The following is a 125,514-nucleotide window of genomic DNA, read 5'->3' as shown; positions in this document are numbered from 1 at the left end:
CCAGGCCCTGGGCAGTTCATAGTCTGATGCAGTGGTTCTCAACTGGGGGTGATTTTGGCCAGGTCTGAAGACATTTTTGTTGTTACAACTTGGGGTGGGAAATATTATTGTCATTAGTGGGTAGAGGCCAGGGAGGCTGCTAAACATCCTACAGTGCACAGGGCAGCCCTACAGCAAAGACTTGTCCATCTCAAATTGTCAAAAGTGCTAAGGTTGAGAAACTTTGGCCTAATGGAAGTATCAGAGACATATAAAGACATGAACAGCCCAGCGGGGCAACACTGTGCTGAACAGCAGGCATAGGGGCTGCGAAGTCCAGAGGAGGGTACATCGGCCAGCTGGGGGTCGGAGTGTCAGGGAAGGCTTCCCAGAGAAGAGACGTCCCCTCCAGGGGGTTTGGAAAGATGACCATATGACAGGCGTGTATGGAGAAGAGCAGGGCACATGGGACCAAGAACCAACTACAGATATGTAGGTGCCCTGGAGCCCAGAGTGGGAAGGAAGAGGAGGACAAGGGCTGGGTCAGTATGGCCTTGGAGCCTGTGTTAAGGAGGAAGACTTCAGAGAGTCTGGGAAGGCATGGTGGGAAGGGGAGAGGCAAGCAGTGGGGAGATGTGGGCAGATGTCTGCTTTAGAAAGCTCCCTCCTCATGTGCATACAGGCACTGCTGATAGGAGGGCAGATGGTAGCCATCCTGGACAGGAATCCGTCACTCTTCAGTCATATTAGGTCTATGCATGCCCGTAACTCAGCAATTCCACTCGTGGGCACACACGTCAGGGAAATATTCCCATAGGTCCGTAAGGGGAGATGTATGAGGAAGTCTTAGTGTTATCTGTGGTGCAAGGGAGAGGGGGCAGCCTGGGGATCCATCCTCGGGAAGTGAATGGGTGCTGTGGAGTCCCACCCAGCAGTTAGGGGCAGTAGGGGTACATGTAGCACCATGGATGGGACCTAAAACCTAGTGCTGAGGGAAAAATCTATATAAAACATATGCACAAAAGAAGATGCATTTTGCAAGGACACTTACAAACTGAAAATGTACATTAAAACACATTAGAGTGATAGGAGTGGGAAAGGAGGAGGGCTCTGGAACATAAAAGGGAATAAATCAGAAAACAGAGAGGAAGAAATTTCATGCAGGAGTGGAGGAAAGTGCTGGGTCAGGGGGTTGGACAAGAGCACAGACAGGGAGACCCGGCTAGAGGCTTTCGGGGCCTGGCAAGGGCCTGGGCTGCAGTGCGGGATGGAGAGGGTGACTGGACCTGTGGGAGATCGAGGAAGGAGAATTTTCAGAATCTGGTGGTTGACAGGAGGGAGAGCGAGATGTCAGGATGGTGCCCAGGTTTCTGGGTGGATGACTGGGCCAATGGTGTCCCCCACTGAGTGTCCCTCAGGACCAGGAGCAGGTTTGGGGAGGGGGGAGTTCAGTCTGGACGTGGTGAACTTGAGGGGCTTGTCTGCCATGTTAGTGGAGACCGCCCCCAGGTGCTGGCTGCACGCGGGAGGGATTTGAGATGGAAACAGATTTGGGATTCATCTGTGCTCAGCAGAGGGATCTGAGGTGGAAACAGATTTGGGATTCATCTGTGCACAGGTGTGAGCTGAGATTCCCTGGGTGAGTGTGCAGAGCAGGAAGAGACGTAAGCCTGAGGGGCACCTACGTTTAAGCTCCTGCTGGGGATGATGAACCCATGAAGTTGACCACACAATCATCTTCCAATAAATGTAGACCAAGGCCATCAGGATTCTGGGTCTGAGAGAGTAGGAAATGGGGTGGTCATTTTGCATAACCTTGTCCATTGCCAAGAATGTTCACGAGCATTGCCTCATTTGAATCTCACAGTAGCCATATGGAATTAAGGGGAAGGCAGGCTGGCTTCATTGCCCACGTTCTCCAGATGAGGACAGGGCTCAAAGATGGGTTTTGGGTGTTGGGTGATTGGGTGTTGTCCAATGTCACGCCAGGAAGCAATAGAAGTGTGGATCCCAAAGGCCTCCCAACTCCCATGCTTGAGCCCTTTCCACCTAGAGACACTGCCGTTTTCATTGGCCAGCACCCTGGTCTCGGTGGCCTTGATAAATAACAGCCACCTATTCTGGGTCTGGGTGGTCTTGAAGCACAACGGAGTCTGATAGGCTCAATTATTGGCCAAGGCCCCCAAGTAGTCTCGAGTTGGAGGGGTCAAGGAGCACTTCCCTCCTCTGAACCTTCCCTACCATCACCTGTAAAATGAGTTCTTACAGGATTTTATAGGAATCAAATTTTAAAAAGGAAGCAAAAAGACTTTGTAGGCTCTGTAGTCAAGAAGGGAAAATAAATGAAGAGACTAAAAGGGAATCCTTAGGGAGCGGGCTAGAGGAGGAAGTGTGGAAAAGGAGGTTTGGATTTAGAGGAAAGGGAGCATTTGGACCAGGTGTTCTGCTGGGTGTGGGTGAGGTAGAAAGGAAAAGACACAGTCCTGGCCCTGGAAGGCTCCACGTGTCATCCTTAGCCCTGCTGTCTGTCTCATCCTCGTGTCAAATAATGAGCAAGCCTGCCAGCTCTGCTTCTGGGCTTCAGATCTCTTTTCTCCCCTGGCCTCTCACCAGCATACTCCTTGTCAATCTCTTAATCCAGACTCCCCCATCAATCCTTCACCTGGCAACCCAGGCCTTCCTAAGACAAATTTGCCCGTAGGTCTGTCAGTGGCTCACTGTCCTCTGCAGGATAAAGGGCTACAGGGCAGTCAGGCCCTCTGGCCCCCACCCACCTTGCTGGCCTTCCTCTAAACTCTTGTGGTAGCCAGCATGCAGGCTGTTGCCCACCCGCATGTCTCTGCACATGGGCTCCCACTGCCTAAAATGCCCAACTTCCCTTCAGCCCCCATCCATCTGCAGAGATAGTCCTCATCTCTGCTCCCAGGTCTGTGTCACCTCCTCTGTGAAACCTCCCTGAACCCCCCAGGGAACACCCACTCCTCTGCGCCTCCACTGCGCAGGCTTGTGACCAGCCGGGGTTTAGATTGGTCTGCCACCTGCCTGCCTTTCCTTCTAGACTAGGCTGTGAGCTGCCAAGACTGTAGCACCCGATGCAGGGCCCCGCAGCCATTTGCTGGGTAACCCAGGGGTTGCAGGAAGGCTTACCCGGCCCAGAGGCCTTGTTCCCATCTCAGCTGTGGGGACTGAGGGTAGAGGTGGTTAACCTCAGAAACAGAGTCTGAGCACATCACTCCTTTCCTCAGAACTCTCCAGAAGGTCCCACCGCACGCTGAGGAAAACCCAAACGCTCAGACTCACAGCCCATTATCCCTCCCACCTACCTTCTACTCACACTCCTTGGTGCACTCCCCAGCCCAGCCCTCTCTGTTCCCTCCATGGGGAATGCTCTTGAGCAGACAACCCCTGGCCTCTTCCTTTGCTTGAATGCCTGCCCACCCTGTTTAAAACTTTTCTTCCATAGTCCTTGCTACCACCTGACAAACTCTCACATCTTATTTGTTTATTGTCTGTCTCTCTCCTCTACCTTATCAACTCCTAGAGGGCAGGGATTTTACCTGCTTTGCCTAGCGCTGTATACCCAGAGACTAGAACAGGCCTGGAACACGGAAGGAGCTTAGGAAGTATGTGTTGACTGAATGGTTGAATAAATGAATGACTGAAGTGATAGTGGGGTAGCGTGGGGCCCTGGGCTTATCCACGACCCCAAAAGTACTCGGGAAGGCGCGGCGGGGCCGGGGCTTCCCGGGGGAGGGGTGGAGTCGGGTCGGCCACGCCCCCAGAAAGGCGGAACCAGAGGCACAAGGGCCGGCGCAGCCCGGAAGATTGAGGGAAGGGTACCCACGCCGCCGGAAGTTGTCGAGCGATTCTCGGCGCCTGGACCGTGGCAGGAGAGCCAGGGAGCTGACATGGAGCGGCCGGAGTCGGATGCGGCCTCTGAGGACGCCATGGACTCGTTCCTGGAAAAGTTCCAGACCCAACCTTACCGCGGCGGGTTCCACGAGGACCAGTGGGAGGAGGTGGGCGGCCCCGGGGTCTCCGCAAGTGTGTGTGTGTGTGTGTGTGTGTGTGCGTGCGCGTCGTCCGAACTCCTGGGGCCTCCATGGCGCCGAGGCGCCTCCCTCACCTCCGAGCCCTGCCGCTGTCAGCGGAAAGGTGGTTTCTACTTGAGTGTTAAAAATCGGCCCCGAAGTTTTGAGGGTCTTCTTAAGCTGCCAGTACGTTTAGGTGTCCAGGTTTTGGAGTCAGAAACCTGTGACTCCACCACTTACTGGCTGTAATACTGAGTCAGTTATTTCACCTATCTGAGCCCGTCCCCTCATTTGTAAAATTCCTCTAACACCAATCTCGTGGGATTGTGGCGAAGCTGAAGTGAGAGGGTGGGTAAAGTGCCAGGAACATACGAGCGCTCAGCTGTTGGTGATTACTACCACTCTTATAAGAATGTGAGAACTGAAGGATCTTTAGGGATTATTCTACACTCTGTTTTACAGATGGGAAACTGGGGCCTGGATAGGGAGAGAGAAAGGCAATCATGACGATTTGCAAATTATGATGAGTAAGAAAACTTTGATGTAGAGACATGGAATTGAATGTACCCAGTAGAAAATCCTATTCATGTAGTTCATTCTTCTCTTAACAACCTCCAGGAATTTGAAAAGATCCCCCTATTTATGAAGAAAGCGCCATCAGAAATTGATCCCCAGGAGAATCCTGACTTGGCTTGCCTCCAGTCAATTATTTTTGATGAAGAGCGATCTCCAGAAGGTATCTTCAATGACTCTAACATTTGTTTTGCTCCTCCACTGAATTGAGGTAAAGTGTGAGTTAGAAAGCTTCTGATGGATAACAAGAAGTAGTTAGCCCCAGCTAACTTGTCAATATTTATTCCAAATATACTTCTTTGGATACCTACTAAATGCTAGGCATTGGGGATACAGGAATGAATGAGACTGCCCTCAAAGGTTACATTCCAGTGGATAGCCAAACTGCCTTAAAGAATCAGGACAAACCTGTGTGATAAGTGCCAACGTGTAACTATAGGTGCTGTTGGAATACTAAAGGTGGGGGAGGTAGGAGTGGGCTTTCACTGGGTGGGAAATTTGAACTGAATTGTAACAATTTTATAGGCTTTTGCTAAGTTGAGAAGGGTAATTTGCATTTCAGGGACTCAAACAACATGTGCAAAAACAGAAGTGTAATTTCCCCCCATTTCTTCTGTACTTAAAAAAAAAGTCCTCTCAGACTTCCCTGGTGGCATAGTGGTTAAGAATCCGCCTGCCAATGCAGGGGACATGGGTTTGAGCCCTGATTGGGGAAGATCCCACATGCCGCGGAGCAACTAAGCCCGTGTGCCACAACTACTGAGCCTGCGCTCTAGAGCCCGCGAGCCACAACTACTGAGCCCATGTGCTACAAGTACTAAAGCCCGTGCGTCTAGAGCCCGTGCTCCGCAACAAGAGAAGCCACCGCAGTGAGAAGCCCGCGCACTGCAATGAAGAGTAGCCCCTGCTCACTGCAACTAGAGAAAGCCCGCGTGCAGCAACGAAGACCCAACGCAGCCATAAATAAATAAATAAGAAAAAAGCAAAATAATATTTGAAAAAAAGAGTTCTCTCTTCAAGAGCTAGGATAAGTATACTTTTTTCCTTTATGCTTTTTTTTTTTGTAAGCACTTAATAATCTACCTTGTAAGATATTTGTAATTGATTGTAGTTAAGTATGTGTGACTTTATTTCTCCATGGTGATACCCAGTTTTATAGCATTCATTTTTGAGTTTTATTTCCCTATTGGTTTCTTGTTTTTGTTTGTCATATATTACATTATTGCATGATTTAGAATTATTTTTAATGAGCCCTTTAAAAAATAGGAAATAGTGATCATTTTTTCTCTTTTTTGCAGAACAGGCCAGGACCTTTAAAGACGAGGGCAATGATTACTTTAAAGAAAAAGACTATAAGAAAGCTGTGATTTCATACACTGAAGGATTAAAGAAGAAATGTGCAGACCCTGATTTGAATGCTATTCTTTATTCCAACCGGGCAGCAGCACAGTACTATCTGGGTAATTTATTCCATTATTTAGTACTTTCTAAAAAATTAACTTATGATACAAACAACTATATGATGGCTAGTGGAGGGTTTGAGAGTGTTGGAGGAAGAGGAGCTGCTTATCCCAGAAGCCTAGGATAGCTTATTCTAACTGAACTCTGCTTTTCTAGATAGACTTGATGAAAAGGGAAACCAGGTAGGTTGTATAATTCTTACTGTCTGAACCAAATGAGTAACATCAAATACCTTAATACATGAGTCGGTATGATCTGGAATTTTTGAGCCCAAATGCTTCTACTCTCTCTCTCAAAAAAAAAGTTTTTTTCTGGCCTCTTCTCAAGGATGCTAGAAGAGTTAAGGCAATAGAGTTCTTTGTGTGAGAGAAACTGTATTAATACAAGGGAGAATTTCTCAAAGAGTATTCTGTGGGACCTTTGAAGTAAAACATTCTTTGGACAAGTAAATTTGGACAGTGCTGCTTCTTCATGGGAGATTTGCAGTGCACATTAGTATGTTAATGCTGAGAAAACCTACAGCAAAGAACCTTACCCTGTGATTCTCAGGTTTTATAAGCCCCCTTTTCAAGTAACACTTATTAACATGCAGGACTGTTCTGCAGACATGACTTTGGGAAACACTGATTAATTATTTGGGTGGCATTATTGTTGGTGACTATAGTCTTGGTCATATTAGACCCATGTTTCTTATCACAGAGTTTTAGAGAGGACCTGGGAATGACCTCAGCCTTTTCTGAGGGGCTGGTAGATAAGCCTTGCAGTCTAGCTGGGATAAGTCTGATGGGACTCGTCACCATTGGAGCAGAGTTTCTTTCTAATCATAGGCCACTCCAGCTGTTTTCTCCTTTAGAACTTTAGAGATTATTTGAGCCAACCAGCCCCCTCATTTTACATAGGCCCAGAGAGGGACCCCTTTGGTTAGTGCCAGAACCTTGACTAGAAACCCACTCTTCTAACTTCTGGAAGAATACATTTTCTTCATTCAGCAAACTGAGTTCTTGTTCCGTGCTGGGCACTGGCATCATAGAAGTGAGTAAGACCTGACCTTTCCCTAAAGGAGTTTAATTCATTTACCTATTCAGTCAGTAAATAGAAAGCATTTACTGTGTGCTAGGCACTGCACTGTGAATAAGAGCTACATAGTTCCTTTCCTTGGGGAACTAAAGAATGTCATGTATAGGGCTAATAAGACCAAAAACACCTTGAAAGAAAAAAACCACATGTAATGTGATACCAGAGGAGCAAATGCGTAATACTCAGAGACATTCCTTAAATGATGTCACTGGTATGGCTTACAGAGCACTTTCACATTTTTTTATCCCTCTTGATCTCATAGCAGCTATGTAAGATAAATGAGGTTAACAGCTTTATCCCTAGTTAGCAGAGTAAGAAACTGTAGTAAAATGTAGTAATACATGTAGTAAAATGAATTGTCTAAGGGTACACAGTGCTAGCGTTAGGATGTGGAATCAAGTTTTATTCAGAATACACTAAATGGAAGACCCCTTTACCCACGCTTCCGGAGGTACCTGGTGCTGTTGATTCTTTAGTCCTGAGTACTTTGTAGGTTCTACAGTATAGCTTGGTAGCTTTGAGTTTTCCCTCTGCTGGCTTAGAAGTCAGTTTTCTCAAGCCTAATTAGGCATTTAACCTGTGTCTCTTTGTTCTCCAGCTTTAAAATGTGTTCTCCGTTGTTCTCATTCTTGTTGTCTCTGTGGATTTATGGCTTTTTTGTGGCAGAGGGGAAGTGGTAGGGGTTGAACTGCGTGTGTTCAGTCTACTGCCTTTAACCAGAAGTTTTTGGATTTCTCTTATATGTGTTTTTTTCCATAGTTAGGATCATGCTGTTCTTCCAATTTTGTATTCAGTTCTTTTCACTTAATTTTATAACAGTTTCACCTGTCGTTAAATTATTTGTGAATACTATTTTAATAGCTACATAAAGTTGCATCATATGGACATACCAGTGTTTACACTATTTGCTTTACTATTCTGCTGTTGTTGAGTATATAGCTGCTTTTAGGTTTTTTTAAGTAATGCAAAAATGAACAAAGTTAGTGATAAAGTTTTTCCAATAGTTCTGATTATTCTTTAGGATTTGGCAAACTATGACTCACAGGCCACATCTGGATCCCTGACCTCCTGTGAGCTAAAAATGTTTTTTACATTTTTAAAGGATTGTAAAACAAAGAAGAATGTATAACAGACCATATGTAGCCTGTAAAGTCTGAAATATTTACTATATGGCCCTTTAGAGAAAAATTTTGCTGACCCCCCGGGCTAGAGTTTTAGAAGTGAAATTAATAGGTAAATACCAAGCTGTTAAGTAATACTTACAGTATTAACTAGAAAGTGAAAGTCTATCTCATGTCTCCTAGTTTGGATAATCAGTGTGTATGATTGCACACCTTTTTTAAATGCATTTACAAATATATATGTGTGTGTACCTGTGTCTGTATATTTAGATTGGTTTGTTTTATAAAGATGGGCTTCTATACACACTGAGCCACCACTTAAAATAATATAGCACAGACATCCTATCATGCTTTTACATGCAGAACTGTCTTGCTCTTTTTAATAGCTGTATAGTATTTAGTAGTATGGATTTACCATAGTTTATTTCATCATTACTAAATTGAGGATATTTAGGTTATCTCCAGCTTTTCATAATTAAAAGTAATGCAGCAGTTAACATGCTTTTACATTTATCCTTGTACATTTTTGCAAGCATTTTTTTTGTTTTGTTTTTTTGCGAGCATTTTTTTTTTTTAACACCTTTATTGTTTTGCAAGCATTTTTAAGGATCAGTTCTTAGAAGAGTATTGTTGGGTCAAAGTGTATGTACAAAGCGCATGCCAATTTGCTCTCTAATTGACTCTTAGAGTGTCCTTTTTCCATATCTTCACCAATATTGGATATTATCTGTTTTTAGTTTTTACCAATTTCATGTTAATTTTAATTTCTCTAATCATTAGTGTTGTTGAGTATCTCTCCATATGCTTACTAGCCATTTATAGTTGTTCGGTGGGTTGCCTGATGCTGTAAACATTTCTAAGGTGCTTGATGAGCACAACTATTTTTTTTTTTCTATTGGGTTGGCCAAAAAGTTCGTTCAGGTTTTTCTGTAAGATGTTATGGAAAAACCCGAACGAACCTTTTGGCCAACCCAATATAAACAGTTGCTCTGATTTTTATTTCTCCAAGATTGTCCAAGAGTGTTTTTGTTTCTGCACACAAAATTTTGGAAGTAATCTGATCTCAAAACATGTTTTCTCTTTTACTAAATGGTGTTTTGTTAGGCAATTTTCGTTCTGCTCTCAATGATGTGACAGCTGCCAGAAAGCTAAAACCCTGCCACCTGAAAGCAATAGTAAGAGGTAAGTCTTGTAGAGCTGCAATATGATTGTCATCACGGAAAAGCTGGCATGCACTGCACCAGAAGTATTTTAAGCTTTGATATGAAGGTGCTAAGATACTAATGAAGTCACCTTATTTTTGCCATCTTGATATTAAGTCCTTGTCAACAGCAACATGCCATTTTTAAAAGAATTCCCCAGAGAATAATCCAACCCTCTGTGTTTTAAGAATTTGTAGAGAAATTGAAACTCCTCATTTTAAATTAATAAAGAATAAAATTAATTAAAATAAAGCAGTTCTAAAAGCCACATTCTAATTTTTTTTCCACATTAGCTGATTGAAAGGCAAGATCTTCAAATGCCATGTTAATGTTAGTTAAAAGATAAGTTATGGGACTTTTGCTGCTAACTCTAATGCTGAGATGTTCCCAGATTATTTTTTCTCTTGTAGTCTGACCTTTATGTGTAATAATAGTGCTTTTATTACTTTTATACTTCACCTTTTTTTTGAGAAGCTCAAAGGTGATTTGTAAACTTTAATTTATTCATTACATATTAATCTCTGTATCCTCATTGACCAACTTAAAATGCTTTATCAAAGTTATTGCTTAAGTAATCATGGTTAGGGGGTTTAAGTAGATCTAGGTCCTTCAGCTGTAGGGAAAGGAGGTACTAAACAAGGATGAGCAAGTAAATTGAGTATAATCCTGTGGAATTTGCCACAGGCTGGAAGTCTGTACTTTGAATTGTCACTTTTACCTTACCATGTGACCTTGGCGAGACACCCACTCTGAGTATCAGTATGCCCATCTCTAGAAGATGAGGTTGGATTCTATTAACATTTAAGCCCTTACAGTTCTGATATTTTTAAATTCTGTGGAAAGCCCAAAGGCTAACTGGAGAAAAAACATTAAAGGAGAGGCAGCTTAAACTGGTAGCCATCAAGAACAATTTTAGGAGAGACCTAATGTCTTTGGTCTTGCCATTGCTTTTGTGAATGACTGAGACAAATTCTGCTTTCTCTCTACGTTTAAAGAAAGTCATCTGAGATGAGCTTTATTCTTCTCATTTATAGATGAGGAACCTGAAGCTCAGGGATGCTCAGTCCTTTGATGTTCAGTTGGTAAATGACAGCCAGATTTCCAGTCCAGATCTGTCTGATTCCAAAGACTGTGTTCTTTGCCACTAAGCTGTAGCCTTCCCTACTTTAGGAGTCCTTGATACCAGAAAGGCTTACAGGAGTTTTGAGCTGAATGGGCCCTAGAAATCCTTCTGATCTAAGATACAAGAAATAGCCTTCCTTGTCTGGGGAATGTACTACAAGGGTCTTTATCATCCATTTTCCCTTCAGGGTGCTGGCTGGTGGCTGGTTAAGGTTGGGGGTCCCGTTCAGGGATGGCTTTTCCCATGCCTGTTGTCCACAGATACTAAGGGTGCTGGGTTCTACAGGTGCCTTATGCCATCTGGAACTGAAAAACTATGTCGAGGCTGTGAACTGGTGTGATGAGGGGCTGCAGATAGATGCCACAGAGAAGAAGCTTCTGGAAATGAGGGCTAAAGCAGACAAGTTGAAGGTTGGTGGCAAAATCAGCCAATTGGCATTTGTTAATTAGCATTAATTAATTAATTAGCATTTCCCAGATTGTATCTTGGGTCATAGTAAACTTTTTCTTCTTTAAAACAAAACCCAGGGAATTCCCTGGCGGTCCAGTGGTTAGGACTCGGCGCCGAGGGCCCAGGTACAATCCCTGGTCAGGAACTAAGATCCTGCAAGCCATATGTGGGATCAGCCAAAACAACAACAGCCAGCCAAAACAACAACAACAACAACAACAACAACAAACAAAACCCCAAATCAGTCCTTACCCTTGGCACTCTGGAGGATACAGATAAGTAAACAAGCAAGTAAATAAATAATTATAATGTGATAGAGGCAAGGAAGAATACATAGTACTTGATAAATTTATGACTGTTATGATTTGAATAAATAGATTAGTGCCATAGTCTAGTCTGCACACTGACTATAGCTATTGAAAGAGAGGAGGGGAAAGGACAGTTAAACATTTAAGCAAAATCTTAAGCTTCTGTAATACTGTGTAACTACCAGCATTAAGACACCTATAACTTGCTCATGAAATGCTACATTTCTGGCACATAACAGCAACAGTGATGATAAAATTAACAGTAATAACAGACTGCCAACACTACCAAAAAAAATCCAACATTTAGATATCACTTACTGTATGTATGTTCCAAGTGCTGTTTAAAAATTTTTACTTATATGAATCCATCTGAACCACACACAGTCCTATAAGAGAGGCACTATTCTAATTCACCTTCCACTAGTGAGGTAGCTAAAGCAGAGAGATCAGGAAGTTGCCCAAGTCACGCAACTGGTGAAGCTGGGCTTCAAAGTCAGGCTGTTTGGCTCCAGAGTCCACATTCTTAGTCCTGTGCATTATTGCCTCACAAGTCTGTCCAGTACAAATCCAGACTTGAGTTCTCTTGATTCCTGGTCTAGGTTCACTGCTTATACTATGGAATGGGAATTTTCAGTGCCAAGGGAGCCTAGAGCTGGCCTTGAACAGGGATAAGTTTTAGTCAAAGGTCATTTTGGTCATATCTACAAAAGTAGATATGTGTGGACCCACATGGCTCAATAACAGAATCCTGAGCCTAGGCAACTAGGTGTGGGCCAGAATTTCTAAAAGTGGTATACACAAGAGAGAATATCTAGAGGGCTACTGTGGAAGGCCATCGCCAAGCTTATCTGCAGAAAAACCCTTGTTCGACCTAAATGAAAGCTTTTAGGTCCTGCAGCATAATTAAAGGGAGATTTCAGGGCCCAAAAGCCTGACGTTAGGTATAGGTGACATTGCTTGCAGAGTATCAGGATTATACCCTTTTATCTGAGTATAAATTGATTCTGGATTCCCATGTGCTTGGTATATGTGAGCAATAGACCCATATGGTTATGTTAAGATCAGACAAAATAGACTTCAAGGCAATGATTGTTACCAGAGATAAAGCAAGGCATTTTTTTTTTAATGATGAAAGGGTCAGTTTATCAAGCATATTTAACAATTCTAAATGTGTATGTACCTAATAATAGAACTTCAAAATGTATGAAGCAAAAATTGACAACTCAAAGAAGGAAGAGACAAATGTATAAATAGGTAGAAATGTCAACATCCCTCTCTCAGAGTAACTGATAGACTTAAGTAGATAAATCAGTAAAGAGAAGTGATGTCAGCAAAAATAGCCAACTAAAGACCTGGAAAAATTTTCTCCATAAAGTCAATGGAAAATGGACAAAAATGGTCAATCAACTTTTTCATAACTCTGAAATGAACAGAAGGCTTGCAGCAATCTGGGTAGTGTTTGTTCAGGAAAAATGGCTGGACCTCCATAAGAACAGCAAGCTTTGTGGCATTTTTAACTTGCCCTGTCCCCATCTCCTCCCTCCCTAGTTCCGTAGTAGCCTTAAAAGCCAACAGCCCACCATCATGGTGAAGATGAGCAGCCTGGCAGCCACCAGAGGAGGCAGAACAGGATTAGAGCTCCTGCAAAGCCCCATTCCCAGAGGATTGTCATTATTTGACCATCTAGAAGATCCCACTTACAAGTTGTTTTTATTTGACACATCTTGAAGCTATCCCAGTAGGAAAAGCTTTTTCACAGAGTGTTGGTGTAGGAGGCATTTGTTAAAAACAATTTGAGGCAGTTATTTAAGATTGCATCTGCCTGAGGCAGTGGAAAACTCCAGAGGCAAATAATAGGCTTACCAGAAAACTTAAAAGGAAAAGCTGGGGAATGAGATTCTGTAGGGGCTTTGAAAAGCTCCAACATATTCCTGGGAATCTAGAAGGTCACATATGTGCTCTTGCTATGCATGTGCTCAGGAAAGATCTAAGAATGTCCTAAGCTCTCACCTCTGGCTGATTTGGAAGCTTTGTGCCAGCAGGAAATGAAGGCTAAGGCTGAATTGTTAACTGCTGGGGTAATTGTTGAAGCCTTGTCCAGACATGCCTGCAGAGCCCCTTGGCAAAGACTGGGAGACTTTTTGGCTTCAGGCGTTTAGGGAAATATGTCCAGTCATTATCTCACCACTAAGCTAACTGGAGACTTTAGTAGTCACATATAACAGAGAATACAGGCTTTACAGAATTAGTTCAGAAAAGTCACTAAACAAACAATAGCGACAGCAACAACAAACACTGGGGAGGGGAGAGAGAGAATATGATTTCCAGAGTTGCCACATTATTTTATTTTAAATGTCCAGTTTTCAACAAAAAATTACAAGACATGCAAAGGATCAAAGTGTGGTCCATATCCAGGAAAAGAAATCAACAGAAACTGTCCCTGAGGAAGCCCAGACATGAGACTTAAAAGATGAAAAACTTTCAACCAGCTATTTAAAATATGTTCTAAGAATTGTTGCCTGAAAAAAAATGCACAACCTAGAAGTTGAGAATTAAGTTTTATTCAGCAGACTTACTGAGGACTTAAGCCTGGGATACAACCTCTCAGAGAGCTCTGAAGGACTGTTCTGAACAGGTAGGGGAGAAGCAAAGATATAGGAGTTTTTGGAAAAAAAAAAAACCCATGTGATCGAACATCAAAAGACTACTGCTAATTAAAGAAACAGACATTTCAAGTTAATGAATTTAGTGCTTTTCTATATGGGAAGATGGGCTTATTGAAATTATTCCTTTGATATACACGTTAACTATAGGACCAGTATTCTGTTTTTTTCCGTGCTGAGCTTCCCTTAGGATGCACCGTCAGGGTGGCTGCAGTGGCTGATGGCTTGATGGCCACAAAATTCTTTGTTTACTGAAATGGCAGGCTACATTCTTTGTCCACAGTGCCTCCTCTTGATCATAAATTCGACCAATGTTTGGGAGGCATTTCATGACCAATTTTTTCCCACTGTGCTAGGAAGGCTCATTCCTAGATCAGGCAAAGAGTCTGTTGGTAGGCTACTCAATGTGCTAATTTTGGATCAGGTCCTGTTGATAATCTTAAATTCTCTGGATCGCCTGTCTTACTAGTCTGTTACCCAGGAAATGTTTTCCCTTGTTGCTCCTTCCCATATCTAGAGTTGCACTATTACAATTATTCTGTGTAGAGCTGTATATATGATCAACTGCCTCAAGATGTTTAACCATCATTAATTTTGTTGGAGGCCTGGTTATACATTGGGTAATGCAAGAGACAACAATCTTATAAAACAGACAGGATATAAGTAATATAGCTAGTAAATTAATAAAGTTGTAGTGCAGCAAAGAGAGGCACAGGGTATAAATAAATAATTTGAAAACAACAAGAGAGAACAAGTTAAAATAATGGTTAGTATAGCTAGTTGCAGTATTGTCACAGTAAGCCATCAGGTCCACAGGGGAGCCAGCTGCAGAAGCCAAATGCAGGAGGGATCAGGTAGAGAGAAAAAAATGTTTCATCTTTGTTTACAAAGGTATACTTTCTCAACTTGTTGTAGGTCATGGTTGCCATAAGAGGAAAGCTTTTCTGGAAAGCCAAGATTAAAAGCCAGTATATTTCAGAAAAAGTCATAAAATTATAAATCATATTTATCAGTTCATTCAGTCCCATGTAATTAAGTCCTGTTGATCTAGATGGAGGCATTGGGTTTTCCATTAGAGTTTTGTAATTTTTTTTTAAATAAATGTATTTATTTTATTTTATTTATTTTTGGCTGTATTGGGTCTTCGTTGCTGCGCACAGGCTTTCTCTAGCTGCATTGAGCGGGGGCTACTCTTCGCTGTGGTGCGCGGGCTTCTCATTGTGGTGGCTTCTCTTGTTGTGGAGCATGGGCTTTAGGTGTGCGGGCTTCAATAGTTATGGCTTGCGGGCTCTAGAGCGCAGGCTCAGTAGCTGTGGGCTTAGTGGCTCCGCAGCATGTGGGATCTTCCCAGACCAGGGCTCGAACCCGTGTCCCCTGCCTTGGCAGGCAGATTCTTAACCACTGTGCCACTAGGGAAGCCCCTTTTGGAATTTCTTACCCATTTCAGTGGTATGATCTAAAAGTTATCAGAAATTAATATTTTTCAAAGTCCTTCTTGTGAATCTTCTTGAAGGTTTTCATTTTATAAAAGCATCAAAGTAGAACAATGATTGTCTTAAATGACAAAAGACTTAAAATGGCATAGTTAAAGATCTGATTACAATGTAACTGACAAGAAACTTGGTTATTTCTGTGACATACAACATTTTAAGATAATAATTAGAATTATGACTGATAACATACCAGGACATAATCAGATTTTTAGGAATTCCATATAAAATTTGGAATATCTATATTAACATTTACCCACACAGCATAATCTAAGAAGGTTTATCTCCAATCACTTAACAATGTTTTTTAAGTAATTTAACATACCAAATAAACCTAATTAGTTTAATATTCCTCTGAGATGCCTCAGCGTTCCTTTGAAGCTTCCCAGAGTTAGCTAGAGGTCAAAAGAACTTCAGTTAGAATTTGATATTTGGGAAGTGTGTCAAGAATATCAAAAAGGTTTCAAAAGGTTTGACTTGGTCAAATAGGATCATAGGTCATTGTGAAACAATACTTATTCACTTAACCAAAGTGACAAAAGATTTCAAAAACAGGGACTTCCCTGGTGGTGCAGTGGTTAAGAATCTGCCTGCCAATGTACGGGACATGGGTTCGATCCCTGGTCCAGGAAGATCCCACATACCGCGGAGCAACTAAGCCCACAAGCCACAACTGCTGAGACTGAGTGCCACAGCTACCGAAGCCTGCGTGCCTTAGAGCCCACATGCTGCAACTACTGAAACCCGCTTGCTCTAGGGCCCATGTGCCGCAACTGCTGAGCCCATGTGCTGCAACTAATGAAGCCCGTGCACCTAGAGCCTGTGCTCCACAACAAGAGAAGCCATCACGGTGAGAAGCCCGCGCACCACAACCAAGAGTAGCCCTGCTTGCCGCAACTAGAGAAAGCCTGTGTGCAGCAACGAAGACCCAATGCAGACAAAAATTTAAAAAAAAATAATAAAAGATTTCAAAAGCAAATACACATCACCTAAAGGCAAGGAAACCCATATTATCTGTTATCAAAAACAGTATTCCAAGAAAATTTTTTTCTCTTTATAGAGAGAGGAACCAAATCTAGTCCTGCACCAACCTACTTTTAATAACAAAATCCATTTACCTCATTAATTTAATCCCAGCCTGACCATGTGCAAAACTCCTTTTTCAGGGCTCCTTTTCTACAAACCATCCACAACTTTCTGTATCCATATTAGTTTGTTCCTTATTTTTCCATCTAGAAACAACCAGCTCTAGGACAAAATCACTTGTTCCCCTTAACATGTATTTCCATTCCTCGTACCTTCTTTTGCTGAAAACACACATCGTACTTTACTTGCATACTGAAACATTTCCCTTATTGTTTTTAGTGGCTTTAATTACATATTACAGTTTTAACCTTTAAAAATCTTAATCTCTAGCAAAAATTGACAAGCAGCAAGTAATTGTGAACTGTTTGTCATACTAGCATTTCCTGATTGGCAAATTTAGGAATATTCTAGAACCTCTGGAAACATATATCTTTTCATAGCATAATTTCTTTCCTCAATGTGGTACAAGACATGTGTCTAATAAACCCAAACATCTTTAGTTTCCCTCTTGTAAGGAGACAAAAGTAGGTAAATTTAGACCTGTTTAGCAATTAATGTTCCAGTATTTTATTTGAAATGACTTGGATATTCAATGAATTCTCATCATTTAATTTAACTTAGCAAAACTCAAGTTACCAAAAATCAGGAGAAACTAGTTTAGATAGACATATTCCTTAGAGTTCACCTGTAAACTCTTGTCTCATTTACCTTTATTTTATAACTTATGAAGATATCATCGTACTGTGGATGAAGAATGTCACCTGCTATTATCAGTAAACAGAGGATGTTGCAGCCATCAAGCCATCAGCCACTGCAGCTGCCCCTGACTGTGCACCCTGAGGGGATTCAGGATGGAGGAAAAAACAGGATACTGGCCCTAGATAGTTAAGATATAACATATATATCAAAGGAATGATTTCAGTGAGCCCAGACTCTTGCATCTTCCCATACATAGAAAAGTGTTAAATTCATTAACTTGAGATGTCTGTTTTTATTTAACAGTAATCTTTCGATGTTCCGACTACCTGGTTTTATGTAGAAACTATATCCTGGCTCCTCCCTTACCTCTTCAGAGCAGTTCCTAGAGCTGTCTGCCTCCCAGGCTTAAGTCCTCAGCAAGGACTTAAGAGGCTGCCTCCCAGGCTTAAGTCCTCAGCAAGTCCTCCAAATAAAACATAATTCTCAACTTTTAGATTGTGCATTTTTTTCAGTCAACAATACCAAGTTAATTTTTCTTGCTGATGAACTCTGCAACAAATAACATGAACTTAGTTAACCTAGGTACAATAAAAGTAAGGTATGTCTATATTGATTAAACCAACAAGCTTAAGCTAGCTCTATTACAGATACAATTTAATATTGGATATTTCCTAGGTCATGTGAACCTGAAACTCATTCTGGCCAGTTTCCCCATTATATTTAGAAAAATTTAATTTGTAAGTGCTTACTTTTAAGTCAGTTAAATGGACCTCTTTTATAAACTTAATTTTGATAATATTTTCCAGAGGTAGAGATATCTTGTATATATAATGTACACACAGACATATAAACAGACAAAACTAGAGATCTCATAGCTTTAACATGTAGTTATGAATCAGGTATTATAATATAAACTTACTAATTTATAAATACCAGTTGGAATAAGTTAAATTTATTTGCTCAGATGACTAAGGCTTATACTGTTTGTGGAAAAGACTTAAGGTTTATATTTGTCCTTGATAAATCCCTTAAGGAGGCTATAAGTTAGATTTTGAGTGAGGGAGCCTTTCCAGCAGTTTGAGTTTAAAAGAGCCTTTTTGGGGCTTCCCTGGTGGCGCAGTGGTTGAGAGTCTGCCTGCCAATGCAGGGGACACGGGTTCGAGCCCTGGTCTGGGAAGATCCCACATGCCGCGGAGCGGATGGGCCCGTGAGCCACAATTACTGAGCCTGCGCATCTGTAGCCTGTGCTCCGCAACAAGAGAGGCCACGATAGTGAGAGGCCCGCACACCGCAATGAGGAGTAGCACCCGCTTGCCGCAACTAGGGAGGGCCCTCGCGCAGAAACGAAGACCCAACACAGCCATAAATAAATAGATAGATAGATAGATAAATAAATAAATAAATAAACAAACAAGCAAACCCTAGCATATATATTAAAAGAAGAGCCTTTTTGTCTCCTTTGGTTTCAGGTTTTACCTGATTGAGCTAACTAGGCTCAGTCTCAGGTCTTTGTGGGCTGTATTTACATTTCTGATTTGTACAGGTTTGCAACACAGAGGCAGTTGCTTTAAGTTCTCTAAAGAACTGGTCTGCTGCCTAAAAGATATTAAAAGATTGATTTGCCCGACTATATTTTCTTTAATTTGCATTTTTATATCAGTGAGAAAATTTCCAACTATCTGAAAATTAAGAGTTCTATGTTCTAGAACTTTAGGGTTCAATTTATCACGCCTTCAAAAGTTTGCACAAGGCATTCAACCAAGGCTCTCTTTCTGAGTGTATAGGGTAAACCCAGAGCAAAAAAATCTCTATTATTATTATTATTGGCCCCTGAATATTAACTCCCAGCTTTTATTTCATAGAGTGTGGGCTCAGGTAACCTTGTTGGTTTCTTTTAGTATGTTTAATATTGTCTGAGGGGCAGATTTATATGTGCTGTCTTACAATAGCAGCCAGGAGAAGCATTCCCCAGTGAGACATAATGTCTATCCTACAATATAATTAGGCAAAAGGGATATAACCGTCTTACATAAAGCCCATTTAAATAGACCAATTTATATAAACTTTCATCTCTATTCTGTCAACTTTTTAAAAAATATTTATTTAATTTAATTATTTTTGGCTGCATTGGGTCTTCGTTGCTGTGCGTGGGTTTTCTCTAGTTGCGGTGAGCGGGGACGACTATTTGTTGTGGTGCACTGGCTTCTCACTGCGGTGTCTTCTCGTTGCAGAGCACGGGCTCTAGGCATGCGGGCTTCAGTAGTTGTGGCTCTCGGGTGCAGGCTCAGTAGTTGTGGCGCATGGGCTTAGTTGCTCCACGGCATGTGGAATCTTTCTGGACCAGGGCTCAAACCTTTGTCCCCTGCATTGGCAGGCAGATTCTTAAGCACTTTGCCACCAGGGAAACCCTATTCTGTCATCTTTTATACCTTTAACTAGTTTCCATCAGGATCCAGTCGACAAGCCTTGGTCTTAACAACAGTCCTAGAAGCTTTCTTTTCTTTTTATCCCTCAACCATTTTATCTATTTTTGTATAAAAGGCTGTGGGGTCCCCGGTGAGAGATTGAGCCAAGGCACTCAGGCCTTTTTGTCAGTCTTTTAACTTGATTAATTGGCGTAACTGTTGCCCCAAGTAATTGTTGGTCAGTTATCTCAGTGTAGTTTTTTTCCAGCCTTTTAAATACATATATATATATGTACACACACACACACGCATGCACACACACACACACACACACACATACACACATAACACATAGTTTTTAAACTGGGGTAAATAGAGCAGACTTGTTTGGGGCCCTTTAATGTTGGGGACCAATAGAGGGTCCCTTTGGCCCATCCAACCTTAGGTAGTGTTGTATCAGAACCTTTTTAATCCTATTAATGTTCATTTTATTTATCCCATTTCTTAATAACCATCTAAAGATTTCTTTATGTATTTGGGATGAGACCCTTTAACATTTCCACCTTGTTGGGCAGAAGTCTCTAGACTTTCTTTCAGTTTTTTTCTTAATTCCCTGTTAACCTAATTAACATTAATTATCCTAATGTTTTTATTGGCATCTGTAAGACCCATTGAGGGGAAGCAGAGACCACAAATAAGGCTTCCCAAACTGTTTTTTTGTTTGTTTTAAACTAAGGAGTTCTGGGAATTCCCTGGCGATCCAATGGTTAGGACTCCACGCTTTCACTGCCTAGGGCGCGGGTGTGAAGTAAGATCCTGCAAGCCATGCGGCCAAAATTAAATAAGTTAATTAAATAAACAGACTAAGGAGTTCTTAGGTTAACCATTTTACATATATATATTTTCCACCTTCTAATTTGGCTTTATCACAGGTACCAATAAAATAGCTGTTTATAATGAGAGCTCTCTAAAAAATATACCAATTTAGAATTTTCTCCAATTTAAAAGATCCATTGTCTGGCCATTAACTAGATATATCCTAATAGTGACTCAAACCAATAAGATGCAAGAGGCGTCCCCACAGGAGAGTGCGAAGGATGCTGCCTACACAAGATCTAGAAAGTGTACTCCCAAAAACAGCGTAAGAAAGTAAAGGCCTTTGTTGTACAGGCTGACGCAACTAAGGTTAAGATGACAAAGCCCCTGAGAATTGGCACAGTCAGACAAAAGACTGCTCAGAATCCCAGTCTGTTCGATTGGTTGTGAAATGTACACCATATGTGTACCTTCCAGATGGCAGAGAACAGGCTCTTAAAACACACACACACACCCACCCACCCACCCACCACATTGAAGAAGATCAGGTAGAACGTTTTCATCTCAAAGGCACAGGGAGAGAAATGCAAGTTCCCTCTAGAAGGGCTTTTGTTTCTTTAAGGTCAGAATTCTGCAAAGATGTTTTATCAAGCTGTCTTTCTCTAACTTCACTGCGAACACAATAAAAGAACCTCATCTTGGCCATTTTCAGGGTGAGATTTCCTTTAATTACCAATTAAGTAAGTACAAGTTTTGTATGTACATAAACCTGGCTGGGGTGTTAGTTGGAGGCTGGCTTTCTGATGTCCCTCATTTAGAAAAGATATTAAGCCAGCCTCTCACCCAATCACACAGTCCAGATCACTCAGTATCTCTTGACTGAGCGACTCACAGCGTCTTCCAACCAGGATGTACTTTTTCCTGTTATCTTTCAACTGGGCTCCCCCAGTATCTTTCAGATGGGGAGCCAGATACTGGTTATATACAACCGAATAAAACTCACAACCAGTAATTGGGAGATCTGAGAACCAAGAGAGACTCACCCAAATTTGTTTGGACTCTGAGGCAGACAGGCATAAGAAGCCTCTGCTGGTACCAAGACTCCGGCTCCTTGTAGAGGTCAGGTGAAGGAGAGAAGTCTGCCCTGAGTCCATTTGTGGTCACCAAAACTGTCAACTGAAAAAAAAATGCACAATCCAGAAGTTGAGAATTATGTTTTATTCAGCAGAGTTACTGAGAACTTAAGCCGGGATACAGACTCTCGTATAGCTCTGAGGGACTGTTCCACATGTAGTGGAACATCAAAAGATTACTGCTAATTAAAGAAACACACATTTCAAGTTAAAGAATTTAGCACTTTTCTATGTATGGGAAGATGTAAGAGTCTGGGCTCATTGAAATTATTCCTTTGATTTGCACCATAAATATCTAGAGCCAGTATTCTCTTTTTTCAATCCTGAATTCCCTCAGGGTGCACTCTCAGGGGTGGCTACAGTGGCTGATGGCTTTATGACTACAACATCTTTTGTTTACTGAAATGGCAGTGGACATTCTTTGTCCACAAAACGAAAGGAAACAATGTCTAAAGAACTTCAAAAAATACATGGGAACACTCACTCACCAAATAGGGAATATCATTAAAGAAAAATTAACAACTGAAATGAGAAATTCACTAAGGGGTTCAAGAATAGAACTTTGAAGATAGGTCAATTGTGATTACTCAGTCTGAGGAATAGAAAGAAAAAAGAACAAAGAAAGATGAAGAGAGACTGAGAGACTTATGGGATGCCATCAAGCATATCATCATAGGCATAATGAGAGTCCCAGGATAGAGAGAGAAACGGGCAAAAGAATATTTGAAGAAGTAACAGCCGAAAATTTCCCAGATTTGATGGAAAATAGTAAGCTACTCTCCCAAAAAGCTTAACAAACACCAAGTAGGATATACTTAAAGAAATCTGTATCCAGACACATCATAATCAAACTGTTAAAAGTCAAAGACAAAGAAGAGAATCTTAAAAGCATCAAAAGAGAAGTGACTCTTCATATATAAGAGATCCTCAATAAAATTAATAGCTGATTTCTCATCAGAAACCATGTTAGCCAAAGGGCAGTGGGATGACATGAAAAGTGCTGAAAGAAAAAGACTGTCAACCAATAATTCTATATCCAGCAAACTTATCCTTCAAAAATGATGGAGAGGAAGAAGTAAAACTCTATTTGTAAATGATATGAACTTATATATAGAAAATCCTAAAGAATCCACTAAACTATTGGAACTAGTAAATTAGTTCACCAAGCTGGTAGGATATGTCAGAATACACTGATCAGCTGTATTCTATACACTTTTAATGAACATTCGAAATGTGGAATTAAGAAAATTCCATTTACAATAGCATCAAAAAGAATAAAATATTTAGGAATAAATTTAACAAAAGTAGCATAAAATTTATACTTTGAAAATACAAAGCATTGTTGAAAGAAATTAAACCTAAATAAATGGGAAGACATCCCATATTCATGGATCAGATCTTTTTAAAAAAAAAATTTTATTATTTTATTTTTGGCTGCGTTAGGTCTTAGTTGCAGCACGCAGGATCTTTGTTGGGATTGTCACTGCAGCATGAGGGATCCTCTGCTGCGGTGCATGGTCTCCTTGTGGCACGTGGTCTTCTCTCTAGTTGTGGGGTATGGGCTCTCTATTTGTGGCCTGTGTGCTCAGTAGTTGCAGCATGTGGGCTTAGTTGCCCCACGGCATGTGGGAACTTAGTTCTCTGACCAGGGATCAAACCCACATCCCCTGCATTGGAAGGCAGATTCTTAACCACTGGACCACCAGGGAAGTCCCTCATGGATCAGATCTTAATATTGTTAAGATGACAGTACTCCCTAAATTGGTGTACAAATTCAATGTAATCTTCATCAAAATTTCAATTAGTTTATTTGAAGAATATTGATAAGCTGATTGTAATATTCACACGGAAATTCAAGGGACCCAGAATAGCCAAAACAATCCTGAAAAACAAAAATGAAGTTAGAGAATTCAAAATTCCCAATTTCAAATCTTACTATAAAGCTATAGTAATAAAGACATTGTGGTACTGGTGTAAGGATAGACATACAGATCAATATAATAGAATTGAGAGCTCAGAAATAAACCCTCACATTTATATACAGATGATTTGCGACAAGGGTACCTAGACCATTTAATGGGGAAGGAATAGTCTTTTCAACAAATGATTCTGGGACAACTGGATATCCACGTGCAAAAGAATGAACTTGGACCCTACCTCATATATGTATACACACACACACACACAAATTACCTCGAAATGGTTCAAAGAACTAAAACTGTAAAACTCTCAGAGGAAAACATCAGCATAAATCTTCATGACCTTGGGTCAGGCAATGGTTTCTTAGATACGACACAACGCATAAGCAACAAAAGGAAAAATAGGTAAACTGGACTTCATCAAAGGTTAAAAACTTCTTCAAAAGACACCATTGAGAAAGTGAAAAGACAGCCCACAGAATGGGAGATAATATTTGTATCATATATCTGTAAGAAACTTTTATCTAGAATATATAATGGACTCTTAACATGTCAATAATTAAAAAGACAACCCAGTTATTTAAGTGGGCAAAGGATCTGAATAGCTGTCACTCCAATATAATACAAAAATGGCCGACAAACACGTGAAAGATGCTCAACATCATTAGTCATTAAGGAAATGTAAATCAAAACCACAGTGAGATACTATTTCATACCCACTAGGATGGCTCTAATTTTTTTTTTTTAAAGAAGATAACAAATGATGAAGATGTGGAGAAATTGAAACCCTCATAAGTTGCTGGTGGGAATGTAAAATGGTACAGCCACTATGGAAAACAGTTTGACAGTTCCTAAAAAAATTAACCATAAAATTACCATATGACCCAGCACTTCCACTCCTAGGTATATACCCAAAAGGATTGAAACCAAATATTCAAACAAATACTTGTACATGAATGTACATAGCAACAATATTCATAATGGCCAAAACATGGAAACAATCTAAATGTCCATCATGGTAGTTAGATGGTAGATAAAAAGGAATAAAGTACTGTAAAAAGGAATGAAGTACTAATACATGCTACAGTGTAGACGAACCTCAAAAATACCGTGCTGAGGGAAAGAAGGCAGATAAAAAACATATTGTATGATTCCATGTATATGAAACATCCAAAATACATAAATCTGTAGAGTGAGAAAGCACATTAGTGGTTGCCAGGGTTTGGGGGAAGGGGGAAATGTTGAGTGACTGCTTAATGGGCTTGAGATTTCTTTTTAGGGTGTTGAAAAGTCTTGGAACTAGATAGAGGTGATGGTCGCACAATAAAGTGAATGTACTAAATGCCACTGAATTGTATACTTCAAAATGGTTAATTTTATGTCATGTGAATTTCACCTCAATTTAAAAAAATTTTTTTAAATATATACTGACTATGAAATAAAAATTTATTGATAAATAGGACTTGGTCAAAACTGAAAATTTTCTATTCTATAAAAGACATCAATAAGAAGATTAAAAGGCAAGCCATGGAATGGGAGAAAATATTTGTATTACATACAGTTGATCCTTGAACCACAGGAGTTTGAATTGCGCACATCCACTGATAATGCGGATATTTTTCAATAGTAAATACCACAGAACTACGTGGGTGGTTCATGGTTGATTGAACCTGAGGATGTGGAGAAATAGCAGATACAGAGGGCTGACTATCAGTTATACATGGATTAACCTCAGTGTTGTTCAAGGGTCAACTGTATAACAAAGGATTTGTATCCAGAATACATAAAGAAATCTATTCAATATGAAAATTTTTTTAAATTTTGTAAAAGAAACAGACACTTCTCAAAAGATTTACAGTAGCACATAAAAATTTACATAGTATCGTTAGTCATGTGGCGGGAGAATGCAACTTAAACATCAGTGCGATCCCAGTTCACAAGACTGACAATACCTAATATTGGCAGAGATGTGGAGCTGGAACTCTCATAAATTGTTAGTGGGATATAAACCACTTTGGAAATCAGTTTGTCAGTTTTATATACCTATCCTATGACTCAGCAATTTTACTCCTAGGTATTTAGCTAAGAGAAATGAAAACATGTTCATAATAAGACTTGTGTAAGAATGTTGGTAGCCTATTTTATTCATAATAATCCAGAAACAGCCCTTGTGTCCATCAACAGGAGAATAGATAAGCAAAGTGTGGTATATTCAAACAATGGAATATGACTTGGTAATGAAAAGAAACAAACCTATCAGTGATGGGAGGGTGATGGACTGCAAAGAGGTATGAGGGAACTTTCTAGAATGTTCTCTATCTTGATTGGAGTGTTGGGTACTCAGGGTATACATTTGTCAAAACTCATCTAACTGTACACTTAAATTCTCAACAGAGTTGACTTCTTTTTACGTATATAAAGGGGCAGCAAACTTCATAGTTCAGGACTCCTCTGACCTAGGGGTTATGTGGGCTTTATGCAGGCTGCAAGACCCCAAACTTCAGGTGAGACAGCAGGGAAATCACATCCTCCCACTTGCATCTGTAAGTCAGAGGAAAAACAACATGGGACAGAATACAAATCGTCCTTAATCATCCATCTTAATCATTCTCTAACGTGGACCAGACACTGTGGTCTGGTGTAGCTCAGCTGTGAAGGCAGAATTGGACATAGTTCTAGTGGTATCCATGGGTTTGATTACTCTTGGTAGTATAATCAAACTTCCTAACAGCAGAAAGGATTTTTGCAGCTCTTGGCAGACTGGATTGGAGAAGGATGGCCAAGAATTATCAGCTGTTGTCTCCTGAAAGGGTAGACTTTGTTCATTAGAAAAAGAAGATCTGTGTTAGCCCTTGTGGGGCTCTTGTGGGGAGGATAAGGGATGGTTGGTGCTATATTTTAGAGCAGGGCTCAGCAAACTGACCCACAGGCCAAATCCAGCCTTTGTTCTGTTTTTGTACATTCTATGAACCAAGAATGTTTTTGATATTTTTAGAGGGTTATAAACGACAAACAAAGCAACAAACAAAGCCAGATAATATTCGACAGAGACCATACATGGTCTGCAAAGCCTAAAATATTTACTGTCTGGCCGTTTACAGAAAAAGTTGGCCCCTATTAATCACAATCCTGAGGGTAGGTAGGAGTACGATCACCTGGTTTTGGGTAGATTAGCAGGAAAAGGAAATCTAAATTATATTTCTGCCAGATGAAGTAGACTGGTGGTATTTTTCTCGCATGGACTGTAATTGTGCAAAAGGCAAAGCCTCTGATAAGTTCTTGGCCTGGGTTTTTCCAGTGTGTTTTCCTAAACCCCAGCCATAACAGAGAGGTTTAAATGCCCCATTGGCCCTGATGTCAGTCCCTCTACCAAGAATGCCCTCTGTCTTTCATCTGGTTTCTGTCTAAACCCACCTCGATGGGGCAGAATCAGTCACTCCCTTCTCTGTGTTTCATAGCACTCAGTTCATACTACCAGGCTAACACGTAGACCTTTTTACGTGTCTGTCCCCCTCAGTGGACTATGAGCTCCTTGGGCAGATTTTAACATTTTTGCTGCCACTGGTCCTGGCACCCAGACATGTGCGGCTTAAATGTTTATTGAACTGAATCCAGCCACTGGTATCCCTTGATATACAGGAGCCTGGGTTGAATAGAGACCAGAGATAGCTATTTAGGATCAGACGGGTAACAAGCGGAGGCAAGTTCTCTAGCGCTGATGCATCTGAATTTCATTTTCAGCGAACTGAACAGAGGGATATAAGGAAAGCAAAGTTGAAAGAAAAGAAGGAGCAGAATCAGAATGAGGCTTTACTCCAGGCCATCGTGGTGAGTTCTCAAACTTTAGGTCCTTCTGGTCTTGTGAAATCCACTAATCCTGAAGCCTACTGGGAACCTTTCTGGGAATGCTTTACCTGAATGAGTTGTACATTTTCTTTCTGCTTTTGGTGAAGCAGTGTGACATGTCAGACCTTCTGAGTTCAGTCAGCTCTCTCACTTGTATGCATGTGTTGGTTTCAGGTAACATATACTGAATTTAGTAGCTGTCGGTTAAGCATTATCTAATCTTCACAGTAGCCTTCTGGCGTAGGTCTTCTTGCTCCTGTTTTTGCTAGATGAGCACATAGTCTCAGGGAGATGAAGAAACCTCACACAGCTAATATGTGTCAGAGCCAGGTCCTTGCTCTCAGCCCCTGTGTTATACTGCATCCTGAGAAAGTGAATTTTTAGGATGTAGCTCTTCTAACTATAACAACAACACAAAATTCTATCTCCCCTTCCCTCTCTTTACTGCATTTTAAATGAATGTAGTCTGATCTTGCTTTCACAAGTCACTTTGAGCCTTGGCTACTCAGGGGAGGTAATACTGGCTATGAGATTGTGGGGTAGGTTCTTGGTTTCATTCTTTGCCGAGTTAAATTATGTGCCTATTTAAATTACTTGTTGACTTTGAGAACATCACAGTTCTAGGATGCACTCCACTAGTCCCTCCGCACAACAAGGAATCTGTTAACACATTAACAGATTAAACAGAAGGGAATACTCCAGAGGGATTTGGTCATTTTCTAAAATGTAGAATATTGGAATGCCCAGACATTTGCATACAGACCTTATTTTGGTTCTCTCCTTTAACTCTGCATCTCAGACTTCAGTGTACTTAAGAATTAATCTCAAGAGTAGTATACACAAAGTCATATATACTACATTTTAGTGGTTTAAAGCAGGGGTCAGCAAGCTGCAGCCAGTGGCTTACAGCCCTGCCTGTTTGTGTATGTCTTACCAATGGCTGTTTTCACACTACAGTGGCAGGGTTGAGTAATATCAACAGAGACCATTTGGCCCGCAAAACCTAAAATATTTCTTATCCGACCCTTTAAGGGAAAGTTTGCCAACCCCTGATTTAGGAGATACCATCAAGGTAATTTTGATTACATGTCATTTTCCCCTTGTGTGCTAGCCTTAGGAGCCTCCACACAACATACATAAGAGGTGACTCTACTATTCAGACCTTTGATTTATCCTTATTTCTATGAGACAATCAAAATTAAGTCAACGTGTGCATTATTTTTATTATCCCATGTCCTAGCTAAATGGAAACGTTTGCCATGTTCGTACATGCCACTCTCTGCATCTTTTCTGTACCTTTGCACATGCTGTTCCTTGGCTGTTACTTGGGGTAGAATGCCCTTCCCACTCCCCCCGCCCCCCAACTTTTCTGCTTTTCAAAGTCATTGTTCAAGGCTTAGCATCCCCCAGTCCCCTCCAGGCCCCAGGCTGAATTAATTATTCATGGTCTACAGTTCCACAGCTTTACTTCTTACCTTATGTTGTACTTATTACCATGTCTAGCTCATGTCTGTGACAGAGTCTAGCACGTGGTAGATGCCCAGTAAAGGTGAGTTAAACAAGTCTCAGGGATAATGAAGACGAATGATGTGTAGAGCTGGCTCTCAGGGAGCTCGCAGTGTTATGGTTTCCTTGATTTAGTGAAATGAGTTTGCATCCTTCCACACATAAGGTGTGTGTTTTCTTTTTTTAACCCAGGCTAGGAACATCAGGCTAGTGTCTGAAGCTGCTGGAGAGGATGAAGATTCAGCCTCAGAAGGTCTCGGTGAGCTCATCCTGAGTGGGCTCACTTCTGAGAACCTCTACGGAGCCAGGCTGAGTGTAGATGATGGGGGAAGACTGAGCTGGCCTGTGCTCTTTCTGTACCCAGAGTATGCCCAGTCGGACTTCATCTCTGCTTTTCACGAGGACTCCAGGTACTTCCTTCCCCAGGAGCCCTCTGCTATGCTTGCATGCTCTTCCCTGCTGTCTCTGCAGGATGGACAGGTGGATTTTTGGTTGAGGAGGGAAGAGAATAGTTTTAGAGGGTTTTACACAGTCTGGTTGCTATAACCTCTCTATTCCATAGCTGATTTCTCCTTTTACTAAGTAGCTTTGCAGTGACAGACCACAGTACAGTGTTTGTCAAGCTCTGGTACTTGTCTCGTGAGAGATGAAATCATTGGAGGTAGTAACTGCATAGAACTGAAGGGTATATTTATTAGAAGACATATAACTAGCAATTTTAACATGTGATTTCATAGGGTTAATGCTTAGAATGTGGCTGAATATAAGAATGTTGTTAATCCTGAGTCAGTTTAAAGAGAATTACTATGTCATAATAGGACAAGCGATACACACATTTTGGGCACTGCTGTCAAAATGGATTAAGCCTGCATTTCATGATTTATACATTCTTGATATCTCTGTGAATTGGTGTCCAGGGCATGGGATGTAGGAAAACAGATTATGAGTTATTGATACCCAGAAAGTACATGTTATATCTCCTTAGGTTTATTGATCATCTAATGGTGATGTTTGGTGAAACGCCCTCTTGGGATTTAGAGCAAAAATACTGCCCTGATAATTTAGAGGTAAGAGAAGTTTTATTTTGTTCCTCTATGGGAATTGGGGTGGGGAGGAACAGGGGGTGCAGTGAGGTTTCACTGCCTTTTTAAAAAAAATTGTGGTAAAATATAAAAAACATAAAATTTACCATTTTAGTGCACAGTTCAGTACTGTTAAGTACATTCACGTTGTTGTACAACCATCACCACTATCTGTCTCCGTTTTCATCATCCTAAACTGAAACTCCATGCCCATTAATCAGTAACTGCCTATTTTCCCTTCCCCTCAGCCCATAGCATCCACCCTGCTACTTTCTGTCTCTGAATTTATCTCTCATATAAGTGGAATCATACAATATTTGTCCTTTTGTATGTGGCTCATTTCACTTGGTGTAATGTCTTTTAAGATTCATCATGTGTAGCATGGGTCAGAATCTTATTCTTTTTTAAGGCTGAATAACATTCCATTGTTGCAACTTGAAAAAAAAAATCACAACTTTACAGAACAAAGAATTTGTCTTCTAACTATTTGAGAGTAAGATGCCAACTGATGCCCCATCACTCCTGAATACTTAAGTGTCTATTTCCTGCAAAAACGACATTTTCTTTCATGATTCCAATCAATCATCAAAATCAGGAAATTATCTTTGATACACTCTTGCCAGCTAATCCTCACACTCCATCAGTTTTCACAAATTTTCCCCCAGTAATGTTGTTGTTTTTTTTTGGCACACACTACCAATTAAAAAAAAATTTCTTTTAATTGAAGTATAGTTGATTTACAGTATTGTGTTAGTTTCAGGTGTGTACAGCAGTGATTCAATTATATTTTTTCAGATTCTTTTCCATTATAGGTTATTATAAGATATTGAATATAGTTCCTTGTGCTGTACAGTAAATCTTTGTTGCTTATCTATTTTATGTGTAGTAGTCTGTATCTGTTAATCCCATACTCCTAATTTATCCTCCCCACCCCCCACTTTGGTAACCATAAGATTGTTTTCTGTGTCTGTGAGTCTCTTTCTATTTTGTATGTAGATTTATTGGTATTATTTTTAGATTCCACACATAATGATATCATACAATATTTGTCTTTGTCTGACTTACTTCATTAAGTATAATATTCTCTAGGTCCATCCATGTTGCTGCAAAAGGCAATATTTTATTCTTTTTAATGGCTGAGTAATATTCCATTGTGTATATATACCGCATCTTCTTAAGCCAGTCATCTGTTAATGGGCACTTGGGTTGTTCCCATTCTTGGCTATTATAAATAGTGCTGCTGTGAACATTGGTGTGCATGTATCTTTTCGAGTTAGAGTTTTCTCTGAACATATGCCCAGGAGTGGGATTGTTGGATCATATAGTAACTCTATTTTTAGTTTTCTAAGGAACCTCCATACTGTTTTCCATAGTGGCTGCACCAATTTACATTCCCACCAACAGTGTAGAAGGGTTCCCTTTTCTCCACACCCTTTCCAGCATTTATTATTTGTAGACTTTTTAATGATGGCCATTCTGACTGATGTGTGGTGATACCTCATTGTGGTTTTTGATTTGCATTTCTTTAATACTTAACGATGTTGAGCATCTTTTCATGTCCCCGTTGGCCATCTGTACGTCTTCTTTGGAGAAATGTCTATTTGGGTCTTCTGCCTATTTTTGATTGGGTTTGATACTGAGTTGTATGAGCTGTTTGTGTATTTTGGATATTAATCCTTTGTCAGTTGCATCATTTGCAAATATTTTCTCCTATAGGTTGTCTTTTCATTTTGTTGATGGTTCCCTTTGCTGTGCAAAAGCTTTTAAGTTTGATTAGGTCCCATTTGTTTATTTTTGGTTTTATATTTTGACCTTGGGAGACTTAAGAAAATATTGCTACGATTTGTGTCAGAGAATGTTTTGCCTGTGTTCTCTTCTAGGAGTTTTATGGTGTCATGTTTTATATTTAGATCTGAAAACCATTTTGGGTTTATTTTTGTATATGATGTGAGGGACTGTTCTAATTTCATTGATTTACATGTAACTGTCCAGCTTTCCTCAACACTATTTGCTGAAGAAACTGTCTTCTCCATTGTATATTCTTGCATCCTTTGTCGTAGATTAATTGACTGTAGGTGTGTGGGTTTATTTCTGGGCTCTCTATTCTGTTCCATTAAGCTCTATGTCTGTTTTTGTGCCAGTATAGTGCTGTTTTTTGTTTTGTTTTATTTTTGGCTGCGTTGGGTCTTCATTGCTGCACACAGGCTTTCTCTAGTTGTGTTGAGCGGGGGCTACTCTTCCTTGCGGTGCGTGGGCTTCTCATTGCAGTGGCTTCTCTTGTTGCGGAGCATGGCTCTAGGTGCACAGTCTTCAGTAGTTGTGGCATGCGGGCTCAGTAGTTGTGGCTCACAGGCTCTAGAGCTCAGGCTCAGTAGTTGTGGTGCACGGGCTTAGTTGCTCCGCGGCATGTGGGATCTTCCCGGACCAGGGCTCGAACCCGTGTCTCCTGCATTGGCAGGCAGATTCTTAACCACTGTGCTGCCAGGGAAGTCCCTGGTTCTTGCTTTTTTTAATCCAATCTGCCACTCTATGTCTCTTGATTAGAGCATTTAGTCCATTGACATTTAAAGTAATTAATGCTAGGTATGTACTTATTACCATTTTAAACCTTGTTTTCCAGTTGTTTTTGTAGTTCTTTGTTCGTTTCTTCTTTTTGTCTTTCCTTTTGTGGTTTGATGATTTTGTTGTAGTATGCTTGAGTTCCTTTATTTTTTTATTTTTGTGAATCTGTTTTATGTTTTTGATTTTTGGTTACCATGGAATTCAAGTATGTTGACCCATAGCTGTATCTACATCTACTTGCCTTTTTTTTTTTTTTTTTTTGCCACGCTGCATGGCTTGCATGATTTAGTTCCCCAACCAGGGATTGAACCCAGGTCCCAGCAGTGAAAGCTCCAAGTCCTAACCACTGGACCTCCAGGGAATTCCCAGTATCTACTTGCTTTAAACTGATGGTCATACAAGTTCAAACACATTGTAAAAAAAAATCTACATTTTTATACTCCCCCCCACACACATTTTCTGATTTTTATGTCCTATTTTTTGTACATCTTCATGCTTATCCTTTTGCTATTAATTGTAGTTATAATTGCTTTTACAAAATTTTTTGATTATTTTTTAATCTGTGTACTGGCTTATTCAAGGATCTTCAACCCTTTTATGTATTTACCTTTTCTGTTGTGATCTTTCCTTTCCAATAGATTCTTGCTTCTTTTCTATTACAGTTAGAGAAGACCCTTCCATACTGAAGACCCTTAGTATTGCTGAATTCTTTTAGTTTTTGCTTGTCTGAGAAATTCTTTATCCTTCCTTCTGTTATACATGATAATCTTGCTGGGTAGGGCATCCTAGGTTGCAGATTTTTCCCTTTTGGGACTTCGAATATATCATGCCACTCCCTCTGGACTGCAGCGTTTTTGTAGACAAATCAGCTGATAGCCTTATGGGGGTTCTCTTTTAACTGACTCTTTGTTTTTCTCTTTCTGACTTTGGATCTTCTCTTCAACTTTTGCCATTTTAATTATGATATGTTTTGTTGTGGATCTGTTAGGGTTCATCTTGTTTGGGACTCTCTGTGCTTCCTGTACCTGGATATCTGTTTTCTTCTTTAGGTTTGGGAAGTTTTCAGCCATAATTTCTTCAAATACATTTTTGATCCTCTTTTCTCTCTCTCCTCCTTCTGGAACTCCTATTATGTGTAGGTTGGCACACTTTATATTAGCCCATAGATCTCATATGTTGCTTTCATTTTTTTTTTTCTTGTTTGTCTTTCTCTCTGCTGTTCTGATTGGGTGGTTTCCATTATTCTATTTTCCAGATCACTTATTTGTTCTTCTGTGACATTTAGTCTGCTCTCCATTACTTCTAGATTGGTTTTTATCTCAGCAATTGAATTGTCTAATTTTGATTGGTTCATCTTTATAGTTTTTAGTTCCTTTTTACAGTGATCTGCATTTCTATCGATAATCTTTCTTAATTCCTTTAGCATTTTTATTACTTCTTTTTTGAACTTGGGGTCTTATAGACTGATGAGGTCTGTTTCATTATTTGTTCTTTCAGGGGATTTCTCCTGTTCTTTTAATTGGAGTAGTTCCTCTGGTTTTTCATTTTACTTAACTTTCACTGTGGCTATGTATTTAGGGAAACAGTTACCTGTTGTGGTCTTAAAAGGGCATTTTTATGTAGGAGTGTCCCTGTGTAGACTGTGTGTCCAGTATTTTTGGTGTGAGGGCTGGTTTTGGTATGGATGCCTGCCATGTCTTTCATCAGAGTGTGCTGGCTGTTATTCCCTTGATAGGGAGTGTGACTGGTGTTGCAGTGTCCAGAGCCTGCGTTGGATGTGAGGCTGGGCCTCCTCTTTGCTCCATGGCCTATCGGGGGCGGGGTCTGCTCCTCCGTTGTTGGAGTAGAAGCCATGAGGGTCAGGTTCAATCAGGCTTTGTTGCCCTTGGGTGTGTGCCCTGCCCCAAAGGAGGTGGTTGCTGAAGCAGGTGAGGCCCGTGTACTCACGGAGCACTTGTGCACTACCTGTGTAAGCATCCATGATTCACTCAGAAGCAGCCCAAGGTCACGTCCCTTTCTCCATTTTGTTCGTCCCAGATCTAGTGCAAGGCTGTGGTGTGGAGTAGGCTGGAGTGGGGGTCAGGGCATTGTGGTTGCAGGAACTGAGGTGGCCGTGCTGCCCCCTGGGACCTGGGGTTGCCTCTGTGGCAGAGCTCTCCCAGCACCTGGCCACTCCAGATCTGACGCTGAGGTGCAGTGTGGAGTGGGCAGAGCCAGGGTGCTCCCACCGGGACACCGTCACTGCATACTCCCACCCAGGGCCTGCCTGACTGCCCAAGATTCAGCGCCTAGCCACTGTGTGTTCTTGTGGCACTGCCCGGCGTGCGCACTGACAGTGTCTGCCGCAGCTAGACTTGCTCCTGCTGTTCGGGTGCTGACAGTGGGTTTTGCAGCTACCCCCAAATCACATCTCAGGCCCTCCAGGCTGTCTCTGTGTACCTAGATTGAGTCCTCTCGCAGGATCTGCCTACCTGAGATTCAGTGCTTAGCCGCTGTGTGTGCTTGTGGTGCCGCTTGGTGCGTGCACTGACAGTGTCTGCTCAGTTTGGCCCGCCACCCTGGTGCGTACACTGACAGTGGTCTCCATGGTTGTGCTCAGATCACACCCCAAGCACCCTGGTCTGTCTCTGCGCAGCTAGACTGAATCTTTGCCGTGATCTCACACCAGGCTGTGGTGTGGAGTGAGAGTGGCTGAGGCACTGGCCCCTTTGGATTGGGAAGTGCAGCGAGGCAGCAGCCTCCAGTGCAGGTCTCTCTCCACCCTGATTGTTAGCGAGCCAGCACACGCGCAGTCCTCTCGAGTAGAGTCTAGGCTTCTCCAGCCCCTCTCTGTGTCAGCGGATTTCCCAGCAGTCAAGGGGGTTCCCCAGGTTGAGGATCCATCCGTGTGGACCTTCTCTTCCTTACAGAGCACTCCCAGGGGTGCCAGTCCCAACCTGATGCTTTTTTCTTCTCTGTCCTATCTAATCACATGGAGATCTTTCTTGCAGCTTTGGTTGTACAGGAGATCTTCTGCCAGTTTCCAGTTAGTTTTCTGTGAGAATTGTTCCACATGTAATTGTAGTTTTGATGTTTGTAGGGGGGAGGTGAGCTCCACGTCCTCCTAGTCCACCATCTTGATCCCCCTCCGCCTATCCCCAGCAGTGTTCTTTATAGCAAAAGGAATGCCACATTGTACTGTATCTAGTGCTCATGTCCCTTTAGTCTCCTTCAGCCTATGGGAAGACTTTCTCAGTCTTCCGGCAACTTTCTTGATCTTACCACTTTTGAAGATTACAAACCAGTTATTTTGTGGAAAGTCCATCAGTGTGTTTCTTTATGGCCATGACCTGGATTATGTATATTTGACTGGAATATCACAGAAGCAATGCTGTATTCTTATTGCATCCCATCAGGTGCACATAATTTCAAATGTCCCAGTACTGAGGATGTTCACCTTAGTCCCCTGATTGAGGTAGGGGTTTGCCAAGCTTCTCTGCTGTAAAGTTACCCTTTTCCCCTTTGTAATTAGTATTTTATAGGGAGGTACTTTGAAATGATACAAATATCTTATTCATCAAACCATCAACATTATCATTTATATCAGTGGATTTATGGTTTCTTACTTTATTCATTGAGTTATAATCTATTACTGTGGTTATGTTATGCTCAGATTGTCTCAGATTTGGTCAGTGGGAATGCCTTCAAATTTGCTTCTGTGTCCTTTTGACTTGTCTCCATTTTTAGAGCAGATCTTGCTTTCTGTCACAAGATGTTCAAGGCTCACATTGTGCTTTCCTTGCCTTAGCTGTAGAATCAGCCATTTTTCCCAAGGAGGCCCTGACTCTTTTTGGTGGAAAATGATATTTAGAAGTCAAGTAGTGGGTATATTCATAAGTACAGGGGTGAGGGGCGGAGAATGCTTACTGCTCCAGTGGGGGTGTGTGTGTGTGTGTGTGTGTGTGTGTGTGTGTGTGTGTGTGTGTGTGTGTGTGTGTGTGTGTGTGTGTGTGTGTGTGTGAGCTCTCACTGGGGTCTCCAGTTCTTATCCAACACCATCTCTTTTCTATATTTTTAACAGTAGCTTCTATTATTCTTAATATATTTATTTGTTTGATCAATCCCCCTGTATCTAATCCCCCTCCTGTCACCACCAGTGTCCCCTCACCCTCGGGGAACCTTCCTCACCTCAGTTGGATTCCTGACTCCCCCCCATCAGGCTGCTGCCCCAGCACGGTGCCCTCCTCGTCCTGCATGCACTCTGTCACCCCACGCTGCTTAACCACCCTGCATGAATCTCTTCCTCACCCTGTGTGGGTCCTCACTCCCCTCAGCAGGCCACCCCCTGCCATGAGTGGCTGCCCTTCTCACCCTGCTTAGCTGGCCAGTCCACAACGAGGATGCCTGTCTCCACTGGCCGGTCTGATACCCCTCACCCCCCAGCATCCCTCCTATGCAGATGTCTTCCTCAACCTACTTGGGCTTTGACACCTGCACAGGGCTGTCCCCTGTGTGGACATCTCTCTTCCCCTGCTCTGGGCCACTAGTGCTTTCTTTTCCCACACCTAATGGCTGTTGGACTGAATTGTTAGGGAAGGGAAGGCTCATAGGCCTGGGCTTTCAGTCTTGGCTCCTCTGTTTACTAGCTGGGTTTAGTCGGTAAGTTATTTCCCCTCTGTGAGCCTTGGTTCTGTCTTTGGAAAATGGAGCCAGTAATACCTTTCTTAGTGTCGTGGGAGAGGACTGAGTGCTTTATACTCCACGACTCTATAAGGGAGGCATTCAGCTCATAACAGTTGCATGTCTTTAATGTTTCCCCAGACTTGGCCTCAACATGCCTAGTGCTGCTGAAGCCCTTTATTTGTATCTGACTCCTGCTCCTCTGTTCATCCTGCAGGTCTACTTTGAGGATGACGACAGGTCAGAACTATACCGGGTGCCTCCCAAGAGCACCCTGCTGGAGGTGCTGCAGCACCCCAGGTGAGTCACCTTCATGGGGCTGAGTAGACCAAGAAGGATGCTCAGGCACCATCCCAGGGATACGGCCAGGTTCTCGTTCCACCACTGAGTGTTTGCCTTGTACTCCCCTCCATTCTGCCCTGGATACAAAACTGTGTGAGACAGCGACCACAGAGACTGTCCTGGGCCATCGGCCAAACAGGTTGCAGTGTGATGACTCAGCCCATTGCACTGCAGCCATGACGTCCTCAGGGAGAGGTCAGTGGGCCTGGTTGAGAAAGAAGAAGCTGCCTGGCTTTTGTACCAAAAACAGCTGGGATGGCCTTCCTGTTCCTAATTGTGCCTGTGTCCCCTGATATTGTCATATGGAAAGAGCATTGGCTCTTGACGTCAGACACCATCATTTAGTGGCTCTTTGGCTCTGAGCACATACTGCCTCCCTGGGGCTGTTTCCTCATCTCTAAAATAGGGATAATAACTGTTGCCTACATATTTCTCAGGTATTTGAGAGAGTAGGAGTCACAGAGCTCTGATGAACTAAGGGGCAGTCTTGCTGTGAGAGGGCACCTTTGTTAGTCGCAGTGGCAGCCAGTTGGATTTGGCAGTTGTCTCTTTCTTCAGCTTCGAGGTGTTCCTGGACTATAAGGGAATGCCCTCAGTAGCTTTGTAAGGTGACTCTTGGGCTACTTTTCCCTAAGCTTTGAGCGAAGCAAATGTCTTGCATCTACGCTAAAAGGGCTAGGGCAACGAGGGTGGTTGGGCGTGGTAGGAAATGAGGCTGGAGGACCAGGTTAGGGCCATGTGCAACAGCCTTGAATGCCCTGAGGCGCATGAACTCTATCCTGATGGTGGTGTGTGGAGCCCCAGGGGGTGTTCAGGTAAAATTTACCAAGTAATGTACAAAGCTTGTGTACTCTTCAGTGGTGAAGCCTGAAGTAGAGGGTGGATTGGAGAGAAGTGTAGGAGGCACGTTGGGATGGGAGTTGGTGATGTGCTGACTGACTTGGTGTGGGTGTCCAGCTGGTCTTGATGCTTCTACTTCGGCCTGGCAGGCAGGAGGTGAAGGTTTCTTCAGATATGATCCATGACTTCTCTTGGCAGCACTTTTTTCTGGCCCTAAGTCTGCCTTCTAGTTTATAGATAAATTTTTAGCTGTTCATTTTCTCAGTTGTTAGCAGATTACCCAGAATTCTTTAAAGGCCCAAGGTCTACTCTACCCCGTCTTCCAGAAAATGGGGGAGAAATCTAAACAGAAAGCAGGGCTTCCCTGATGGCGCAGTGGTTTAGAATCTGCCTGCCAGTGCAGGGGACACGGGTTCGAGCCCTGGTCTGGGAGGATCCCACATGCCGCGGAGCAACTAGGCCCATGAGCCACAACTACTGAGCCTGCGCGTCTGGAGCCTGTGCTCCTCAACAAGAGAGGCCGCGATAGTGAAGAGGCCCCGCGCACCGCGATGAAGAGTGGCCCCCACTTGCCGCAACTAGAGGAAGCCCTCGCACAGAAACGAAGACCCAACACAGCCAAAAATAAATATAATAAATAAATAAATAAAAGATTACTATAAACAGAAAGCAGACTGATTTGTGGAGGAAAACCAGTTTCATGCTTCTCAGAAAGTGTAAATGCACTGGAAATGATTATTTTTTAAATGACTAACATAGGCAGGAGGCTTCGCACAGGTGACTGGCAACTTCAGACCCTGAACTGGGTGCTGGACCAAGCTACAGGCTCCTCTGTCCGTACCCAAGACCGTGGGGTGCTGCTAACACCCCTGGACCCGGGAGGCCAAGGCCTTGCCTAGCCTGCCCACTCCATTGCTTCATGCCCAACAGCTGCAAATGCTCTAGTGACCCGCACCTCCTGGCTTTTGCTCCCCCACGCCCCACCTCTACCCCTTTTTCAGTTAACGCAAGCTGAGACATGGCAGCTTCCCGGAAGCCTTTCCTGATTCCCCTTTCCCATAGAGGGAATCACGTCCCTTGGGCTAACACCGTACCTCACAGATGCTTCTATAGTTGTGCCTTGCTGTCATTATTTATCTCCCTCCCCCCAGAGAGGGATGGTGATTTTTGTTTGTTGTTTAATGAGTGTTTTCAGCAAGGGGCCTGGCTTACCCTGGGCACTCACTGTTGAATGAAGGAATGAAAGCGTGTGCTTGTTTTATTTCACGTTTAGCCATAGATATACATGATGCTATAGGACGGGCCCAAAGGTTCTTGCTAGGTTCTAAGGGAGAGAGGGTCATGCTAATTTGCAGACTTATAAACAACCAAACTAATAAATATGCTGAACTTGCATTTTAATGTTGACTCATATCTAAAGGTTCACCTTGACTTGTTGGGAAGGTCCATGGATGATTAAGATTGCAATTCAATTAACCCCTCTCTTTTATTGTGTTCACTGCAGGTACTTTGTAAAAGCCCTGACACCAGCATTTTTGGTCTGTGTAGGATCCTCTGCTTTTTGCAGGAATTATCTCCGGGGGAGAAAGGTGCGCCAGGTAAAGTGACTGGGCCATGCTGTGAGAGCCAGGCCCCTTGGACCTCCTCGCCGCTCCTCCTCCTCAGCCTGGGGTCTAGCACACTTGAATCAGCAGGACCTACTCCTAGAATCCAGCACTTTATTTCTGTCACCCTGGGGACAGGCCTTCCCTGCATCGTGGTTGGGGAGGAGCTGCCGACTTCCTGAACTGCAGCCTCTCTGGTCAGAGTGCTGAGCTCCAGCTGGTCTTCACTCACCTCTCTTGATACAAAACTCCGTGCCTTGGTCATGACATCCTTGGACTCACTGTGAGCTGTGTTAACCACCAGCCTCCATCTCTGACCTGAGGAACTCACTGGTCTGCGGATGCTGACTCACAATCCAGTGACGTGGTTCTGAACCTGTGTGGAGTCAGAGGCCTTAGAGAAGCTACGGCTCACACTGCAGACATACACAAACCATGCGTGTAATTGTAAGGTATCAGAGCTGAGAGACTCGGGCCTCCCGTGACTTCACGAGCACAGACGGCTGCTCTGTGGGGATGCTGTAGATCCCTTGGGGTGAGATGGGGCCAGGAAAGCCAGGTCCTGTTTCTGCATCTATAAAGACCTACAAACTGGGGTCCTCCAGAACCCCTAAAATGTTTGTCACTTTTCCTAATCTTTGCAGTATGGAGAACTGTGACATATTTGGACAGTATGTCACAGTTTCCACATTTCAGAATTTTATGCCTTTTAAACTGGAAATCTTTTTGTATGTTGAGTCACTGTCAATACGTTGTATTTTTGTCTGCAGCTATTTGCTTCCTCCTTTCCAGAGGATTTTATATACCCTTACCTTGCGTTGCCCACCCCGTCCCCCAGGGAAGAGTGTACTTCCCTGCTCGTGATGCAAAGGGATGTGAGTGGACATGTCCAGACCGAGCTTACAGAGCATCATGTGGTAGGCTTTTGCTCTTTTCCCTCTGCCGTGGGAACATATTTCCCAGAGAGGGGCTGTTCCTTTAGCCTGGGTGTTAGATGCTAAGACACATGGAGCAGAGCTGAAGCAGCTGGCCTGCAGCCATTGACTGTAACATGAATGAGAAATAAATGTTTGTTGTAGTAATAAGCACTGAGATTTGGGGGTTGTTTGTTACTATATAGCAAAGCTAACTAATACATCATTAAACTGAAACCAGCTGCTCTACTTAAGATCGACTGATTTGGGGTTTTGTGCTGTGCCTGCCTTCGTCTTTGAAGGGCATTTTGCTGTGGAATATTTACAAAGGACCAGGCAGCTTTCTTCCAGGTGCGGATCCCTGCCTGTGGCTTGTGGCCAGAGAGCCGAAGTCCAGCCTCCATCCTAAGCCTGGCTTAGGCCACACTGAGGCCGTCCTCTCTCACTTTCCAGCTGGACTCCATGCTTTGTGTAAGAGGCTAACATTCAGCTAGCAGCAGCCCCAGCAGGCATTGCAGGGTTCCCTGCAGGAGCCACCACACTCTCATGGGGCAGAGCAGGTTCCAGGGTGCCGCCTTACTCACCTGTGACACAGACTGGTTACCGTGTCCCCTTCTGGACACTGAGGCTGGGGTGAGGTGCCAGATGAGAGCAAATTGTACGGTCAAAAGTATACGCACCTTGAGAAGAATCTGTATGTGACCATCATCCCCGTCACCCAGCCCTTTCACAAGACTCCTGGCAGTCAAGTCCTCAGTCATTTCTGCTCCACCTTCTCTTCAGTCCCTGCCCCCGCTCCAGCTGGGGTGGGACACAGGCAGAAAGGGGAGAGAAGGGACTTAGGATGGCGGGCTGTGAGACCAGAGGTAGGGTCCCAGTGCTGCTGACTTGCTGTGACTGTGAATGAGGGACGGCCACGTGGAGAACGGTCCCTGTTCCCCCCTCACAGGCATGTCTGAGGCCCTGCTGTGCAGATACCGTGTGCAAAGTGCTCAGTGCAGTGCCTGGCGCATAATTACTAATAACCAACTCTTAACTCAGTGAACTATACGCAGGGGCACATCCATGCACACCCGTGCACTTAGACCAGTGATTCTCAACCAGAGGCAGCTTTGCATCCTGGGGGGACATTTGCCAGTATCTAGAGACATTTTTGGTTGTCACAACTTGGTGGAATGCTAGTGGGTGGAGGCCAGGGACGCTGCTAAACATCCTACAGTGCACAGGGCAGCCCTCACAGCAAAGCTAGCTGGCCCAGATTGTCACTAGTGCTGAATTAGAGAAAGGCTGCACTAAACCTTCCAGAAGGGAAGCTCTCAGTGGGCAGGGGCCAGGTGAGGGGCTGGTCTGACTGCCCAGGCCTGACACACAGTGGGAACTCAGTGACTGTGTGCCGATGAGTGGATGGAAGAATGAAGGAACTAATGAATGAAAAAAAATTAGCCAGAGTCCTGTCCCAAGGCCCCACTTGCATACACACAGCACTAGTAAAGGCATTCCCAAGCTCACACCCAGTGTGGCCACCTTACACCTCTTCCAGGAAGGCTCCTGGCCTCCCAGTCCATGGCTCTGCCTCCTCTGACTTCTGCCATCCTCTAAGGGTCGCCAGGCGAGTGAAACCGGTTCGGACTTAGGAGTGACCTACAGAAGTTAGGATGAGAACCTGGCTGGGGTGAGGAGCAGGGGGCCCCGTGAGCCCCACCTGCCTGGCATGTGTGCCCACACCCCCTTCCAGAGCACAAGGCCTCACCCAGCCTTGCCCCACTGCAGTGGCTATGATGGTGGGCAGCGCAACCCAGCTGAGCACAGCCAGGAGTGTGGGGGAAGGGCCCTAGGCACTCCCCTTCCTCAGGGGCAGAGCCTGCGGGGTTGGGGACAGGTGGCCCTCATGTGAAGCGGATGTGTGCAGTGGGACCTGTGGGCCTGGCCTTCACCTGATGCCTCCCCGGCCGCCTGCCCATGCCTGGGATTCCAGCAGAGCCTAATCAGAGCTCCCCACAAGTTCTTCTTAACCCCTCGCCACCTCATTTTACAGATGAGGAAACTTAGGCCCAGAGGAGGGACAGGGAACCAGCATCCTTGGCTTCCCCGACTTGAGGCAGAGCCTTTCCCACCATCCCAGGGCCCCTCCTTCCCACAAGACTAGAGTGTGGCCCTTCCCAGGGCCAGGGGTCAGGGATGGAGGTGAGACCCCCACACACACACCCTGTCTGGTTACCTCTGTGGATTTAGGGTGGTAGCTGGAGAACTGGGTGGAGGAACAAAGCCCTCTTATGCCAACCCCTGATGAAACACACTGCTGGCAGTTGCACAAGGGCAGGCAGAGAGATGATGGCCATCAACACGGAGTGCAAGCAGTGTGCAAACCATGTACCTGAATTCCCTCATCCTAACAGTCATGCTCTCAGGTCTGTGATCCCAATTTTATGAATAAGGAGATGGGGGCATGCAGTCTCACCAGTCAGTGTCAGAGCCAGGATCTGAACCCCAGCATCTCACTCCAGCGCCCACCTGCCTCCTTTCCCATGTTCCTTTCATTCCATTTGCTTTACAGACGTTTAATGGGCACCAACCAAGGGCAGGGCATCAGATAGCCTCTGCCTTCAGGGTCATGCTGTTGAGTGGGTGTCATAAACCTAACCCTGGGCTGAGAACTTCTCCAGTGAAGAGAAATGCAGCCACGACAAGCAAGTCTGTCCATGCCCCTGCTCCCTGTTCCCCCATCAACACTCTTGGTGTGGCATTCAAGGCCCTTCAGGGTCTGGCCCTTTACCTCTGCAGCTCCCTCTGTCTCCAGCCTCCTTAGCCCAGCCATCCTGGCCTCGGTTCAGCTATAGGGCAGGAGGGTGCACTGGCTAGAGTATCAGCTCTGGAACCACGCTGCCTGCCTTCTAATTCCAGCCCCATGACCCACTAGCTGAGTGGCCTCGGGCACCGGTCCTCAGTTTCCTCATCTGCAAAATGAGGATAACAACATCTACCTCATGCAGATGCTGTGAGAATTAAATGAATTAATCTATGTGTAGCACATGGAACACAGCTTGCCTCATACCAAGTGTTTGTTTAATCTATGGAACTTACTTAACTTTTTATTCTCCAATCTTGCCATGCTCTTAGCTTTGGACTTTTGCACATTGTTTCCTCTGTCTGGAAGACTCTTTCTTCCACTTCTTCCCCTCCCTCCATTCCCACTGTTCCCCCCTTTACTATTTAACACCTAGTCTTCCATTAGGCCCAGGTGCCTCTTCCAGGAAGCCCTCCCGGCTTCTTATCACATCCCATGATACCTGCACCATCCCTACACTTACACTACACAGTAATTGTCTGATTACTGGATGGTTGCTCCCACTTCTCTGGAAACTGAGTCAAGGACCCTGAACTGTGCATCATGTACTCCCAGGACCTAGCACAGCACCTGCTCAGCACACAGCAGGTGCACAACAAATAATTACTGACTGATGACACAGGCAGGAGTGATGAATTCTGCACAGATGCAGTGCGGGGAGCCACCACACATGACGGATGTGGGCCGTTCAGTTGAAGAAGGGATTGGTGGGGTTGGGAGAGGTGGGAGGGTCTTCGAGCAAAGGCAAGGAGCCTTGAAAGGGCATATTCCAGGGGTAGCGTGCGGGCTGGCTGGGCTTGGTAGTAACGGCTGCCATCTATTGGGCACTTAGGATATGCCAGACAGCGTCCTAGAGTGCTTCATGTGGATGGGCTCAATCCTTGCAACACCTCTGGGAGGCCAGGAGCTCAGCAACATTTTACTGAGAAGAAAAGTGGCACAGAGAGGATAAGCAGCTTACAGAGCCAGCTAGTGAAGAGTGGGCCAGAACCTGAATTCAGGACTCCCCTAAGCCCCTCAGGAGATACTAACAGTAGCAAGACTGGGCCTCTGACTCCAGGAGTTGGCAACAAACCCAAAGGCCCTCCTGCTCACTCCAAGGTCATGGTAAAGTCTTGGCGCTCACTGTGACCTGCAATGTCCCCGACGTGTCTACCTGGGTAGAAGAATCCAGCCTGCAGAAACCCCTGCCAGCACCCAACATCCTGCCCATGGCACTTCCGTCAGACCACGCGCTTTCTGGGTGAGTTGGGCAACAAGTTCTATCCTTGTACATGGGGTGTCCTCACCGGTAAGTGCCTCCACCTCACTCTCCCGGCCCTACACGGCTTTAACCACAAGCTTATGAGCAGCCTTGAGAGCTGCTGGCTTAATAGGAGTGGACACCATCCCCGCACGGAGGAGGGGCCTGAACGTGGGAGCCTAAAGTTGCCACCCCACTGTGGTGGCCCACGTGCACTGCCCACCCACCTACTGAGCGCAGAGGACTAACTGACCTTCCATAAGGGCACCTGCCACTTCCCAAGCACCTGCTGTGAGCAGGCACTGCTGTCCCCGTTCTACCGATGAGGAAGCACAGGGGTATGAGAAGTATCTTGCACAAGGTCACATACCTACTAAATGGCCCAGGCAGTCTGACACCAGAGTCTCTAGTCTGGGTCACTATGATGTAAGTCATTATTTTAAATTAAGTGAAGTACCTTGATTTTTTTCCCCAAAGTTCACAGTAACATCATAAAAATCTTTATTTTCCCATTTTCCACATTATAGAAAACTTTAAAAAATCCTCTTCCTAACCCTAAAACAAAGCCGTGTGTGCCCTTGATGCATAACAATTCTAAAATGCATTCTGGCGTCTAGGTGTAGAAATGGACAGTGGGAACTCTGTGAAGAGGCCTGGCGCTCAAGTAGTTAAGGAAATGACAATTTCGAGATTTCCGCAAAGCTCCTTTATTGATAGCCCAGCAGGTGTTTCTTCCATTAAAACACCGATATTAATGGAGCCCTTGATTTACATTCTAAACTTGATTTACACGACGGTTTTGTTATGCACCAGCCTTTGTCCTCAAGTATTATTTCTGCTAAACATTTCTCAGCCAGTTGCTTCTCCATCTCCCCAAGGAATGAGCAATGATAATACAGCCTGTACCTGTTATTTTGCCAGCAACCCCATTTCATCAATTTATGGCAAGAGGTAACATTGGCAAGTTCAGAAAGGAGAGAGGAAGGTACACGGTTTGAAAATGTCTGTCTTTCCTCTAAGGAGATGGAACCATTCTGCAGGCGTTACTTAATTCTTGCTCGTGGCACTCCCCAGGAAGGTTGTGAAGCAACATATCAAAAAAACAAAACCCAGGTCTCGGGATAATGTTAACAGCAGAACATGAGCTCCCAATGGGGGTATTTCCTAAGTCATCCCATGTAAGGGAAGCATTTCCTGAGAGCACACTAAGGGTTAAGCTTTTCATATAAGTCAGCTCAGCCAACCCTTAGACAACCCAGGGAGGTAGGTACCATTATCATGAGCGCATCTTACAGATGAAGAATCTGAGATACACAGATGCACAAAGGACAAGTTATTTGTCTAAGATCACATCCCTGCTAAGTGGTGGATTTAGGACTGTCTATTCAAGGTTCTGATCTTTCCACCAAATTATACTGCCCCTGGCTACAGGACACTGGCTAAGTAATCAGGAGACCTGGGTTTCAGTTCAGCTTGACCTTGAGCAAATCACTGTGCTCCTTGTATGTGTCTCCCTTGGAAAATAGAGCATGGGTCCCTGTTTCAAACCTACAGCACTTCTGTAGCTCAAAGGCTGACTCAGCCAGACATCACTCCCTGCAACAAGATGGACCCAAGGTAGCCTAACTTAGGGGACGTAGCACCTGGCCTGCAATCAGGCGGTTTGCCAGTAAGATGGGTTGTGGCAGGTTAATTCCCACTGCAGGCCTGTCTCCCATCTGTGAAACGAGGGCTGGACAGGCACGCTCCAAGTTCTCCCATTCTAAAGGTCCATGATTCTACATCACCCTCAAATCGTTCTGTGTCATACACATTTATGAGCGTTTTAAATTAATTGGTTCTCTATTCCCTGAGTCTGATTTTTTTTAATGAGGCAAATGCATATTTATTTATTTATTTTTGGTCGCACCCTGCAGCATGTGGGATCTTAGGTCCCTGGGGGATTGAACCCGTGCCCCCTGCAGTGGAGGGGTGGAGTCTTAACCACTGGACCACCAGGGAAGTCTGAATCTGATTTTTAAAAGTGCTTATTCTTACATTAGGCTAGTCTTCCATAAATAAGTAGGCTTATGGAGCACAAATTTAAAATTAAAAATATATATTTAAAGCACCCATTTGCACGAATTCTAATTTCTCTACTTCAGGCTAACTTGATCAGACAGACATAAATAATCTTTTACTTATCGGAATCATTTTGCCCAGGCAGAGGCCATGCGGTATAGTGGGACAGGCACAGGTTTTGGTCAGTACTCAGTTCTAGCTCTGATACGTAATAGCTGTGCATCCTTAAGTTGCTTAAATGGAGTTTCAGGTTTCCTCATCTGTAAAATGAGGATTTCACAGCACCTACCTTGCACAGTTTTAAGGTCTGAACACAGCACATAAAAGGGCCTCACAGCACAGTGGCACATGCAGGCCCTCAACAAATGAATGACCAGACCACTGAAAGCAGAGAGCTCACATCAATCTGACAGCGCACAACCGAAATGACTCAAATACTCAACCTTGCAATGTAGCCTCAGAAGGCACTCCATCGACTTTACGAATTAGAATCATCTGGGGAGTTTTAAAACTGCCGATGCCTAGGCCACACCCCAGAACAGAACCTCGGGGTGGGACGCAGGGGATTCCACTGTGCAGCCAAGGGTAAGATTCCTGCCTTACAATCCAGCCTTTCTGGGTTTGCTCTCAGAATCCCTGTCTCCTGGCCTGAATGCTGGCCCAGAGCCCAGCGGCAGGCCTGGGAGTCATTAGGAAACCTGATGGTGTGTGCTGGGGGTGAGGTTACTCTGGCAGGAACAGTGGTCACAAGCTGCTGGGAAGCTGTTTGGCAGGTAGAACAACAGGCCAAGACAAGAACTTCAGTGCACTAGGAATCAACCTAGGACCCCAGCCTCAGGGAGCTGACTATCAACAAGAGGCTGGCCGCCATACAGTGAGCTGTGCCCGCAAAGCGAAAAAGAAGGGCGTCGGTGCTGAGCAGGCGAGCATAGGGGGAGCCAAAGACAGAACCACTGCCAGGAGCTGCCGAGCATGTTTCAGGAGGTGGTGGCTTTGAGCCTGGCCCTGAGAGATTCTTGTTAGGTTTGGACAAGGCATGACCCTGGGGGCCGAGGATGGAGAACCTGATTCTGCTCCTGGAAGCAGGAGCAGTGAAGCTCAAGCCCGCTGCCAGCTCTCCCCAGGGCTCAGGCAGAGACCTTCTCTTAATATTCACCGCTGTCGTGCGTGGCTCTAGGATCCAACTCTGCATGCAGGATGAAGTCACCATGGCACTTGAAGCCTGCTGCCCCTCACACTTGTGGGAAGAAATGGTTTAACACACATTTTCCCAGCCACCCAATTTTCTTTTTTGAGTGGAGAAAGAGTAGAAAAAGGAAAGTTTCCAGGCAGGAAGCCACTGCACTGTTAACATGGCAGGTGTTAGCACTGTTTCCAATTAACATGCAAGGCTCATCCCAATAGTTTGACTTTATTCAATCAATATAACATGATCTCAGTGCTAAGCCACCTCAAGAGGAAGGGCCAGGTCTCTGGAGGTGGCTTGGGGGCCCTTAGCTGATTGTATTAACCTTCTGGGTAGCTTAGACGATGGAGGATCAGAGGAACAGATCAGATCTGATCTGCCTGTCATGAACCTCTCGGGGAACCAGCCAGTCACAGCTGTAAGGACCTTACAGATCTAGTTCCATTTTCTCACATCACAGATGGGGAAACTGAGGCCCCAGCAGGGGAGGGGTCGTGTCCAAGTCACCAGTGAGTCAGTGGCAGTCAGGTGTCCTGATTCTTCTCCCCAGACCATCAGGCCAACTTCTCAATGGAGGAAGACAGGCGGGTGGCCTCTCTGGACCGAATGCAGCAAGAGGGCCGTGGTTGGACTGCTGGAGCTGGAAGGGCCTCGGCCACTGGGGAGGCCCCATCCTACACATGGGAAACTCCTCTGAGAGGAGGGAAGTGACTCTTCTGAGGGCCAAGACGACAACTTGGCTCCTTCTAGCCACTACCTCCGAATAGAATATAAAAGGAATGATATGTGGCAGCAGGGCCAGCCAGATAAAGGGATCAAGATAATGACTTTAAATACAAATAGTCCGAACAGATGACTGGATAACAATTGGTTTTCCTAACATGGTCTCACCTTCCATGAGTTGCCCTCTTTCTGGGGAGACCAGCTCTGGAAAGCAGTATAAGAAAGGCAGCGTTAGAATGAACACCGAGACTGTGAGATGCAGTGGGAGGGGTCCGGGGGCATTTAGACAACCTGCACTTGGCTCAGTAATTCCAGGACTCCCTCTCTGGTGAGGAAGACCACCTCTCCGGTGTTCTGGCACCAAACCTCAAACTGTGCAGGGTCGTCCAGGGCCCTCTTGCCCGCGATGATCACAAAGGGGTAGCCGAACTTGTTGGCGTCTTTCAGTCTGTTTCCAATGGTCAGATGGGTCCTGTCATCCAGCAGGACCTCCCCTTGGAGCTGCGGCACCGCCTCTGTGATGTGGTCATACAGGTGCCCTGTGAGCTCTGCGGCCGCCTCCTCCTTACTGCCCTTCTTGGGGGAAATGAGGCAGACTTGGTAAGGGGCCAGGAGGCTGGGCCAGCGGATGCAGTCTTCTGTAGCGAGAGCTTCAATGACAGCGGCCAAGATCCGTGTCACACCCAAGCCATAGCACCCCATTTCAGCCAGGGATGGCTTGCCGTGGACATTGGTGAACTGGGCACTGAAAATGGAGGAGTACTTGGTGCCCAGGTAAAACGTGTGCCCGACCTCGATGCCTTTGGTTTTGGTCAATGGCCCCTGGCAAGCCGGGCAGTTTGTCTGTGACAAGTCCAGAGTCTCCATGTTGGCCGAAAAGCCGCAGCTGGGACAGACTGCAAGCCGGTCCTCTCCGACGTCCACCGGCAGCTGGAACTCGTGAGACATCGTGCCCCCGATGCTGCCCACGTCTGCCTGGACCTTGACGCACTGCAGCCCCAGCCTGTCAAACAGGCTGCTGTAGGCATCACACACCAGGCTGTAGGTCTGCCGGGCGGCCTCAGGGGAGGAGTCGAAGGTGTACATGTCCTTCATGTAGAACTCTCGGCCTCGGAGAAGACCAAAGCGGGGCCTGGGCTCATCCCGAAACTTCCTCGTCACCTGGTACAGCCGGAGCGGGAGCTGCTTGTAGGACAGTGTCTGCTGGGAGGCAATCAGGGCTGTAATGGCTTCCTCGTGAGTTGGTCCTAAGCAGTACTCCTTGCCGTGTCTGTCTCTAAGTTTTAGCAGCTCCTTGCCCATCGAGTCCCACCGGCTGGTGGCTCGCCAGAGCTCTGCTGGGCTGAGGCTGGGCATGTTGACCTTCTGTCCCCCGATGGCCTGCATCTCCTGGTCTATCACCCGCACAAGCTTCTCCATGGCACGGACAGTATAAGGCAGGAGGTGGTAACAGCCGGAGCTTGCTGGGTGAATCAGGCCCACCTGCAGCATCAGCCGCTGGCTCTTACAGGTCAGCTCGCCAGATCTGCCCTCTAGAGAGAGCACCTGGTCTTCCCGAAGGTTCTGGGGCTGGAACATGCGGGACAGCACCAAGCGCTTCCCTCTCCCTGGGGCACGGTGGTGAAACCTGTGAGGAACGTACCCCGAGAGCTGGGGACTGCAGGTGGCCCAGGCAGGCAGCGCTCTGCATCTTGTCAGCAGCCCTTCCATCACACCCCGGCGTAAGGAGGCACTTGCGCCTGAAGAAAAACGAGCCGAGCAGAAATAGGTGTTAACTGTGATCCAGCACCCTGCAGTAGTCAGCGCAGGCTGGTCTCCAACAAACTTCTACAACCACCACCGATCTTGCGGATGCAAATCCTTTCTTTTCTAATATCCTAGCAGATCAAAGTACTATTGTACTTCTCTCACCGTTTACTGCTGTTTAAAAAAAAAATCAATATTTTCCCGTTTATGGGACTTCCCTGGTGGCACAGTGGTTAAGAATCCGCCTGCCAATACAAGGGACACAGGTTCGAGCCCTGGTCCGGGACGATCCCACATGCCGCGGAGCAACTAAGCCTGCGTGCCACAACTACTGAGCCTGCGCTCTAGAGCCCACGAACCACAACTACTGAAGCCCATGCACTCTAGGGCCTGTGTGACGCAACTACTGAGCCCACGTGTTGCAACTACTGAAGCCCGTGCGCCTAGAGCCCGTCCTCCACAACAAGAGAAGCCACCGCAATGAGAAGCCAGTGCATCACAACGAATACTAGCCCCCGCTCACCACAACTAGAGAAAGCCCACATGCAGCAATGAAGATCCAACGCAGCCAAAAATTTTTAAAAAAAATTAAATTAAAAAAAAAATATATATATATTTTCCCGTTTATAAAAATACAACAGCATACTGTGGAGACACCAATGCGTGGTGACAGCATTGGCTCTGGAATCAGGCAGCTTGGATCCCAGTCCGGCTTCCCAATAACTGCACCCTGTGTAGCTTGGGACATGACTCAACTCCTCTGTGCTCAGTTTCTTCATCTGTAAAATGAAGGGACCCACCATATAGGTTTATTGTGGGAATTTAGAGAAAAGTTATAAGAAGTTATTAGAGGGCTTCCCTGGTGGCACAGTGGTTGAGAATCTGCCTGCCAATGCAGGGGACACGGGTTTGAGCCCTGGTCTGGGAAGATCCCACATGCCGCGGAGCAACTAGGCCCATGAGCCACAACTACTGAGCCTGCGCGTCTGGAGCCTGTGCTCCGCAACAAGAGGCCACGACAGTGAGAGGCCCGTGCACCGCAATGAAGAGTGGCCCCCGCTTGCCACAACTAGAGAAAGCCCTCGCACAGAAACGAAGACCCAACACACCCAAAAAATAAATAAATAAATAAATAAATTTAAAGTACGTGCTGAAAAAAAAAAAAAAGAAGTTATTAGAACAGTATCTGGTATATTCTATGAACTGAATCTAAGTTTCCTAAGAAAAACAGAAACAAAAAAGGAAATCAACTATAATCTCTCAGCCCAGAGACAACCACTACTGACGATCCCTTGTCTCTTTTGCGAGCCCTGTCTTTGCCCACAAGCCCCCACCCCACCCATGCCTTCAATGTCCTTAATGTCTCTTCCCCCCTCACAGCACACAGTCCCTGGTCAGGCCACATGGTCATGGCTCCGAGTCAACATCTCCATTCTGTACGTTGTGCCTCTTAAGCTTCACATCTACCCATCCCACTGCCTCCCAGAGAACACACTGCATGAGTACTTCACACTCAGCACCCCACAGGGAGCTCAGCATCTTCCCCCTAAGCCTGCTCCCCGTCCAGCGCTGCCTGTCACTCTGAATGGTAGTGCAAGCCACCCGTTGTCCAAAACAGAAACGCAGGTTCATCCACTCTGAGCTCCCTCTGTGCCCCACCTTCACCAACCCCTCTGGCCCTGTGATTCCTACTGCTTCACTTGCTTTTGATTCTGTGCCTTCTCTCCACCTCCACAGCCTCCACCCAGGTCCAGGCCACCATCATCTCTCACCTGGGCTACTGCAACAGCCTCTTCACTTGGGCTCCCAGCTTCCAGGCCCACCCTCCTCCAATCCATTCTCCACGCTGTAGCCACAGGGGATACTTCCAAAACACATACAGCAACAGCTTTTCTTGCTTAAAATCCTCCAACAGCTTCCTGCTACCCTTAGAATCAGGTCTAAGCTTCTGACCTTCACAGTGCACATGGCCCCACGTGAGCTAGCTGCTGGTCCCCTCTGGCCTCCTCTCACCAGTGCCCTCTCTGTGCTCCAGCTTCAGCAGACTCATTATTAAAACACAGTTCCTTTTGTGTAGAATGCTCCTCCCCCCTTTGCATACCAACTTCTACTCATCCTCCAGGCCTTAGGAGTGCCACCCTGTCTTCTAGGATGCCTTCCTTGACCCACTCCCCATACCCCAAAGGCCAGCTTCTCCTGCAGCAGCCCTTGATCCCCTATCAAACACCAATCACTCTTTGGAGTTACTGCTCCTTCCGCTGCCGGTCTTCCCCCAGGCAGTCAGCTCTGTGGAGGAAAGGACCAGATCTGACTCGCTCACCACTCAGCACAGAGCAGGGGCTTACTAGACAAGTGTCTAATGAATGAGCACGGAGGTTTCTGTATGATTTTACAAAATATTCACACATTCCTAAGGGCAGTACAACATTTCATTGACTAGATCAAAAACGATTCTCCAGAGTTGTTAATTTTCTCTGTTGTATGTAATCTACAACAGAAGGCTTTCTTTTCTTTTCTTATATATTTGGGAGAGATCTTCAGGAATGGAATTACTGAGGCAAAGGGTATAAACTCTTCCAAGGTTCTTGATTTATGTTGCCAAATTTAGTGAGCATCCCTGATCTTCAGCAAATTCCATGGGACAAAGCTCTTCTGCAGTATGCTGAGAACAGGTTACTAATTCCCCTCAGCTCTGGGAAGCTCAAATCCCCCCAGGTGGTTCCCTCCAGCTTTCAGCAGCCTCAATCCTCCAGCTGGTCTCCTCCAACCTCAAGCAGCTTCATCCATTTCCCCTGGGCACTGTACAAATATTATCATTTCCTATGTGGCCTACGACCTGAAAACGGCTGGGAGGCACGGCCACAGAGCCCTAGTGTGACTGCGTGGAAAAGTGCAGGCCTGGAGGCAGGGCACACGTGGTTGACACCTGGAGCCATCACTTAAGGTCCCACCTCAGGCCCGTGGCCCAAGCCAGAAACTCCTTCACCCCTGACTCCTCCTCAAGCAACTGAGTCTGTCTCCAAGATTTCTCTCAAGTCCACCCCCTCTTTTCTTTCCTTTACTTTCTCAGCTTGGGTTGAGAAGGCCCTCAGTACAGCTTGCTACATTACGATAGCCCAGTGGTTCTGAAATTTAAGCAAGCATTAGAATCACCTGGAGGGTTTGTTAAAACACTGATGGTGGGGCCTCATCCCCTGAGTTTCTGATTCAATAAGTCTGGGGTGTGGGCAGAGAACCTGTATTTCTAACAACTTCCCAGTCACAACGACCCGAGGCAGACAAGGAAGGAAGTCCTGCGATTTCACAACGGAGGAAACAGACTAGGAGACGAGTATTATTCAAAAGTTTGTGATGGTGACCCCGCCCCAATCCAAGGACGAGATGCACGTGGGAAAACGGACACCACGGTCCTCGGTCTCCGCGCCCAGAACCGAGCCCTCTCTTCATTCCGCAGCCCCTCCCTCAGCCCGTCCCTCAGCCCGTCCCTCAGCCCCCAGCCCTCACTGTCACCCACGATCACCAACCGTAGTCCAAGCGAACTCCGACCCCGCAGGGGCCGCCGCGCCGAGCCCCCGCGCCTGCGCCAGGGGCGTGTCTGCACCAAGCCCCGCCTCCTGTCCTTCCCACCAATCACAAAGCCGCGCTCACGGGGACTGGCCCCACCCCACTCTAGAGGCCAGTGAATTGCTTGCCGGAAACTTAGGGGAGAGAGAATGGCCTCATAGGTTGGCCTACGCAGCAATAAGTAAATCACCGTCCCGGAAGTGCCCTCTAGGATTGAGGGAGGTGTAACTCTATGATCAAGGACGCGGGCCTAGGTTTTGAGTCTGGTGTTCCCGCCCACTGCCAGGGCCCGCCCCACTCTCTGAATAGGAGAACCACCGGCTATAGTGTAACCATGACAACAGTAGACCATGCGGTTTCGAATCTACCCTATGATTTTACAGGCTATCAATTTAAATAAATTAAAAAATTTTAAACAATTGGAATAAGACACCTTTATTTAATCTTTAAGACATTAAATCAAACTTTCACAAAATATTTTTTGAGCAGCTACCACGTACCAACCGCTTGTAGAAGCTGGGAATAGCGAACAAAATAGACAAAGTTCCCGGCATTCAGTATACCTTACATTCTAGTCAATAATCCGATACAATGAAATTTAAGGGAAGGCCAAAGAACTCAGGATAAGTGGTATTTTAATGCAATTAAATTTTTTTAAAAATACAAAAACTGACATCATGAACAAGTTATCAAAATTTTATATAACGACAGGATCCGTTAGTCAGATGGTGTTAAGTTCTATGGAGAAAAATTAATTAGGGAAGGGAAAGGGTTGGAGGTCGAGTGGTTGCCATTTAAAATAGAAGGATCAGGGAAAGCCTGGTGGAGAAGGTGACATTTTAGCAAAGACCTGAAGGAGCTGAGAGAACCTTGCAGATATCTGGGGGAAGTATGTTTCAGACACAGGGAAGAAATGCAAATGTCCTGAGTGAGAGCTGCATATCATATAACTCTACCTATCTGATAACAGCTATAGTTTATGCAGCACCTAAAATCTACCAGACCCAGTGCAAGACACTGGTGATTCTGCTATTGGCCCCAAGAAGCTCTCAGCCTGTCAGGATCTGCCAGGAAAAACACTGTGTCATCAGTGGTGTAATGGGGGCTGAGAACAGTCCTGTGGGAGCACAGGGAAGGAGGGCTTCCCTGAGGAGGTGAGCTTCAAGCTGAGCCTGAAGGATGAGTGGGGTTTAGCAGCACAAGAATGGCAGTGGGAGTGGAGTGAAATGTCCAGGACAACTCACAGGCACAGAATCAGGAAATAATGAGCTGGTGTGAGGGAAACATGGGGTGTGGTAGGGTTTACAACTTTATTTCCCACAGCTCCCAACACAGTGCCCGATACACAAACCAAACCAGTGGTTCAATCACCCTGTGCCCCCAGTCCCAGCCCCACGATGCTGGTACTTTATAGTCCCCAGTGATCCTAACGTGAAGCCTGGGCTAGATCTGCTGACCTAGAGCAAGGGCATCAGACAACCCGGTGCCAGGTGGGGGGATGGTAGACATATGTCATCATCCCAGTCTTACAGCTGAGGAAAATACAGCTTGGTTGAGTTCCACAACTGGCATCTGCTTACCAGCTAGAAGGCCAGGCAGACCTGGGCTGGACCTGAGCTCTTTTGCTCTAAGAGCATCACAGCCTCTGCAGCCCAGCACTGTGCTCGGGGCTTTCCCAAGGAATGCAGTCCCAAAGGTTTTACTGGGGCAACAGTCCCCATGCTTCTCTGGGGGCAGAAGTTGAATAATCTCCAGTATATTTCAGGATCCAAAGTAGCCTTATATTTCTTCCTGCTGCTCGTGTACTTTATTACATCCTTTCCAATCCTGGAAAAGCCAGGCATCCATCCTCTGCACCCTGAGGTGTTAATTATTTCTCAATTAGCAGTTACCGGCTGTAGAGCATAGTGGTGTGGAGAGGCCTAATGACTCACCGTGTTTGAACATCCCCACATCTTCAGAGCACTTTACCGATGGTAACTAATTAATGCTCATGACCCTCTTGGGAGGCAGGCCAGAACTGCTGCCTTTCACCGGGAGTTTACAGGAGGCTCTGCAGCCGGGAGCTGCAGGGTCCACTCCAGCCAGCCCTGGTCAGAGTAGATTTGCTCCCCATTGAGAAAGTCCAGGGTGGTGGAGACCAGAATATAGCCCTTTCTCTGCTAGCAACTTCCTGGGTGACGTTTCAATCAATTAATTGATCAGTCATTAATTGGGTGCCTTGATTTAAAGAGTCCATTCATGGTTAAAACCTCACAAGTTCCCTAAAACAGAAAAAAAGAAAAAGAAAAATTCATTCATTCATTCGTTGTCATCTACAACAAAGCAAAAGCAAAGGACCGCACACTTGCCTTGGTGTCCCACAGCCCTGGGGACTCACCATGCTGTTAGTGGTTTCCACCGGCTGCTGGCCAGACTGGGAGTCCCCTGGGGGCAGGCACAGCCCTGAGCACAGGGCCTGGCCCAGTCAGGGCTCAGCAAAAGGTTTTGCTTTTTTCTTGTTTTAATATATCAATCAATAAATGAATGGATGGTTTGTCTCTCTCTCAGATCGGAGCTCCTCCAAGGACAGGTTGAGTCGTCCCTGCATACCGAACCCATGGCCTGTCGCAGAGAGGCTCCAAGTGTGTGCTGAATGAACAACAAAGGCTGAGTTCACGGTGAACTCCCTGACCTCAACTTGCTCATAACCTCCCGAAGAGGCTGTCTCTCAAAGTGGTGGTCACGGCAGCCTGTGGTAAGACGTTATGAAGAGGGGAGAGCAAGATGCTGAGGGAGCAGCGTTGCAAGGAGGGGGTGGATCAGGGAGGGCTTCTCGGAGGAGGGGGCGTGAAATTGGACCTTAAATGATAACTAGGAACTTTCCAGGCTAAAAAGAATAGGAAGACATTCTAGTCAGAGGGACAGTAAGTAAGGAAAAAGGCTTCAAGATAGTTCTGGCTGGAGCACAGAGCACACCCAGGCATCAGGGAAGCACAACTGGAAAGGCAGTGGGCACCACTGTGCCAGGGCCTGCTGGACCAGACTGCCAGTTTCTCATCTTTGAGGCCAGTGAAATTTTTCTGTGAAGAATGATACTTCTCCTGCCCCACCCCCGCCAACATACACACATCTGTTTTGAGGTTTAACCCAAATCAGCTCCTCTTCTGAGAAAAATCCCTGGGCATTTTGCATTCCACTCTACAGCATATATTTGTTATATTTGGAAAACAAGTGTAATTGTCACTCCAGGAAGACGGTTGCCTCCTCTGCCGAGGGCACTGGCCAGTGTGAGAGGCAGTTCTGTGGGCAATGGAAGGGTTTTACACCAGGGAAGGGCATGGTCAGTTGTGTTTCTTTGCCTGAGTGAGGTGTGAACTGAGACTGGAGGAAGAGGATGGGGAGAGAGGCTGGATGGGAAACTCCCGTAACAGCCCAGACTGGGGCAGTGAGGGAGAGGAGGGGACAGACTCCAGAGAAGCATTGGGACAGTCCACCTGTTGGACTCCTGAGCCCACCCCCTAACCTTTTAGCCCAGCCTGGCCCAGACAGACTGGCCTGGAGGTGGGAGGGTGGCCTTGCCTGGGAATCCTGCCCAGCCAGTTCCCAGCTGTGCAACCTTGGGCCACTTGCTTCCTTGTTTCTTCATCAGTAACACAGAACACCACGTAAGGCTGTTGTGAAGGGTTCATGAGAGATGTAATTGAAAGCAACTGGCTCATTCCAACTCCAGGAACCCTATGGCTGCCCTCGGCCACCATAAGGAGACAGCCATCCTTCTGCTGCCGCCTCTGTTTCCTTCAGACTCCCCTCTCCGGCTACAGTGCGGGATGCCAATGCCCTTCTCTCTCCAGGGGGCCTCTTCCCCCTGGGCCCAGAATTCCCCTCGTTCATTTATTCACTGTCCTAGTCTAAGATGATTAGAGGCCAGAAGGGGGCTGGGGAGGAGGGGCCTCTTTTTTTAAATCAAGATTCCTCAGAATTGAAGAGTGTGGCACCAAACGTCATCATCATCATCATAGTTCACATTTGTAGAGCCCTTGCTATATGCCATGGACTGTATTAAACACCTTACACCCATGTCTGATTAAGTCCTTACAATAAAACCCCATGCAGTACAAATATCACTGTTATGTCCATTTTACAGATAAGGCAACCAAGGCTTGGAAAGGTTGATTAGCTTGTGCATGGTCAAGACAACTAGTAACAGGGAGAGAAAGGATTCATCTCCAGGTCTGTTTGATGCACAGCCTGATCTCCCCACTCAGAGCCTCCAATGTTATTTGTATCAAACATACATCCAAAGTTGTGGGAGCAGTCACCCAAACAGACTCTTTCTGTCTGGCTGGGTCCCCTCTGCTGGAGGCCCACTCTTTGGCGACCACCACAATGGCATCCTCTTGAGGAACCCTCCCTTGAAGTCCCCTCTGGCAGGGCCTCCCCCTCTCTTGAGACCCCTCAACATTTTGTCTGAGTCTCTCCTCTGGCCCATTCTCTCTCTCAGGTGTGTCACATGAGTGTGTACATGCGGTGGGGCAAACAGACCTGAGTGCAAATCCTCACTTTGTCACCCACTTACCGTGTGCCTGTGGGTGAGATACTCAGCTTCCCTGAGGCTCAGATGCCTCATCCTGAAGATAGTAGTGACATCTGCCCCATGGAGTTGTGGTGAAGATACAAGGAGTTAGCCCAGGTACAGGGCTTAGCACAGTGCCTGGCACATAGTCAGGGTTCAATAATGTTCGCTGTTATTACAATGATTATTATTATTATTATTTTAAAAATAAATTTATTTATTTTATTTTTGGCTGTGTTGGGTCTTCGTTGCTGTGCGCGGGCTTTCTCTAGTTGCGGCGAGCGGGGGCTACTCTTTAGTTGCGGTGCGCGGGCTTCTCATTGTGGTGGCTTCTCTTGTTGTGGAGCACGGGCTCTAGGCGCACGGGCTTCAGTAGTTGTGGCACGCGGGCTTAGCTCCTCGGTGGCATGTGGGATCTTCCTGGACCAGGGCTCAAACCCGTGTCCCCTGCATTGGCAGGCGGATTCTTAACCACTGTGCCACTAGGGAAGTCCTTATTACAATTATTTTTAATGGTGAAAGTGCCCTGGCTGGCACAATGCCAGGCACACAGTTGGGCATGTGGCACATGCAAAACATTTATCTTCTCACCCCCATAGACTGCGAGCTCCCAGAGGGGAGGGCCCATGTCCTGTTCATCTCTAGCCCTGCCATAGTAAATCTGTTTACTATGTAGAAAGGTTTTGTACATAGTAAATCTCAGTACATGTTTGCTGAATTAATGTCTTTCTAAATAATTCCCTCAATTCATAAGAAAGGCTTGCTAAAAATGCAATGAAACAGAACTCTCAGCAACAGTTAATCTGTCAACCAACAGCTCCCTTTTGAGCCCCTGCTTTGGGTTAGTGCTGCAGAGCACTGGCATAGCCAGAAGAAGTCTGGGGCACAATGTAGATGCCCCAGGACAGAGGGAATAATCACGTCTGTGAGTTCTGAGTGTGACTCCAGCAGTTTACCTGGTCACCCTCATCTGGAAGGATGATGGGAATTGAGTTCTTTCCAACAAGGCTTTGCCTTTTCTCTTTGGTGCAGAGTTGAGTTAGGTGTGAGTGGACCAGGTAGAGTTGACGCCCTCCAAGGCTGGTGGCTTAGAGAGAAGAAGGCAGCATCTGGATCCAAACAGAGCTGGGTTTGCTTTCCAGAGCCAGCATTTACTGGCTTTGTGACCTGGGGCAAAGGACTTGACCTTTCTGGTCTTTGGCTGCACTACAATGGGGTCAGTAACCTCCTTGAAATACTATGAAGAGCAAATGAAAAACATTACAAAACTTTGTAAACTGAAAGCTCTGTATTAATATTAATAATAGAAATATATTCAGATCATTCTTTTGTAAGATTAAATGTGTAATGAGATGATGACTTTTAAGTAATTAAATGAGATTATGTATGTAAAGCACTTGAAGGGCACCTGGTGCATAGCGCTCAGTATTGGATGAACTATTGTTAATACTCCAGTACGGCCCTCCTGTCCGCTGCTCCACTACCTGACGGCTCTTCCCCACCATGTCCACATGGCTCACTCCTTCACCTCCTTCAGGTCTTTGCTCCAATGTCACGTTCACAGCCAGGACTTCCTGACACCCTGATTTTCACCACAATCCCCATCCCTGCTCCCCAGCACTCCTGATACTCTCTCTCTCCCTACTTGTTTTCTCCGTAGCATTTATCATCATTTAACATACTAAATATCTAGATTTTGGTTTATTGTGTTACATTCCCCCTCTACCACCTGACTCCACCCCAATTAGAATGTAAGCTCCATCCAGGAGGGCAGGGATTTTTGTTTGTTTTGTTCACTGCAGCAGCCCCAGCGCCTATTCCAAGGGGCACCAAACTTTTTCTGCAAAGGGCCAGACAGTAAATATTTTATGCTTTGCAGGCCATGTCATCTCTGTCACAACTACTCAACTCTGTTGTTATAACATGAAAGGAGCCATAAAAATATGTAAACAATGAGCGCAGCTGTGTTTCAAGAAAACTTTATTTACAAAAACAGGCAGTGGGCCTAATTTGGCTTGTGGGCCGCAGTTTGCCAACCCCTGGCCTAAATCATTGTCTGGCACATTATAAATGCTCAATAAAGATTTGGTGAATGAATTAATTAGTGAATAAATGAATGAATGAGCACAAGACAACTGGTGCAGGGACTGGTCCTCAATAAATACTTATTCCTTCCTATTTTATACTTAATAAATACAACAAGGTAGGCCATGGTGTACTGTATTAGAGGTACAAACAAGGTGCCATGCAAGTACTGGGAGGTGGCAGAGTCCTTCTCTTGGGATGAGAGAGGACATCAAGGGTGTCTAAAGCTGGGCTCCCCTAGAAGCAGGCCCCGAGTCAAGGATTCGAGGGCAAGCAGTTTCTTTGGGAGGTGATATCAGGAAACACTGGTAGGAGAGTAGGGAAGTGAGAGAAAGAAGGGCCAGAAATGAATACAGTGTGTGATAATGAACGGGCAGTTTACTGCTATGGGCCCCTGGGTCTCAATCCCACATTCCTCCAAATTATCTTATCCCCCCACCCACCCCTGTTTATGAGGTTCAGGTATTTATCCAGTTTCCATTCCCCATTGGTTGAAGGCTGTTCCCAGGGGTGTCAGCTACCCAGTGCTTCCGGCCAGGTGGAGAGTGTCAGGAGCTTGCAGTAGGATGACATTAGTGGGTACCAGGTAGGTGAGCAGAGAGGGAGCGTGGCGGGCACTGAGGTGGTACTTGAGCTGGCCTTGCAAGATAAACACACACCATCTTGTTTAAGATACTGTTTTCAGGTCTTTGATGCCCACAGCTAAGCCTAATCCTAACAGGGACAGTCACTAATAGCTGTTCCAGTAGACAGACAGACAGAGAGCATCTTCTTTCTTCCTTCCTTTCTTTCTTTCTTTCTTTGGCTGCGTTGGGTCTTCGTTGCTGCACGTGGACTTTCTCTAGTTGCAGCGAGCGGGTGCTACTCTTGGTTGAGGTGCGCAGGCTTCTCATTGCAGTGGCTTTTCTTGTTGTGGAGCACCGGCTGTAGGTGCACGGGCTTCAGTAGTTGTGGCGCTTGGGCTCAGTAGTTGTGGCTCGCAGGCTCTAGAGCTCAGACTCAGTAGTTGTGGTGCACGGGCTTAGTTGCTCCGCGGCATGTGGGATCTTCCCAGACCAGAGCTTGAACCCATGTCCCCTGCTTTGGCAGCCGGATTCTTAACCTGTGACACCAGGGAAATCCCCAGAGAGCATCTTCTGTCCCTTGCACCCAGTGGGAAAACTTTCTGGGAAGGACTCTGATTGGCCCAACCTGGATCCCATGTCTGCATTTGCAGTCAGGGGATGGGGTATTATGATTGGCAGCCCTCTGCCACCACTCAGAGTGGGGAAGGAGTGCTTAGTAGCCCAGGAAGGAGAGGTTCTATTCCCAGCAAGGAGGGGCACTGGGCAGATGGAAGCAGTAGCTCTCCACCACAGTAGGGGTTCTTCGGTTTGTTTCTTTTACTTTGTGGATGAAAAATAAAACTCACAGAGGAGCTGCAATTTAATGAAACAATTTATATGCCAAAATAGAACAAGCCCCAGCATAGAGCTATTGACTGGTTTGGGAACATAAATATGAAAAGTGCATTCAGATTTTTTAAGTGTGCAGTTTATAGAGCAACATATGTGATAGAAGAGAAACTAATCTAAACCCCAAATAGTTAAAAAGCCATTCGTTGATACTCTTTAGCCTGTCTGCCATTCAAGGCAGTGTGTTGGGTGGGGGGGGACTTCCCTGGTGGTCCAGTGGTTAAGAATCCACCTTCCAATGGAGGGGACGTGGGTTTGATCCCTGGTCAGGGAACTAAGATCCCACATGCCGCGGGGCAACTAAGACTGCGTGCTGCAACTACTGAGCACGTGAGCCACAACTAGAGAGCCTGTGCGCTGCAACTAGAGAGAAGCCCGCATGCCACAACGAAGAGCCTGTGCAACTAAGACCCAACACAGCCAAAAATAAATAAATAAAATAAATATTTAAAAAAATCAAGGCAGTGTGGGAGGAACTCAGGAAAGTTATTGAACCTCTCTGAGCCTCAGTTTCCTCATCTGTAAAATGGAGACAATGCTGATACACAGCTCCTGGGCTTGTGAAGGTTAAACGAGGTGAGGCGTGTGAAACATGGGCCACAGGGACTGGTCCATGGCAAGTTCTCAGTAAATAGTTTTGATGATGATAATGATGATTTTTTTTTTTTTAACCTCCCTGTGGGAATATTCACTGCTCAAATTGTTCTTCTGTGGCCATCTAGGGGCCAGCTGGAGCTTTTCCACAGCTCCACAGGAGTTTCTGCTCACCACTCTCTCCAAGAATACCCCCTTCTGCTCCTCCTCCTCATCTCCAAACTAGAGAGGTCATAGTCCAAACAGACCTGGGGGGGTAGGAAAGGTGCTTCAGGTAAGTGGAACAGGGTGAGCACAGGCGGGAAGCGGGACGTGGGGGCCGGTACTACCGATGTGCAGCCTGGAGAGGCTGCCTGGGGGAGGAGCCGGGGCAGGAGCGAGCAGGTGGTGCCCCTCACCCCCTCAGCAAACCTTGCTAGTAACTTCAGCCCCGCGGCGCCAGAGCCAGAGCCGCGGAGGGTTTCTTGCTGGCAGCATGCCCATGATGCTGGGGATCTGTTTCCATCTGCTCATTTTACTGCTGAGTTGTAAAGTGCTAAATGTCATTATCCTCCCCTTCCTTAAACAAGAAAAAAAGTTAACGGCCTGAGAAAAGGAGATATTTCACTTCATTTGGCATCCAGCCACCACCATCTACACACGGTGCTCCCTCGGGGCCTGATTAGAGACGGGAGAAGACCTGTTCTGTTCTGCTTTCAGCTGCTGGCACCCGCTCTGTGCAGGCTCCAGGGCGGGCACTGGCAGCTAGAGGCCAGGCCAGGGCTCAGCCAGGCTGCGGGTGTTCAGCCACTTCCTGAACAATTCAAACACTGTAATAGGTGCCAAAACAGAAAGTGAGAATGGGAGCCAGAGCAAAGTGACTTGATCAAGGTCACCTTGCTTATTAGGGTCTGTGTTCTATGTGGCAAAGGTGAACTTGAGTCAACACACAGAAATTACATAAAAGAAGGTTTCAAATCAATAAAAGGACAAACTCAGAAAACTTAGACTGTTAAGAAATGGATTGATTCCATCAATAGGTAGTGAGCTGCCTGTCTGCCAGAGGCATGCAAGTGGTTTAGATACTCCTTTCAGAACACTCACTGTTGAGAGGAGTTCTGATTTAGATGGAGAGGCTGGAAGAGGTGATGATTAAGGTTCTTTTCAATACTGAGATTCTAAAAACCTATAACTGAAAAATCTTACCTGTTTTCATGATCTTTAACATGCCTAGCTCTTGCTGGCTTAACAGGAGTTTCTAGCACCTGATGTTGGCTGCTAGACACAGAGGAAGGAATGGGCAGGCAGCACAAGGTGCGATTCATCTTCATTACTCCGATTATGGGGTCATAAGGCTTTTACTCTGCAGTGCTCCCCTAAGGAGCTCCTGCTGCTTCAGCTGTGTGACAGAGAGTTGTCCTCCCAGCTGCCCAGTAGGCAGGGGTGTTCCACGGGACTCAAAGCTGTAATTGAATAAAGATCAAACCAGCCACAGCCACGATCCTGGGGGACTGCCAGGCCTGGCCTCAGCAGTGGCTTGCTGAAGAGGCGTGGCCAAGGACACGTCCTGAGCCCCAGGGACAGCCATCCTCTCCTCCCCACTGGGCTGGGGAAAGGCCACTAACACAGAATGAGTGTGAACAGTGTGGAGGGTGGAGTAACCAGCTCTGCCAGCTTAAACCTCCAAGAGCTTCCCATTGGTCTTCCAAAGTCCCCACTGTGGCCCACGAGGTCCTGCATGACCTGCTCTGCATGCTCTAGACTGTGAGCTCCCTGAAGGCCCGGGCAGGGTCTATTCTGTTCTGCACAGTAGCCCCAGAGCTTGACACTATGCTTGGCACTTGGCCGGTGCTTGATAAATGCTGAGTTAATGACTGGTAGGCCTGTGGTCTTCCTGGACTTAAGAGAAGTGAACTTGGCAAAGGAGGCAGCCCCAAGGGCAGAGAACACTGGCCCAAGGGGCTGGAGGTGGGGTTCGAGTTTCTATCTGTCATTGATTCATTGCTTGACCTTGGGCAAGTCCCTGCTCTCTTGCCTCAGTTTCCCTACCTGGGCCTCAGTTTCCTAGCCGCAGATTTGGGGATTTGGTCTAAAGCTGGAGAGGAGGGCTTCCCTGGTGGTGCAGTGGTTAAGAATCCGCCTGCCAATGCAGGGGACACGGGTTCGAGCCCTGGTCTGGGAAGATCCCACATGCCGCGGAGCAACTAAGCCCATGTGCCACACAACCACTGAGCCCACCTGCCACAACTACTGAAGCCCGTGTGCCACAACCACTGAAGCCCGCGTGCCTAGAGCCTGTGCTCCACAACGAGAAGCCACTGCAATGAGAAGCCCGCTCACCGCAACTAGAGAAAGCCTGCATGCAGCAACGAAGACCCAACACAGCCAAAAATAAATATTAAAAAAAAATAAGTAAAAAAAAAAAAAAAAAAAAAAAAGCTGGAGAGGAGGTGGAAAGACAGCCCATGCTCTCCGGCTGAGCTCTAGCCTGCAAAGTTCCCTAGGTGGCAGACCTGGCCCCAACCTCAGCCCTTGTGGACCTGGTGATGGAATCACCGGTTTTGGACTGACGTAGCCACGTCCCTGCTGTGAGTTTACTCAGTTCAACAACCAAAACTGAGCCTGTCTTATGTGCCAAGCTCAGTGCTGGGCCATGGGGCTGAATCAGATGTGGTCCTTGCTGTAAAGAGCCAGAGTTGAATGGGGACAACAGACATGGTGACATCATTATGGTGCAAGGACAAGGGAATATAAGCAGTGCAGAGGGACACAATGCCCTGAGAGTGTGCACAAAACAGAGTGATTAATGAGAGCTGGAGGATTTGGCAAGACTTCCTGGAGGAGGCACCTTTGAGCCTAGCACTTGGGATAGAAATTACAGGAAAAAAGCCAGTGGGGGAACAGGATGTACAAAGGCACAGAGGTAAGGCAGTTTTCGGGCAGGGAGACTAGTACACTGTGGGGAGGGAGCAGAGTAGTGACAGGTTGTGTTGGGGATCACAGGCCCAACTCTAGACTACCCATGACACATCTCCCAGGAAGGGCTGTGTCCCAGGAGACAGCACACATGGGGCAGGTCTGGTTCAAAGTCTGGTTCTTCCCATGCTTATATGTGACCTTGTTCAGTGTCTCAATGTCCTCATCTGTAACAAGGATCATGATGCCTACCCTTCAAGGCTGGTGAGAAAACTGCATGAGTTTACATGTATGAAGTGTATTGCACACAAGAGGCAGTCCCAGAAATGGGGTTTCCTTTCTCTTGTTGGCTTCTGTCAGTACCCCTGACAGAAGCTCTAGTGGGCGTTTGTTAGTCATTTATACGATTCTGTGAATGAGATTATCAGAAAGAAGCTTTATTGAAAAGGTTTGGCAGGAGGAGGAGGCAATGGAGGGAGAAATGCATGACCTTGAGGACAGGAAAAGTGAGGAAGGAAACAAACTGGGAAGCCTGGGGAAGGGACAAACCTCACCAACTTCCCAACTTTGCCAGTAAACCACCTTGAATTCAGTTTGTCTGCCTGGGGAAGCAGGAGAAGAGAGAGATGGGTTCCTGTCCTAGGGAAGGTCACAGGTCACAGCCGTGGGTGGAGAAGGGATGGGGGAGAAGTGAACAGGGCTGTGTGTGCGGCCTGCTGTCCAGTCACCTCCTGCACTCTCCTGCAATGGAGATGAGAGGAAGGAAGGAGGGAAAGAAAGTCACCACCTGAAGTGGTAAGCCATGATGAGCCCTGAGGTGGAATTCAGGGGCCTTAGGGTGGCCTCACTGTCTGGATTTCACAGGTGCCTGGAACGACAGCATTATCCCAATGGATATTAGAGTGCCCCAGGTGACAGGTGACACACAAACCCTTAACACATAAACACTTAATACTTTAGTGTTATCGGTTTATTAGTATTTTTCCAAACCTGAAAAATGCTGAGAGTAAGTTGGAGGGGTGGGGAGGCTAGAAAGTGTGACTTTGAGCAAGCTACTTCCCTTCCAGGGCTCTCAGTCTTCCTATGTGCACAAAGAGAGATCGGGGTGCGTGATCTCTAGGGATTGCACTTTTCGGTCTGTTCTCCATCTGTCACTGGGGACATGAGAAGCAATGCAGGGGTGCTGGCCTATCCTTGGTACAGTCTGAGCATCAGGAAAATGAACAAAGCAGTGAGTATAACTCTTTTTTTAAAAAAAGGGGAAAAGTGCAAAATAAACCACAAACCATTAAGGGGGTCTTGCCATTGCAGTTACATACAACCAGCATTCTTGCAGTCTGGAAAGAACCTGATCTGGAATTTTAGGTTAAATTAGCTCTTGTAAGTAAGTAGGACCACAAGAATCCAGCTTGGCCGTTCTAAGATTTGCTGGCAATCAGAGCCTAAGTCTTTGACAATAAAATTCCACGTCTAAGATTCTATGACTATGATTCCAAGAGTGTAAAATTCCAAGATTTTCTTCACTCTTTTGTAGAAGGTTTGAGGTTGGGGGCAGTTGGCACTTCCGTGGGTGGGGCCCCTACTTTCCCCCCCAAGAACAGAGAAGTCAAGCAAAGGTACTACTGATGGGCTTTATTTCAGGGAGTTTGAGGGCCTTTCAGACCAAGCTGGCCAAGGATGAGGCCTCCTGGAAGGCTGCTAGAGAGGCAGGAAAGAGCCCTGAGCAGCCAGATGTAGACTACCGCCCTTCCCTTACTTGCTCCTTGGCAGCTGTGCCCTCTTCTCTAGCCACGGCTTCTCTGGAGGCAGGACCTGAGACCTACTCCAGTCAACCTAAGTAAAGGGGGCTTTATTATAAGGATAGAGCAGGCTCTTGGGTACTAGAAAGCCACCAAAATGAAGGCAATTATCTTCTGTATCTCTTGGGAGGCTCCATATTATTTTTTCCGCATATTTGTACAATTTGGTCTTTCAGTTGACAGTTTCCCAGCGGCCCCTCGCGTCTGCCCCAGCTGAATCAGGCCTTTTTGCCTCCGTGGGCACGTCAAACCGTCCTAGGGTCCCAACGTTTCCATTCCAATTCCCGAAAGAGAATCTGACGGGGTCCCAGGACCCGCCAGCTTACGGCAGTGAAAGCCGGTGGGCAGCGCCCCGACCAGGTCCAATCACTTGTGGGCGGGGCCTCAACGGGGCGGGGCCTCAGGGACCTCCGAAGGAGAACGCGCGGCGGCCCCGCCATGGGCCAGTGCCCTCGCCCTCGCGCGCCATGGTCTCGAAGAGCAGCCGCACCAGCGCCGGCCGTCTCTGCGCAACTAAGGCCCGGGCCAGCCCCAGCACCTCGCCCGTGTGGCCGCGCCACACGCGCTGCAGCTCCTGGCGCAGGCGCGCCGCCGGGTACTTGTCCTGGGCGCAGCGCAGCCACGCGTCCACCTCGCTGCCCAGCTCGCCGTCGCTGAGCTGCGCCTGGCTCCACTGCGCCATCAGGGCCTCGAGCAGGCAGCCGAAGGCCTCGGTGTGGCTGGAGCCCACGTCGTCCAGCTCCACGGCGCGCTTGAAGCAGGCCACCGCGTTGGCCTCCTCGCCTTTGATGCGCAGGCACTTGCCGCGCAACAGCTGCAGCTCGGGCAGCATGGCGCCCAGCTCCGACTCGCCGGCCTTGGCCAGGAAGACCAGCGCCTGGTTCAGCGCCGCCTCGTCCACCGCCAGCAGCTCCTGCACAGCGTCCACGCCCATGTAGTAGTAGACCTGGGGTGGGGGCTTCGGGTGAGCCTTTCTCCCCTGCCGTCGCTGCTCCCCGTTCATTCCATTCCCACACTTGCTGTTTTAAAAATTCCACGCATTCATTCCCACCCTCCCTCCCTCGACAATTATTCATCGCAAATTTTGGTGCCCCTCTCCTGGCAAAGGAGACAGTACTCTGATTCCAGTTCCAGCCCCAGCGCTCTTGGCCATATAACCTTGAGCGGGGCAATCTCTGGGCCTCAGTGTTCTCATACATAAGATACTGTAACCTCTGGTAGTCATTCCGTGCGCACGGAAGGCACAGAAGGATACAGAATAATGGCCCACACTTTCTGAGTGCTTAGAAAGAACTGGGCCCTGTTCTGAACGCTGTAGGTGCATCATCTCCTATAATCCTCACCAATGCAGTAGGAGGCAGGCCTGGGGATGCCCTGCGTTCCTCCCTGTGTCCTCAGTGCCCAGGCCTGGCCTGGCAGAGAGTTAATAGGTTTTTAGTCAGCTATTGGCTACCCTAGCCAAGAGGCTACCTTACCTGGCCGATGTCCAGGTAGGTCTTGAGGCCTGGGCACACCTTGACCACTTCCTCGAGGTCGGCCTTGGCGCAGGCCAGGTGGTTCCTGTCAGGCATGCCCCCGAGCCCCATCTTGCTTCGCTCCAGGTCATGCAGGTAGGCTCTGACGTGGATCTGCCCACAGAGAGTCAGCTCAGGGAAGATGCTCCAAGCAAGGACCCTTGCCCTCTTTTCTATCCTAAATAAAGTTTTTTTTCTTAACAGCAACTCAGGGAGATTCTGTGGTGCAGTGGAAAGCCCCTGTGACTGGAACTCGGGAGTCCGAGGTCCTAGTCCTGTGCCAGCTTGGGCTAGCCACTCCTCTTTCTGGGCCTTAGTACACTGACCCCTCTCTGTACAATGAAGGGCGTTGGATGAAGTAAGAGCCATTCATTCATTCACTCATTCATTCAACAAATATGTATTGAGTGCCCACCGTATGCCAGGCACTGTGCTAGGTACTGGGGTACAGTGGTGATAAGACAGAGGAGGTCCCTGCCCTGGCAGAACGTTCTAGTAGGGGAGATGATCATAAACAAGTACATGGTACTACTTCAAGTGGTGACAAGTGCTATGAAAAATAAACAGGGTGATGGGATAGAGGTGACTAGGGGAGGGGGTTATTTGAGATGGGATGGCAGCACCGATTTTGTGAGAGACTGTGTAAGCAAGTAGTGTGGGAAGAATGGCAGGTGGCCCCAGCTTACAAGCATCAAATTACAAATGATTCCAGACCCTTGCTTTCATCACCACTTCCTCCCTTTTCCCCCACATCTATTTGGAGCATTTAGAAAATCTAGAGGTTCAGGAGGGGTAGGGAAGGGGTGGAGAAGGAGGAAGTAAGAAAAAGGGGGTCATTGTCGTTGAAGGTATTAATGCTTTATAGCCATTGGCGGGCTCTGGTTCTAAGACAGCTTCATGAGGTGGGGGTTGGGTGGGAGTGGGAAGCTCTGGCTTTCAAGCCAGTTGAACTTGGCTGAATTCCAGCCCCTCCTCCTCTTTATTAGCTTGACCTCTGTGAGCCTCATTTTCCACATCTGAAAAATCAGTACACTAAGATCTGCCTTGGAGAGTTACCATGACAATGGAGAGAATATGTTCTAGCCAGGACCTAGCACATGGTAGGTGCTCAGTTCATTCATTCATTCCTTCAACAAATATTCATCAAGAGCCTGCTACGTTCCGGGCACTGAGGATATATAGCAGAGAGCAAAATGACAAAATTCCCTGCCCTCGTGGAGCATGTATTTCAACTGGGGGGAGAGACAATAAACATGATAAATCAGCAAATAGTATGTTAGGGAGTGATAAGTGCTAAAAAAGAAAAACAAACCAAGACAGGAGGACACAAAGTGTTGGTGAGAAGCTGACATTTTCAAGAAGATAGCTGCTAGCAGCTGCCTTTTCTTCAAGCCCTGCAGGAAGTGAGGGAGGAAGCCAACTGGATATTTGGGAGAAGAGCATTCTAGGCAGAGGCCCTGAGGCAAGATCGTGCCTCAGGAACTGCAAGGACCCCAGGGTGGCTGGGAGGGAGGGAGCTGAGCCGGGGTGGGTCAAGGTCATGGGCCAGGTAGGGCCTTAGGGTCACAGCAGGGACTAAGGCTTTTACACAGATGAGTTCCCGTCCCTTCTGTTCCTTCCTCCTCACTGTCCCCTGCCTCCATCCTGGTGCCAGTCTGGTCATCTGAGTAGTAAGTGTGATCTTTGGAGCTACAGGGAGACAGCGAGCATACGCTACAGGCCAACCTGTGATGGAGTGAGGAGAGTGAGGTTTGAATTCCCACTAATGGAATGCAGGACCCTGGGAAGGTCACTGCCTCTCTGTTGCCTCATTAGTAAAATGACACACGTTTGGCCTCTCACAGGATCGTGCGAGAATTCAATCAGGCCATGATTATGAAAGTGCTGGGTGAAATGCAGAGTGTTATAGAAAGGTGTTATTATTTACTATCAATCATGAGTAATATCATTACTATTGATAATGACCACATCAACTGCCATGAAGGAACTGACTGTCTAGTACCTACTGGCAAAATGATTATGTCATACAGACCAAGACCAAGGGAGCAGATTCGCCATCATGTCCCATGAAAGGTAGTGGAGAAGGCTGTCCAGCCTGGAGCAAAGTGAACTCAGAGCTCCAGCTCTTTGCCCCCAAGCAGATGGGTTCTGTAGGGGCTCCAAAGGGCAGATCTGGGACCAGTAGGGGGAAGCCAGAGGCAGGCAGCTCTCAGTTAAATAAGTAATCTGCAGAGCTCAGTGACCATAGTGGACTGCCTCAAGCGACAGTGAGCCAGTTAAAAATATACCTAATAATACTGCTCAACCACTTATGAACTCTTACTATGTGGTCAGTACTGAGTTTTACACAAGAGTCTAATTTAATTCTCATAACAACTCTGTGAGGCAGGTACAATCACCTCCAGTCTATAGAAGAAGAAACTGGGGCTCGGACTTTGGGCAAGAGTATTCTGTCTACAGTCCCGTAGCGTGTAAGCGGTGCTGTGGGATTTGAACCAAGGCCAGCGGTGTTGAGAGCCAGAGCTCTGATCTACGACATCAGACTTCCTCCAATAGACCCTCTGCCTTTCACAAGCACCTCCCATGCTCCAGGCACCTGCTTTAGATGTTACTTCACTTAGTCTTCTGACAACCTTTTAAGATAGATGTTATTATCCATATCTTCCAGATTTGGGAATGGAGGTTTGGAGGGGTAAGTGGCTTGCCCCAAGTCCCACAGTGATGAGTGGAGAGGCCAGAATTCCACCCAGGTCAGTATGACTGCCTAAGGTTCTAATCAAAGAGGAGGCTGGCAGGTTGTTGGCTAGGTCATTGCAGAAGGGATGAGCAGTGGGTGGGAAGCTCCTTCATTCTCTCACTCAACAATCTTAGAGAACACAAACTGTGAGCCTTGATGACACCTAAGCTCCCTTCCACCATGAAGGCTCCCTGACCTCTGGGCTCTGGCCACAGGGTCTTGGCTCTTGTACTCTGATTCTAGATGGCAGGATGGGGTGGAGCTGCAGGTAGACTCACCTTGGCCCTTGTGCAGTATGCCTGCCAGTTGAGCTCCGGATCTCGTAGGATGTCCAGGGCCATGTTGCAGGTACCAATGGCCATATCCTGCTTTCCGAGGAGGTGGAAGATTTTGGCCAGGTGATTCAGGATGGGGGGTTTGTCCTTGGCAATCTCAATGGCCTGGGTAAGGGAGGAGGTAAGAACAAACCATTTGTCTGGCTGTTTGCCAGAACTGGAACCCCTTCTCTCAGTAGAGCCATATCACCCCAAAGATCTTATTCCTCATAGCCACCACATCGTGGGACCCAACACTTTGGGCACAGCTCACTGGCACTCAACTCCTGAGAGCCTGACTCGCTGCCATGCTCTCTGCCATGTTCACTAGACATGTCCAGTGAATCCCTCCAGACCCCAGGCAAACCCCTCTTCCTCAGACACGTCGCTGTGTGCTCCCCCATTTTCCTGGGGCAGGTAGGGGGAGGGGCCAGAATCAGCCTCTACCTGCCCCAGACTCACACAGTGTTTCTAGCTGGGCACAGCACTTCTCCCACCAGCACCCCAATATTGTTACTGACAGCTGCCTGCCTTGTGTTTGTTGCTGCCCCAGAGACGGTGAACTCCTACAGGGCAGGGGCCCCATCTGTCCACCTCTGTGCCCGGCACAGAGTAGGTTCCCAAGGAGGGGCAAAGGCAGTGCGTTAAATTGGACACAACTCTCGGAACATACGTGAACCAGTGTTTATGCTCTGCTCTCACTAAGATCTCTCACCAACAAATTGCTCGTTACTGACCAGCAAATGCTAGGAACGTGCCCCGGGCAGAGCGTCGTGCTGACTGCAAGGGGAACGAAAATTACAGGGTCCCTGGCCTCCAGGAATGTCTTCAAAAACTGAGCTAAGTGTGGAAACTGCCACAGAAACGAGGTGCCAAGAATAAGGCTTGAACAGCACTTTACAGTTTACAGTGAACAGTTTCATCCACTACCTCCTTTCAGTCTCTCAATATCCTAGATGGTGGACAGATCACATAATTAACAGATAAGCAGGTTCAGAGATGGAAGTGACTTGTTTTAGGGTCACAGGGCCTATGGGCAGAGCTGGCATCCAGACCCCAGCTAACCTCGTCTTCTTTCCACTTTTCCCCGGGGGTGTGAAGGGGAAAAGCCTGAGGGTATATCTGGGAAATCGTGACTAGCTTAGAAGACAGGCCTGGAGAAATGGAGAGGGTCTGACTCATAGGCCAAGAGGACAAGGGAGCACTTTGGCTTTGTTTGGGATGGAGAGAAAGGTCTGGAGTAAGGGCACTTCCTGAGTAAGGCAGGGAGGTGGGGATGACACCCAGAGAAGCAGCGGGTTCCGGGAGAGGAGGCTGAGGTGTCAGGCTCAGTCCGGGTTCGGAGAGCTTCTGCGGCTGGGGGCACATACCTTGCCAAAGCAGTCCAGGGGGTCGGTCCCTGAAAACCCGCAGTCATGGATGCCCATGGGGGTGATGGAGAAGGTGTCCTTCCTCTCCAGCAGCATCCCGAGGTAGCACCAGGCCAGAGCTGGGGGTGAGGCCGGGAGAGGGGTCTCAGGCAGCAGCGGGGTGGAGAGAGGGAGGGGAGCCACGAGGAGGCAGGGGGCCAGTGCCACCCCAGGTGTTAGCCCCCAGGAGGACAAAGGGAGGGGAAGTGGCATGAAATCACTGTGGGCCACCCAGGGACCGAGAGAAACAACGGTGGGGAGAGGGACGTGTGAGTGGAGGGATGAACAGTTTCAGTGCTTGTTCTGTGTTTACTGTGTCACGCGGGACACCCCGCTCTCTGACTCCAGCTCTCCCCAGCTCTGGAGTTCTGGTCCCTGTGGAAAAATGACTCGACTCCCCTCCAGAACAGCCTTCCTTCCCCCCACCACAAAATGGGGATAAGAGGCTGCAATGGCGAGAACTCTGTCTCTTACACTTTCGGTCACAGACAGGCCTGGACACGTGCACCTGGAGTGATCTGCAGGCGCCCGTTCACCTGTGCGAGGTGTGCGAGCTCCCTGAGGTGAACAAGGGAGTGGATGAGACAGAGGGTGAGGGACAGCGAAACAGTGCTAGAGGTGGGGACAGTGACAAGACCGGCAGGGCTGGTGGCGGGTGCAGGGAGGACGGGGCAGAGGCTCCTCTCCCACCCGTGCCCACGGGTCCTGCCTTGGTGGTGGGGCTCCGAGGACTTGAGGACTTGCCGGAGCAGGGCCAGCGTGCGGTTGAAGGCCGGCAACCTCTTCTGCTCCTCGCGGCCCAGCTCCAGGAAGATGCCATCTAACCTGTGGCAGAGAAGGGGACGCGGCTGGTCAGCACCCTCCCAGCCGTCCCCAGGGTGCCGCGAGTCCTCCCCAGGCCAGTGGGCAGGGAGGGGAACTCGGGGAGCCCTTGCCACGCAGATGGGCTCAGCCATTTCTCCCCTGGCTTCCAGGCCCCACGTCTCCCCGTCCCTCCCCACCATCCCATCCCCAACCCATAGCCTGACCTGATGAAGAGCGTTGCCATGGTGAAGTACCAGCCCCTTTTTTCCTCCTTCGGGATCTAGGGAAGCAGAGAGTGGCTTGTGCTGCTGCTGTTGAAGCATTTGGGACATTGTTCATAGACTCCCATGCTTTCCCTGAACCCTGAGAAGCAGCAAGTACACTCTTAGTCCTGGCTCTGCCAGTGGCTGGCTGGGTGACCTTGGGCGAGTCACTTCACTTCTGTGACCACAGAGGATTTGACAAGATGACCTGTGTGAATGCCCCGAGCAAGGTGTCCATCACAGAGCAGGCGTGGCATCCATTTCCTTCCCTCCCGTCTTGCCTTCCAGGCTAAGCTCCCCTCCCCCTTGTCTCCCCGACCTGTGCCCTGGATCCACCCTTGCCGCAGGGCCCACACTCCACCAGTCACCTTCTCTCTCCCCCCGCTTCTCCCCTTTGGCGCCATCCCTCAGCTTCCACCTTCCTGAGAAAGCCCCTTTGGGCATGTGAGTGAGCTCAGCTGAAGCCCAGGACCCCACCCTGAACTGTTTTCCCATTGTTTTTCTTGCCAACTTTGCTGTGCATTTAGACTGACTTGGGCACCAGATAAAATATTTATGACGTTATTTATGGGAGTAGCTGCTCCTGCCTTGGGAAGGAATTTTAATGAAAACCAATAAAACCCCCAGTGCATATCAGCAGCTCTGCCTCAGGCTCCAGCCCCTCCCTCCACATTCATCTCCTGTGGTTGATCTCCAGGCTCCATTCTGCACTCACCACCCGCCGTCCGTCCGCAGGGGCCGTCTCAGCTCAGGGCCCCTATTATCCCTCCACCCCACCCTCAGCAGCTAGGATGAAGCATTCAGTCCAGCCAGCATTTCTATGGTGTGAGGCATCTATGGTGTGAGGCCCAACTATGATGTGTTGGGTGCTATGGAGCTGTGGCACTGAATGGGACCTGCACCCTGGCCCAAATGGGCTCACAACCCGGTTGGGGAGACCATAAATAACGGGGTTTGAAGGAGCGCCTGCCATGTGCCAGGATTCTGACACTCACCATCTCAATCTCACAACAACCTATGAGGTAGGCGTCATCCCCATTTTACAGAGGCACATATTGAAGTTCAGAGAGGCAAAATGACTTGCCCAAGGTCACACAGCATGCAAGTGTCAGAGCTGGGATTTGAACCCCATTTGTTAGTCTCCAAAGCCCTTGCTCCCCTCATTACACTGGCTTACCAATAACTATAATATGAAGCAGGGTTTGATCAAGGCTGAGAGGGGGATGCAGACAAATGCAGCAGGATGAAGAGGCCACTTCCAGCCAGAAGACTCTGAGAAGGTCTCATAGAGGATGGGCTGTAAGGTGGGCCTTGAATAGCAGTGGTATTTGAGAGGGTGAGGTGGGGGGACAAGGGCATTCCAGACGGGGGGCTCAGCACGGACACGAGTGGGCAGCTGGGGAGCATGGGGCACGGTGAGTATGACTGGGGTGTGGCGGGAGCTAACGTTGCCAAGTTAGGCTGCGGCTGCTCTGGGGTGGCCTTGGGTGGTTCGGAGGAAGAGAGGAAGGGGGACCTGTGAAGTAGATCTCAGTGAGCAGTGTGATTGCCTGTAGGGGAGTGTCTTGAACCCTGACCCAAGCCAGGTCTGGCAGGAAAGCCAGACCAAAGACAAAATTAGAGCAAAAGGAACACCAGGGGCTATGGGAAGAGGTTTCCTACATGATCCAGGGGGACCCCCAAGACTTCTAGAGGAGGACGTGCTGGAGCAGGGTTCTCAGGGACAAGTAGGAACCAACCAGGTGGATACGGTGAGAGAGGGCATCAGATGGAGGGCACATCATGTGCAAAACCTCAGAGATGAGCGAGCAGGTGTGTTGGGGGCTGCATGCAGCCCAGAGCGGCTAGAACCCCAGTTGTAAGGGGCGAGGGGATGAGCCAGCAGGGGAACATCAGGAGGGGCCCCTGAGTGTCAGGCTCAGGACCTGGAAGTCATCTGCAAGGCAATGGGGAGGCATAGAAGGGGTTAGAGGTGGGGAGTGCCAGGATCCGGTGTGTTTTCGCATTCATATCACCTTGAAGAGTTATCCTGTTACTTAGGTTGGAATACGTGTATGGGGGTTTGGCTGGGAACAGGGCTGTCTGGAGGGGACAGTGGTGGGACCCAAGGATTAAAGGGCATCCTTGAGAGCACAATGGAGAACATTGGCCAAAGCAAAAAGCTGGATGGGCTGCCAGATGACTTTACCTGCTGCACCTGCACAGGACCTGGGACATGGGAAGGGGACTCAGATTCATGGGGCACCTACTGTGGGCCAAGCTGGCCCAGGACCTTGACATAATGTTAGCACCTGTCTGTGTGAAGGACCAAAGGCACGTGTGCCTCAGTCTCCCTGGTTGCCTGTGGCTGTGATCTCGTGACCTCTGTCCCCATGCCTGCTTTGAGGTTGGCCAGACTGAGTCATGGTGGGGAGACACAGAACTTGCTCCCCCTTTCAGGCTCCTGACAAGGAGATGTGACCACAAGTGACAGCAGGTATCCTAGACTAGGGGAGGGCTGCAGTGCAGAGAGCAGAGGCTCGGGTGGCCAACAGGTCTGGCCACAAGAGGGGGGTGACCCTGGGTGGATGTGTTACCCTTCAGAGGCTGTGTCCTTATCTGCAAAGGGGCATTGTGAGGCAGTGACCAGCCTGGAGACTGTGCCCATAAATCTCCATAAACGTTTGCCCCCTTTCTCCTGGTTTGCATTAGAAATGTGCAGGGTCAGGTGTGTCTAGGAGGCTGCTTTGCCCTATTTCAGTTCTGGGTGGGGCATCGAGGTCTCAGGCTCTGGAGTCCAGGGCTATCCTGCCTCACCCCACTCTCCACCTCTCCACCCCCCACAGTGGTCCTAGGGCCTCACATGCCCCGTGGGGTCCACAGGTCCCCAGTGTTGAAGAGCAGTGTGTTGTCCTCAGGGCTCTCCCTGGTTCATAGCCACTTTCTTGTTTGGTATTCAAGATGCAAGAAATTAAGTTATGTGTCCAAATCACACAGTTAGTACATGACAGAGTTGGGACATAAACTCATGCCTTCATAGTCCTAGCCCGAAGCCTTGTCCACAGCACTCAGTTACCTTGATCAAGGTATTATGTCTCTGAGAACACTGAGACCACAGAGGTGAAGCAGCTTGCTCAGGGTCACACACTGGTTAGTAGCAGGACTTAAAACCCAGTGGTTTCACCACCATTCTGATAGTCTTGAGTAAGTCAAGCCGGGTGATGGTTTGCACTAAGTAAGCAATACTACCACCTGGTGGCAGAGTGCCTGAATTGCAGGGGCAACTCCTAAAGGTTAACTCTCCTCCTTCCCTTCTACTTGAAGACTAAAACTGATTTTCAGAGAAGTAGCTAGCTGAGTGACACCTCTATGACAAATCCCAAATGTAGCCCCTCCTCAGATCCCACTTAAGAGTAACATTTGCAGGAGGGCTTATGGGGTTGCAAATCAGGAATGGAGTTAATGGTATAAACAGACCTAGTTTGAAGCCTCACTGTGCTTGTGTTCCAATCCTCCATCCCTGTGATGGAGCTAGTAGAGAGAGACCATTCATTTTGCTGTGCAATTCTGGTCCTAAAATGGGCTGTCTCTTTAAAAATCCTTCTAGTTGTAACTGAAGCAGCAGCTGAAGCTGTTACCAGGGGCAACCTGGCAAGCCACAGTATGTTAAATTAAATTAAACAGGCCTCTGACTGCCCCCTCCCCTCCTCTCTCCTGGAGAATGAAGTTGCTGTGAAACCTCTTATGGCTGCAAGGAATTCACTTCCAGAGTTGATGGCTCCCAGAGGCAATATATTTGGAGGTAGCCTGGGAGGGGCTGACAGGACCTCTGCCAGGAGAGGAATATTGACTGAGGGCCTCCCCGTGTGGGCTTTGGCAGGACACCCCACCTTTTCTCTTGTTCATCCTCATCAGGACCCCATGAGCTGGGGGTTCTGGGGTCTATGAGGGGGCACTGGCCAGAGCGTGAGCCCGCCAAGGCTTCAAGCTGGCAAGGCCCAGGCACCAGCACTGCCCTTAAGTAGCTGGTTAGATCCTGATACTAGCTGAGGGTGGGAGTGAGGCACAGACTTCAGGCAAGGGGTTCTCAGGACATCTCCCAGCTCCTCCAAGGCCCTCACCGGTATTTCCCTCATTATAGAGATGGGGAAACCGAGGCTCAAAGAGGCAGAGACGTGCCTACTTCACCTGATATTTCAGGCCAGGTCTCTGACTTCAAGTGCATGTTACTCCCACAATACCTTGCTGCAAGTGTTTGTACAGTGCTTACCATTTACAAAGTGCACTCACACCGATGCCACATGATCCTCAGAAAGCCCTTCGTGGAATGTAGAGTGGGTTATCATCACCCCCCTAGTACAGATGGGAACACTGAGGTGAGAAGACATCCTCAAAGACACACAGCCACTGTGAAAGCCTGGACTGAAACCTGGAAATGCTGCTTTTTTAGCTATACTAATAATAGTGCATTTTATTGAGCACTTACTATGCACCAGGCACATAATTTACATGTGTTAACTCCGGGGTAACCTAGGAGGTAGGGACTACGATTATCCCAGTTTTACAGAAGAGGCACCTGTGGCCCAGAGTGGCATAGCTAGAAGGTAGCAGAGCTGGGAACCCAGCAGCTTAGCCCCAGAGTTCCTGCACCTGACTACCCCAGACGAGTGGTCCTCGAAGTGGGGTCCCCCGACCAGCAGCATCAGCAGCACCTGGGAATTTGATGGAACCACTGCACTAGAGTCTAGCACTGCAGAGAGCCAGGTGAAAATGGCAGGCCAGTGCATCTCTTTTTAAATGAGCAAAAGGATCAGCAGCTGTGATCCTCTGGAAGCCTGAAGATCCAAGCTGCTACAGCTGGGTGGGTAATTGACAAAGGTGGGTGATCTGGCAGTACCTGCAGAGAATATCAGGATTAGGATTAGACATTACAGAGCAGGTTTGTGTTAACTTGGCAGATGTAAGGATGGGTCTCAGCTGGCTACTCCATTTACTTCAATAGGTGGTCCCCACAGAAGGAAATGTTGCAGGGCTTAGCTATTTTAGAGGATTTCAATAGAAGATCTCAATATGCTAATGGTTTATGAATCTATATGTGTCTGCATAGGCTATACAGAGACCTTACTGGTTCTTAAGGAAAATGTTTGCCTTGCAGTTTGAACATTGCCCCTGTGGACGTTGTATTCTGTGTTTCAGAGTCAGTTCCTGAGAGCTGACTGATTCCCTTTCAGGGGAGGGGGGATGAGAAGGAGGAAAGAGAATGAACATTTCTCAACCATCAACTGCCCACTGGGCACTTTCGTGCATCGTGGCACTGAATCCACCCACACAGCAGCCCGAGAAGGTGTAATGCATCCTCCTTCTTTTACAGGCGAGGAAACAGAGGCTAAGAGAAAAGCCGCCCGGCCAGCCCCACAGCCCAGGGGGAGGTGCCAGGATTCAAGTTCAGATCTGCCTCCCTCCAGGGCCCCTGTTCTTTCCACCTCATCAGGCTGACCCTGTCTGTGAAGGCTGATGCTGCAGAAATAAAAGTCACCAGGTGGCAGGCCTCAGGACTATGCTCTTCCTGCTCAACTGGAATGTCCTCTGTGATGACACAGAGCAGCCTTGGGCTCTGCACGCGGAGACCCAGCCCCAGCCCACCTGGCTGGCCTGGCACCCCTGGGGGTCTGCCCCAGAGAGGCTGGGCAGGGGTTTCTCCTCATCCAGCTCCTGCCTCGGTGGGGGTGGGGAGTAAACAGAGGGTTGAGATTGGAGTCCCACCCCTGCCTCTACCTCCCCCCAGGGTTCCGTGAAAGTCCGCTGGCCCAGCCTGGGCCTCAGCTTCTGCATCTATAAGCAGGGATGATCGACTGGGTTTGCCTGTGTCACAGGCACATGGGTGGGAGTGATCAGTGCGACTGCGCAGAGGGGATTGGGGGGATGGGTGCTGTGCCATGGAGGTGAGTCACCTATTCAGCCCTGGCTGGGTTCCCTGCATGGTCTTTGTGGAGTTTAAGAGTGGAGCAGATCGACTGCATCTCCCCATTGTCACCCCCTTTCTGGTCCTAGATATGTCACGCAGACGCAGACTCTGTGAGCCTGCTTTGCTTTGCACTGGTTCCACAGACTCGCAGGACTGAGTAGAGCCACTTCTCTATTCCGTGGTCCCTAGAGAAAAGGGACCCTGTCCAGTCCTGGGTACAAATCCAGCTCTGGCACCGGGTAGGTCTGAAGGAGTCCTGCATTTTTTCAGCCCCTCCCATGGGTCCAGGCTGTGTGCACCCTTAACACACTCTATCTTTCCTCCTGTAAAGAAGGCAGTTGGGTCAGATGATGCTACAGGCAACTTTGGCTCTGGGGTCCTGTATCAATAAGGAGGGGAGACCCAGTTCCCAAAATTGCCAGGTGTGGAGGGAAAGAAGCCAGCAGCAAATTCAGAAGGTGCTGTTATGCAAATGTGAGCAGCACCGAGGCCATCAGAAGGCTGGGGCTAGAGTATCAGGAAAGCTGTCCCTCAGCCTGGGCTTTATGTCAGAGAGAACTGAGTTCAGTTCCAGCCAGCCACTCATGGCTGTGTGCCCTTGAGCAAGTTGCTACAGCTCTCTGAGCCTCAGTTTGCTCATCTGTAGAATGGGGTTAATAACAGTTCTGATTCCCCAGCATTTCTAGGAGGAGCAAGTGAGATAATCTGTGAAAAGCACACAAGTGCACAGTCCCTGACTCATCGTCCAGCATCACCCAAATCAAACCACTCAGATTTGTGGAGTTGTGTGTGTGTGTGTGTGTATTTGCAAGCACCATGGGAGGAGAAACCCTGCCCATGATCTCAAAAGTTGGAGATCAACTCTAAAGTCCTCAAAACACCGTGCCTGACATTCCCCAAGCTGTGGTTTCCTACCTCCCTCTGTGTGTTTATGTGTTTTCTTCTGCCAGGAGGTTCATTCCTTCCCCCACTTCTCTACTATCAAAGTCCTTCTTGTCCCTGAAATCACCCTGGCCACCACCTTAGTCCAGTGACAGAGGAGGAAATGACCACCGTCCACAGAGGACTTGCCCACTGTCCCACAGCCAGTCGGGGCAGGGCTGAGGCAGGAACCCAAATCCTGACCCCTGGCTCCAAGTGGGGTCTTCCCCGATGTCATTGTTCTTTTCCCAAAGTTGGTTCTGGGCTGAGCTGGGCTGAGGGCGAGCTCAGGAAGGGGCAGGAGGAAGCGGGAGGAAGCAGAAGGAGGGCGGGGGCTCACTTAGGAGTCCTGGCAGCCCCATCAGGGGATGAGGATGAGAAGGACGCGTCCATCAAACCTCGCTGGGGCTGGGTCTTCCCTCTGTGACCCCAGTTCCTCCTCCCACACCCCTGCCAGGCTGGTACCACTGTCCGCATTTCACAGAGGGAGACATGGACCCTCAGAGAGGTTACACAGCCAGCCCAGGTCACCCAGGGCGTCCCTGCAGCCTGCAGATTCCCACACCAATGCTCTGACCTTGGTCCCAGCAGCGCATCTGCCTGCACCATGCGCCCGAGTTGTCAGGGTCTGGTGTTGGGGGACGAAGGGGAGAGGGAGAAACGGAGGCTGAGGGAGAGAGGGGGGCATGTGGGAGGCGGAGAGCTGTTGGGAGGGCAGCTCCTTGAGGAATTCCCAGGTCCTGGGGCTGGCCTCCCCGCTGGTGGCACAGGTGTGTGTGTGTGTGTGTGTCGGTCCCTCCTGCCAGGCGACTGTGTGAATGCCTGCACCTTTGTTTGTCTGTGAGGCTGGCTGCTGGGCCTACCAGCACTGGGTCCATCCCCACCCGCCCCAGCAGGCCAGGTGAAACCTGGATGGCCCATGTGCACCCAGTCACCTGGGGCGAGTCCCCTCCCTGGGCCTGTTCTGTCCTCTGTGCAACAGGAAATCACAATACCAGTGGCAGTGTGTCTGTGAGGTTTGAATAAAAATCAAATGTGCTAATGAACGTAACATTCTGAGCTCCGTGCCTGGCGTACAGGCTGGATCAATGGCACCCGCTGTGGTGGTGTTTCCTGTTACCACCCTGAGCCTGCTCTGGGCCAGGAGCAGGGGTGAAGAATCTGCATGTGTGTGTACCTGTGCTTGTGTGTGTGCAGGTACGTGTGTGTGTGAAGCCACACGATATTCTGGGAAAAGGGGAAGAAACTCAAATGATTGAGTTAGCTTGGGACAGAGATATTACTTTTTTAGAGAAATATAAGTTCGAGTTACTTTATTTTAGAAAAATAATGGGGATTTTAAGACTAAAAAACCAAATTAAATTTAGCAACAGTCAGAAACCCCTCTTGGGTGTCCAACCCCGTTCCAGACACGGGGTGGTAGGTAGAGATAGAGGGTCGCCCAAGGCAGAGGGCTCACCCTCTAGGGGGCAAGACAGAAACCACTGTTATAGAGCAAAGCTGAGGGCTGTGGCGGCCAGAGGGTGCGCAAGGTGAGGGGCTGGGCCCCAACATGATCTACACTCTGCCTGGAGCCCTTCACGGTCTCTCGCTTAATCCTCACAGCAACCCTGCGAGGTGATGTTAGAATCTCACCTTGCAGATGAGGAAACTGAGGCTCAGAGAGATGTGAAGTGACTTGTCCGTAGCCACCTGGTGATGGAGGCACAATTTTAACCGAGTGTGTCCAACTGCAAAGTGTTTGCTCCTAATACCCACTCAGCCTGGAGACTCCACCAAGAACCCATCTGTGAGCGTGTGTGGAGAGGTGACGGGGGTGGGGAGGAATGACGGATAAAGCAATCTGCCTCATCATATTTTTGCAACTTGAGGACGAGGAAAGGGAGGGAACGAAGGGCTGAGAGGGAAGGCACAGACACTCATCCACTCGGACACAGACACGCTGCTTATTTTTGGATTATGGGCTGAATTACTAACTTTTGTAATGTTTTCTCTTGTAATTTTAGTTAGCAGAGGAGCAGCCGTCATTGGTTCTTTGGCTGCTCTTCATTCTTTGAGCTCCGGGGGCTCCTCCCTGCCTGGGACAGTCCCAGCCCCCTCAGGATGGAAAATCTCCTGGAGCTGCAGCACCGGGTGGGTCAGACTCCTGGCCGCCCGCCCCCAGCTGTGCTCCTGTGGGTGGCGACCCTCTCAACGCGAGGTCACTCAGCGGCTGCTCCACTCTCCCCACTCCTCCTTCTCTGACCCCATGCTGACTTCACCTCTGCCCTCATCCTTCCTATCCCCCCACCACCCCCGATACACAGCAACCTTCTCTCTACTTCTCCACACTTCCACCCTGGATTTCCAGGAGATGGCCGGTGTGGGGGGCTCCCCTCCCCATCCTGCCGGCCATCTGCATCACACTTATTGCACCCCAATTCTCCCACCTCTCCAGAAAGAGCAAAGGCTTTGGAGTCAGAGTGGCATAAACTCAACTGCCACTTACTAGCTCTGTGGTCTTGGGCAGGTTACTTAGCCTTGCTCTGCCTCAGTCCCCACATCTGTAAAATGGGATCAGGGGGTTCTTGTGAGGACTAAGATGAAGTCCGCAAGGCACCCGGAGAAGAGCGTTCATGAGTATTACTGTGTGAAGGTGGGCATTGTATGAAGGAAGGTTTTCAAGGGGGAGGTGACATTTGAGCTGGGTTTTGATGGATGGAGTTTGCTTTCTAGGCAGAGGGAACAGTTCCTGCACAGGCAGCTGTGAAACAGCACAGCATGTCTGGAGAAGTATGAGAAGTTTAGAGTCCCTGGGAAGTAAGGTTCAAGGGAAGTAAGAGGAAATGCGGCTGAGAGGAGGGCAGGAACCAAACCTCAGAGACCACATCAGCAGTTCCTCAGGGCCACCACGTGCTCTTCCCCATGAAGCTTCTGGTTGCTCTCTTTCCAGGTCTCATCCCCTGCTCCAGTTCAGTTTTCACTAAAGTCCCCACCACAGGACCTTTGCACATACCATGCCCCTGTCGGGATTGCCCTCCTCTCATTCCTGCCAGTACACTACTGCCTCTTCCAGAAGCCTCCCTCAGTCACTTGTGCTGAAAGGAAGTGTGTCCTCTCTGAAGTTCAGTTACTGTCACTCTATCCCCAGGACCTGGACTTGCCAGGTCCCTGCTGACTCCAACACGGGTCCTGATGTCCTCGAAGTGCACTTCCCTTGTCAGCCTCTGGGGGAGTGCTGTTTTTGGTTCAGAAACTATGGTCTCTGGTGTACAGCACTCAGAGATGATTGTCACCTGGCACAGGCCATGTAATGAACGCCTGTGACCTCAGCCAGTCATAGGCACACCTCTGACACGCCCCTTTAGTCCCCACTCCCAGAGAGGGGGCTCAGGGAAGACTAGTTACTGAAGGAACTAATGTTTGCTCTTCCCTTTGTCCATGAGCTTCTAAAAGGCAGGACTTCTTAACGATAGGGCCTGGCACACAGTAGGTGCTCAATAAATGTTAAGATGCTGAGCATGTGTGTCTCAGACATGCCCCGAATTTACCAGTTTATGGGCACTTTTACCCCATGATTTGATTGGATAATCATAGTAAACTGAGGCAGAAATCACTGTTTAATGTTTATAAAGCAGACACTGAGGCCAGAGATGAAAAGTGACTTGTACAAAGTCACACAGCAAAATAATAAGCGACCTGGGTGCTTGAACACAAGCCTCCTGCTCTAACTATACAAAATCATCATTGTCATCCTGATTGCGACTATTTCTTGAGCATCTACTCTGTGCCAGGTACTTTATAAGCATGATCTCTCCTAATCCTCAGATGATGAAATGGGGGAACTCCAAATCCCCACTTTCTCCTGGGACTGGGGGGGAGGTTCTGACCACAGACACTCTGTGCAGACCTGGGGAGCAGCCGCTGGGCCAGGCCCAAGGACTCAGCACAGGCCACCTCCCACCTGAGACAGTCAGCTCCCACCCTGGAGCACAGGGCAGTGTCCTGCTTGACACTCTCTCCTCTGGGCGGTCACTGAAGGGGACGGTGCGGTCCCCACTGTGGCTGGGCAGACCAGCAGCAGGGAGGGAGGAATCGGCCCCCATTCCTTCCCTACGCCCAAAACTTTGCCTCCCTGCTCACCTCCTCCAGGAAGCCTTCTCCTGAGAGCAGGAAGGGACCTCAGAGACCATCCAGTCCCCCCTCCCTCCCTTTCACAGATGGGGAAACCACCACCCAGACAGGAGAAGGCCCCACCGTGGGTGGTTGCAGCTGAGATGAGAACCCAGGACTCCTGGCTCCCAGCCCAGGGCTTTTCAGGCCCTGCTCTGAGACTGTGACCACACTCAACATACACCAAGCTGGCCACGCCTTCCACTGAGGGCGGCTGGCATTCAGGGCCTTGTGCTCAGGCTCTAAAACAGGAGACCTGGGTTCCTTTCGGCCCCAGGGGATAGCCACAGCTGCACACAGTCTTGCGGGGAGGAGGCTCTCCCAGGTCAGGAGAGGCAGGGGTCGTCTGTGATCTTGCTGTTTCTGTGCAGGCTCTGTTCCTCATTTTACGGATGAGGAATCCTAGGATACAAGCACCATTATTATCCCCATTTCATAGAAAGGGAGGCTCAGTCATGCTACAGACTAGTCGGAGGTGAGAGCATGGGGAATTGGGATTTGGACTTGGACTGTCTGACACAGAGTCTACCGTCTTAACCTCCACCCGGCCCTGCTCCCCTTAAGTCAAGTCTGTGCCTCCCACCCAGCACTCCCTGAGGTCTTGACTCCACATTTCCTCTTATGGGGGAGCCATAAGCTTTGGTGGAAAAGGCTCCAAGGGGCTGTGCAGAGGCTTTGTGAATGGAGCCATCCTACCCATGTGTGAAGGCTTGTTGTCATTTAACTATCACAAATAGTCATCATTATCAGCTCAACCCTGCCTATGCTGTGCCTTCAAGGAAAAGTCATGGTACCTCTCTGAACTGTGATTTCCTCTTCTGTAACAAGAGGATAACGCCTCTACATCATTTGTCTGTCATCCAATGCAGGCAGCCTTTGGGATGGCCCCCAGTGATCCCCACTGCCTGGTATTCGTGCTCTTGTGTAACCCCCTCTCTCTGCCTGTAGGCTAGACCTAGTGACTTGCTTCTAATGAAGAGAATATAGCAAAAGTCATAGGATGTCCTTGTGGCAAGGACCTGAGGGAGGCCTCTGGCCAACAGCCAGTGAGGAACTGATTCTCCCAATAGCCATGAGTGTGAGCTTGGAAGCAGACTCCCACCCCACCGCCCCCAGCTGAGCAAGCCTTCAGATGAGACCACAGCCTAGAGGCACCCAGCTAAACCATGCCTGGGTTCTTGAGCACACAAACTCTGAGACAATCAGTGCTTATTGTTTCAAGCTGCTAAGTCTCAGAGGCTATGTGTCATACAACAATGGGTAACTAATACACCTAGCATTTGTCTATTTAGCTCCGGACCCTATGCTACACATACATTCACTCAAGATGCATTTACTGAGTGCCACTGTGTCCAGGCGCTGGCCAGGTGTTGGCTTTACAGTGGTAAACCAGACAGATGTTGTCCCCACTCTTGAAGATCTCAAGGTTGAGGTGGGGAGACAGACTTGTAGATGGACAGTGTGAGCAGTGCTGTGGAAGCCCAGGGGAGATGCCTGACCCAGTCCGGAAAAGTCAGTGGAGTGGATGCCTGAGAGCGAGGAGAATCTCCAGGCAAGGGTAGAGCAAAGGGCACCTCCGAAAGAGGCTGAAAAAGTGGCAAGGTGGGCTGTAAGGAGACCTGGCCCACGGGGAACAAGGGGAAGTAGACGGTGGCAAAAGCCTGGCTGGAAGGGGGAACACGGCAGAGAGCAAGGTCATGGAGGGTCTCCAGTGCCCACCGGAGAGCCTGGGACTTATCTGCCAGGCAGTGGGGCGTCACTGGGGGTTGTAAGCAGCTGACGGATATGGCCAGCAAGATTGAGCAACATGACAGTGGCAACAAGGGTGGAGGACGAGGCAGAAGGGTCAGGCCAGAGGGCAGGAACCCAGGCACGGAATGATGGAGGCTGGGCTGGCAGGGGGAGGCAAGAGAGGAGTGGATAGACCCTGGAGATATGAGGAGGCGGAGCGGACAGGATCTGGGGTCTGAGTGGATGGCTATGGTGTGTGAGGGGGAGAGAGGAGGCAAGAATGCTGCCTGTTTCTGGCGGGATGTGGAGCTGTGCCTTATACTTAGGTGGGTGTGGACAGGTGCGGGGACAGGTACTTGCTGGGAGGAGCAAGATGAGAGGGATGAGTTGGTGTGTTGAGTTTGCAGTACTGCCAGCAAAGAAATTTACACAAGCTAACCCGCTGGGAAGTGGGTCCACGCCCTAGTCCAGCAGAGAAAAGCTACAAGCCTGGTCTAGGACTCAAGGTGGGAGGGGCACGCTGGAACGGTATTCCAGAAGCCAAAGGGCCAGGGTTCGGTGAGAATCTGGAGGCCGGGGGCATCCCTGCAGACATTAGGGGCCGCGACCCCAGCCCTCCCAGCCTGGGGAGGGGTCACCCACCTGCTGCCCGTGGCCCAGCGCCTTGTCGTAGAGCTCGATGCCGGCCTCCAGCACCCGCGCCCGCTCCTCTGGGCTGGCGCAGCCCACGTCGAAGCCGTGCGCGTAGCCCTGCTCGGCCAGGCAGCGCGCGGCGCGGAGCGGGGTGTCCCCGGCGGCCCCGCGGTCCCCCGCCAGGCCCATGAGGCCGGCCAGCCGCCCGGCGCACGCCTCCGCCTCTTCCTCCTGCCCCAGCCGCCCGTACACGTGCGCCAGATTGGCCCAGGCGTTGAGGTTGCCCGGGTCCTCGCGGGCCACCTGGAGGAAGCTCTCGCGGGCCTCGTCCAGCTCCTCCAGGTAGAAGGCGAAGGCGCCCAGGAGGTGGCGCACGGCGGGGCGCTGCGTGGCAGCCGCCAGCACCAGCTCCTGCCGCAGGCCGTCCCGCTGCAGCTTCAGGTCCCGGGCGTGGAGCGAGGCCGGCGAGCGCGGCTCGAAGTTCAGCTGCATCTCCAGGTGGAAGTGGCCGGGTAGGTAGTCCAGGTGGTCGATGAGGGCGTCCAGCTCCTCGGCCGCGGCCTCGGGCTCCGCCATGGCTGCCCCGCGGCTTCCCTGAGCCTTGCCGTGGATGGGGGCGCCCCTCAAGCGAGTGTCGCGCGGGAGGCAAGGGTCAGCGCGCAGAGGCCTGGGGCGCAGCCACCTCCCATCCCGGGGCGCCGCCCGCCGGTGGGTGGGTCAGAGCGTCGGCTCGGGAGCGCCCTGTGGGTGTTTACGGTTTCGCTGCTCAGCGGCTTTTAGACGCCCGCATTGCACAACCAGGTGTGCCTGTTAGGTGCAGTGCCAAACGCGGGGCGTGTAACCCCCGGTGCATGGCAAAAGGCGTGCTTTTACTCTCTCTGCTCAGGAGATGAGGAAACTGAAGCTCAGACGAGGGAAAGGACTTGCCCAGGTCACAGAACTGGGTGTGCCCCAGCAGGCCTGGAACCCAGTTTGCTGAACCCCAAAAAGCCAGGCCCTTCCTCCTTGAGCACTGCTCCACCCTGTGTGAGCTCACTGAACAGGAGAGCCAGGCCCGGCCCTTCCAACCCGGCACCCAAGCCACCCTCACTCCTGCTGCTGTCCCATCCCCGCCACAGTCCCTCAGTGTTCTCCTTCCTCTGAATGGAGCCTGCCCCCTCCTGCAGCTCTTCCTTTGGCCATTATTTATCAGGCTTCCCCACTTGGGATTTCTCTGCCTCCTCTCTGCCCTGCAGTCGGCCCCAGTGGAAAGACGGGGCTCCAGGTGCTGGCTCTAATCACTAATAATCTGTGACCTTGAATGAGTCGCTGCATCATTTCACACTTTATTCTTTCCTCATCTGTGACATGAGGGTGATATTCCCTCCCCAGGGCTAGAGTAGGTGTGGTGGGTAAACCTTGTAAACGTCACTCTGGATAACTATCAGCTCCCACTCCGTCTGCGTTCCACCTGTGGCCCAGTTGTCTTGCTCTTGCCAGCCTTCCCCCAGGCCTGGCATCAGTCCCCTATCCTCCAGAAGATTGGGCTGTGCTCCCTGACGCAAAGCTCCTAGTCCTCCAGGACTTGGATTTTGTAGCAGGTCTGAACTTCTTCTTTTTTAAAATATTTACTTTATTTATTTATTTATTTATTTATTTAGGCTGTGCCGCTGTTAGCTGCAGCATGTGGGATTTTTTTTTTTTTTTTTTTTTAGTTGTGGCATGTGGACTTCTTAGTTGCAGCATGCAGGCGGGATCTAGTTCCCCCACCAGGGATGGAACCCTGGCCCCCTGCATTGGGAGCACAGAGTCCTACCCATTGGACCACCAAGGAAGTCCCAGGTCTGAACTTCTGAGTCCCTCCCACCCCTCATTCCATCTGGGGCTGGGCTCCTGAGACCCTGTTGCTTTATCTTCTTGAAAAACAGACCAGCATTTTCAGAAGAGGAAATAGAGCCAATTTGGAAATTTGGAAAAAATATTTGACTTGAGCAATAAAAAGGTAAATTAAAACAACATTCTGGAGATATTTTTCACTTGTAATTTTATTTTATTTATTTATTTATTTATTTATTTATTTATTTATGGCTGCATTGGGTCTTCGTTGCTGTGCGCGGGCGTTCTCTAGTTGCGGGGAGCAGGGGTTACTCTTCGTTGCAGTGCGCGGGCTTCTCTTGTTGCGGAGCACGGGCTCTAGGTGCGCGGGCTTCAGTAGTTGTGGCTTGTGGGCTCTAGAGTGCAGGCTCAGTAGTTGTGGCGCACAGGCTTAGTTGCTCCAGGGCATGTGGGATCTTCCTGGACCAGGAATCGAACCCGTGTCCCCTGCACTGGCAGGCGGATTCTTAACCACTGTGCCACCAGGGAAATCCCTCACCTGTAATTTTAAATGTAAAATTTAATAACTTTTAATTAAAAATTGTTTCTATAAATTGCTGGTAATCATGAGATGAAACTTGGGCTCTTGACTTGCTTGGGAGGATCAGAGACAGATTCCCAGGGAGTTCGGCTTTTTTCCCCCCCTTTTTATTGTCATAACATATACTTTACATAAAATTTACCATTTTAACTTTACAGTTCAGTAGCATTAAGTATATTCACATTGTGCAACCATCACCACCATCCATCTCCAGAACTTTTTCATCTTCCCAAACTGAAACTTTGTACCCATTAAACAACTCTCCATGCCCTCCTTCCCTTAGCCCTGGCAACCATCGTTCTGGTTTCTGTCTCTGTGAATTTGACTACTTTATGTACCTCATATGAGTGGAATAATAATACAATATTTGTTCTTTTGTGTCTGGCTTATTTCACTTAGCATAATGTCAAGGTTCATCCATGTAGTAACTTGTGTCAAAATTTCCTTCCTTTTTAAGGTTAGATAATATTCCGTTGTATGTATATACCACATTTTGTTTATCCATTCATTCATCAGTGGACATTTGGGTTGTTTCCACATTTTAGCTGTTGGGAACAATGCTGCTATGAACATGGGTGTACAAATATCTGTTTGAGTCCCTGCTTTCACTTCTTTTAGCTATATGCCCAGAGGTGGAATTGCTGGGTCATATGGTAATTCTATGTTTATTTTTTTGAAAAACTGCTATACTTTTTTTTCCACAGGAGCTGCACCATTTTATATTCCCACCAACAATACACAAGTGTTCCAATTTCTCTATATCCTTACCAACACTTGTAATTTGTTTCTGTTTTTGTTTGTTTGTTTGTTTGTTTTTATAATGGCCATCCTAATGGGTGGCTTTGGCTTTTGATCTGACTCTGAGAAGATGAGTAGGAGTTGAATGGGGAGGTTAGGTTGCTGGTGCATTTCAGCAGCAGGAAAGGCACGTGAAAAGGCTAGAGCTTTGCCAGGGCAGGGTGTGCCTAGGGACAGAGTAGCCCCGTATGGCTGAAACTTACAGAGCATGGGGAAGAGATGGCAGCAGATGAGGACGTAAGGCAGCAGCCATAGCCCCATCACAGAGGCCTGAATCCTGGCTAAGAAACTTGACTTGACTTTATTGACGTAATAGATGGCTCTAGAGGATGGGTTAGAAACTCTTGCAAACTTAGTTATGAGCTTTGTATCTGCTGTGTGATGCTTACTAGATGTGACCAGGGCAAGTTACTCTCCCTATCTGATCCTTAGTTTCCTCTTCTGTATAATACGGGTTGGAGAGGATTGCAGTAGTACCTACAAGAGAGAGTTAATTGCTGTGATCAGTAAGTTGCTGTGATGGGAAGGCTTTCGGCTGATTAGAGCAGGCTGCCTTGCTGCAGAGCTGACTCACTCTGGCCTGCTCTGAGCTGCCTGGCAGCCAGAACTCACAGCCCAATGAACCTTGGCCTATATGCTGTGGTTATTCCTCCATAAGTCCCAGAGCCAAGGCTCTCATGCTGGGAGAGAAGCAAAGCAGCCCCAGGCAGGGCTGGGCCTGAGAACACCTGAGCAGCCCTGGGGCTGGTTGCAGGGCCTCCCCAGCACATAGGATGTGGTAGTGGACACAGTCACATGTCACTCACTCCTCAAAACAGCTCCTCCAGGAGACTGCAGTCATATGTCACAGACAAGGAAATTGAAGCTTAGTGAGGCTAACTTGCCCAAGGCCACCAGCTAGGAAGCAGCAGGGCTAGGATTCGAACATGATTCTCTTTGAAGATTTATGCATTACTGGGAAGTTGGGTTAGATTCATTAATTTGTTCACTTGCCATTCAACAAATATTTGCTGAGCATATACTATGTGCCACGTACTGCACCAGGAGTGAATGACACACAATCTCTGCCCCTGGACCTTCTGTAAGGTCCCTTTCCAAGGGCTGGGAATGACCTCTTGTTGTGCTTCTGCTATGTTCCAGGAGCATACCTAAATTAGCTCATTTAATCTTCACAGCAGTCTGGAGATACACAGAGATTACTGGTTTATTTTATAGGTAAGAAAGTTGAGAATCAGAGAAGGAAGTGACTTGCCCAAGGTCGCATGGTTGGGAAGGGGCAAAGTCCATGCTTGGATGACCTGGGGTGGCTGTTCTGTGTGTGTTCCCGAGGCCTGATGCCTCTGAACTTCAGCTCAGCAGTGCAGGGTGGATGCTCTGCCGACCGTGACCATGTGCCTGCCAGCCTGGGGCCCATGAGTCCAGCTCATGGCTTAAATGCTATATTGGGATGTCAAAAGGATATTGGGTGGGGCCTGGAAGGAGACCCACTGTCCTGGTAATCCATTTCCACCACAGGCTGGATGCAGGACCCCCCGGGAAGGTCCTGTTTCTCTCTGGTTTCAGTCTTGTCATCATCAAATGGCGTATGGCCCTTTGCCCTACCTTAGCCTAAAACACTTGGAGTGATCAAAGGCAATCGTGGGAGATGATATTAGACAGTCTGTAGCATGACTGTGGGGCATTGGTGGGAGGTAAGGGAGGATGAGAGGAGAGAGCTGACCATGCCCTGTTGGGGGCACATACCCTCAACCCCTTTCTTTACCTAGCAAGCCACACACACTCTTCAATGTTGAGCTTGGAATTCTCCTCCTCCAGGAAGCCTTCCCTGACTTACCCACAGTCTGGGTCAGAGGCCTCCCTACCACACTGACCTGGTCACACTGTGTAGTCATTGTTTCCCCCACTAGACTCTCCGGGAAGGGACCATATCTGGGTCCCAGGCACCCTGCACAATGTCTGCCCAGAGCGGGTGTCCAGGTAACTGGGGGAGGAATGAGTCCTGACACCATCCCTGCAACCCTACCTCTCTCCTGACCACCTTATTCCTGCCCTCCACTCTCTGGCTCCCCTTGCCCGTTCCCTCTTTCTCCTCCTCCCCTCCCCAGAGTGGAGAAGGAATGGGATGCCCTTTGCCTAAGTCGAGCCCTTTCTGTGTGTCTTCCTGGTCCCACCAGCATAAGGTGAACATCAAGAGGCCTTCGCGCTCCACCAGGCCCTGCGCGGGGCTCTGCCATAAATCAAGAAATCGGAAACGTTTCCTCAACAGGTGACTCTAAAACCCGACCAAATGGCATCCATATTAACTACCGTGAGGGGCCATTAAATCTGCCGGTCTCAGGGAAGGATGTCTGGCAAGGCAGCAATGAAAATGTGCATAGCCGAATGGAAAAGTCGGGGACCCTGCGGGCGCGCCTGCAGGGGTGCAGCGCGGGCAAAAACGCAGCGCACAGGTCTGTGGCGGATCACAAATCGCAAGGCCTGGGTTGCCGTGGCAGCGGTGGCGGCGGTGGCAGAAGCCGGTCTGGCCTGCCGGCGGGCGCGAAACAGTCCCGCAGTCCGAGTCCCGCGAGGACCTCGCCGCGGCGGGCGGGCCAGCGCCATGACCACCAACTGGTTCGCTGGCGCTCCCTTCGGGGTGCAGAGCCACAGGTGGGGTGGGGCGGTGGGAGAGAGAGCCCACCGACAGGAGGCTGGAGCCTGGGGGAGGGGGAGCGAGAGGGGGGTTATGTGCGGGGGTGGGGGGGGTAGGGCTGGCAGTGAGGGGTGGGGGCGGGACTTTCTATAGCCCTCCTGCCTGCCGCACTTCCCTGCCCAGAGTCTTCTACCACCGTTATTAAGTTATTTAAAATCATTTCAGAAGCACCTACTATGTGCTGCTCAGAGAGGCCGAGTGGCCTGGCCCATAGTAGGTCACTCAGCCCAAAAGTCATGGGTAGGATTTCAGCCCAGGTGTCTTTCTTCATTCATACGTATGGCATATATCATGTGTATATCATATATATATACCACCTATGATATATGTATCATATCATAGGTGGTGTATATATATATATGTGATAGGTGATATATATATATATATATCACCTACTATGTGCCAGGCACAGTTCTAGAATCTGGGGATAAAATAGTGAACAAAACAGCAAAGCCCTTGCTCATGAGCTTGCCTTCATATGGGAGGGGTGGTGGGAGTGGATAATAAACAAAAAAAGAAAAAGATATAAAATGTTGGCTAGTGATAAGGGCTATGGAGAAAAAGGAAGTGGGGAGGAGGAGCTGGAGAGTGCAGGGGGTGGGGCAGCTGGTGGTTGCACTGAGAAGGTGATTGTGAGTAAAAGTTCCCAGCAGGGGGTTAGGGGACCAGACAAGGGTGGAATCCAGGGAGAGGGAACCTGGAAGGACGAAGACCCTGAGGAGGCAGCAGCCCTGCTCATCCTTCATGGGCCAGCTCCAAAGTCACCTCCCGTGGGATGCCAACTCCCCCACCGCCCAGAACTGCCCTCATCAGGGCTGGGTGCCTCTCACTGGGCATCTGTCCCTCCCAGGTTTGACGTCTCCGCTGTCTATCCCAACCAGAAGAAGCTCAGCACCTTCACGGAGGCCACGTACTCCAGGGTTTACTCTGTGGACGTGGTGAGTTTGCATAGCTTCCCGAGTCTCCCATGTGATCTTGCCACTGCCCCTCCGAGTCCCTCACCGTGACAGATGAGCTGATCTGTGTAAGGGGCATGCCTCACACCCCTCCGTGCCCTCAGCCCACAGCTCAGAGCTTGACTCAGAGCTGGGGCCTCAATGTGTTTGATAAACGCAGGACTGTAGTGAAAACAGCATGGGTCGGATCCACAGAGACCTGGGTTCCACTTGCAGCTCTTGCACAGACTGGCTGCGGGCCCTCCCTGAAGTGTAAGGGGGCCAGTGACAGAGGATGTCATGGTTGCACCTTGAGGGCCAGGCTCGGGGCTGGGGGAGGGGCCCCCAGAGGGGTATTGCCTGTCCACTCCCAGGTCAGGGTGACAGCTTGGTGAGGACTTGATCTGTGGGTGGACTGGTGGTGCGGCTGGCCTCGCTCTGACTGCGCTCTGACTCAGTCCCACACAGGACCTGGGACCTATGGCTGCAAGGAGACCTGCTTCAGCATCAAGAAGTTGAAGAAGGAGGTGGGCACAGGCTGGGCCAAGGCCCAGGAAGCCCCCCGGCTGACACAGCTGCCCCACTTCCAGTACTGGGCCATCATGAAAGAGAAGTGGCAGCAGGTGAGGCCCCTGGGGCCCCACCCTGCCCTACCGCTGGTGCCACATCCTCCTGCCCGGTCCTGCCTGCCCTCAGGGTGGCCTGCAGTGTCCTCCCAGGCCCAGGTAGAGCTCATCCTTTAAGGAACACATCCTCGCCTGGGCTCCTGCCCACATGGACACTCCCAAGTGTAAAGTTTTCGCCTCTGCTCTCTTCTCTTGGGGCAGAAGGAAGAGCTGGGGCCTGGCTCCTACAACTCCAAAGACTTCTTAGAAGAGTTGCAGGAGAAACCGGGCAGCTCCGGGGAGGTTCGCTTCCGAGGACTCATTGGGGTAGGTGTTCTCATGCACGGAGTGGGATCCCTCCTACCCTCTGCTCTGTACGAAGAGCATGCAGCCTGGGTGGGGCTGGAAGCGCCCTTTCTCCTACCGTTCTTCTTCCCAGGCTTGGCCAGGCTCTCCTCTGGGACCCCACAGCCCCTCTGCTTTCCCGTGCCGCAGCTTTCAGCCCACTGGCTGTCGTAGGTCTCTGCGTCTCCCCCACCAGACCAGGAACTCCCTGTCGGCAGGGCTGGGTCTGGTTCACCTTTGAGTCCCTGGCACAGAGCCAGGCATACATTAGGTGCTCATCAAACTCCTCCATATCTATAGCCGTCCAGCCAGCCAGCAAATAATGGTTGAGCGCCCTCTAGTGCCATGTACTGTTCCAGGCCCTGGGGATCCAGCAGTGATGAAGACAAGGTCCCTGCCCTTGTGGAGCTGTGGTCCTAGTGGTAGAAACAACGGTACAAAGAAGCAAATCTCATATAATGAGGACCATGAGGAAAAATGAGACAGGGAGAGATGGCGAACGATGAGGTGCCATTTATAGGGTAGTCAGGGAAATACCTCTGGGAGGAGGTGGCATTTGAGCAAAACCTGTGGTAGGTGAGCAATGGAGACTCACGGAATCTGTGAGTGAGGGTGGAGGAGGCAAGAGCAGAGGGGTGAGGCCCAGGACATGAGGCCCTTCTGGCAAGGTGAGGGCCTCGGGTTTGATTCCGGGTGCTGTGGGAGGACAGCGGAGGAGGGTTTTGATGGGGGGGGGGTACTGAGTGACATGCTTGTGGGGGAGGGGGTCGGAGGCATCCAGATGGGAGGTGACTGTGGTGAGAGGTGGGGGTGGCAGGAGGGCTGCCGTGGCATAGGTGTGGGTCGGGATGAGTGGGGTTCAGGCTGCATAGGGTCGTGCGGGCAAAGGCAGGAGTCACGCCCGCACTGCCAGTGCTGCCCCTCCTCCCCTGCCCCCCACGCTCTCTGGGCTGGACACCCTTGCCCTTCTCACTCCTCAAAGTGAGGCAAAGCACTCGCCCTGTGCTTTGCTTCTGCTCTTCCCTCTACCAGAAGTGCCATTCCGCCCCCAGCGGCCCCTTCACCTAAGGACCCCCTGCTCATCCCTCAGCTCTCAGCTCTGAGGTCTGACCTGACCCCATGAGGTGCCATCTCCCTTTCCCAGGAGCCCCGATTGTGGCTGTGGGTTCAGTGTCTCTCCCCCAGTGCACAGCAGCCCCCGAGGGTGGACCACATCTGCCCGGTTGGTTCGCTGCAGAATCCCCAGGTCCTAGCAGCTCCTGGCACATAGTAGGCACGTGATAGGTCTTTGTGGACTAAGCCCATGCCTGCCTACTAAGTACTGGTTCTCCAAAACACTCTAATTTTTTATAACCACTCCAGACAAGGCCCTGGAGGCTCAGAGAAGATAAACTTCTTGCCCCAGTGGGCCAAATGGGCAAACCCCAAGCCAGGGCCTTTCCTCCACACCTCACCACTGTGAAACCTTCTATGGAGCCTGGGAATTACTCCTTGCCACGTTCAGGGGACGTGCACATGCATTCTCAGGTGCAGAAGCTGTCACTGCACTGTGGGGAGAGGGGCTGCCTGGAGGCACTGAAAAATGAGTGATTACCTTCAAGTCTAAAGTAATAATAGCCGACACTTAATGCAGCACTTGCCATGTGCCAGGCACTGTTCTAAGCACTTGAGTGTACTAATTAATGTAATCCTCACCACAACCCTGTGAAGCAGGCACTATCATCGCCACTTTACAGACAGAAAACGAGCACAGAGAGGTCAAGTGACTGCCCGAGGTCACAGAGCTACTAAGCAGCAGAGGCAGGATTGAGTCCAAGGTGTCCACACATAACCACTGCACTTGACCCGTAGGCTGGGCTCACTTGGATTGTTCCTTGACCACCTGTGGAGGACAGGATCTAATGGCAGAGCCCAGCCCCACTGAAGGCAGAGGAGTTGGGGGAACAAATCAGATGCTGCCTGTTTCCTCCTGTGCCCGGTCCCCAGCGCTGGAGCTTCTGCGAGGGTTGGCTGAGCAGGGTGAAGGTCCCACGGCCTGTCTCTCCATTCCAGCTGTCTCTTCTCCTCTCTGGTCCCCACATCTGCTCCTGCAGTAACCTCATTGGGCCCTGTGGGATTTCCCCGAGCCACTCTCCTGGGCTCAGGGCCTGGACAGAAAGTTCAAGGAGGTGGCACTGCCCCAGTGGGCGGAAGGCAGCCCCGGGAGAGCTCATATCCAAGGCCTGACTTTCTCAGCTGTCATCTTGCTCTGGGCTGGGAACCTGATGGCCTCCTCTGGCCTCTGGTCCCTCCAGTTGTCCCCCCAGTGCGGGTGGGACAGGCCTACAAATGCCACCTGTGCAGGGTTCTGACTTCTCCATGGGGGCCTCCCCAGTGCCAGTGCCAAAGCTGTGGGTGCCTGCTTTGGGTCCTGTGAATCCTTCCCCAGAGCAGATGGGCTGTTGAAGCACAACCCTGCAAAGCCAGTGCCTTCTCTGCTGGCACTGGGCTCTGCCTCCATCCTTCTGCTAGTACGCTCTGCCCTCCCTTGGCTTTGGGGACACTGGGCTCTGTGTCCTTGGAGCTCCTCCGCCAGCCTCCCTCCATGGCTTCTCTTTCCCAGGCCCTGCCCTCCCCACCACCCTCTGTGGGGTGTTCTCTCTTGCGCAGCCAGGCTCCATGCACATGGCTTCAGATCCCCACCCCGGGGTCCTCCAGTCCCCTCAAACTCTGCATGCCCCCCTCCTGCCATGTCAGCATCTCCCCCAGGCCTGCTCTTCCTGGGCAATGGCACCGTCCAGCGGCCAGAACCAGAAACCCATGGGCACCTTGTTCCCCTGTAGTCACGGGGATCTGTGCTTCTGTCTCCCATCCTCCTCCTTCCATCCCCTTGACCTCCGCCCAAGCCCAAGCCACACACCCCTGCCCAGGGGCGCCCCCATGACTGATTTCCTGGTCACCTACTATTGCCCCAGTCGCCTTCCTAAGTGTCCTCATGCCTCAGAATCAAGTCTGGATGCCCCGCTTGGCCTTCAGGGCCTTCCCATTCTCTTCCCAGTATACCTTTCCCAACTGTCTCAAAGGTGCTCTTACGGCTCCCTCTACCTAGGACACCTGTCCCTCCCCTTCATCTTCTTGGAAGATGACTCTTTCTTCAAGGTCCACCTAAAAAAAAATCTTGTAAGTGACAATTCCCACTTCCCCCAGAATTAATCACTCCTGCCTGGGTCCCAGAAGCCCTGAAACATAACATTCTAGCTAAAGTCAGGGGTGTTCACATCAGCCCAGGTGCGTTACTGCACCTCTGAACCTGAAGGTTTGAAGGGAGAGATGAGGCTTTGCCGACAGAGTGCCGGCACTGGGCTCCTCCTGGTCTGTGAGCTCCGGGATGAGCAGCTCCCACCCCTTTGTTATAACCCTCACTTCTGAGGTCTCCCTAGACACCGTGGTGCTTATTTCTCTCCCGCCTCTGGTGCCTGCACAGTGCCTGGGAAACAGTAGAAGCTCAGAAAGATCATGCATGGATTTTGAAGTTAGAACCCTTGTGCTGCCCCTTTCTGGAGGTGGAACCTTGGACACAAGGTTTGCTTCTCTGAGACTCAGTTTCCCCATCTATTGACTGCAGGTGGCACTGATTTGATCTCATCAGGATGTCTCTAGGACCAAGATATTAAGGCTAGTAAAGCAGCTAGCACATGATGTTGAGACCCACCTTCCTACTTTGGGGTTTTTCTCCTGAACGTACCTGGAAACCTTGGGCCCTGAAAGGAGGCAATGTGCATTCTGGTTCCTCTGAGGGTGAACGAATCTGATGCCTGCCACGGCCTGACTACCCACCCTCTCTGCCAGGCCTGGTTCTGGGCTGCTTCCAGGGAGGTTCCAGGGACTGGAGGTAGGCAGGGCTGAGCCATCTGTGGAGTGGCAGCGATCCCGTGTGGCTAAAAGGTGCAAAGCAGCAGAAAACATCCTGCCGGGTCTTGACCCAACGATGGCTACCCACCCACCCACCTATACTGCCGGGTGGCTCTTCTCATTCCACCTACAGAGGCCATATTTCCGACCCTGGCAGTCGAGGCTCCAGATGCTCATTCCAGCCACCATTCTCAACCTCTCCTACCCCGCCCCACCAAGGCAGCCACCCCACCCTGACTTATTAGGTGTTGGCACCCACTATGGGCTGGGCATGTGCAGGAGGCTTTATAGACGTTATTTCGTATCATCCTCATTACCTTGGAAGAAAGTTCTACTATCCCTGTCCTTGAAATGTGGACCATGAGGCTAAGATGGATTAAGTGGCATGCCCACCGTCACTCAGCTGGGAAGCAGTGGAGTCAGGATTCGAACCCAGGACTCCAGATCCCTCCAGGTCACAGCACTGTTCACGGCACAGTGGGAAACCCATTCATGTAAACGTAGGGCTGTAACACAGGGGTGTAATGGTTGGGACTTCTGAGACCACCAAAGCAAGCCGCTGTCTGGGGTGATCAGGGAAGGAAGGCTTCATTCCCAGGAGAGATGACATTCGAGCTGGCTTTGCAGGATTAGAAGAATTTTCCAAGGCCAAGAAGGCAGGAAGGGCATTTTGGGTGGCAGTAATGGCACAAGCAAGCAAAGGTAAGGAGGTTGCCAGAATGGCATAGGTTTGGGGACCAGCAAGGACCTCACTTTGGCTGAAGTGTCAGATGTAGGAAGGGAACAGTGAGGGATAGGTTGGACAGACCAATGGGGCCCCAGTGAAGAGTCTGAACTTGGAACTGAAGGTCTGAGCAGTGGCAGAGGCTCACAGGCCCACAGTGCTGTGTGTTTTGGGGGGCAGCTAACACACAGGGGCTCTGAAAATCCCATTACCCTCTGGGGGACATCTCTTCCTCAGGTGCACTCTGCTGCGCACAGGGTGGCACTAATGGCCTTTATGTCCCTCCCTCTCGCCCCCAGAACTACTATCCAGGCCCTGGAAATTATGGGGAGAAGGGCAACCCATGCACGAAGCTGGAGGAGAGTGCCTGGAACTGGTCCCATTCCAAGGGCCTCATGTGCAGGATGACCAACAAGCCGCCCCCCTTGGCTCGTCAGGTATCCCCCTACCCTGGCCAGGCCTCGCCCACCTTCCTGTGCAGACCTGGCGGTGGGGGGACTCCAGGGCAGATGGGGAAACCGAGGCCCCGAGGGGGTGATGGACCTGCAGGGATTGTCCTCTGTGCTCTGTTCCAGGGGAGCAGTCTGGCACTGGGCACCTACACCTTCAAAAGTGGCATCAAGGCGTACCTGGCACGATCCACGGGCACCCGCGGCCTTTATGACACTTTCTCTGGTGACCGAAGCAAGCCCCAGCCTTATGGACATTACTCTGTGCAGGTGTGTACCCAGGCGGGCTCTGCCTTCCCTGGCAGGAAAACAGGCCTCACCTATCCACAGCACCCTGTGTGCCAGGCTCTGCGCAGGACTCTTTCCATAGCCTGCTCACTCCTCCCTCCCAGCTAGGGCAGGGTAAAGCGCCCTGTGTTAGAGGAGGAGACAGGCTAGCCACGAAGTTGGTAGGGGCAGAGCTGGGATTGAACCCCACGGCATCTGTCTGGCTTCACCTCCAGTCCCCTCTCCTCTGTACCAGCACGAATTGCCGGGGAGGTGCAGGGGGCCACAGTGCCAGGCCTGGACGGGAGACAGGCTGCCAGGCCTGCAGGGACCTGGATGGTGTAGGCCTGGGTGTCCTGCTGTTTTGGAAACACTTCCCAGCCATCTCAGACCCAGCTAAGCTGACTGGGTTAGTGGCAGAGAACTGGAGGGCTGCGAGGGGAAGCTGAGGTAGAATTTTAGCTTGATGCCCCCCTTTCCTGCACCAGTCAAATTCCTGTTGTGTGATCCCTAGCACCCTGGGCTTTGCTTTCATAGTAATTGGACTTAAGTATTTGTCTAACTGTTTATTTTGTCTCTACTGTGCCTTCACTCATGTGTGCCTTGGGCCAGGTAATCATCTAGGTGCAGGGGAACCTGCCCCAGTGGTGCTTACTTTCTAGTAAGTGCTTACTTTCTAGTGCAGAAAGAAACACAATCGCAAGTGAAAACAATATAGAATGTTAGCAGGGAGTGGGTGCTGTGGTAAAGGCATCAGGAGCGCTAGGAAGCAGGGGTGGTGAAATGTTGAAATACTTTGGGACCAGCTGGTAAATAGCCACTGAATGAGCCCTGCAACCTGGCTCCTCCCCGGGGCTTCCCAGGCCTCCCCATGACCAGCTACTAAGGTGTCCTGCCAGCACAGCAGGGACCTCGGACGCTCTGTAGGCCCTAGAGCCAGTGCCCAGGCCACAGGATATTATTTTGTGTTATCTAAAAAATAGACATTTTAAAGAGAAGTTTTAGGTTCACAGCAAAATTGAGCAGAAAGTACAGGGTTCTCATGTTCCCTCTGTCCCCCCTACATGCCCAGGCCCCCACTATCAGTAATCAGCACCAGAGGGGAACATTTCTTACAATCAGTGCATCTACATTGACACATTATTATCACCCAAAGTCCATGGTTTACATTAGGGTTCACTCTTGGTGTTGTACATTCAATGGGTTTGGACAAATATATAATAACATGTATCCACCGTTCTAGTATCATAGAGAGTAGTTTTGCTGCCCTAAGGATCCTGAGTGTTCCCCCGTCACACCGGTTTTTAAATATTTGGACTATCGCTTCTGCTTAGAACAGTGCCTGACTCAGTAAATGTCCACGAAACAAGTGAAAGAAAGAAGAAGTGGATGAAGGCAAGCTGGGCTGCAGGGCACCGCATGGAGGAGGGGCTGTTAGAGACCCCATCAGACTGACCCCACCCATGGCTGGGGGGCTTCGTCTCTGTCGCCCAGGTCGGGGTGGACTGGCCTGGCCATGGGACAGTGGCAGGCATGGGGGAGAGTGATGCCTCATTGGACCACTGCTTGTCTCTGATTGTGGTAAGGGTCCAGAATCGCAGCTCTTGCTTTTCCTGACATAACAGATATTCTTTTTCCTCCTCTGTTTCTCAGAAAAAAAAGGCTCAGGGAACTGATGAATTTCAAGAGCTTCTGGAAGAACTTGACTCACATCACAATAAGAAGCGTGGTGTTTTTTCAAAAGTTCCCCGCAACCCGGAAACCCCTCCAGAAAGAGTTTATTGGGCCACCCTTAGCCAGTGTCCCCCAAAACTAGTCAGTGTCCCCCTGTGGCCTTCCTTCCTTCTCCTCTTGGAAGGGGGCTTTCCTGCGGGGGCAGGGTGGGGTGGAGGCGGCTATTTCAGCCAAAGGCTCACCCTTGGGTACCAGACTCACCTGGTTCCCAATCCTGGTCTTGTACTTGCTAGTCACATTGGATCAGTGTCTGTCACTCTCTGAGCCTTGGTTTACATGCTTGTCCCGTGAGCGTGACCAGGTGGCTGTGAGAATTCAATGAGGTTAGTACTAGAGCCTATAGCGTGGAGCCTGGCACCCGGGAAGTGCCCAGTGGGCATTGATCTCTGCCCCTCCCTCCCCTGCAGAGAGGATGAGGGGAAAACTGGAGCGGGACCAAGTGTGAATAAGGGGTCTGCCCGACAGAGGGCCGCACACCTGTTCTGTTTAGGGGAGTGGTGGGCTCCTTTCTGGGGGCTCGGCAGCCAGTGGTCTGAGTAGGCTCTGGACATTAGTCGACCCCCAAGCAGGTTCTGCCCCACAGGGAGGGAATTAATAAGGGCTTGGTAAGGTGGGCATGTCCAGAGGAATGAAAAAGGGTACCAACATTTCCTGAATACCTGCTCTGGGGCGGGCACCTTTCAGCCCCCTGGAGGGGGGGATTGTCTTTTGCATTTCATGAAAGGAAACCGAGGCCCAGAGATGGGAAGGGATTTGCCCAGCCTCCCAGCAAGGGCGAGAAGGAGCCAAGATTGGAGCCCGGCTCATTTAGCTGCAAAGTCCGAGTGGCTTCTGCTCCCCAGACTGGGGTCTGGAGCACCTCTCTGGACCCTGCCAGATCGGGAGGGCCCTTGGGAACCTGGAAAGAGGTTTCAGGATGATGGGTGGGCATAGAGTGGGTGGCAGGGGTCATGAGAGTCCCGCAGGGCCCCTTCACCCCCAGAGAATGGGCTCCTGGTAAGTTGGGAGGTGGCCAGGTACCTCTCACCGTCCTTGGCTCAAGTCTCAGGGCTGCCAGGGGGGTGAGGTCAGCTGCCCGGAGCCCTCATCAGGCCTGGCCCCAGGCTGACCACCGCCAGACCTCACCAAGCTTTCAGCCTTTGTTCCTCACCTCTAGGCCACATCTGGTCCCGGTACGTGGCTTCCTCCAGAGAAGGAATGCAAACACATCAACCAACCACCTGCTGTCTTCCAAGTGGATAGGCATAAAGGCCTCCCAGGTGATTCTGGGAACCTGGGTGGGTGGGTCTGGGTAGGGGATACACAGTGAGAAGCAGGGAACCCTCTCCTGACTCTACAGGCAGCCCCAAGTTCTCCTTCCCCCCGGGAACTGATGCTCTGAGGGAGCCAATCCCACCTCTTTTTTTTCTACCAGGGACTAACACCCACTCCCACTGTCTCATTTCTCTAAGGCAGTGGTTTTTCAAACTTGAGCGGGCATTAGCCTCACCTGGAGGGCTTGCCCCACGCCAGAGCTTCTGATTCAGTAAGCCTGGAGTGGGGCCTGGGAACTTGCATTCCTAATGAGTTCTCAGGTGATGCTGATACTGCTGTTCCAGGGGCAAGTTTGAGAACCGCTATGCTAATGGACATCACCCAGAGCCATCCCACTCTCTTATTTTCCAGGGAAATGCTCCCTCCATTCTCTTCATATTTGTCTTGAGGCCTCAGGGGCAGCTCAGGGAGTTGGCCCATTTCTCATCTCTGGTTGAGCGAAGACCCTCTCCTCCCCCTCCCCTCTCCTCCCCCTCCCCCTCCCCAGAGGCAGCCATCCCCCATATATGATGTAATCTTCGGTTTGTTGGTGTTCTTGTAAGACAGCTAAGCTCTTGCCTTCGTGTGCCTGCCTTCTTCATTCACCAGATGGCATTGGGCATCAGCCTCATTCCATTTCTCATTCCTGTCCTTCATTTTTTAAGCCCACCTTTTACTGGGGTCTAATAACCATACAGAAAGGAGCATGAGTCCTAAGTGAAGAGCTCCATGAATTGTCACAAAATGGACCCACCATGTAACCACCCCCAAGAGGGTTGAAGGGCACGTTTCCAGCACCCCAGGGCCACGCCCCCAACCTCCCTCCCCATCAGGTGGTTCCTCTCCTGACTTCCAGTAGTGCAGGTTAGTTTTGCCTGGTTTTGAACAGCTGTTTTTTTTTTTTTAAATTAATTGAGATATTTAATAGACAGTGCAAACTATAGTTCCATCTGATTATGAATGTATGAGTTGTCTATCAGTTATCGCAAAGAGCAACAAGGACCTTAGAGCTACGTTAGAAAAATATATAGCTGGGATTTAACTCTAACAATCTCACACGCTCTCAAGAGAACACCATCTGTTTCAAATCAGTGTCACAAACTCCAAAAAGACCAGGGGAGTGGGAGTGAGGAGTGGGCCAGAGTGGGAAACACAGGGGCCAGTACACAGGCGATGGACAGAAATACAGCTCTCGAGGAAACCAAAATCAGATGCATTATTACAGCTAAGGACAAGGAAAAGCTTATGGCTTTTTTTTTTTTTTTTAAACATCTTTATTGAAGTATAATTGCCTTACAATGGTGTGTTAGCTTCTGCTTTATAACAAAGTGAATCAGTTATACATATACAATATGTTCCCATTTCTCTTCCCTCTTGCATCTCCCTCCCTCCCACCCTCCCCATCCCACCCCTCTAGGTGGTCACAAAGCACCGAGCTGATCTCCCTGTGCTATGCGGCTGCTTCCCACTAGTTATCTGTTTTACATTTGGTAGTGTATATATGTCCATGACACTCTCTTACCCTGTCACATCTCACCCCACCCCCTCCCCCTTTTAAAAGCTTATGGCTTTTAAAAAACAACTCCTGCCAGTACCGTACAAGTCTTACAAAGAGATGTGTGACAAGTCAGCTGACTTAAAAGGACAGAGGCTACATTTTCAGATCATTTCAACTGCAAACGGTCGACCCTATCCATTGAGGTTCAGCAGTGGAGTTAGCGTAGTCCAGAAGCTCAATGTTGGATTTGCAAATACAGTTTATTCTACAGAAATTCAACATTATAAAGAGCAGGCACCTCCCCCGCCCCTTGCCTGTCCTGCTGGGTGCAGACCACGCTATGCAGAGTGAGCAGTGATGCTGCCCTACTGCTTTGGAGGAAGATTCGAGAGTGATGGAATCTGCCTTCCCTGCACACGCACGTGCCTGCCCGCTGTGCAGGCCATCAGACTGGGCCCAGCCCGCGCTGGACCAGTTAAGTGGATCCAGCCCAGGTCTCCAATTCCTTCATGTCGTCGTCTTCCTCTTCCTTCTTCTTGGTGGGTTTTGATAGTAGAGATACAGAGGGAACATTTGGTAGAGGGACTGTTTCCGGTCCACTGATTTCCACCATATTGTCTAGTTCCTCCTGTTCTAGTTCTTCTAATTCTGCCATGAGCTCATCCTCGTCAAACTCTTCTCCAAACCCTACAGATTTTGAAATAGCTGTTGAAGTTTCTTCTGCAAGTTCCTGCTGGTCAGCAATGTCCTGCATTAACTCATCAGCTTTATCGACGTCCATGTTGTCGTGGGCAGCCTTCATGGCCTTGGTGGCATAGCCCACGTTCTTGAGCACCTCGGTGTTGGTATTGGCATTCTCCAGGGCCTCTCACTGGAACTCGATGGTTGACAGTGTGCCGTTGATCTGTACCAACTGCTTTCCATACCTCTTCTTGCGCTTCAGTGCCTGGAGGGCAGCGCGCTTGATTTTGGTGTCGTGCTTCTTGGCGGCCGTCAGCTCCTGCTCTATCTTCTTCTCCAGGAATTCTTGCTTCTTACTTAGCATCTCCTCTGTGTTCCAAAGCCTCTGGATGGCCTCCCAGGGGGGTCGGGCCGCCCTTGCTGGCTTTACCCCCTCCAGCCCCGAACAGCTTCCCGAACACCGACACTGCTGCTGCTGGACGTGCCAGCCTGCGCTGCCCACTCCCCGCCCTGCCACTCCCTGCCGCCGCAGGCCTCCTGAACAGCTGTGTATTTTTAAGCTGTGACTTTCTCCTGGTTTCCCTGGGGACATCTTGCTTGGAGCCTGCCTTCCTACTAAGCTCCCCCTGCCCCATCCCGCAGGCCCACACCCCAGCTCTCCCTCTTCCACTCCACCTCCTTGTCTCCCGAGCGATGTCTTGGCCCCCAGTGTGCCCACACCCCCTGCCCTGCTCGGTTCTTGTGAGGTCCAGACGGTCAGGTCCCCACATTCTTCCTTTTCTCACCACCAGCCTGCACCTCCTCCAGGGGAGAGGGTCTTCGCTTGGGGACCCAGTCTGACCTTGGGACAGATTCTGTACAAATGGCAGGTTCCCGTCCTGCCATTCTCCTGCCCTCACTAGTCACCCTGGACAGACTACATCTCCTCTCTGAACCTCTCCACTGGCGCTTCTTGTACCTATAACCCAGGTTTCTGGGTGGGATGGTGTATTAATTTCCTAAAGCTGCCATAACAAAGTATCACAGACTAGATGGCTTAAAACAACAGAAATTTATCCTCTCACAGTTCTGGGAGCCAGAAGTCTGAAATCCAGGTATGGACAAAACCGCATTTCCTCTGAAGCCTGTAGGGGAGGACCCTTCCTGGCCTCTTTCTAGCTGCTGGTGGTGGCTGGCAATCTTTGGAACTCCTTGGCTTGTAAGTGCATCACTCCAGCCTCTGCCTCCATGTTGTATGGCCATCTTCCCCCTGTATGTCTCTGCTTATGAGGACACTAGTCACATTGGATTAAGGACCCACCCTACTCCGGTATGAGCTCATCGTAACTGATTACATCTGCAGCTATTTCCAAATAAACTCACAGTCTGAGGTCCTGGGGATTAGGACTTGCACCTCTCTTTGGGGAACACGATTCCTTGTGTAACAGATGGAGTAAGGAGGAGCCTAGAGGGAGGGGAGGAGGCCTGAGATCAAGTTTCCAAGCCAGGCATCCAGCTTGCTAATGTCCTGCCTCTTCTCCCTGGTGCAGAACCCCGTGGGTTTGGGTCGCTACCTCAACACCCAGCTGATGGAGACAAAGGACCATAAGGCAGCGATACCGGTCCCTGTTCATGGGTGGATCCAAGCGCTACCTCTCGGACCCGGCCCGGGACAGGCTCATGCAGTGAGTGCCGCTGGAGCTCCAGCAGAGGGGCAAGGGCACAGAGGGGCTTACTCTGGGGTGGGCTGGGGGCTCCAGCATCTTGTGCTTGGTTCCCATGGGAGCACAGCTGCCACCCCTAGTGCCAGCCAAACAGCTGTGGCAGTGCAAAGAGTTCAGATCCTGGCTCTGACGCTTACTGGCTGGGTGAGGTGGGGCACATCGCTTAACCTCTCTGAGCCTCACTTCCCTCAGCTGTCAACGAGCGGGGGACTGTGGAGACCCAAATGGAATATTCTGTCTAAAGTTGGTGGTAAGGAGAAAAGGAACTCCATCGAGGCTAACTCCTCCACCCACAACCCACACAGTCTAGGATTGCCTTGCATGGCGTCACCACATGGGATCTGTTTCTTGGTGTTGAAAACGGGGTTGGTAAAACTCACCTCAGGAAGTTGTTGTGAAGCCTAAAGAAAAAAGTGCATGGAATACTGTGGCTAACTGTAAAACAGCTTGCAAATGTTAGCTGCCGCCATGTCTTATTGACCTAAGATACCATCAATTGCCGTATAATCTCAGCTTCAGAAATGTTAAAATATGAATAAACATGCACTTTAGAATTGGAAATTCTGTCATTCTGTCATCAGAAATTCTGGTGAGAGCATGAGGTCCAGATCTAAATATTTAAAACCAGCTTTTAAATATTTTTATCAAAGTAGACCTGTGTCTTCTTTCTTGATTGACCCTCTTGTTTTGGTGGATTCCTTAGAAAGGGTAATGGGAGGTGACATTTTTGATAGACTGCATGCCTGAAAAAGATTCTTCTTCCTCTCTGCACAGCTGATCAATAGTTTGGCTGGAAATAAAATATTAGTTGGAAATAATTTTCCCTGGGAATTTTGAAGGCTTTGCTCCATTGCCTTCGACTTTTAAGCATGGTTGTTAAGAATTTCGATGCCATCTTGGTTTCCTGTCCTTTGTATGCAACTTGCACCTTCCTCTCTGGAAGCTTTTAGAATCTTCTCTCTGTCCCTTGTGTACTGAAATTTCTTGACGATGGGTCTACTGTGAGGCTATTTTCATCCACTGCTTTGGGTACTTAATGGGTTCCTTCCTTATGGAAACTCAGGACCTTCTATTCTGGGAAAATTTTTTGTGTTTTTGTCTTTAGTGATTCCCTCCCTTCTGTGTTCTCTCTATTTTTTAGATGAATGGTAGACATTCTGGTTTGATGCTCTAGTTTTCTTATCTCTTTTCCCTTATTTCTTTAAAAAAATTTTTTGGCTGCGTTGGGTCTTCGTTGCTGCATGCGGGCTTTCTCTAGTTGTGGTGAGCAGGGGTTACTCTTCGTTGCAGTGCATGGACTTCTCATTGTGATGGCTTCTCTTGTTGCAGAGCACAGGCTCTAGGCACGCGGGCTTCAGTAGTTGTGGCTTGCAGGCTCTAGAGCGTGGGCTTCAGTAGTTGTGGCGTATGGGCTTAGTTGCTCCACGGCATGTGGGACCTTCCCAGACCAAGGATCAAACCCATGTCCCCTCCATTGGCAGGCAGATTCTTAACCACTGCGCCACCAGGGAAGTCCCGAGAGTTCATTTTAACACTGCAAAGTAAGGAAGCAAGTGCAATAAAGTGTGTAAATAGTTTCCTTTGATACTGCAACCACAACAAATAGAGAACTTAATTGAGAAAAAGAAAAAGATTCCATTCTTATGAGCTACACAATACAATGCATTGGGATAAACTTAATCAAGTATATTCAAGGCATAAATGAAGAAAAATATAAACCTTTACTAAAAGATGTTAAAGAAGGCCTGAATAACTAGAGCAAATACCATGTTCATGGATGGAAAAGCTCAATATTGGAAAAATAGTAATTCTCCCCATTGATGTACACATTTAGTGCCATTTTTAATCAAATTGTAAGGGGGTTGGAAGGGGGAATTGAATACATTTATTATAAACTTTGTCTGAAAGAGTAAATACATATGAATATTAAAAAATAGGAGACTAACAATCCCATTAAAAAATGCATTGCCACATGCATAGACAACACAGTATGGAGGACTAGGCCCCAGACTGTTGACCATGGTTACACCTGGGGGGTCTTTTGCATTCTACCTTGTTTTATTTCTGAAATGCTTGAATTTTTCAAAGTAAACATATATTATTTTTATAATTTGAAAAAAACAAATAAATAAAGGACAAGAACTCTTGAGGCAGACTACACAATTATGGGTTCTTGTGGACCCATCTCTAGCCAAGAGTCACCCTTTGTCTTCCAGACCTCAGTTTTCCCATCTGTAAAAGGGAAATACTTTATACCCTACAGGACATGGCCGGGCATAATTAAGGCTTATGAATGCTACTGAATGGAAGCCAACCATCAGGTGCCTGGGGGTGTCTGATGGTCAGGCTGGTGCATGATTCTCGCTGGGGCTCAGGTTCATTGATCATGAAGCCCCAACTCAATTGGGCTCTTGGGTCAGGAGGACTTTGCCACGAGGCACAGAAGGTAGGTCATAAGTTGGGAAGAAGGATTTCCTTATATGCTCTTTCATTGATTGATTCATTTGAAAGACCTGTTCTGTGCTTGGTTCTACCCTGAGTATTGCTGCGCTACTGACCATTTTCAGGTGACGAGAAATGTTCTCTCATTTGTTCACTGAGTTTTTTATTTCTGAGTTCATATTTTAATTTCTAAGAGTTATTTTTGTTTTCTGAATGTTCCTTTTAGTAACAACATGCTCATATTTCATGGATACAATGCTTTCTTATCCTTTGAAGATATTATTAAGACAAGTTTGCCTGACATAGTCTCCTTCTGTTTCAATTTTTTTTTTCATGTGTTTGTTTTGGTCTCAATCTTCCATATCAGAGATTTTCCTCAAATATCTGGTGATCCTTGACAGTGCACTCATGTCCAATTGAAAATCCTACTAGAGACTCTGGGGCACTTGTTGATCATTGGTTCACCATAGCATGACCAAGCTGAGTGTTTTCACTGGGGGAATTTCAGTGTCAGTGCTGTTAGATCTTTTTCTCTTGGCCTTGGCTGGAGAAAGCTCTTCTGAGAGATGTAAACCTGGCTGCCAGAACTTTACATGGGGGAGAAGAACTTAGAGGTCTCAGTATTTAGTGATCAAACTCCCATTTGATTCCCTGTTTTAAATAGGATACTCGTGACATCAACTCTGTCTGGTATCATCCTGTACAGAGACCCTCTCTGTCTCCAGAGAATAAATTCTACAATCTTCATTCATGAAGGGTATTCATCTGGCTGCAGAGAGTGGAGAGGGAAGTTGTTATTACACAGACATTCAATCCATATCCTTGTTTTGGTGCACTCCCAATTCCAGAGGTACCTAGTGCTGCCAATTCCTCTGTCTTTTGGAGTGAGGGAATTCTTAGCTTTAACTTCTTCTGTCTTAGGATTTAGCTTTCTTGGGTATGCTAACATAGTTACCATTCTTCCATCTGCTTTTCAACTTCCTAAATATTCCCTCTTACTGCTGCTGCTTCTATTCTTTCTGTTCTTGTGGGTGTATGATTTTAAATTTGTATCCCTTTACTCCTGTTTTAGTTAGATTTCAGGAGGGATGGAGGTTAATATATGCATTCAATCCACTAAAAGTGTGGTGAAATTTCTGAGTTTCAAAAGTAAAATAAAAATCTTGGAGATGTCAGATCTAAGAAGACAAATAACCTACAATCTAGATAAAAGACAATCAGACATATTTTGGACCTCTCTTCTGAAACATGAATGATAGAAAACACTGTTTATACAACAAGAAAAAGACTTGAGGCTAGAATTCTCTATAGCCAAACTATCATTCATGTGCAAATAGAGATGCACAAGAATTTGGGATGTATACCAAATGTATCTTTTCTGAAAATATTACTGGGGGATATACTCCAAGTGAAAAATGAATTAGCATAGGAGCTCAACAAAGGGGAAGACATAAAATGTAAGAATATATCTAGCTATGATTTACCAGATAAATGTGAACAACAGCAAAAAGTGGTAATACAAATACCAAGCAAAATAGAATTCAAGGCAAAAATATTAAATGGGACAAAGATGAGTATTTAATCATGGTAAACAAGGAAATCCATGAAGAAGTTATACAAACCATGAACCTTCACACACTCAAAATAACAGTGACAAACTCCCACAATCATAATGGGAATTCTTAATAGAGAGAATTTGACAGATAAGGACATGTAAATAATTATTTGGAGGATTTGAATAGGTGTGTTTTACCCCACATTATTTTCAGATATTCATGGAACATTTATAAAAGTTAATCTTCTAAGAAAATTTCATTTAAAATATCTAAATTAAAAACACCCTACATAGAAAATTTTAGGTTACTTTTTCTAAAAAGAGTACAATAAAACAAGACATTAACAATAAAAAGATAACCCTCAAAACCAAGTACTTGGAAACTAGTAAGTAGTCTTCTTAAAAGCTCTTGGGTCTAAGAGAAAATCTAGTTTGAAATTACAGTCCATTTAGAAATTAATTACAATAAAAACTCTATATCAAAAGCTATGTAATATTGTCAAAGCACCCATTAGAGGAAAATTCATAGCTTTAATAGCTTTTAATATTAAATATGAAAGATTGAAACCAACAGAAGCAATCATTCGATTCTAGAAGTTTAAAAAAATCAAAATAAATTTAAAACTAAGGCAGGAGTAAAGAATTAATAAGAACAAATCGAGTCTGGAAGGATGGAGGTGCTCTCACTGGGACCTCACAGCTCCTCCATGTTGATGTGCTATTGTCAATCCCTGCTACGGCTGTAGAGGGGGGGCCACAACCCAGTGTGGGTGTGGATGGAAAAGTGTAGGGTCCACAGACTGCGAGGCTGCTGTAGAAAGGCAAAGAGCGATTGTCAGGGCTGTCTTCCCATCTTATACGAGAGTGCCTGCAGAGGTAGGGGTGATGGAAATGGCTCAGAGGCCCGCAGCCAAACAGGCAGGGCGGGGACCAGGGCTCTGACTCAGATCCTGTACTTCAGCCTCTCCTCCTTGGCCAGGTTTGCAGAGGCCATGGGTGTGGAACACAACTTGGCCTTGAACAATTTGCTGTTGTCAGTCCAGACGAGGGAGGGCGTGTGTGGGAGAGTTGTAAAGTCTCCTTCTGGAATGTGTAGTGGCAGCTAATCTTTCTCACCTGTCGCTCCCAAGCCTCACCTGCTTCTTCCTGCCAAACCGCTGGTTCTGGGCTTCCAGCTAGGCAGCCTGGGATTTGACTCCTGTGTGGAAAAGGCAGCCTTTTGCTTTCCATTATTTAGAGCTATGCACATAGGAGGTGCTTCATAAATGTGGCTGATGGACCAATGGAGCAAGTTTTCCACCTGGTCACCTTTCTGGCGCTAACAGCCTGGTCTCTTTACTCCATCTGGCCACCCTCTGGCCGTGTGGACATGCTCACTTCGCACTCCAGCCAGGCCACGCTTTGGCCACACTGTGATCTATTCTTGAAACACTATTCTCCTAGTTTCTGTCTGGAAAATTCCTATTTATCCTCCACAACTCTGCTTAAATATGAAGCCTTCCCTGATTTTTACAGACAATGCCTCTTGTGCATTCCCAGTTTGGAGCACTTTCCCTTTATATTGCAATTATTTATTCACATGCCTGTGGTCGCTACTAGACAGAACTTCTCTATTCTCAAACTCCAGTGTCTAGCTGGCACGTGTAGAAGGAGCTCAATGCATATTTGTTAAAGGATGAGTCAGTGCACTAATTGATGAAATGGTCCAGAGTCTGGATAACTCCATGCAAGGAAACTTCCAGTTCGATCTGGCCGAAGCTTATTTTTCCTAAGTTTTTTCACGTGACATTTTTTTATGAAAAATTTAAACATACACCAAAATAGAAAGGATTTTACAGTGTATATGCATCACTTAGATTCTACCATTAATGTTTTATTCTTCTTGTTTTATGACATATCTTTCTGTCTGTTAATCTATTAATCGCCTATCTATTACCATCCTTCTACCCATCTATTAATTACCTTACAATCTGATAAATTTCAAAGTAAATGGCAGACATCAATACTTCCTCCTAAATACTTCAGTAGGCATACTAACTTTTTAGCATTTTAAACTAAAGTCACATTCCTTGTCCAGAAATCTGAAATTGAAATCATAAGTATCCATTTTTATAATAACAATAATAATAAATTCTTATATCACTAGAGTATATTTATAATATTCAAAATGATTTTATATGTATTTACTGTATACAATAACGTTAAAAGGTAGGAATTACTCTCAATGTTTTTCAGTTGAGACAACTGAAATTTGGAGAGAGAAAGGGATTTCCTAAAGCTGCTGCTAGGCAACTGCATTCATGCATGTAATCTTCAAAAATTAATTGAGAACTTGCTATGTGGCAGGCACATCTTGGGACATTGCAGAAGAGAACCAGACAGACAGCAGTTCTGTCCCAGAGTGGCTCCCACCTTTCTGGGGAAGGCATTCAACCCCCATTCTACAGTTACAGGGCAGTGTGAGAAGGATGAGGGCAGGAGGGGCCTGGTACTTTTCTATGTCCAGAACGCTCTCCCCACTCTTTTCCCCACAGCGTTCTGGAGGATGAGACCAGGAGAGGAGGCCCTTTGAACCCAGATAGCCTTTACCATGACCAGTCTTCCTGTCCTCGCCCCACCTGCTCACACCCGGTCACTCCCCTTTTACCTCCTGGGCCTCTGTGCATGCTGCTTTGGTGGGAGATTTGGAAGCTTGAACAGGAAAGGGGGACTCTTAGGAAGTTCAACACAGAGTCCCCCTTCCCCAGGGTTCCAAGCTGCGTTCTTTCCACAAGTGTTCACTTCTTTCAGGGAGGAGAAAAATTAGGACAAAGGAAAGCGCGTGAACAAAGGAAAGGAAGCAAAAAAGCTCGGGACCTGTCCGGAAAACCCTAGATGGTTCGATTTGGATGATGCATGGAGTGTGTAAAGGGGAATCTCAGAGAATAAGGCAGGTGGGATTGGCTAGGTCAGTCCTTAGAGGCCTTGATTGTGAAGCTAAGCTGCTCAGACTTTATCTGACCTGTGAGAAGCCACAGAAAGATTTTTGTAAAAGTTACATTTATAATAGTAAAACTTACAGCCAGGAAAATTCACCCTTCTTAGGTATATAGCTCTATGAGATTTTTTTTCCAGTTCTGTGAGTTTTGACAAATGTATATAGTCATGTAATTAATCACCCAAACAAGCAAGATAAAAGATATTACCATCACCCCTGAAAGTTTCCTTGTGCCATTTGTAGGCCCCAGCCCCTGGCAACTACTGATGTGATTACCAGCCCTATAGTTTTGCCTTTTCCAGAATGTCATATAAATGGAATCATGCCGTATGTAGAATTTTGTTTCTTTCATTTTGCATGGTGTTCTTGAGATTCATCCATACTGTTGCTTATATTAGCAGTTTCTTCCTTTCTAATGCTGACTTGTGTTCTCTTGAATGGATATACCACAGTTTATCCACTTTCAAGGAGAGGGACATTTGGGTTGTTTCCAGTCTGGGAAATTTTGAATAAATCTGCTATAAGCAGTCCCATATAGTTCTTCATGTAGACATATGCTTTCGTTCTTCTTTGGTAAATATCTAGAGTAGGATTTCTAGGTCACTTGATAAATGTATGTATAACTTCATAAGAAACTGCCAAACTATTTTCTGAAAAGGTTTTATTCCCACCAACAATGTATGTGGGATCTAATTGCTTTACATCCTTGTCAACATTTGGTATTATAAGGCTTTTTTTCCTTCCAAATTTAGCCGTCCTAATAGGGGTATTTCCTTGTGGTTTGAATTTGCATTTCTCTAATGACAAGATGTTGGGCATTTTTTCATGTACCTCCTCCATATCTCTTCTTTTGCACATTTTAAAATGTGGTTACTTGTTTTCTTCTATTAAGTGTTGAGAGTCCTTTATATATTCCAGGCATACATCCTTTATCAGACATGTATTGTGCAAATATTTTCTTCCAGACCCTCAAAAGGGTTTTAATGGGAAGTAACTCTTGTGGGTTTTTTTTGTTTTTTTCTAATTAATTAATTTTATTTATTTTTGGCTGCATTGGGTCTTCGTCTCTGTGCGAGCACTTTCTCTAGTTGCGGCAAGCGGGGGCCACTCTTCATCACGGTGCGCAGGCCTCTCAGTGTCGCGGCCTCTCTTGTTGCGGAGCACAAGCTCCAGACGCGCAGGCTCAGTAGTTGTGGCTCACGGGCCCAGTTGCTCCGTGGCATGTGAGATCCTCCCAGACCAGGGCTCGAACCCGTGTCCCCTGCATTGGCAGGCAGACTCTCAACCACTGCGCCACCAGGGAAGCCCCACTCTTGTGTTTTAAAGACGTACTCTGTGGCATTGTTGGGTGGGGGAGTGGGATGGGGCCGGATGGAGACAAGGAGGCCGACTTAGTATCAGGTGAGAGCTGAGGCTCTGAGCCAGGCCAGGGGCAGTGGGCTGGGGAGGACTGAAGAGCAGAAAGCACAGAGACCCACCGGATGATCATAAAGGCCTCTTTGACCCTGTGAACCCTCCCTCCTGCCTTCTTTCCTTTGACAGATATTTGTGGACACCACCTTTCAAGCACCTGAAACAGTCTAGGCATAGGAGAAATATCAATAAAGACATCAAAGTCCTGCCTTCATCAAGTTTAAGTCTTGGCGGGAAAGACAGACAATGAACAAACACATACATGTGTGCACCATAATGGCTGGTATATGCTGTTGGACACACAAAGCAAGGGGTTCTTATGAAATGCCACCTTCCAAATGACTTCTGAGATGAAACCAGAGAGAGTCCTCATGGGTTCCACTCTTAGGAAAGAATCCGAGCAATGGGAGGGACGCTAGACTGTGGTCAGGGGCTCTGGGCTGGAATTCTGGCCATCAGGGTGACCTCAGGCAAGTTCCCTCCTTTTTGTGACCCTCAGTCTCCCTCTTGGGATGATCTTTTACGTGCTAGGATTTTGTATTTGAAGTTCTTACAGACCGATTTGGGGGCTCTGATGAGCCAAAGTAGGTGAATAGCAGAGGAATTTCCTCCTTAGAACCAGGCTGTTTTGTTGGAAAAGCTCTAGAGGTCATCAATTTTGGCCTCTCAACCAACGTAGGATCCCCTAGGAAGCACCCTGTTCATCCCCTGTGGGTGCCCTTCCAGGGATGGGGGGCTCACTCTCTTCCAAGGGACCAGTTCCATTTTCTCTTTCTCCGTCTTTTTAAAGGGAAAGAATCACACCTTTTACTAAGGGGAAGTGCCCTCCAACTGTGGATTACAATTCAGATCCTATTCCTTAAAGCCGCACATGAAGGACAGCCTGCAGTGACCGGAGGACCCAAAGGCCTGAAGACAAATCTGGGGATGGGAGGGTAGGAGTGGGAATGGGGGTTCTTGGAGAAAGGACACATGGGAATGCCTGGGAGAGGGGAGAGGTGTGGTGGGATCACTTTTGCTGGAGATGTCTACCAGGAGGTCATGATGTCTGCTGGGCCAGATATCTTTTGATACGAGAGATCAATTATCCTGAGAATCAGCTAGTGATATGAACATGGGAGCCAGACACCAGATGGACTAAAGGGGTGGAATGTGGTTGACACTCTTGGAACCCCTTTTATTCTAAAGCCAAAGTCCTTGGATTCCTGATCAGTAAAACCCAAAGAGAGTTGGGAGAGTGGAGCATATATCCTAAGGTGGCTGTAGGCCCTCTCTGGGAATATTCCATCTCCATCCCAGGATGCTCCTGGAAGCTCAGCATGGCCAAATGCCATGAGAAGGCTGCTGACCTCCATGAATCATGCAGCCATTGGGAACAAACAGTTCCACTCCCAAAGTCAGAGCTCGTGGGCACGCCAGTCTAGCCCAGAGGTGGGTCTGTGCAGGTTGGTCACAATGTCCTGAGCTTCTGCCCTCACTGTTTTTGGACAGTGAGAGATTGGGTGGGATGGCAGGAGTGTGTTGTCTTTAGAAAAGAGGAGACAGACTCACAGCCTCAGCCACAAAACTCACATAATGATAAAAAATACTTCAAACAATCTTAAGAGCATGAGTGCCTTACAGAAATTACTTCTTCACTCATGTCAAAATGACTGTTTTGGGAGAAGTAAAACTGACTTTATTCACAGGCATGTTGTCTATTGAAAAAAAAATACTACTGAATCCTCAAAAAGGCTGATAAGCCAAACTAGGTGCAAGTAGGTCTAATAAGTCTGCAAGGTTTCAGGAAATAAGATCAATATACCCAAATCAACTATTGCTATACACTAGCAATGAACAACCAAAAATTGAAAATTGAAAATGCCATATATAATAGCATCAAAACTATCAAATACTTAGGTATAAATTTGACAAAAGAGGTATAAGATTTGTACACTGAAAACTATAAAATTTCTCTCTGCTGAGAGAAATTAAAGAAGACCTAAATAAAGGGAGAGATATACCACAATCATGGATCAAAAGACTCAATGTTTTTGAGATGTCAATTCCCTCAAATTCATCTATAGATTCAATACCAATCAAAATCCTAGTAATTTTTTTTTATTATTACTTTTTTTATACAGCAAGTTCTTATTAGTCATCAATTTTATACACATCATTGTATACATGTCAATCCCAATCACCCAATTCAGCACACAACCATCCCCACCCTCCCGGGGTTATCCCCCTTGGTGTCCATACATCTGTTCTCTACATCTGTGTCTCAACTTCTGCCCTGCAAACCGGTTCATCTGTACCATTTTTCTAGGTTCCACATACATGCATTAAGATATGATATTTGTTTTTCTCTTTCTGACTTACTTCACTCTGTATGACAGTCTCTAGATCCATCCACGTCTCAACAAATGACTCAATTTCATTCCTTTTTATGGCTGAGTAATATTCCATTGTATATATGTACCACATCTTCTTTATCCATTCATCTGTCGATGGGCATTTAGGTTGCTTCCATGACCTGGTTATTGTAAATAGTGCTGCAATGAACATTGGGGTGCATGTGTCTCTTTGAATTATAGTTTTCTCTGGGTATATACCCAGTAGTGGGATTACTGGATCATATGGTAATTCTATTTTTAGTTTTTTAAAGAACCTCCATACTGTTCTCCATAGTGGCTGTATCAATTTACATTCCCACCAACAGAGCAGGAGGGTTCCCTTTTCTCCAAACCCTCTCCAGCATTTGTTGTTTGTAGATTTTCTGATGATGCCCATTCTAACTGGTGTGAGGTGATACCTCATTGTAGTTTTGATTTGCATTTCTCTAATAATTAGTGATGTTGAGCATCTTTTCATGTGCTTCTTGGCCATCTGTATGTCTTCTTTGGAGAAATGTCTATTTATGTCTTCTGCCCATTTTTGGATTGGGTTGTTTGTTTCTTTAATATTGAGCTGCACGTGCTGTTTATATATTTTGCAGATTAATCCTTTGTCAATTGATTCATTTGCAGATATTTTCTCCCATTCTGAGGGTTGTCTTTTCGTCTTGTTTATGGTTTCCTTTGCTGTGCAAAAGCTTTTAAGTTTCATTAGGTCCCATTTGTTTATTTTTGTTTTTATTTCCATTACTCTAGGAGGTGGATCAAAAAAGATCTTGCTGTGATTTATGTCAAAGAGTGTTCTTCCTATGTTTTCCTCTAAGAGTTTTATAGTGTCCGGTCTTACATTTAGGTCTTTGATCCATTTTGAGTTTACTTTTGTGTATGGTGTTAGGGAGTGTTCTAATTTCATTCTTTTACATGTAGCTGTCCAGTTTTCCCAGCACCATTTATTTAAGAGACTGTCTCTTCTCCATTGTATATCTTTGCCTCCTTTGTCATAGATTAGTTGACCATAGGTGCGTGGGTTTATCTCTGGGCTTTCTATCTTGTTCCATTGATCTATGTTTCTGCTTTTGTGCCAGTACCATATTGTCTTGATTACTGTAGCTTTGTAGTATAGTCTGAAGTCAGGCAGTCTTATTCCTCCAGCTCCGTTTTTTTCCCTCAAGACTGCTTTGGCTATTCGGGGTCTTTTTTGTCTCCATACAAATTTTAAGATTTTTTGTTCTAGTTCTGTAAAAAATGCCATTGGTAATTTGATAGGGATTGCATTGAATCTGTAGATTGCTTTGGGTAGTATAGTCATTTCCACAATATTGATTCGTCTAATCCAAGAACATGGTATATCTCTCCAGATGTTGGTATCATCTTTAATTTCTTTCATCAGTGTCTTATAGTTTTCTGCATACAGGTCTTTTGTCTCCCTAGGTAGGTTTATTCCTAGGTGTTTTATTCTTTTTGTTGCAATGGTAAATGGGAGTGTTTCCTTCATTTCTCTTTCAGATTTTTCATCATTAGTGTATAGGAATGCAAAAGATTTCTGTTCATTAATATTGTATCCTGCAACTTTACCAAATTCATTGATTAGCTCTAGTAGTTTTCTGGTGGCATTTTTAGGGTTCTCTATGTATAGTATCATGTCATCTGCAAACAGTGACAGTTTTACTTCTTCTTTTCCAATTTGTATTCCTTTTATTTCTTTTTCTTCTCTGATTGCCGTGGCTAGGACTTCCAAGACTATGCTGAATAATAGTGGTGAGAGTGGACATCCTTGTCTTGTTCCTGATCTTAGAGGAAATGCTTTCAGTTTTTCACCATTGAGAACGATGTTTGCTGTGGGTTTGTCATATATGGCCTTTATTATGTTGAGGTAGGTTCCCTCTATGCCCAATTTCTGGAGAGTTTTTTATCATAAATGGATGTTGAATTTTGTCAAAAGCTTTTTCTGCATCTATTGAGATGATCATATGGTTTTCATTCTTCAATTTGTTAATATGGTGTATCACATTGATTGATTTGCGTATATTGAAGAATCCTTGCATCCCTGGGATAAATTCCACTTGATCATGGTGTATGATCCTTTTAATGTGTTGTTGGATTCTGCTTGCTAGTATTTTGTTGAGGATTTTTGCATCTATGTTCATCAGTGATATTGGTCTGTAATTTTCTTTTTTTTGTAGTATCTTTGTCTGGTTTTGGTATCAGGGTGATGGTGGCCTCATAGAATGATTTTGGGAGTGTTCCTTCCTCTGCAATTTTTTGGAAGAGTTTGAGAAGGATGGGTGTTAGCTCTTCTCTAAATGTTTGATAGAATTCACCTGTGAAGCCATCTGGTCCTGGACTTTTGTTTGTTGGAAGATTTTTAATCACAGGTTCAATTTCATTACTTGTGATTGGTCTGTTCATATTTTCTATTTCTTCCTGGTTCAGTCTTGGAAGGTTATACCCTTCTAAGAATGTGTCCATTTCTTCCAGGTTGTCCATTTTATTGGCATAGAGTTGCTTGTAGTAGTCTCTTAGGATGCTTTGTATTTCTGCGGTGTCTGTTGTAACTTCTCCTTTTTCATTTCTGATTTTATTGATTTGAGTCATCTCCCTCTTTTTCTTGATGAGTCTGGCTAATGGCTTATCAATTTTGTTTATCTTCTCAAAGAACCAGCTTTTAGTTTTATTGATCTTTGCTATTGTTTTCTTTGTTTCTATTTCATTTATTTCCGCTCTGATCTTTATGATTTCTTTCCTTCTGCTAACTTTGGGTTTTGCTTGTTCTTCTTTCTCTAGTTTCTTTAGGTGTAAGGTTAGATGGTTTACTTGAGATTTTTCTTGTTTCTTTAGGTAGGCTTGTATAGCTATAAACTTCCCTCTTAGAACTGCTTTTGCTGCATCCCATAGGTTTTGGGTCGTCGTGTTTTCATTGTCATTTGTCTCTAGGTATTTTTTGATTTCCTATTTGATTTCTTCAGTGATCTCTTGGTTATTTAGTAACGTATTGTTTAGCCTCCATGTGTTTGTGTTTTTTACGTTTTTTTCCCTGTAATTTATTTCTAATCTCATAGCGTTGTGGTCAGAAAAGATGCTTGATATGATTTCAATTTTCTTAAATTTACTGAGGCTTGATTTGTGACCCAAGATATGATCTATCCTGGAGAATGTTCCATGCGCACTTGAGAAGAATGTGTAATCTGCTGTTTTTGGATGGAATGTCCTATAAATACCAATTAAATCTATCTGGTCTATTGTGTCATTTAAAGCTTCTGTTTCCTTATTTATTTTCATTTTGGATAATCTGTCCATTGGTGTAAGTGAGGTGTTAAAGTCCCCCACTATTATTGTGTTACTGTCAATTTCCTCTTTTATAGCTGTTAGCAGTTGCCTTATGTATTGAGGTGCTCCTATGTTGGGTGCATATATATTTGTAATTGTTATATCTTCTTCTTGGATTGATCCCTTGATCATTATGTAGTGTCCTTCCTTGTCTCTTGTAACATTCTTTATTTTAAAATCTATTTTATCTAATATGAGTATTGCTACTCCAGCTTTCTTTTGATTTCCATTTGCATGGAATATCTTTTTCCATCCCCTCACTTTCAGTCTGTTTGTGTCCCTAGGTCTAAAGTGGGTCTCTTGTAGACAGCATATATACGGGTCTTGTTTTTGTATCCATTCAGCAAGCCTGTGTCTTTTGGTTGGAACATTTAATCCATTCACGTTTAAGGTAATTATCGATATGTATGTTCCTATGACCATTTTCTTAATTGTTAGGGGTTTGTTTTTGTAGGTCCTTTTCTTCTCTTGTGTTTCCCATTTAGAGAAGTTCCTTCAGCATTTGTTGTAGAGCTGGTTTGGTGGTGCTGAATTCTCTTAGCTTTTGCTTGTCTGTAAAGCTTTTGATTTCTCCATCAAATCTAAATGAGATCCTTGCCGGGTAGAGTAATCTTGGTTGTAGGTTCTTCCCTTTCATCACTTTAAGAATATCATGCCACTCCCTTCTGGCTTGTAGAGCTTCTGCTGAGAAATCAGCTGTTAACCTTATGGTAGTTCCCTTGTATGTTATTTGTCGTTTTTCCCTTGCTGCTTTCAATAATTTTTCTTTGTCTTTATTTATTTATTTATTTTTTGTCTTTAATTTTTGCCAATTTGATTACTATGTGTCTTGGCGTGTTTCTCCTTGGGTTAATCCTGTATGGGACTCTCTGCGCTTCCTGGACTTGGGTGGCTATTTCCTTTCCCATGTTAGGGAAGTTTTCAACTATAATCTCTTCAAATATTTTCTCTGGTCCTTTCTCTCTCTCTTCTCCTTCTGGGACCCCTATAATGCGAATGTTGTTGTGTTTAATTTTGTCCCAGAGGTCTCTTAGGCTGTCTTCATTTCTTTTCATTCTTTTTTCTTTAGTCTGTTCTGCAGCAGTGAATTCCACCATTCTGTCTTTCAGGTCACTTATCCGTTCTTCTGCCTCAGTTATTCTGCTATTGATTCCTTCTAGTGTAGTTTTCATTTCAGTTATTGTATTGGTCATCTCTGTTTGTTTGTTCTTTAATTCTTCTAGGTCTTTGTTAATCATTTCTTGCATCTTCTCGATCTTTGCCTCCATTCTTATTCCGAGGTCCTGGATCATCTTCACTATCATTATTCTGAATTCTTTTTCTGGAAGGTTGCCTATCATCTCCACTTCATTTAGTTGTTTTTCTGGGTTTTTTTCCTTGTTCCTTCAGCTGGTATATAGCCCTCTGCCTTTTCATCTTGTCTATCTTTCTGTGAATGTGGTTTTTGTTCCACAGGCTGCAGGATTGTAGTTTTTCTTGCTTCTCTATTTTTCTATTCTTATGTAACAATCTACCTTAATTTTGCTCATCCAAAACAATAATTCATAACTTATTTGAGTCAGCCCTGTGGAATCACTCATTTTCTCAACATTCAGTTCAACTTTTTACCCACTTGCCAATGCCTCTTTCCTACACTCCTTCTTGCTCTCATCCTGTCTTCCTAAAAACTTACTCCTAAGTATTTTATTAACAAGGAGGCATAATTGATTAAAAACAACTTAATGTTTTCCTTTCTGAAGTTATTTGCATTTTAACCCTTATATTAACAAGATGGGACTCTAATGGAGGAATTGTAGGCATCCACCAGAAGATTGGAGAAGACCCCTATAAGCAAATCCTATAAAGTGTTGCTTATTCTTCTTATTTTAAGGATTTGGGGGTAAGTATTACCCACTCTGTTTACTCATCAGTTAAGCTGCAAATATGCTGGATATACCTCAAGTCCTTCATATGAGTCAAAGTGGCAAAACAGAGAGTTAGCAATTTCAGGCAGAGATTACCTGTTGTTGTAATGCTGGGATGCCTAGCATAGTGCCAAGCATACAACGAATGCACAACTATCTGTTGTTTAATTGGTCAACCAAGAGTGATTCAGGCTGTGGTCATTGATCCCTAGATTGCTGACTTTATTTGCTTTTACTGCCAATCCCTGCAATTCTGTTACAGATTATATGCAGGAGATGGTTGTGAGCTCTGTTCATGGTTCCTTCGTATATAGAAGAAAGAATGGTCTTACAAAATCAGGAACATCCCTAATCAGGCATGATCAATTATTAACTCCATTTCCAGCCCCTCTCCCCACCCTGGAGGATGGGGGTGGTGGTGGCAGGGGCTGAAATCATGGCTTGGTCGTTCTGGTGACCAGCCCCCATCCAAGAGCAATCCAGGTGCCCACCCAGAGTCACCTCATTAGAACAAAAGACATCCCATTACCCAGGAGATTCCAAGAGACTTAGGAGTTCAGTGTCAGGAACCAGGAGTATCTATCTATCAGCTATCTATCTATCTATCTCTCTATCTATAGATAGATATACATTTATATCTATATTTATTTATTTATTTTTATTATCTTACAGTGCCCCATTTTTTTTTTTTTTTAATCATTCCCTTGGATCTGCCCCCTAGGGAAACCCATGGGGAGGAGTATGATGGGCAGAGCAGGATTCAGCTATTTCCGGGTTCCTTGGCTCAACTATCTTCAAACCATCTGTCATCAGTTCAGGCTGCTATAATAAATTACCACAGATTCCGTGGCTTATACAACAATTTATTTTGCATGGTTCTGGAGGCTGGGAAGTCCAAGATCAAGGTGCTGGAAGATCTGATGAGAGCCCTCTTCCTGGTCTGCAGATGGGCATCTTGTATCCTCACAGAGAGGGCTAGCTGTTTCATTTCTCTTCTTAGGACACCACTCCTATCATGAGGGTTCCACCCTCATGGCCTAATTACCTCCCAAAAGGCCCACCTCCCAATTCCATGACACTGTCAACATATGAATTTCAGGTCACAAACACTCAGTCCATAGCATCAAAATACCACCTCCTAGACCCCAACAAAGCCTCCCAATCTTTCACAACCTGCAATGACTACAGCGGTCCTACAGGATGAAACCTGTAGGCCATCTTAACACCAGGACATAGCTAGAAAACATATTTTTGAAACACATCTACATTTAACTTGTGTAGTGTGTGTACGTGTGTGTGTGTGTGCATGCATGTGTGATTTTTCTTATATAAGCCAAGTTTGGAGAACCAACTGTTGCAACTCTGGCATGAATGTTGGTGTCTGGACACTGCCCACAGTGCCCACAGGGTCTGGTCGGGCAAGACGGTTCCCTTGCAGAAGGAAATGC

At 47.5% G+C, this 125,514-nt stretch overlaps 4 protein-coding genes, 1 long non-coding RNA gene and 1 pseudogene across 16 annotated transcripts; 2 read left to right on the top strand and 4 right to left on the bottom strand.

The window, feature by feature from the left end:
• Window positions 1-3,828: 3,828 nt before the first annotated feature.
• On the top strand, window positions 3,829-41,062 carry TTC4 (tetratricopeptide repeat domain 4). 3 transcript variants are annotated; one of them, XM_082430396.1, is made up of 10 exons: window positions 3,830-3,998; window positions 4,629-4,746; window positions 5,882-6,043; window positions 9,347-9,424; window positions 10,853-10,977; window positions 27,278-27,364; window positions 29,081-29,298; window positions 29,874-29,955; window positions 37,409-37,491; window positions 39,878-41,062. In XM_082430396.1, exons 1-10 carry the CDS (start codon window positions 3,888-3,890, stop codon window positions 39,978-39,980), a joined length of 1,167 nt encoding a protein of 388 aa, XP_082286522.1. In that variant the 5' UTR covers window positions 3,830-3,887; the 3' UTR covers window positions 39,981-41,062. The 3 variants fall into 3 exon arrangements, with proteins under 3 accessions (XP_082286523.1, XP_082286524.1, XP_082286522.1); XM_082430397.1 differs by lacking the exon at window positions 27,278-27,364 and having other exon boundaries at window positions 3,829-3,998; XM_082430398.1 differs by lacking the exon at window positions 29,874-29,955 and having other exon boundaries at window positions 3,829-3,998.
• A 4,600-nt stretch (window positions 41,063-45,662) lies between these two features.
• Window positions 45,663-54,445, bottom strand: PARS2 (prolyl-tRNA synthetase 2, mitochondrial). Of its 3 annotated transcripts, none has more exons than XM_082429968.1 (3): window positions 54,220-54,445; window positions 51,342-51,474; window positions 45,663-50,688 (listed from the first exon to the last, which is right to left on the bottom strand). In XM_082429968.1, exons 2-3 carry the CDS (start codon window positions 51,472-51,474, stop codon window positions 49,232-49,234), a joined length of 1,590 nt encoding a protein of 529 aa, XP_082286094.1. In that variant the 5' UTR covers window positions 54,220-54,445; the 3' UTR covers window positions 45,663-49,231. The 3 variants fall into 3 exon arrangements, with proteins under 3 accessions (XP_082286094.1, XP_082286093.1, XP_082286095.1); XM_082429967.1 differs by lacking the exon at window positions 54,220-54,445 and adding an exon at window positions 52,468-54,150; XM_082429969.1 differs by lacking the exon at window positions 51,342-51,474.
• A 233-nt stretch (window positions 54,446-54,678) lies between these two features.
• TTC22 (tetratricopeptide repeat domain 22) lies at window positions 54,679-89,751 on the bottom strand. Of its 7 annotated transcripts, none has more exons than XM_082429675.1 (7): window positions 88,073-89,751; window positions 74,644-74,699; window positions 74,325-74,440; window positions 73,577-73,695; window positions 72,171-72,332; window positions 69,117-69,269; window positions 67,460-68,660 (listed from the first exon to the last, which is right to left on the bottom strand). In XM_082429675.1, the coding sequence occupies exons 1-7, from the start codon at window positions 88,637-88,639 to the stop codon at window positions 67,887-67,889; spliced, it is 1,947 nt and encodes a 648-aa protein (XP_082285801.1). In that variant the 5' UTR covers window positions 88,640-89,751; the 3' UTR covers window positions 67,460-67,886. The 7 variants fall into 7 exon arrangements, with proteins under 7 accessions (XP_082285806.1, XP_082285801.1, XP_082285804.1 ...); XM_082429678.1 differs by lacking the exon at window positions 88,073-89,751 and adding an exon at window positions 78,932-79,473; XM_082429677.1 differs by lacking the exon at window positions 88,073-89,751 and adding an exon at window positions 76,422-76,618.
• A 340-nt stretch (window positions 89,752-90,091) lies between these two features.
• Window positions 90,092-108,015, bottom strand: LOC309645758. Its single transcript, XR_014255039.1, has 3 exons — window positions 107,435-108,015; window positions 103,100-103,203; window positions 90,092-90,416 (listed from the first exon to the last, which is right to left on the bottom strand). It is a non-coding gene; the product is annotated as an uncharacterized lncRNA (long non-coding RNA).
• CIMAP2 (ciliary microtubule associated protein 2) lies at window positions 94,048-120,365 on the top strand. The gene is given in 12 exon segments (XM_082431276.1): window positions 94,048-94,789; window positions 94,791-94,886; window positions 95,342-95,608; window positions 95,711-95,815; window positions 100,748-100,885; window positions 101,024-101,167; window positions 102,818-102,979; window positions 104,055-104,119; window positions 104,121-104,175; window positions 107,900-107,953; window positions 107,955-108,034; window positions 117,251-120,365. Coding segments are annotated over 12 exon segments (1,305 nt in total). The 5' UTR covers window positions 94,048-94,723; the 3' UTR covers window positions 117,324-120,365.
• Window positions 105,979-107,441, bottom strand: LOC309645443 (charged multivesicular body protein 4b pseudogene; annotated as a pseudogene). The gene has a single exon. The product of its transcript is annotated as a charged multivesicular body protein 4b pseudogene (transcript).
• Window positions 120,366-125,514: the final 5,149 nt, after the last annotated feature.

This window comes from Balaenoptera physalus (genome assembly GCF_965194825.1).
Source record: "Balaenoptera physalus genome assembly, chromosome: 1".
Classification (NCBI taxonomy): Eukaryota; Metazoa; Chordata; class Mammalia; order Artiodactyla; family Balaenopteridae; genus Balaenoptera; species Balaenoptera physalus.
The sequence above is the reverse complement of the archived record's forward strand: the minus strand, read 5'-3'. Positions and strand labels throughout refer to the sequence as shown.

Coding starts and splice junctions, on each gene's coding strand:
- PARS2 (XM_082429967.1), bottom strand. CDS start 52,533: ATGGATTGGAGGAGGGTGGGCCTGGAAGCTGGGAGCCCAAGTGAAGAG. Junction 51,475..52,467: donor AGGCTGTTGCAGTAGCCCAG/GTGAGAGATGAT, acceptor TTCATTTTACAG/ATGAAGAAACTGAGCACAGA. Junction 50,689..51,341: donor CACGCATTGGTGTCTCCACA/GTATGCTGTTGT, acceptor GTTTTTCTTCAG/GCGCAAGTGCCTCCTTACGC.
- TTC22 (XM_082429675.1), bottom strand. CDS start 88,639: ATGGCGGAGCCCGAGGCCGCGGCCGAGGAGCTGGACGCCCTCATCGAC. Junction 69,270..72,170: donor CATACTGCACAAGGGCCAAG/GTGAGTCTACCT, acceptor CTCTGTGGGCAG/ATCCACGTCAGAGCCTACCT. Junction 68,661..69,116: donor CCTACCTGGACATCGGCCAG/GTAAGGTAGCCT, acceptor TTTTTAAAACAG/CAAGTGTGGGAATGGAATGA.
- TTC4 (XM_082430396.1), top strand. CDS start 3,888: ATGGAGCGGCCGGAGTCGGATGCGGCCTCTGAGGACGCCATGGACTCG. Junction 4,747..5,881: donor TGAAGAGCGATCTCCAGAAG/GTATCTTCAATG, acceptor TCTTTTTTGCAG/AACAGGCCAGGACCTTTAAA. Junction 6,044..9,346: donor AGCAGCACAGTACTATCTGG/GTAATTTATTCC, acceptor GTGTTTTGTTAG/GCAATTTTCGTTCTGCTCTC.